Source organism: Manis pentadactyla, chromosome 13, assembly GCF_030020395.1.
Source record: "Manis pentadactyla isolate mManPen7 chromosome 13, mManPen7.hap1, whole genome shotgun sequence".
NCBI lineage: Eukaryota > Metazoa > Chordata > Mammalia > Pholidota > Manidae > Manis > Manis pentadactyla.
Window position 1 is genome coordinate 96,222,271 of NC_080031.1, and position 105,233 is coordinate 96,327,503.

The window sequence follows — 105,233 nt, forward strand, 5'->3', positions numbered from 1 at the left end:
CATAGGGGTGCATCTGTCTTTCTCAAACTTGATTGCTGCGTTCTTAGGGTAAATTCCTAGGAGTGGAATTCCTGGGTCAAATGGTAAGTCTGTTTTGAGCATTTTGATGTACCTCCATACTGCTTTCCACAATGGTTGAACTAGTTTACATTCCCACCAGCAGTGTAGGAGGGTTCCCCTTTCTCCACAGCCTCGCCAACATTTGTTGTTGTTTGTCTTTTGGATGGCAGCCATCCTTACTGGTGTGAGGTGATACCTCATTGTAGTTTTAATTTGCATTTCTCTGATAATTAGCGATGTGGAGCATCTTTTCATGTGTCTGTTGGCCATCTGTATTTCTTTTTTGGAGAACTGTCTCTTCAGTTCCTCTGCCCATTTTTTAATTGGGTTATTTGTTTTTTGTTTGTTGAGGCGTGAGAGCTCCTTATATATTCTGGACGTCAAGCCTTTATCGGATGTGTCATTTTCAAATATATTCTCCCATACTGTAGGGATCCTTCTTGTTCTATTGATGGTGTCTTTTGCTGTACAGAAGCTTTTCAGCTTAATATAGTCCCACTTACTCATTTTTGCTGTTGTTTTCCTTGCCCGGGGAGATATGTTCAAGAAGAGGTCACTCATGTTTATGTCTAAGAGGTTTGTGCCTATGTTTTCTTCCAAGAGTTTAATGGTTTCATGACTTACATTCAGGTCTTTGATCCATTTTGAGTTTACTTTTGTATATGGGGTTAGACAGTGGTCCGGTTTCATTCTCCTACATGTAGCTGTCCAGTTTTGCCAGCACCACCTGTTGAAGAGACTGTCATTTTGCCATTGTATGTCCATGGCTCCTTTATCAAATATTAATTGACCATATATGTCTGGGTTGATGTCTGGATTCTCTAGTCTGTTCCATTGGTCTGTGGCTCTGCTCTTGTGCCAGTACCAAATTGTCTTGATTACTATGGCTTTATAGTAGAGCTTGAAGTTGGGGAGTGAGATCCCCCCTACTTTATTCTTCTTTCTCAGGATTGCTTTGGCTATTCGGGGTCTTTGGTGTTTCCATATGAATTTTTGAATTATTTGTTCCAGTTCATTGAAGAATGTTGCTGGTAGTTTCATAGGGATTGCATCAAATCTGTATATTGCTTTGGGCAGGATGGCCATTTTCACGATATTAATTCTTCCTAGCCACGAGCATGGGATGAGTTTCCATCTGTTAGTGTCCCCTTTAATTTCTCTTAAGAGTGACTTGTAGTTTTCAGAGTATAAGTCTTTCACTTCTTTGGTTAGGTTTATTCCTAGGTATTTTATTTTTTTTGATGCAATTGTGAATGGAGTTGTTTTCCTGATTTCTCTTTCTGTTGGTTCATTGTTAGTATATAGGAAAGCCACAGATTTCTGTGTGTTGATTTTGTATCCTGCAACTTTGCTGTATTCCGATATCAGTTCTAGTAGTTTTGGGGTGGAGTCTTTAGGGTTTTTTATGTACAGTATCATGTCATCTGCAAATAGTGACAGTTTAACAACTTCTTTACCAATCTGGATTCCTTGTATTTCTTTATTTTGTCTGATTGCCGTAGCTAGGACCTCCAGTACTATGTTAAATAACAGTGGAGAGAGTGGGCATCCCTGTCTAGTTCCCGATCTCAGCGGAAATGCTTTCAGCTTCTCGCTGTTCAATATAATGTTGGCTGTGGGTTTATCATAGATGGCCTTTATTATGTTGAGGTACTTGCCCTCTATTCCCATTTTGCTGAGAGTTTTTTTTTTTTTTTTTTTTTTTAATAATTATTTTTTATTGAAGGGTAGTTGACACACAGTATTACATTACATGAGTTTCAAGTGTACAACACAGTGGTAGAACATTTATATACATAATTCTAGGTTCCAGCTATCACCCTACCAGGCTGTTACAATATCTTGACTATATTCCTTATGCTATACATTACCTCCCGGTTACTAATTTATTTTACCATTGGAAGTCTGTCCTTCTTTTTTTTTTTTTTTTTTTGTGAGGGCATCTCTCATATTTATTGATCAAATGGTTGTTAACAACAATAAAATTCTGTATAGGGGAGTCAATGCTCAATGCACAATCATTAATCCATCCCAAGCCTAATTTTCGTCAGTCTCCAATCTTCTGAGGCATAACAAACAAGTTCTTACATGGAGAACAAATTCTTACATAGTGAATAAGTTACATAGTGAACAGTACAAGGGCAGTCATCACAGAAACTTTCGGTTTTGCTCATGCATTATGAACTATAAACAGTCAGTTCAAATATGAATACTCATTTGATTTTTATACTTAATTTATATGTGGATAACACATTTCTCTCTTTATTATTATTATTTTTAATAAAATGCTGAAGTGGTAGGTAGATACAAGATAAAGGTAGAAAATATAGTTTAGTGTTGTAAGAGAGCAAATGTAGATGATCAGGTGTGTGCCTGTAGACTATGTGTTAATCCAAGCTAGACAAGGGCAATAAAACATCCACGTATGCAGAAGATTTCTCTCAGAACGGGGGGGTGAGGTTCTAAGCCTCACCTCTGTTGATCCCCAATTTCTCACCTGATGGTCCCCCTGTGACTGTGCCTGTCTTAGGTTGTTCCTCCCTTGAGGAATCTTACCCGTCTCTGGCTAACCAGTCATCTTCCGGGGCCATACAGGGAAATGTGAAGTTTGCTGAGAGTTTTTAACATGAATGGATGTTGAACTTTGTCAAATGCTTTTTCAGCATCTATGGAGATGATCATGTGGTTTTTGTCTTTCTTTTTGTTGATGTGGTGGATGATGTTGATGGACTTTCGAATGTTGTACCATCCTTGCATCCCTGGGATGAATCCCACTTGGTCATGGTGTATGATCCTTTTGATGTATTTTTGAATTCGGTTTGCTAATATTTTGTTGAGTATTTTTGCATCTACGTTCATCAGGGATATTGGTCTGTAGTTTTCTTTTTTGGTGGGGTCTTTGCCTGGTTTTGGTATTAGGGTGATGTTAGCTTCATAGAATGAGTTTGGGAGTATCCCCTCCTCCTCTATTTTTTGGAAAACTTTAAGGAGAATGGGTATTATGTCTTCCCTGTATGTCTGATAAAATTCCGAGGTAAATCCATCTGGCCCGGGGGTTTTGTTCTTTGGTAGTTTTTTGATTACCTCTTCAATTTCGTTGCTGGTAATTGGTCTGTTTAGATTTTCTGTTTCTTCCTGGGTCAATCTTGGAAGGTTATATTTTTCTAGGAAGTTGTCCATTTCTCCTAGGTTTCCCAGCTTGTTAGCATATAGGTTTTTATAGTATTCTCCAATAATTCTTTGCATTTCCGTGGGGTCCGTCGTGATTTTTCCTTTCTCGTTTCTGATACTGTTGATTTGTGTTGACTCTCTTTTCTTCTTAATAAGTCTGGCTAGAGGCTTATCTATTTTGTTTATTTTCTCGAAGAACCAGCTCTTGGTTTCATTGATTTTTGCTATTGTTTTATTCTTCTCAATTTTTTTTATTTCTTCTCTGATCTTTATTATGTCCCTCCTTCTGCTGACCTTAGGCCTCATCTGTTCTTCTTTTTCCAATTTCGATAATTGTGACATTAGACCATTCATTTGGGATTGCTCTTCCTTTTTTAAATATGCTTGGATTGCTCTATACTTTCCTCTTAAGACTGCTTTTGCTGTGTCCCACAGAAGTTGGGGCTTAGTGTTGTTGTTGTCATTTGTTTCCATATATTGCTGGATCTCCATTTTGATTTGGTCATTGATCCATTGATTATTTAGGAGCGTGTTGTTAAGCCTCCATGTGTTTGTGAGCCTCTTTGCTTTCTTTGTACAGTTTATTTCTAGTTTTATGCCTTTGTGGTCTGAAAAGTTGGTTGGTAGGATTTCAATCTTTTGGAATTTTCTGAGGCTCTTTTTGTGGCCTAGTATGTGGTCTATTCTGGAGAATGTTCCATGTGCACTTGAGAAGAATGTATATCCCGCTGCCTTTGGATGTAGAGTTCTATAGATGTCTATTAGGTCCATCTGCTCTACTGTGTTGTTCAGTGCTTCCGTGTCCTTACTTATTTTCTGCTCAGTGGATCTATCCTTTGGGGTGAGTGGTGTGTTGAAGTCTCCTAGAATGAATGCATTGCAGTCTATATCCCCCTTTAGTTCTGTTAGTATTTGTTTCACATATGCTGGTGCTCCTGTGTTGGGTGCATATATATTTAGAATGGTTATATCCTCTTGTTTGACTGAGCCCTTTATCATTATGTAGTGTCCTTCTTTATCTCTTGTTACTTTCTTTGTTTTGAAGTCTATTTTGTCTGATATTAGTACTGCAACCCCTGCTTTCTTCTCACTGTTGTTTGCTTGAAATATGTTTTTCCATCCCTTGACTTTTAGTCTGTACATGTCTTTGGTTTGAGGTGAGTTTCTTGTAAGCAGCATATAGATGGGTCTTGCTTTTTTATCCATTCTGTTACTCTGTGTCTTTTGATTGGTGCATTCAACCCATTAACATTTAGGGTGACTATTGAAAGATATGTACTTATTGCCATTGCAGGCTTTAAATTCGTGGTTACCAAAGGTTCAAGGTTAGCCTCTTTAGTATCTTACTGCCTAACTTAGCTCGCTTATTGAGCTGTTATATACACTGTCTGGAGATTCTTTTCTTCTCTCCCTTCTTGTTCCTCCTCCTCGATTCTTCATATGTTGGGTGTTTTGTGCTGTGCTCTTTCTAGGAGTGCTCCCATCTAGAGCAGTCCCTGTAAGATGTTCTGTAGAGGTGGTTTGTGGAAAGCAAATTCCCTCAGCTTTTGTTTGTCTGGGAATTGTTTAATTCCACCGTCATATTTGAATGATAGTCGTGCTGGATACAGTATCCTTGGTTCAAGGCCCTTCTGTTTCATTGTATTAAATATATCATGCCATTCTCTTCTGGCCTGTAGGGTTTCTGTTGAGAAATCTGATGTTAGCCTGATGGGTTTCCCTTTATAGGTGACCTTTTTCTCTCTAGCTGCCTTTAACACTCTTTCCTTGTCCTTGATCTTTGCCATTTTAATTATTATGTGTCTTGGTGTTGCCCTTCTTGGATCCTTTCTGTTGGGGGTTCTGTGTATTTCCGTGGTCTGTTCGATTACTTCCTCCCCCAGTGTGGGGAAGTTTTCAGCAATTATTTCTTCTAAGATACTTTCCATCTCTTTTCCTCTCTCTTCTTCTTCTGGGACCCCTATAATATGGATATTGTTCCTTTTGGATTGGTCACACAGTTCTCTTAATATTGTTTCATTCCTGGAGATCCTTTTGTCTCTCTCTATGTCAGCTTCTATGCGTTCCTGTTCTCTGATTTCAATTCCATCAATGGCCTCTTGCATTCTATCCATTCTGCTTATAAACCCTTCCAGAGTTTGTTTCATTTCTGCGATCTCCTTTCTGGCATCTGTGATCTCTTTCCGGACTTCATCCCATTTTTCTTGCGTATTTCTCTGCATCTCTGTCAGCATGTTTATGATTCTTATTTTGAATTCTTTGTCAGGAAGACTGGTTAGGTCTGTCTCCTTCTCTGGTGTTGTCTCTGTGATCTTTGTCTGCCTGTAGCTTTGCCTTTTCATGGTGATAGGAATAGTCTGCAGAACTGGGACGAGTGACGGCTGGAAGGACTTCCTTTCTTGTTGGTTTGTGGCCCTCCTCTCCTGGGAGAACAGCGGCCTCTAGTGGCTTGTGCTGCGCAGCTGCGCACAGACAGGGTTTCTGCTTCCTGCCCGGCTGCTATGGAGTTAATCTCCGCTGTTGCTGTGGGCGTGGCCTGGCTCGGGCAGCTACTCCAAAATGGTGGAGTCGCGTTGGAGCAGGAGCTGCTGGGAGGCTATTTATCTCCGTAAGGGGCTTCCCTGCTCCCTGCAGCCCAGGGGTTAGGGTGCCCAGAGATCCCGGATTCCCTACCTCTGGATTAAGTGACCCGCCCTGCCCCTTTAAGACTTCCAAAAAGCACCCGCCAAAACAAAACAACGACCACAAAAAAAAAACAAGAAAAAAATTTTTTTAATTAAAAAAAAAAAAAATATTTAATTAAGAAAAAAAAGGTGGTCGTTCGTTTTTCTTTATTCTCCGGTGCCAGCCTCAGGCCTCTGCTCACCGGTCTTTCTGCCCTGTTTCCCTAGTATTGGGGTCCCTGTCCCTTTAAGACTTCCAAAAAGCGCTCGCCAAAACAAAGCAGCAAAAAAGCAAAAAAAAAAAAAATGGTCGCGCGCTTTTCTTATGTCCTCTGTCGCCCAGCCTCCAGTGCCTGCTCACTGTTCTTGCTGCCCTGTTTTCCCAGTATCGAGGGCCCTGCACTCTGGCCCGGATGGCGGGGGCTGGGTGTTCGGCAGTCCTGGGCTCCGTCTCCCTCCCGCTCTGCCTGCTCTTCTCCCGCCGGGAGCTGGGGGGAGGGGCGCTCGGCTCCCGCGGGGCCGGGGCTTGTATCTTACCCCCTTCGCGAGGCGCTGGGTTCTCGCAGGTGCGGATGTGGTCTGGATATTGTCCTGTGTCCTCTGGTCTTTATTCTAGGAAGGGTTGTCTTTGTTATATTTTCATAGATATACGTTGTTTTGGGAGGAGATTTCCGCTGCTCTACTCACTCCGCCATCTTCCGCCCCTCCTAATATAATTTTTATTTCTGTTTTTGTTCAATAATGTATGAAAACTATTCTATAAAATTAATTGCTTCTGCAGTGAGTTCCAATTCCAATTTTTAATTTGGCTGACATAATTTACATGTACTCTGTTGGTTAGAATTTGGGTCTGAGTGGAAGGGTTTTTATTTTCATTTTTATTTTTGCTCATCTCTCTATGTTTTCCCCCTCCCTACCTGTGGGTTTTCTTAGTTGCATTTCCTGTCCCCTTCCCCAAAACTAGGGCTTCTCATGGTGTATTAGGGCTCCTGTCCTGCATTGTTTTGGGATATCACCAGTCCAGTCAACAACAGTGGGAAGTCTAGTTGTTGCCCTGCTTAACAAAGCTGAGGTCCAAGGCCGTGTGGGTCAACAGCAAATGATGTTTTGAATACAGATGCCAAGCCCTGCGCTTGGCCTGTTTCATCCCTGGGTCTCGTGTAGAGTACTTGCAGTGCCTCTTAGTCGGGGAATTGCTACTGTTGCCTACTTCTGGACCTGCAGCTCAACAGGCACCCGACTCGAGCTCCACAGTGCTGTGTTTCTGATACTTAGATCCGCTGAGATGTTTCTCTTGTTTTTGAGTCCAGCTATTTCGTTTTCTCCCTTTATATTTTTAACTGTTAGTACTGTGTGGAGTAGAGAGGGATCCGAGCATGAACTTAACTGCCTAAATTTAACCTCAGAAACTGAATTCTGGTTTTATCACTTATGACTCAGCTGGTTCAGCTTTGTATCTACAGTTTATCAAGAAAGTATTAGTATTAGCCTACCTAAACAATGCGAGGGTCAAATAAAAATTATATGTAGAACTCATAGAAAATGCCAAGTTTCGACACTTCCTCTAAAAGGAAATTTTCTGCAACTATTCAGGTAGGTTTGGTCTAGTGCTTTCAGTGCTAGTCTTGGGGCAAAGTGGTAAAAAAGAAAAAATGGGCTTACCCTTGGAAAATCTATAGTGAGGGAGATAGAAATTAATACAGAATGGTAAATATGCACATCATTTATCAAAGAATCACATAGATCATGAGAAGTACTAGGAAGTTTAATTAATAAACTACAGAAACCCCAAAGGGAAATGGCTCCTCAGAAGTAAGAAGGCATATAATATGAAATCTTGATATCTTACCTGACTAAAAGAGCCATTGTACATCAACACATTTTCATTTGGTTGCTATAGGCTCTCTGAGGAAAAAAAATATTTTCTTTATCCTGGAACTACATTTGGTCTTGGCTTGTCAGGACTGTACCTTATGAAGTTCTGCACATGTTCCTATTTTACAAGGAGTTCAACTGTAGAATTTTTTTAAGGCACACTCTGAGGCTGAGAGATGTAGGTCTGTACAAATATGCAGGGCAATGTTTTCTAATGCTTTAAAGTTATTAACTAGGGCGTGTCTTGGGATCTATAACTCCCTGGGGGAAAATATTTTCCCAGCCTGGGGCAAAATACCTTTGAAACTGAAATCAGTCAAAGGGAGAAAAAGTGGGAGAAACCCATTTTTGCTTCTAAGCGGTCAGCTGCCCACTTTTGCTTCGCTCGTGTCTCTCGGGTCTCTCGCGACCTGGCTGCAAAAAGGGACCCCAACAAACCTCAGGTCCAATTACACCCTCGCTCCACCCACGTTTGTAATCATCTATTGATACGGAGATAGTACTTTCCCACCTGGAAACACCTATTGATGTGGAGATTCACAAGGCCAGGCAAGAGATTCTGGAAATACTGCAATTTACCCACAGGATCAATCTTTCATCCAATCAAGGGGGAAAGTTCAGTATTTATACTTGAGCTCTTTATATTGTTGAACTCTGAAGATAGTTTTTTTTTTACACTTTTTTCTCAGGCTCCTTTTGTCTTGAGATAGGGTCAGGTGACTAGCAGTTACATATAGTTATTTTATTACCTTCTGTCTGAGTGGAATTTCACCCACTTCTGATTTTAAGTATGATCATGCAGAAGAATTCATTGCAGAGTACCCACTAGGTGGCTTCACCCTCTGCAGCCTCAAGTGTGAACTGGCCATGGTGTTCATACAGCAAGGGTTGATGGGGGATTCAATTCCTTCATTCATTTACTCATTCATTTAGTCCTTAGGAGCACCAGGGCTGCCGTCATGCTTTTGTGGGCCCTAGGCACTTTGGTTTCTTGGGATTCTTTCTCCATAAAAGGATACTTAAATTTACTTAAATTTGATGATTGTGTTAGTGATACAGGGCAGGGACCTGAGACAAGCATCCTAATTTTCCAAACAAGCTGAGATATAGGCGGTATAGTAAGAACAGGAGAGAGTACATCTTAAGGCTAAAATTCTATTTTAAAAGCCAGGAAGTTAGGAAGTAAGATTCCTAACATATTCTTTAGCAAACAGACAATAACTCAGCCCATTTTGGGGGCAGGGCAGGCAGTCTTGATTGATAAATTCCCAGAGGGAAGCTGCTATCCTTGGGTGAAACCAGATCAATAAATTTCTTGTGTTGTTTATTCTACAGAATTAGCTGGAGGACTGATAAAAGAAGAAAGGAGGCATGGTGTCTATCACGGGAGATGAGCATCTTGAGATCATTTGAAATTTTACACCCCCTAGCCCTTTTTCACATTCCTGAAAAATCCTTAAAGTTTATAAAATCCCAGACCCTAAACCCTTAGGTATGCCTCCTCTCTGAGGACACCCACACTTTTCTCTCTTTAAGTACGTAGCTTTAAATAAAGCTTTCTCATTGCTGAGCTTAATTGCATTTTGTTTCTCTGCACTTTTCCAGTGGTAAGCTTTCATTTTATTTCCAAGTCTTCACTTAGTCTCTGCTTTACTCCTGATAAATAGGGAGAGGCTGCTGAGAGCTCACATTTGGGCCTGTGAGTTCCTGTCGCCCAGGTGACCTGGAGGAAACTGCAGCAGCCTACCTGAAAATCTCCCATTTGGGGGAATTTCTCAGAACACAATCTCACTCCATCCTGTGCTCCACTGCTCCCCCAAATCTTTGGGTGGTAGGGGCTAGCCCCCTCACTGTGCAGATCCAGCGGACACAAGAGGCCAGGTGATCCTGGCTTCAGGAGCTGATGAGGGAGTCTTCCCCATGCTGAGTTTAGCAAGCTCCCACTCCCTCCCTATGCACTTTCCCGCCCTCAGCTGCTTGCAAGGCCGCTGCCATTCATTACTACTCTCGCTCTAATGAATTCCTTCTTTACCTACACTTTTCTGACCTGCTGGAGAATTCTTTCTCATTTAGAGTCGAGAACCCTCCCCGAACAGGGTGAAGTTTCACCTGGTGCGCAGGGAAACACCTCCCAGACTCGGCTGTCCGGCGACATTAGCATGAAGGATGACTGTAATCCAGGTTGTAATCCAAGATACCTTATTTATTATTACATTTCAAAGAAATTATAAACATTCTCTTGTTCTCCTTAACACTGTAGAGGGCCCTCAACAACAATGGATAAGTTGCTGAGCACTGATGTTGTTTTAGGAGTTGCAGCGGTGAACAAAACACGATGCTTGTAATTGTGGAGCTTATATTTTAGTTAGTGAGAAACAATGAATTAAGTACATTTAGCTTGTGAGTCAATTACAAGTGTTGAGGAAAATAAGACAAGACAAGGAGAATACACATTTTAAGGCGGGATGGTATGGATAAAATGAAGGTTCCTGTGGCCAGGATTCTCACCTGGCCCTGGTTGGCCGGCTCACTACACACGTGTGGGCAATACGTTGCTATTGACTCTATATAAAGAGCTCCACCCAGTGGTCTGGGCGACAAGGTGGCATGGCTGCAAGGCTGCAGGAGAGCGGAGTGGAGGCTGGAGCGATGGCAGCACCAAGGACAGAGGCCCACAGGACGGCTGTGGGGGACGGCTGTGCAGGTAGAGAGGCCCAGAAGACAGCTGTGCGGGACAGCTGTGTGGACAGAGGCCCAGAGGCAGAGACTAACTTGCTGCATGCAAATTCGCTCTGAGTGGACGGAATTTTAGTGATTGACCTGCTACCATGGAAATATAGTTGGGTATAACCCTTTTACTCCCAAGAACGTTTTACTGTCATTTCTTTGGTCACATTGAATCCATAGTGAACTTGCCGGGGGCTGAAACCCATTGGCAAGACAGATGGCAATTTAAATAGAATGGACAGGGAGGGTTTCCCTGGGACAATCTTGAACAAAGACGTGGGGAACTCCTGGAACAAACTGTTAGGCAGCAAAATAGATATGAGCGGGGTGGAAAAAGAACAAGGTCAGTAAAACCCCCTAGAAAGGACTCCGTTAACCAGTTAATACTAGAAAGCCAGAAAAGAGAGTTTATCAGTTAAAGCTCAAAAGGTCAGGAGCAATTTGGCCTTGAATGTTTGAATATTCCCCAGATAAAGAGAAATATCTCAGTGTGGGTAAAATTGTAGTATTTCTGAAAAATCTCGCCTGGCTTTAGTACATCTGCCTATCAACAGGCATTCAGAGGTGGAAGGAAGTATGGCTTTCCTTCATTTGCATCATTCCTCAGGGGCGGAGAGAAGTTCATCTCCATATCAATGGGTAATTAACTGGGTAAGGAGTGCTTATCTGTACCTGCAAGGTGAGGGAAGGGCCCACTTTGTGTCTGCTGGAGCAGGAAAAAGAAAAGGGCTGGGACTGCAGTTTGTAAGCAATAAATGGATTTTAAACTTTATTTGTCCCTTTGACTGATTTCGGTTTTTAGAGGTATTTTGCCCCGGGATTTCCTCTCCCCAGACTTACACTCAGCATAACCCATATCTTCATTGTGTCAATTAGATCATGTGCCATTGTAAAATTTACTTTAGCCTGCCTGCTAAAAGGCCCAGATACACAAACAGCGTAAGACAGGAGGATCCCACCTTAAAGCAAAAATTATATTTAAAAAAATCCAGGAAGAAGTAAGATCCTTAACATACCGTTTAGCAAACAATAACTCGGCCCACCCTGGGGGGACATGGCAAGTGGTCTTAATTGATACGCTCCCAGACCCAAAAAGCTGCTATTCTAGGAAGAAATCAGCAGTGAATTTACATTACTTTTGCAGAATTACCTGGAAAACTAATCAAAAGAAAGATGTAATGTCTCAACAAGGACGGACATTTGGGACCACTTAACAAGTCCACAGCCCTAGCCCTTTGAAAATCCTCAACCGCCTATAAAACCCCAGGCCCTAAACCTTAGGGGTGCCTCTTCTGAGGTAGCCCACTCTCTCCCTTCTGAGTGTGCACCTTTTTGCTTTGGCTTTAAATAAACCTCTCACTTACAACGTTGTGTCTCTGCGCTTTTCCAGTGGTGTCTTTACTACTTTGCATTTTCATTCTAATCACCTTATACTCTGACTTCCCTGAGTCTCTGAACCGACTTCCCTCCAACAAATCCAGACGTTTATTTAGAAAAAGAGAGGCTGAAGACGAGGGGTCATCCCTAAGGGAAACCCCTAAGCGCCACGCTCCGTAAAGCGCCGCTCGCGCTGTTACGTATTCCAGTGACCTATAAACGAGGCCGCGGAAGGTCACTGGAAACCAGTGTTTACTGCTGCATCCTCCATTTTGCTTCCTGGCACTGCTCTCCCTACGTTATCTTTGCTCCCATTCCTTTCCTGCTTGTCAGGTTGGGTGTCGGTTTTCTTCACCCTCGAGTGAAGCAGAGGCGCTTGGTGGCGAGAGAGAAGAGCAGGGAGGGACAGTCTTGCGGGGGGAACGGGCGCCCAGCGCTGCCCTCATTCATGATGGCGGAGCAAGCCTCGCATTCGATCCCATGAGGCAGCGCGCGAGCTTAGTCCGCAGCTCCGGCCTTGCGCGGGCGAGGCGGGGCGGGGCGGGCCGAGGCTGGGAGGGGATTTCGCGCCCTGCAGTCGGGCCTGAAGACGTGGGTGCAGCTGTGCCGCTGCGAGCACCCCCGCCGCCTCTCCGTGATTGCGGAGAGGAAGATGGAGCCGGTGACCGTCGCTCTTGATAGCGGGGACCGGCCGGAGGCCCCGGCGGGCTCAGGCCTGTCGGCTTCCCAGCGCCGGGCTGAGCTTCGGCGGAGAAAGCTGCTCCTGAACTCGGAGCAGCGCATCAACCGCATCATGGGCTTTCACAGGCCGGGGAGCGGCGCGGGTGAGAACCTCCCGTTTCCCTTCGGTCCCGCGCTCACGCCAGAGTCTTCAGGATCGTTCCTTTCTTTTTTGCACTTTCCTGACCTTTCTGACCAAACCTCTCTGATCTCATCTCTGTTCCCGCCTCTTAGGCGAATGTCCCAAGTCCACCCTTCGTAACCCCCCGACGCCTCTAGTTGCTCTCAGTTTTCCGGGGGGCTCCGTCCTGAGGTTGCCCTCGCCCCGGGGTGCCTGTGCCGGTGCCCTCTGCCCTTTCTCCGAGACGGCCCTTCTCCCTTCGCCAGCCCCTCGCCTTCCTTGAGGGCGCACATTTGACTCCAGTTGGGCGCTGCCCGTTGTGCCTCTCGGGAAGATTGCTTTCCTCCTGCCGTCCAAATGCTTCCCCTTCCAGCGCCTTCACTAGCGTCGTGTTTTCTTTTGCCTTGTGCTGTAACTCTTGTCGGCGCACATGAGCTTATTTTTACAAAATAGCCCCCTAGTTCTTCCTAGACTAAGGACTCTTACGGTCATATCCTAGTGTCTGTGTTGAGTGTTCTTAATACTGTCAACTACAGGCATTCTAAAACGAGCGAAAAAAATTGGAGCGACTATTTTTTGTAGACCCCAAAAGTGGGATGTGCCCACCTGAAGTCTTTTTTCCTGGTGTGCTGGGATTAATGTCAGGAACTGCATTTAACCCTGAAGAGAGTCCTTAATTTTCCCCCAATGACATGTACAGTGACTTTCTTTTTTAAAAAAAAAATGTGGATGTTTATTGAACACTTACTTACTATGTGCTAGTGCTAAGTAAGTTTCCGTGGAGTGCTGCCTTTAGTCACTAGTTGGAAACTCTTTAGAGCGTCGTGACTTCTGCTCTGTGGGGTTTTAGATACGTAGCTTTGAACTAGACAGTTCAAAGGTTTGTGGCGGAAAACCACCAAAAGTACTATTTCAAATTCTTCTAGAATAGTTAAAAGATATATTTCTTCCTTTAACAATAGGCTATTATTTCCCAAAGTATTTATTGCTCTTTCTTTTCTTTTATCTCGAAAATCTTAGCTGTAGTTAAGGGTTTGTGTTGTTTTAAATCAGAATAGCATCTTAAAACTGCCCTTAAAAACCTAGTAATGGCTCCTTGACTACAGTAGATGGATTGTGTAAATAGTAACCTTGGGATATGCCACGCCCTGTGCTGGACTCTGTCCTGTCAAGGATTCTGGATTCAGAAATGCAGTATTAAAATACAGATTTTAAAAAGCTTTAATGGTTTCATATTTTTTAACTAAATAAACTAGAGCAGGCAATGTAGTCATACTTCTGAAGGATGTATTATCTGAAAGGGATAGAGGGAGGGAATAGGTGAAAGAAAAGAGGGGGGTGCGAACTCAATAGTCCAAGCAGGTTTATTGCTGAACCTGAGAGGGACCCCTCTGTGCTGGCCAGCAGAACAAAGGAAAAAGGTCTCTAACAGGTCAACAGGCTTTTTAGGGCCAGGGTTTGGGGCGGGCTTTTTGAGGGGAGGGGTCGGGAAAGCTGGGCTTGTGGCTTGCTGACGTGTCCTCTGGAGGATGCTTGTAGCCGCGGTAAGATGACACCCTAGGTCTCTCTCTGATGGTGGGTGGGCTTATTTGAAAGGTGCTACTCAGGCCCAGATTCTATCATTAGTCATGAAAACTTGGTCTTTATAGGTTGCTGCATCTCCATATTTCATATTTCCCAATTTGTCTACCAGTCTTATTTTCTGCTCCCAAAGTTTGGATTATTTCTTCTGCAGGAATACTTTTTTTGGGTGATAAATTATAAAAGTGTAGAGGAAGGAACTAGTTTATGTTTTATGCAGAACCAGTAATGATTTAGATAAAGAGACTGCCGAGTTCATTATGATGGTATATTTATTAATATTATATTTATTAATTTATAAATATACCACTAGATACAGTGGTATATTTATTAATATTAACATGAAGGGTGTTGTCAATATGTAATACGTAAGGATTCTAAATTTCTTTTCTCAGAAGAAGAAAGTCAAACAAAATCAAAACATCAGGACAGTGATAAACTGAACTCCCTCACCATTCCTTCAGTTTCAAAACGAGTAGTGATGGGTGATTCGGTGAATACAGGAACAACTGACCGGCAGATTGGTGTGGCTGAAGTAAAAGGGACTCAGCTGGGAGACAAATTGGACTCTTTCATTAAACCACCTGAGTGCAGTAATGATGTAAGCCTTGAGCTCCGGCAGCGGAACAGAGGGGACCTGACTGCAGACACTGTCCAGAGGGGTTCTCGCCAAGGCCTAGAGCAGTACCTCTCCAGATTTGAAGAAGCAATGAAGCTAAGGAAACAGCTGATTAGTGAAAAACCCAATCAAGAGGATGGGAACACAACAGAAGAATTTGACTCTTTTCGGATATTCAGATTGGTGGGATGTGCCCTTCTTGCTTTTGGAGTCAGAGCTTTTGTTTGCAAATACTTGGTAAGAAACATAATGGAAAGTGCAAATTGGTAATAATAATAATGAGCGCTTTTAATCCATAGAATTCATTGCCAATATTAACTTAATATTTACCAGATTGCATGGCTATTTGGAGATGTATTATAAACTGCTATTCACCTTAGTTATACAGTGAGGATTTCCAGTTAAATACAGAGCCTAATAATAATTGCCAAACTCTTACCTTCTGAGTGCTTTACATTTATTAATTCATTTAACCTTATCCTTATGAACTAGGCATGTTTGAATCTGTTTTTAGATGAGGGAATGAAGACTCAGAGGCTAGGTCATTTACCCAAGGTCACACAGCTGCTAACTGACATAATGGAAAGTGCAAATGGGTAATAATAATAATGAGTGCTGAGATTAAAAATGAGAGCTGAGATTAAATCTTGGCAGTTTCACTCCAAGACCAAAGGGTTAAGTATTTAGGTATACTATATATTAATTACCACTTTTCAAGCAATTTGAAACATTAAAATGTAGTTCCTGTCATCCTGAACATTATGTAAATTTTCTGTGGTTCAAAAGGCATTTCAGCATTTTGTAATGTAGTGTTTCCATAATGGCAGTTCCTGCCTGTTGTGCCCTCATGTGTCAGTGGCTGGCTCTTCCTAATCAGTTCGGATATACTGGTTGTTTTCCGGTATGTGGAGGAGTGAAGAAAAGCACAGTTCATAGTTCAGTGTCTTCCTCTTTAAGGTAGTTCCGCTCTGCAGACATTTTAAGAATACCTACCGAATACCAGTCACATAAGATAATTAAGGTTTGTACTATTAAAAAGTTCTTAAAAATCTTTTATGCAAATATTTTCTTAAAGAGAATCTGTTAAATAGGTTTTTTTTTAACTGATGGTAAATGTCATCATAGCTTTCAGCATTTAGTGAGATGCGTAACTGCTTTTTTTCTCTTATGTAGGTTGCTATATGCTTTCATGCATTTAAAAATAATGTCATATTTTTGTGCCATGTTTTCATGTGAGGGTTTTTTTGGGCTTTCTGGTTTTCCCTGGTATCAGATTTTCAACTGTCATTTCTCAGTCCTCTGCTGTTCTTCCATCTAGTAATACTTGCTTCTTCACTCCCTTTATATTTTTAATATTAGAAATAAATGTAAGTTAAGTATTACTTTGATCTTTTCTATTTTACTGTGTGGAAAGCAAGATAACCAAGCCATTTAATCTATACTAATAATCACTTGATCACTTGTTGTTTGAAGGCCAGAAATGTGCTATATGAATTTCTTGCCCCAAAGTGAGGAATGTATGGCATCTATTTTGAGTTCTGGGCCTCCTTTTATGTGTTCTTTTAAATCGCCATCTAATTAGCTCTAGATGAGTGCGATGTAACTGCAACATGGTACCTGTCTGTCAACCACTGAATACTTTAAATCATTTAAAAGGTAAGTGTTTATGAGAGAAGACATTTTTGGGGATATTAAAAGACCGACTTGAGAAGCATCTTTTATGATAAATCCTTTCATCTTTCTGCAGAAACAATACTGTTTTCAGCTGCTAAAATTAAAGATTTTATTAACAGTTTTATTTTGCTAGGAATTTTATAGCTGCTGTTAGTTTGGTTTATCTTCTCTGAATGATTATGTTGGAAATACATAATTTTATCTTTATCTTCACAGTCCATATTTGCTCCATTTCTTACTTTACAACTTGCGTACATGGGACTATACAAATATTTTCCCAAGGTAAACTAATTTTTTTTCTAAGTTATGGTGATATATTTAGATTGATGACTAGATAATTTTGTGAAATTAAAAAAATTTAGTAATGCTTACAAGAAGAGACTAGCAATTACCAAAGGGATAGGTGTGGGGAAGGTGGGTGGGGAGGGAGGGAGAAGGGGATTAAGGGGCATTATGATTGACACACCTAAGGGTAAGAGGGTAACAGGGCAGGCAGATAGCACAGAGAATACAAGTAGTGACTCTATAGCATCTTACTATGCTGATGGACAGTGACTGCAATGGGGTATGGTGGGGGACTTGATAATATGGGTGAATGTAGTAACCATAATGTTCTTCATTTGAAACCTTCATATTATATATGAATGATACCTTAATAAAAAATAAAACAAAAAATTTAGTCATACTTACGGTTTAAATCTTCAGACCTTTCGTTTGTAATGAGTTCAGAAAGTAATTAGAAATTCTACAGCCATTTGATATTGCCATAACATTTTTATCATATTTTACAAAAATACTGGACTACTATGTATTGGGGGAAAAAGCTTCAGGACAGAGTTTGAATAGTACTTGACTAAAAAAGTGTAATTATTTAGTAAACTTCACAATACATTTGTTAATAATAAAGAAAATTAACTTAAAAATGAGTTCAGTTATCTTATTACACTTTTACTTTACCATTAATGTACTATATCTTTATTGTGAAGGGCCTGATAGATAAATATTTTGGCAAAAATTGCAGAACAGAGTCATGGGGTGTGTGAGTGTTTACGTGTTCTGCCTGACTCCAGATGTATACAGTTTTATGGGGCTGTCACAGAAGATGACCTTACTTGTGTGAGTGAGTTTTTGTGAGTTTTTTTAGTTGTGAAAAATGGCTACTTGGCTGTTTGCTTAGTCATTTGTAATGCCTTGGTAGACCTCATGTGTTTTTTTGTTTTGTTTTTTTTATTAAAGTATCATTCACATACAATTTTATGATGGTTTCAAATACACAACACAGTGGTTCAACATTCACCCATATTATCAAGTCCTCATCCACTCCACTGTGATCACTATCAATGTAGTAAGATGTTACAGTCATTAATTATATTCTCTGTGCTGTACTGCCATCCCCATAACCTACCTATATTGTGATTGTGAATTATTATGTCCCTTAATCCCTTTTCCCTCTCCAACCCCTCCCCTTTGGTAACCACTAGTTCCTTCTTGGTGTCTATGAGTCCACTGCTATTCTGTTCTTTCTGTTTTGCTTTGTTGTTACACTCCACAAATGAGTTAAATGATTTGATATTTGCCTCTCTTCACCTTGCTTATTTCACTGAGCATGATACCCTCTAGCTCCATCCATGTTGCTGCAAATGGGAGGATTTCTTTTTATGGCTGAATGATATTCCATGGTGTCTGTGTACTACATCTTCTTTATCCATTCATCTGTTGACAGACACTTAGGTTGCTTCCATATCTTGGCTATTGTAAGTAGTGCAGCAATAAACATAGGGGTGCATATATCTTTTTGAATCAGGGATCTTGGTTTCTTCAGGTAAATTCTTAGGAGTGGAATTACTAGGTCAAATAGTATTTCTATTTTTAGTTTTTTGAGGGACCTCCATATTGCTTGCTCTCCACACGGTTGAATCAGTTTACATTCCCACCACAGTATAGGATGGCTCCCCTTTGTCTGCATCCTTGCCAGCATTTGTTGTTTATTGTCTTTTGGATAGTGGCCATTCTAATTGGTGTAAGGTGATATCTCACTGTGGTTTTAATTTGCATTTCCCTGACTAGTGATGTGGAGCATCTTTTCATGTGCCTGTTGTCCATCTCTATTTCTTCTTTGGAGAAGTGTCTGTTCAAGAGCTTGTGTGTGTTTAATGGATTAGAGACACAGAGTTTGAGGGATCAGATAGGTGAAGTACAGAGTGAATGAGTAAAGAAAGAAATTTAATTTTGTTTTTAAATTTATTTTTTGGGGTGATATAGATGTATATTTATTAACCCCCCCAAAAATAATAATTTTAATTAAAACATTTGTTTAGAAATTTGATTGTAGTTTTGCAATAGCAAGAGTTTGGATTCAGCCTAAATGTCTACTAACAAGTGACTAGTTAGAAAAATTATGGCATATCCATTCATAAGGATGCTTTCCATGTACTGATAATGACAACCTTACCAAGAAATAATAAGAAAAAAGCCAAAATGCAGGGTAATATCCATACTGTACTCATTTTTTTATAAAAAGGGAAAATAATAGGTTTTATTTTGCTTGTTGTATATATGAAGAAACTGGAAGAATATTACATGAAACTATTAACAATGGTTATTTATGGTAAGAGTGTATGTGAGAGGGGAGAGTAAAGGAAGGGAGACCACTGTATACCTTTCTCAACAAAACATTTTATCACAGTTTTTAAACACAGATGTAATTAACATTTTGTTCTGTTTATCATGTTTTCAATTTTCTGTCCATTTTCAGTACTTTTTTTTTCTTGGTGCATTTCAAAGTATGTCACAGATGTAGACATCAGTATACTTTACCCCTACACATTTCAGCTTGCATATCATTGACTGTAATTCAGTGTTTGTTTATGGTTCTTTGTCTTTGAGGTAAAATTTTCATATAGTAAAGCACACTCATCTTTAGTATAACAGTTAATAAGTTACAACACCTTGTGAAATCCAAATCCTTTCAAGGTTTAGAACATTGCTGTCAGTCAGGAAGTTACATCATGACCCTTTCTGGACAGCCTCAGCTCCTATATGTACTGAAGATCTGTTTTTCTTTTTCCCATTATGGATTAGCTTTGCCTATTTTATACTTCATATAAATGAGATTGTTCCTGTACATACTATTTTTGAGATTCATCCATATTGCTGAGTGTATCAGTTCATTTTCTTCTCCCTCCTTCCCTTCTTTTTTGGCTGAATAGTATTCCATTGTATAAATATATCCATTTGTTTATCTAATCTGCTGATGGACATTTTTGTTTCCAGTTTTTGATAGATTATGACTAAAGCAGCTAAGAACTTTCTTGTATGAGTCTTTTTGTGGGCCATAAACTTTTATTTATTTTGGTTAACTATAGCTTTTTATATTTTTAAAACTTCTGAACCATGTGACTGGATTTGGTGATACCAAATCAAGAAAATGAAAATTCAGCCTTGAATCTCTTAAAAAATGTGACTAGAAAATTATACTAGAAAATAAATGCTTGGTGATAAATTGTAAGTGTAATCAAAGTGTGATTCCTTTGCATGGCAATTAGGACTCTGCAGAATGTTCCTATGATTGTTACTCACTGTCCTCCAGTCTACCAAACACTTGTGACTCTTATTGTCATGAAACTTAACCATACAGTAAGATTTCTCCTCTTCTGCCCATTGCTCGTTCTTGAAGGCCTTTTTCTTAGTGTTGTTAATAGACAATCTTATGTTGGTTTCAAATGTACATCACAGTGGTTCAAGGGTCCTCTTGATCAACTTACATGGTGACTAAAGGCCTGTTTTTAATTCCACTTGCTCCTGAAATCCTTCCTGTGCTTTATTCATAAAACCCTGGAGTAATTTCTGTCTTGTTGAGACACTATGCCACACGTTATCCATGTTATGTATCTTAGCAGTTATGTCGTGTCTATGTTTTTCCTGTTTTCACCTTGTGCTGTTGTGTATATGCTAAGTTGTTACTTATGTTTTGCCCCCCCAAATAAGACTGTTTTTTAAATTTTTGATAGCAAGAATGGTCTTCCCTACCACCTAGTAGTTTGCTGCTTTACATATTAATATGCTCAGTAAATATGTGTTGATACATTATTGATTGATGTTTTGAAATTCTAATAACAGTTTTGAAATAAAGTGAAAATAGTAGCACTGGCAATGTTTTTATAGACCTTAAGTAGTCTTCTGAAAGCTGTAAGATTTACAAATTTATAAATTACAGATTTATAAATCTATCTTTGTACAGGGTGAAAAGAAGATTAAGACAACAGTCCTAACAGCTGCACTTCTATTATCTGGGATTCCCGCTGAAGTGATAAATCGTTCAATGGATACCTATAGCAAAATGGGCGAAGTCTTCACGGATCTCTGTGTCTACTTTTTCACTTTTATCTTTTGTCATGAATTGCTTGATTATTGGGGTTCTGAAGTACCATGAAGGCTGCAGAATTCAGAAGGCAGAAGCTCACAAACAATTTTTCTTCTACACTGCAGTGTCTCTAAAGGAAGCAAATTGTTTACACCTTTATGTAATTCTTCTGCAAAACCACTAGAAGTGGAATGGCAGGTTCCCTGATTTATTTATTTTTTTCAAACAAGTTGGAAGTTTATTTCTCTCTTATGATGCAGCCCAGAATTTGGCAGGCAGTCATGGCAGGTGGGTCTCTGTCCTGTAAGGTTGTTAGAGACCCAGTTTCTTTCTATCTTGTTTTCCATATGTAGATTTCATTAGGATATTTTGGCCTGAAAGTACCCCAAACTCAACTCACTCTGCACACTCAGTAAGGTGATTTGTTAAATATTATCTGGAGTAGTTTCTAGATGGGTTACAGGATTAATTTAATGGCTCGACAATGCTATTAAGAAATCGGTTTCTTCCATTCTCTGCTCTTCCATGCCCAGTACATCCTCTTTAGTGAAGACTCCTCACAGTTCCACAATTTCGGGAATACCACACAGCTATGGCAGTATCCAGTAGCAGATGAGGGAATGTTTTCCTGCAACATCTTTTTTTTTAAGTTATCGAAGCCCCCCCGCCCCATCCCATTGCAGTCACTGCCCATCAGTGTAGTAAGATGCCCCAGAGTCATTATTTGCCTTCTCTCTGCTACACTGTCTTCCTCATGATCCTTCCCACACCATGTGTGCCAATCATAATACCCCTCAATCCCCTTCTCCCTCCCCACCCGGCAGGTTCCCTGATTTGAAAGGGTTGAGTTTGTATTAATACTGATAGTGAAGAATAGAGCATCAGTGTCAATTGATTTTTCTTATTTAATTAGAATTACTAGTTTACACCTTTCCCTAACTTCTCAGATTTGTAATTTGCTTTTTTGAGGCTGAGCTAGTGCGTTTAGGAGAACAGGTGAACATGGTCCCAGTCAGGCCCAAGGATTGCATCTTGTGTTTGTGGTGGTCTGTCCTGAGAAGTGGAGCCATTTTAAAAATGAAATGAAAGAAACTGAATTGTCTAATGTTAAGTCTGCACATTTACCTTATAAGGGCTGAATAAAGTAGCCAAATTAGTCTCATTGAGTATCTTTATTTTTACTCCAGCACAGATATTTAATGGAAGAAATGATTAATATTCATACTTGTGAAATTAGTATTCATGAAATCTTTATTTTAACTTAGGAAAATTTTCATTATCAAACTCAGAATTGGAAATTTTCATTTTTTAATTTTCAATTTTTAAGAGTATTTTTTTAAGCAAACTGGAGTAGAATGATTAGATATAAAAATGCAATTTGAAAAATTGATGTATGCAACCTAAAAGCATTAATACCCTTTTAACTAGATAATACTACCATATTTGGAAGGTTTGTCTTCTTGAGTATAAAACATAAGTGTTACATTGCTTGGAATTACATTTCCTTACAGATTTTTATATGGTCTATTTGCTTAATCCTTGTGATATTAAAAACATAACACACTTTTTAAATTTACTCACCAAGTCTTGATTATTGTCATTTTATTTTGAACCAAAATAATGGAGAGTAAGCGTAATAGTAAAGTCTGGGCCTCTGGCTTCGGATAAGATTGCAAGCACACATTTTTCCTGTTGCCATGAGTCTAGTATCTTAAGATTGGGAAGCATCCTTAGATTTGTCAACTCTCCTCATTTCCTGGGAAGTCACTAGTGGTCCTCAATTGCTCTTATTTACTTTTTTTTGTTTTTTAAAAATAAAGGCCCCATTTAGTCACTTGACACAGTTTTAGTAATTGTAGATCATTGTTATATAAACTTCAAAGAGCAAAGAGATTATCTGTAACATATAGATGCTACTTTTCTTCAGTTGATTGGCATCTTGCTGATCATTTGTTTCGATGTGTTGCATAATACCAGCTGGAAATGGAAGTTTCTTAGTGTTGGGATAGTAAAAATATTTTTCAATTTAGAAATTTCAGGGACTTGAAAGGTATATGGGTTAAACCTAGATTGGTAAGTGACATTTTTTGGACCTGTAGCTTTTTAGTCTTGATAGTTGTATAAATGGACATGTGTGCATCATAATTGGTATTAAAAACGTCAAGAGGGTTAGGAGATACTCAGAACTGAGTTAATTAGAATCAAAATCTGCTTTGGAAGCCAGGCAGTTTGTTACAAGTGATGTATTTGAGATACAGTGGATTATAATTACTTTGACCTGTGCTAATGGATATGCAGCTGCTGCTAGGATATAGATGTGCTATGAACTTATCCATAGTATATTGTAAATATAAGAATTTATGCCAGACAGAATTGTCATGTATGTTCTCTTAAAGGGGAGTTGGAAATGAAGTACAGGCGTACCTCAGAGGTACTGCAGGTTTGTTTCCAGACCACCACAATAAAACGAGTACCACAAAGTGAGACGAATTGTTTGGTTTATCAGTGCATATAAAAGTTATTTGCACTACACTGTAATCCAGTAAGTGTAATATGTCTAAAGAAACAATGTATAGTTATGAAACCATAAAACTCTTAGAAAAAAACATTGGCAAAAATCTCTTGGACATAATCATGAGCAACTTCTTCATGAACATATCTCCCCAGGCAAGGGAAACAAAAGCAGAAATGAACAAGTGGGACTATATCAAACTAAAAAGCTTCTGTACAGGAAAGGACACCATCAATAGAACAAAAAGACATCCTACAGTATGGGAGGATATATTCATAAATGACAGATCCGATAAGAGGTTGACATCCAAATTATATAAAGAGCTCACACACCTCAACAAACAAAGCAAATAATCCAATTAAAAAATGGGCAGAGGAGCTGAACAGACCCTTGTCCAAAGAAGAAATTCAGATGGCCAACAGGCACATTAAAAGATGCTCCACACTGCTAATCATCAGAGAAATGCAAATTAAAACCACAATGATACACCACCTCACACCAGTTAGGATGGCCTACATCCAAAAAACAACTACAAATGTTGGCAAGGATGTGGAGAAAGGGGAACCCTCCCACACTGCTGGTGGGAATGTAAACTAGTTAAACCATTGTGGAAAGCAGTATGGAGGTTCCTCAAAAAACTCAGAAATACAATTTGACCCAGGAAAAACACTCCTAGGAATTTACCCTGAGAATGCAGGAGCCCAGTTTGAAAAACATGCACCCCTATGTTTATTGCAGCACTATTTACAATAACCAAGAAATGGAAGCAACCTAAGTGTCCATCAGTAGATGAATGGATAAAGAAGATGTGGCACATATACACAATGAAATATTCAGCCTTAAGAAAAGAAATCCTACCATTTGTTTGGATGGAGCTAGAGGGTATTATGCTCAGTGAAATAAGCCAGGTGGAGAAAGACAAGTACCAAATGATTTCACTCATCTGTGGAATATAAGAACAAAGAAAAAACTGAAGGAACGAAACAGCAGCAGACACAGAACCCAAGAATGGACTAACAGTTACCAAAGGGAAAGGGGATGAGGATGATGGGTGGGAATGGGAAGAAGGGGTGGGAAGGGACGGATAAGGGGGGAAAAGGGGGCATTATGATTAGCATACATAATGTAGCGGTGGGGGGGTGGGAAGGGACACGGGAAAGGCAGTGTATACAGAGAAGAGAAGTGATTCTATAGCATCTTACTACACTGATAGACAGTGACTGTAATGGGGTATGTGGAGGGGACTTGATAATAGGGGGAGTCTAGTAACCATAATCTTCAAATAATTGTACATTAACGATATCAAAAAAATGTACATACTTAATAAATATTGCTAAAAAATGCCAACCATCATCTGAGTTTTCAGTGAGTTGTAATCACATCACAGACGAGTGTAACAAATACAATGACGAAAGTTTGAAATGTGGGAATTACCAAAATGTGACACGGAGATACAAAGTGAACAAATACTGTTGGGAAAATGGCACTGATAGACTTGCTCACAACAGGGTCACCACAAACCTTCAATTTGTAAAAACACAGTATCTGCAAAGCAAAATTAAGTGAAGCATAATAAAACGAGAATGCCTCTAAAAAAATGCTTGGGTACCAGATACCTGGGTTCTGGTTCCAGCTTAGATTCCAAAAAGATTAATGATCTAGGATTCAATTTGCTTCCCGTGTCTTGATTCTCTCTCTTAAAATAAATTTGATTAGACAGACAGTTACTCTAATGGGGTTTGGGGGGGGGGGACTTGGTTAAGGGGGGAGCCTAGTAAACATAATGTTCTTCATGTAATTGTAGATTAATGATACCAAAAAAAAAAAAAATAAAAAATAAATTTGATTAGTGAATAAAAAAAATTTTTAAGTATGTGATTTAAAAAATTTATTCTAGCTGTGACAGCATGGCTTCATCTAGTTTCACGGCTTCAAATACCATGTATTATTACACATTCTATACAATGCTTATGACCCTTATTTCTCCAACCTGTTTCTCCCTTGAACTCCAGACGCACATGTCTGCTTATGTAGTCATCATCTGTATGTCTAGTAGGCCTCTCAAACATCACATTACTAAAACAGAACCAACCATTGGTTTTTCCTCTCACAACCCCCTCCCCAAATATGCTGCTCCTATACCCTTTTCATCTAAACAAATTCACCACAATGCACAGTAGCTCTGTTCAAATCTGGGTAGTCATTTTAATTCCTCCTTTCCTTTACGGTTCACATCCTCCTTATCAGTGTTATGGGAGCTGCCTCCGGAATACATCCATAATCTGACCATTTCTCAGCATCTCCACTGTTTAAGTAAGTAGTGTTTCCTGTTAGACTGAAACCTGTACTCTCAGCCCATATACAAGCATTTGATGATGGTTCTGATAGCTGACTCACTAATGTCCATTCTGTCACACACTAGCTCAGGTCTTCCTTACCCTGCAGACACTGCACTATTGTCACAAGTGGGAAGTAAGTCACAAAGGAAGAATGGAGGCTTGGAACCAACTCTTTTTTTTCTTTTTTTACATCACAGCATTGTTTATTATGTGGATTTTCTACAATACAAACAAAAAAATGTATATGAATACAGCTAAATGCAGAATGGTAACTTTTTTTTCCTTTTCAAGAGGTCATGAATCCCAGTTCTAGTAAAATGGACTGCAGATAGGTAGAAATAGGTTAGTCGTTAGCTTCACAATTTTGCCTAGAAATGAACTATAAATGCATTTTCCCCCCTGCTACTTACCATGAAGTGTAAAAAGGGAATTAAAGGAAGGTTTTCTTTTTGGTTTCCTAACATATAAAAGATTCTATATTATTCTGTTTTAGCAGGACCAATATATGGAAAATACCTAAATTAAATGCTATTACAAAAATGAAGCAATAATGAGATTCTGACTAAAGAGGGTACTAAATGAGGATATATACTTAAAGAATCCAAAACAAACACACAAACAAAAGGTTGTTATAAAAAAAGCTCTAGGTGCATTGTAAGCATATAGGGTTTTTTTTCCATGTGTATTTTAAAAAAATGGAAGTGTCAAAAAACAGAGTCAACTGTTTTAGACTAAATTACATTATTGTATACGCTGCATTGACTAGAGCCTTTGTATTTTATTTATTATAGAAAAGCATACTTTGCATCATATTATGGCAATTTATACTCAATGAAAACCTTCCAGAGGAATATCCTGTAAAGAATCAAACCACCAGAACATGATTGTACAACAGTAAAATATTTTCTTGCATTAAATTGAAGACATCTGTTTAATAAAAAAGAAAAGAGAATGTAGGAAAGGTACTTAGAGCTGTGTGTTTCTAAGTACACAACACCCTAGACAATTCAAGGCATCTTAATTTCCATCAACAACAAAAAATAAATAATTTTGTCATGCTGTTAAATCCATCATTAAGGATTAAACTGGTGCAAATTGGTCAAACAGATCCAACAAACACGGATGTCCAAGCTGGCATACTGGCAACTAATATGTAAGTGGTGATCAATTGAGGATTTAAAAGATCTTCCCCTTCTGTTCTTTTCCAAGGTCCTTGAAGAGTTAGTTCTGTTGTTCTAAAATACGTTGTTGGGCTTCCCAGGTTTGCTTTCTCATCTTCAAACTGATGACATTTTTCCTCTAATTCTTTGTGCTGGGCTTCCAGATTCTTTTTCATTTGCTCATCGTGCCTTTGGAGCTCAGGTTCAGAGTTCAGTTCTTGAATTTTTTCTTTGACCATCATCTCAAACACCTGCTCCATCTCCATCTCCATTTTCTTCATCTTAGCTACATGCTCCCTTTTTTCTTCTTCCATTTGTGCAAGAGGGCTCTTAGTAAGCTGCCCTTTATTCTTGTTATTATCAACTTCATTATAAGTCATAGCTGCCAGTTTTCTGCTCTGGTAGTTTTCATAGTGTACATTATTAGTGACATCTTTCAAGTCCTGCCTGTGTGTTCTTATCAACATATTTCTTAGAATTGTAAAATCACAATGTTCACCATTTTCAACTTCAGCAGCACCCCAAGGATACTGTCTTCCTCTCATCCTTTTGCCATTAAATTCAATGATAGTATTACTACCTACCACAGCAAGAGGGAAACGGTCTTTCATCTTTTTAACAAGCTTATTTTCTTCTTCATCTGTCTCTGGAAACTCATATATTTTAATTTTATGTTCTTGGATTTCTTTCATTATCTGTTTTTTTAAACTGTTGGCATTCCTCTGGTGTGAGTGTGTCTGCTTTGGCAATAAGTGGAATGATATTCACTTTTTCATGCAAATGCTTCAAACTCAACATCCAATGATTTAAGTTCATGTCCTGAAGGAGCAATGAAGTATAAACAACACTGCACCCTGTTATCAGGCATCTGCCGTCTGTTCACTCGAGATTCTGCGTTTAGGTAGTCCTCAAATTTACTATCAATGAGTCAATAACAGGCTGCCAGCAATTACTATTATCCACTGCATCTCCAAATCCTAGGGTATCAACTATTGTGAGCAGCAACTGAACACCACCTTCTCTGATTAAAACTTTGGATTATTCCATCTATATAGTCTTTTTTATTCTATGAGAAGGACCTGGATACTCTGGAGAATACAAATCTGTGAGGAATAATGAATTGATTAATGTTGACTTTCCCAGTCCAGATTCACCCACAACCATAAGTGTAAATTCAAACCCTCTCTTCACTGATTTTCTGTATACTTGATCTGGGAGATGTGCAAATCCCACATGAGCCATGGTGCTGCTGTTGACGCTCCTCTCCTGAGCAGCAGCGCATCTCGAACTGACCGACATCCCCTCCCCTCCACCACCAGCCCGGGTGCCGCGCAGCCCGCCGATTCTCCAAGGCCGCCTACGCCGATTCCGCGGCGTAGCCGCCCGGCGGCGCCGCACCGCTTACGCAGACCACTGCGGGCGGACCCCACCAAGGGCTCTCTCCTCACTCCCGCTCCCCCTTCCCCCGTCTCAGAAGGGGCTTCTTGGCTGGCTCAACTCCTTTTTTAAAAGTCAAGTTTGTTGAGGTAAAGTTTACATACAGTAAAACGGATCAGTTTAAAGTGTACAGTTCAGTGAGCTTTGACAAAACAGACAATGACCACAATTAAAGATATAGAACTTATCTATCATCCTTAGATGTACAACAGGACAGAGGCATGTAAAGTAAATACTAGATACTCTCCCTAACTACATTACAGCTTTTTGCTGAAACAACTGACATTCTGGTGTTCCATTAGGTGAGTGCTTCTCAACCTTGGCTGCACTTTGGAATCACCAGAGAAGATTGAAAATTTCCAATATACAGGAAGCACTCCAGACCAATTTCATGAGGATATCTGGATGGAATACATGCATTTTGTTTCTTTGGTTTTTGTTTGTTTTTAAAATTTCAAGCACAGGCCATGTTGAGAACGTTACAATCTTACAAATGTATTTTTAGCTCTTCATTAGCTTAACTCCTACTCAATCTTCAAATCTCACCTCAAAGTTCCCTTTCTTAGGGAACTCTTTCTGAACCCCTCCTCTTTGGTGGAATTTCTTATGTCTTTAGTAATGCCTATATGCCCCCCTAGATTGTAAACAACCGGGATCTAGCATCTGCCTGACATCAGTATATACATACATCCTTGTGAGTGAGCGAGTGAATGGAGATGTTGGTGGCTTCACTTAGCGCAGGTTAAGGCCGACGCCAGTACACGGTTTGGGACAGCGAGGGGATGTACATGGCTCCTCGGTGGCCCTTGCAGGCACGGCCCTCCCAGAGCCCTAAGGGCTGGGCACCTCCCTCTCCCACACACCCACGCTGAGGTTTCTGCGGGGGTTCAGTGAAAACGCAGCAGGTTTTTTTTCGGTGGGACCGGCGCTGTGCGACCTCCAGCCGAGAGGGGGCGCTGTGGAGAGGCAGCAGCTTCCGGTCCGCTTTTCCCTTCCTTCTGCCTCGGCTCCAGTACGTCCTGTTTTCGTTGGCCGCTTTCGGATAGCTGCTCTCGGTATAGCTGCTGCTACCCTGTGAGGCTGTACCGCGTTCGGCGGGCCGAGGGCAGTGCGGCCTTCTCTTTTGTCCGGATCTCCTGCGCGTCGTCTCGGAGGGCGCTGCTTTCTCGAGGCTGGCAGCATGGGCCGGGAGTCACGGTGAGGCGGCGCGCCGGGCGGGCGGGCGGCTTCCTGGAGTGGGGGAAGAGGCGGGAGTTGAGGCGGCCGCGGGGCCAGGCCTGGCTCGGCGCGGCCCACGTGCGGCCGGCGCTGCCCGCGGCCACTGGAGGGGCTGGGCGACTTCGGCTGGGGGAGCGGCTGTGCTTGGGCCGGCCACGGGCACTGGGTTCCCCTGCGCCACCTCGGCGGGTTCGAGTTCCTCCAACGGAGCACCCCTTTAGGACGTCAGTGATTGGGCACCACGTCCCGCCATTTCCGCGGAGTCTACCCCGAGCCCGCAGTCAGTGGTGATCGCAGTTGAATTACTTACCGCTTTGCATCTGCAACATTTCCTCGGCGCCCATAGCCCTCTATTTCAGATCTTTGTGTGTGTGTAAAGGAGCGTGTGAACATTTTCACATTACCTACAATACTGTACATGACTAGGCTTTTAGTGGGCTACAGTAAATACTCGTTGCATGGATATTTATTCCGCAAATAGATTTCATTGTTATGTACTTTCTCTCCTTTTAAAATTATGGGCTGGGCGATCTTATTAGAACTATGATACGTCTTCGAAACTTTAGATTGTTACGTTGTCTGGGACCTTGGAGTTTTATCTTAGCGAGTGTTTGCTATGTATTTAATAGTGTCTACTGACTGAAAGAAAGACCCTTTATATCTAGGATATGAATAGTAAAATTAAGGAATAGTAGTTTATTAAAGTATAATTAATGTTCAAGGAAATGAACAAAGCGTAAGGGTAGAGTTTGATGAAATTTAGCAAATATATAACTGTGAACCCATAACCTGGATAGAGATAAATAATACTTCCATTACTACAGAAAATTCCTGTAAAGGTCTTTTGAATCTCTCTAAAGGCATTGCTGCGCATCTAGGCACCCAGACCAGAAACCTGAAAGTGATATTTATTTGACTCATTCTCTTCTCTTAGTGCCTACAGCCATTAAGATTCTGTACTGTGATTCCATCCCTGTTCCGTCTGACTTAATTTAGGCCCTAATTTTTTATTTTTCAGACTGCAATACCTGTCTCAACTTGATTATCTTTCTCTAATAGATTTCTCACACTGCAGCCAGACTGGCACTTCTGAAATAAAGATCATGTCATTCCCCTGCTTTCATCTCCATTGGTTCTTCCTGCTTCCAAGATGAAGTCAGACTCTAGCACAACCTTCAAAGCCCTTTGGAAGAAAGTCCCTTTCAACCCTCCCCTGCCATCCCCCCTCGGCCCCTCTCTCCCCATGCCTCTCTGCTCTGCATGGACTGTACTGTAAGTTAGTTCAGGAAATAATGAATTCAGAGATGGGAAAGAGCAGGGTGTTAAGCGAAATAAGTGAAGAGCCCAGTTTGCCTACATATATACGTAAGCTTCATGAAGGGTTGAAGATAAGTAGGAGGAGGTAGGTTCTGAAAGTATCTTGGGCCCAGAAGGTGGATGGAGTATATACTTAGCTTTGAAGATAAAATTTATTTCAGAGCCTTTGAAGATTTTGAGTAAGAGAGAGTGTGTGTGTTTGTGTAATAGAATCAAAATTGTGCTTCATAAAGATTACCTTAACAGTGATGAGTGAACAGATTTATGAAATGTACTCAGTAGATGGGTCTGATGTAGAGTAGCAACAGTAGGGACTGAGGAGGTGATATGTGAAAATAATTACAGAAGTGAAATTGGTCATACTTGGTTTTTTTTTTTTTGATATCATTAATCTACAATTACATGAGGAGCATTATGTTTACTAGGCTTCCCCCTTCACCAGTTCCCCCCAACAAACCTCATTACAGTCACTGTCCGTCAGCGTAGTAAGAAGCTGTAGAGTCACTACTTGTCTTCTCTGTGTTGCACAAATCTCCCCCCATTATACATGCTAATCGTAATGCCCCCTTTCTTTTTCCCTCCCCTTATGCCTCCCTTCCCACCCATCCTCCTCAGTCCCTTTCCCTTTGGTAACTGTTAGTCCATTCTCGGGTTCTGTGATTCTGCTGCTGTTTTGTTCCTTCAGTTTTTTCTTTGTTCTTATACTCCACATATGAGTGAAATCATTTGGTACTTGTCTTTCTCCGTCTGGCTTATTTCACTGAGCATAATACCCTCTAGCTTCATCCATGTTGTTGCAAATGGTAGGATTGCTTTCTTCTTATGGCTGAATAATATTCCATTGTGTATATGTACACATCTTCTTTATCCATTCATCTACTGATGGACACTTAGGTTGCTTCCATTTCTTGGCTATTGTAAATAGTGCTGCGATAAACATAGGGGTGCATATGTCTTTTTGAAACTGGGATCCTGCACTCTTAGGGTAAATTCCTAGGAGTGGAATTCCTGGGTCAAATGGTATTTCTATTTTGAGTTTTTTGAGGAACCTCCATATAGCTTTCCACAATGGTTGAACCAATTTACATTCCCATCAGCAGTGTAGGAGGGTTCCCCTTTCTCCACAACCTCGCCAGCATTTGTTGTTGTTTGTTTTTTGGATGGTGGCGATCCTTACTGGTGTGAGGTGATATCTCATTGTGGTTTTAATTTGCATTTCTCTGATGACTAGCGATATGGAGCATCTTTTCATGTGTCTGTTGGCCATCTGAATTTCTTTGGAGAAGTGTCTGTTCAGCTCCTCTGCCCATTTTTTAATTGGATTATTTGCTTTTTGTTTGTTGAGGTGCGTGAGCTCTTTATATATTTTGAATGTCAACCTTTTATCGGATCTGTCATTTATGAATATATTCTCCCATACTGTAGGATGCCTTTTTGTTCTATTGATGGTGTCCTTTGCTGTACAGAAGCTTTTCAGCTTGATATAGTCCCACTTGTTCGTTTTTGCTTTTGTTTCCCTTGCCCAGGGAGATACGTTCATGAAGAAGTCGCTCATGTTTATGTCCAAGATATTTTTGCCTATGTTTCTTTCTAAGAGTTTTACGGTTTCATGACTTAACATTCAGGTCTTTGATCCATTTAGAATTTACTTCTGTGTATGGGGTTAGACAATGATCCCGTTTCATTCTCGTACATATAGGTGTCCAGTTTTGCCAAAACCAACTGTTGAAGAGACTGTCATTTCCCCATTGTATGTCCATGGCTCCTTTATCGTATATTAATTGACCATATATGTTTGGGTTAATGTCTGGAGTCTCTCTTCTGTTCCACTGGTCTGTGGGTCTGTTCTTGTGCCAGTACCAAATTGTCTTGATTACTATGGCTTTGTAGTAGAGCTTGAAGTTGGGGAGCGAGATCCCCCCCACTTTATTATTCCTTCTCAGGATTGCTTTGGCTATTCGGGGTCTTAGGTGTTTCCATATGAATTTTTGAACTATTTTTTCCAGTTTGTTGAAGAATGCTGTTGGTAATTTGATAGATATTGCATTGAATCTGTAGATTGCTTTGGGCAGGATGGCCATTTTGATGATATTAATTCTTCCTAGTCAAGAGCATGGGATGAGTTTCCATTTGTTTGTGTCCTCTTTAATTTCTCTTACGAGTGTCTTGCAGTTTTCAGGGTATAGGTTTTTCACTTCCTTGGTTAGGTTTATCCCTAGGTATTTTATTCTTTTTGATGCAATTGTGAATGAAATTGTTTTCCTGATTTCTCTTTCTATTAGTTCATTGTTAGTGCATAGGAAAGCCACAGATTTCTGTGAATTAATTTTGTATCCTGCAACTTTGCTGAATTCCGATATTAGTTCTAGTAGTTTTGGACTGGAGTCTTTAGGGTTTTTTATGTACAATATCATGTCATTTGCAAATAGTGACAGTTTGACGTCTTCTTTACCAATCTGGATTCCTTGTATTTCTTTGTTTTGTCTAATTGCCATGGCTAGAACCTCCAGTACTATGTTGAATAACAGTGGGGAGAGTGGGCAACCCTGTCTTGTTCCCGATCTTAGAGGAAAAGCTTTCAGCTTATTGCTGTTCAGTATGATGTTGGCTGTGGGTTTATCATATATGGCCTTTATTATGTTGAGGTACTTGCCCTCTGTACCCATTTTGTTGAGAGTTTTTATCATGAATGGATGTTGAATTTTGTCGAATGCTTTTTCAGCAGCTTTGGAGATGATCATGTGATTTTTGTCTTTCTTTTTGTTGATTTGGTGGATGATGATGATGCATTTTCGGATGTTGTATCATCCTTGCATCCCTGAGATGAATCCCACTTGGTCATGGTGTATGATCCTCTTGATGTATTTTTGAATTCGGTTTGCTAATATTTATACTTGGTATTTTATTTGTTGTGTGGACTGAGAAAAAGAAATATATTGACAGCAGCTGATACTGTGAGCCTACTGATGGGATGATAAATGGTTTGGGAAGGGAAAGGTAACAAGTTTGGGTTTCAACATTTTGAATTTCACGTCTTGAAGAATAATCTGGTGCATTTATTCCTTAGTGATCTTATCTAGGTTTATTGTTTCAAGTAGCCTTTATACACTGATGACTTCATTTATATTTCTTTCATGAACTCCAGACTCATGTTTCAACTACCTGCTGTACATATACACTTGGATGCCTAATATCCTTATTTCCCACCATACCTCTAATCTACTCCTCAGCCTTCCCCTCTTAGTAAATGGTAACTTCTGACTTTCTGCTTGATTCAGCCAAGTATCTTGGAGACACCCATGATTTCTACCTTGTTGCCACACTTGACATTTAATTAATCATTAAATCCAACCAGCTGTAGTTTCACAATACCCAGATTTAGACACTTTTCAACAACTCAGACCTGACATTCTGATCCAAGACACCACTGTCTCTTGGATGATGGTGACAGCATCCTGTTTTCCCTGCTTCTTCCCTTGCCTCTCCTCATTCTCCCCTCAGGAGCCAGAGTAATGCTTTAAAAACTAGTGAGGTTACGTCACTCATCTACTTAATATCTTCCAGTAGCTTCTATTTTAACTCAAAGTAAAAGAGAAAGTCCTTATAATGGCCTAAGAGGCCCTATACAGTTTGACTGCCCTGCTGTATCTTTGACCTCGTCCCACGGCTGGCTGGCTGGCTGGCTCCTTCTCCTCCCTTTCTGCCCCACTTCCTCTCTCCCTGGAAAGTTCCTCCCCCATCTGTTTACATGATTCTTTTTACTACCTTCAGGCCTCTGAAATACCACTTTATTAGCAAGACCAAGACCTTCTCTAATCACCTACTATAAAAATAGCAAACCTCCTGCCTCCCATTTTCTCTTTTTCCTTTGCTCTGCTCTGTTTTTCTCCACAGCACTACATGATGTATTATACATTTATTTCTTCTGTCATTCATCCCTTCCTTTACCACAGTGCAGGCTGCTTGGGGCCTAAAAGCAGGAGCTTGGTCTGTTTTGTTTATGGTGTTTATTTCCCTTTCAAGACAGTTTTTAAAAAAAAAATTATCATTAAATCTACAATTACATGAAGAACATTATGTTTACTTCAAGACAGTTTTTATACATGTGTTGTAACAGGACAGTTCATTCTTTCCCCCCAATTTAAAAAAAGTGTATATATAAAAAGTTCTTTAAGTGTTTAATTTGTCTGCTGAGATTTTTTGGGAAAACTTAATAAAATAAATAAGATACAGTGTAAGCTAACTGTGTTCGCTAAGCTTAATCTTTAACTTAATATTCTAGCCACTATCGGAAGCGGTCAGCATCACGGGGACGCTCCGGAAGTCGATCTCGAAGTCGCTCACCCTCAGACAAGAGAAGTAAACGTGGAGATGACAGACGGTCTAGGAGCAGAGATAGAGATAGAAGGAGGGAGAGGTCTCGTAGTAGAGATAAAAGAAGATCTCGGTCAAGAGATAGGAAGCGTCTGAGGTAAGACATTAATCTTCAAAAGACCCAGAGTAAATTGGGTCTCAGGTAACTCAGGCTTCTTCCTTAAAAAGTGTGTTTTCGTCTAGAATTCACTGACCCTTTGTGAGCCCCCTGCTTTAACCCCAGCTTCTTTAATTAGGTTCAGAAGTGATTTGCTCAGAACAAAGACTGTCTAAACAATACATTAAGTTTGGAGACTTTATGCTGTATTTCCTTGTAATCCAGAGAGAACCCTTGAAGTCCCCTGAAGAGATTTAAAAAAGAAGTAAAAGGTAAGGTAATATGCCATCAAGGGGGTTCTATTCGAATTCGGTCCCAAGAGAGTTGACCACTGTTCAGCGCAGCCACTAAAGGCGACAGGAGAAGGAAACAGGACAGAGCCATCTCCAAGCCCTGCTTGCTCTTTGAAACTATTTTGAAGAGCTGTTTTAGACTTAAAGAATACCCTAATTTTTATATTACTTTTACTTGTTTACATATTTCTTGACACCAGTCAAGCAGTCATAACCTTATTGGAGGTGAAAAACAGTCTCTAAATAAAAATTATTGCCCCTATACCAAAGTACAATTTTCTCATTAAAATAGGAAAGAAAACAAGTTGTATAGGTGCTGTGAACTGGTCACAGAAAGAACTTTAACTTTCTTTTCATACATTGGAAAAAGAGATTGAAAAAAATACATGGTACTGGGAAAGTATTCACACATGATGATGTGGATAATGCTCAGTTAACTCAATTTTAAATTGCTTGGTCCCAGGGAAAGTTTGATAAAATTCAGTTAAGTGATTGTTAAGTGAAATTGGTGACTTAAGATTTGGTCTTCCCCTTCTTGGTATGAAAGTAGAATCATAAGATTTTAGAGCAAGAAGGATTTTGAGATTATCTAGTGATTCTCCTTATTTTATAGAGGAAGGAACAGAACCAAAGAGTTGATTTGCCCAAATCAAGTCACTAGTTAGTAGCAGCACCACCATAGTGTCTGCTAATCTTTGTCTCTGTGATCCTTCCACAGCCCCATCCTTATACGCAGATTTAGGCTGTCTTTGAAATTCAGAGTTTCTGTTACAGGCCTTAGATTTCAAATAGCTATTATAGATCTGTGTTTTTCAACAGACATCATTTTGAAATTAAAATCCTCATTTTTTTCTTGATGACTTGTAAGAATTGGCTTTACTTGTTCTGTATTTAGCTGATTTGGTAGTTAATTGAAATCTCTGCCTTTGATAATGGTGATAATTAACAAGCATCTTTGAGCATGGGGAAGAACCATGATCTGAACTAGAAGCACTCAGTCATAGAATAAACGACGAGTGTCCCCATTTCAGGCGTTCCAGAAGTAGAGAAAGAGACCGAAGTCGAGAGCGAAGAAGATCTCGAAGTCGAGAAAGGAGACGCTCCAGGAGTAGAAGCCGTGGCCGGAGGTCCCGATCCTCCAGTCCTGGCAATAAAAGCAAGAAAGCTGAGAACAGGTAATGTTATCATTGGGTTGGATCTGTTGGGTAGGTTGGGAACTGACTCTCTTCCCTATACCTTCCTTTAAAAAAAAAAAAAATTCTGTATAAATAACTACTGAATTTGGCTCCTACCATGAACTGTTGGCTGAATTTTATTTTAATAGGTTATAAAGCTTATAACCTATTCAATTGGAAATGCTAGATTCTATTAGTTTTAACATTCATAGTGCATTGTTCCCTTATTTAATATCTACTATTAGTGGTCAGAAATAAATTTTAAAAATATCTCTATAGGAACTTTTTTCCTTTGAAATTATTTTCTTAGATAGTCTTTCTAACATTGATTAACAAATAATTTTTTGACTCACAGTATGCATTGCTGAATTGGTATTCAGGATGAGTGAACTTATCTTGTGTATAAAATGTACATGTTTCCTTAAGATGCTAGTACTATTCAATCTTGAGATACTATTTATATTTGTTAGACATAATATGTTTACTTTCTATATTTCTCTTGTCAGTGGTTTGTTCTTTGTCTATTATTATTTCTAAAGTGGTATAGTAGGATAGTTGATACTTGGATTTGTAACTGTTTTCTGTTCATTCTTCTTATTAGTTGTATTTTTCCCATATCACTTATTTTATTTTATAAAGTTTACTTCTGTTTTATCAAGGTCAGTGAATAATACGTATTGGGCTTATTTTAAACTAAAAATAAAATATGAATTCAGAAAAGTGAATGAAATATAAACATTAAGTTTATTAAATAATGATAAAGCAACATCCATGTAACTACCACCAAGGTCAAGAAGTGGTGCATTGTCAGTACCCTCAGAAGTCCTCCATAGCCCTTCTCTAACCCAGCACTCTACTTATCTAGGTAAAACCACTCTCAACTTCTGTGCTAGTAAGTTCCTTGTATTTCTTCATAGTTTTACCACCTGTGTTCACATGTGGAAGAACAGATTTGTTTTTTAACTTTACGAATGAGATATATTTGAGACTCCTCTGTGTTGTGTGTAACAGTAGTTCATTTTCATTGCTGAATACTATTCTGTGGTATAAATACACTACTATTCCTTCTACTGAGAAAGATGTTTGGGTTATTTTAACTTCTGGACTGTTTGTGGATTTTTGTATATATATCCTTGTATACATGTGCATGAATTTCCCCAAGGTCTACATCTAGGAGTGAAATTACATGGTCATAGAATAAAAATAGCTTCAGTTTTAGTAGGTAATCCCAAGTGCTTTTCAAAGGGTATGTACTAATTAGACTCCCACCAGCAGTGTATGAGGATTGTGTTGTTTCATGCCCTTGCCAATATTTGGTGCTATCAGTCCTTTTAATTTTTGTTAATTGGTTAGACATGTAATATTAGTATCCTTGTGGTTTTAATTTGCATTTCCCTGATTGCTAATAAGGATGAACACCTTTTATATGTTTATCGGTCATTCCAATTTTTTTCTAAAGTACATGTTCAAATCTTTTGCCTATTTTCCTATGGGGTTATTTCTCTTTCTAAAAGTTGGTTTATAGACGGTTTTTGTTTTTGTTTTTCAGTATCCTGGATAGTTGTTTTTGACACTTACATGAGTGCAGATATATCCTCTACTCTGTGGTTTGTCCTTTCACTCTGTAATGATACTTTTAATGAACAGAGACTTAAAGAAGAAACAATTCACAATTCATTGTATGAATTGAGACTAACCTAGACATTAAAACCTGACAAGGGTGGTATGAGAAAAGAAACTTATAGGCTATACTCAATCTAAACATAAAAAATAGCATGCTGAATTCAACAATACAGAAAAAAGATAATAAAATCATAACCTACTTGAATTTACTCCAGGAGTTGTAGGCTGGTTTAACATTAGAAAATCAGTGTAATACTCTGTATTATTAATAAGATTCAAGGAGAAAAGTAATAGTTACCTAGGTAGATTCAGGAAAAGTCTTTTATTCACATGTATTCATGTTTAAAAGTTCTTAGCAGACATAAATAGAAAAGTATTTGACAAACTGATTATCAAATTAGAAATGTCATATTGTCAAACAAGTCATAAAGTCTTGATATCTTACAGAAATTAAAATAGTGTGATTTTAGTGTAAGGATAGACAAATGGATTGGTGACAACATAAAGAGCCTAGAAAGATCCACACATATATTGCAGTTTGATAAATTACTGTGGTGACAGTTTTTTAAATTAAGGTATTATTGATATATACTCTTATGAAGGTTTCACATGAAAAAACAGTGTGGTTACTACATTCACCCATATTATTTGGCCCCCACCTCACTGTCCATCAGTGTAGTAAGATGCCACAGATACACTATTTGCCTTCTCTGTGCTACACTGTCTTCCACGTTGAACCCCCCCCCCCACACCATGTGTGCTAAACATAATACCTCTCAATCCCCTTCTCCCCACCTCCCCATCGGTCCTTCCACATCCCTCCCGTTTTGTAACCACTAATCCCTTTTTGGAGTCTGTGAGCCTGCTGCTGTTTTGTTCCTTCAGTTTTACTTCGTTATTATACTCCACAAATGAGGGAAATCATTTGGAATTTGTCTTTCGCCGCCTGGCTTATTTCACTGAGCATAATATCCTCCAGCTCCATCCATGTTGTTGCAAATGGTAGAATTTGTTTCTACCTCTAGTCTGTTTCATTGATCTGTTGTTCTGTTCTTGTGCCAGTACCAATGAATAGTATTCCATTGTGTATATGTGCCGCGTCTTCTTTATCCATTCATCTATTGACGGACATTTAGGTTGCTTCCCTATCTTGGCTATTGTAAATAGTGCTGTAATAGGGTGCATATGTCTTTCTGAATCTGAGAAGTTGTATTCTTTGGGCAAATTCCTAGGAGTGGAATTCCTGGGTCAAATGGTATTTCTATTTTTAGTTTTTTGAGGAACCTCCATATTGCTTTCCACAATGGTCGAACTAGCTTACATTCCCACCAGCAGTGTAGGAGAGTTCCCCTTTCTCCGCATGCTCACCAGCATTTGTTGTTCTTAGTCTTTTCGATGCTGGCCATCCTTACTGGTGTGAGGTGATATCTCATTGTGGTTTTTATTTGTATTTCCCTGATAATTAGTGATGTGGAGCATCTTTTCATGTGCCTGTTGGCCATCTGAATTTCTTCTTTGGAGAACTGTCTCTTCAGATCCTCTGTCCATTTTTTAATCGGGTTATTTGCTTTTTGGGTGTTGAGGTGGGTGAGTTCTCAATTTTGGATTTTAACCCCTTGTCGGATATGTCATATAAAAATATATTCTCCCATACTATAGGATGCCTTTTTTTCTGTTGATGATGTCCTTTGCCGTACAGAAGCTTCTTAGTTTGATGTAGTCCCATGTGTTCATTTTTGCTTTTGTTTCCCTTGCTTGAGGACATGCCTTCAGGAAGAAGTTGGCTTGTGTTTATATTCAGGAGATTTTTGCCTGTGTTTTCTTCTAAGAGTTTTATGGTTTCATCACTTAACATTCAGGGCTTTGATCCATTTAGAGTTTACTTTTGTGTATGGGGTTAAACAATAATCCAGTTTCATTCTCTTGCATGTAGCTGTTCAGTTTTGTCAACACCAGTTGTTGAAGAGGCTATCATTTCCTGATTGTGCATCCATAGCTCCTTTATCATATATTAATTGACCATATATGGTTAGGTTTATATTAGGGCTCTCTAGTCTGTTTCATTGGTCTGTGGCTCTGTTCTTGTGCCAGTACCAAGTTGTCTTGATTACTGTGGCTTTGTAGTAGAGCTTGAAGTCGGGGAGCGTAATCCCCCAGTTTTATTCTTCCTTCTCAGGATTGCTTTGGTTATTCGGGGTCTTTTGTAGTTCCATATGAATTTTAGAACTATTTGCTCTAGTTCATTGAAGAATGTTGTTGGTATTTTGATAGGGATTGCATCAAATCTGTAGATTGCTTTAGGTAGGATGGCCATTTTAATTCTTCCTATCCATGAGTACAGGATGTGTTTCCATTTATTGCTGTCTTCTTTAATTTCTCTCATGAGTGTCTTATAGTTTTCAGAGTATAGGTCTTTGACTTCCTTGGTTAGGTTTATTCCTAGGTATTTTATTCTTTTTGATGCAATTGTGAATGAAATTGTTTTCCTGATTTCTCTTTCTATTAGTTCATAGTTAGTGTATAGGAATGCAACAGATTTCTGTGTATTAATTTTGTGTCCTGCAACTTTTCTGAATTCAGATATTAGATCTAGTAGTTTTGGAGCGGATTCTTTAGGGTTTTTTATGTACAATATCAGGTCATCTGCAAACAGTGACAGTTTAACTTCTTCTTTACCAATCTGGATGCTTTTTATTTCTTTGTGTACTGTGGTGACATTTTAAGCAGTGAAAAAGAGTGTTGTCAGACAGTACTAGGGACATTTGTTAGCTATAATGAAATAGGACTGCCTACCTCATTCTGTATACAGAAAGCATTTCCAAGCATATTTAAGACTATATTAGATGGTAAAGCTGTGAACTTTTTATAATTTTATACAAGAGAAAATCTTTACCACTGGGTATCTTCATCTAATCTAGAAGAATTTCTAAGGCATTTAAAAAAATACTGATCATAAGTAGGGAAAAAAGATCAACTAATTTGATTACATTAAAATTAAGAATTATAAGGTGTCATAAATAGGGTCAAAATCAAGGCTATGGGGATTTTAAATATTATTACATATATAAGTTATCTTGTAAAATATGTCTTGCTATGTTGTTCCATTTGTTAAATTTTACCTCTCCCATTTAAATTTTGCAATTATGTTTATATGATATATCCACTATTTTCTTGGGTGAATTTCCAAATATTTAATAATCTTTGCAGTTAGTGTTGTGGGATTAAATTTTCATTATATTTTCATGGTGTTTGTTAATAGAATATAAAAATGCAGTTGACTTTTGGAAGTTCATTTCTTGCCTAAAGTGTAAAATGCAAGTCTGTAAAAGTATTTTAAAATAAATGTTTCCTAGTGTAAGTGGATGATGTCTCACTCTTTTTCGTCTCACTCATTTTCTCTCTTTCTTTGGTAGATCTAGGTCCAAAGAGAAAACAGATAGTGGGGAAGGTTCTAAAGAGAAGAAAAAAGACAAAGATGACAAGGAGGATGAAAAAGAAAAAGATGCTGGTGTATGTTTACTAACAAATAATCATACCTAATTTTTTTCTACAATCACAAATTCTTGTTACTTTTTTTAATGCCATGTTTTATTTTTAAATAAATTATAATTGTGTAAAATAAATATAAAATAATAGTTGTCCCCATGAGAAAATTTTTTTGAAAAATGTTGCATATCTATATGCATTATCTGTTTTTATAATTCTGTACCTTGTTTTTTGTTGATTTTTAAGTTACACATTTTATCGCTATGTAAGGACTTAAGAATGATAAACACCAGTATACCTTCCATCCAACTTAAGAAATACCATACTTGCTATTTTCATTTGTTATATATTGGAGATCTTTCTATAGCTGTATACATAGATTTAACTTACTGTTTTTAATGCCTTCATAATGTTCTGCTGAAATGGGTAGAGATCTGTCCACCTTTTCATGGATATTTAGGTTGTTTCCATTGTGCAACTGTAAACAGTTGTGCATTAATCCTCATGCATAATATCTTTTGTGAATATAGTATAAGGTAAATTGCTATCAGTGAAATGGTTTTTTAATGGGTTTATTTGCATAAATAGTGTCAAATATTTCTCTAGAAAAGTTGCATCAATTTTGAAGTAAGATTTTAGACACGAAAATGTTTATTGCCTCACATCTTGGCCTACCTTGGAACTTTAGAACTTAATTTTTACCAGTGTATTAGGAGGTATTGGTATTTTGTTTTTTGAGTTGCATGTTTTAAAGATAAGTGAATATTTTTAAAAGCTATGAACATAATATAAATTTATAATATACAGAAAGTATCTTAAGTTTATTTTCTATGTGTACTTTGAATTGTCTGTTCATATTTTTGTCCATTTTAGAATTTATTATAGCTTCACTTTTGTTTGAGTTCTGTTTTTTTAGTGGTTCTTTTTTTTGAGGGACTTTATTGTTGATCAGGATAGCTAAGAAAAAGCATACAATGTGAGAAGTTTGGAGGTCTGGTTTCTGAACTAGTTTCTTCTATTGAATCACCAGGTGACCTTGAGAAAAACTCACAAGCTTTCTGGAGCTCATCTTTAGAATGAAATTATAAAGGATATAAATTTAAGAGGAAAGCTTTTTTTTTTTAAAGAAATTTATTTGAAAACTACAAATATAACCATATTCTAAAATAGTTATAAAGTCAAGAATGCTTCTTATAATCCTAGCTGCCCAAAACATTATCACCATTACAATGTTGTTATATTTTCTTCAGCTGCTTTTCATATATGTATTTCCGTATGTGTCTGTAACACTAGCATATATAAAATTTTGACTCCTATAATGCTTAATCTTTCAGTCCCTGGTTATGGCTGTGAAAATTATTTGCTGTCTCCTCTTGAGAATATTACTGATAATCTTAATAAAGGCCTTAGAATGGCTATTTCTAGGAAATAGACCTAAAGGCTAAAAGACCAAAATTTCTTTATCACATTGAGGAGTAGCTTTCATTTACTCACTAGTTTATAATAAAAAATTGCTTTTCTTGGGGGCAATTTTGGAGGAGTTTAGAGGATTTAAAGTAGAGAATAAGAAATAACTAGGGAACTTTGCTTGCTAATTTACTTAGTTTCTACTTTGAGGAAGAAATTGAATTCATTTGTGCATATTGCTTATGACTAAAATGAGATTAATTTATGGTTGAAGTCTTTCTGCTTTCTTAATTGATTTCATTTTGCTGGTCTATTTATAGATATATTTAAAAGATGTGATCTAAATCTGGTCTAAATTCAGGAATTTGTATATACATCTATTTTTCATTATTTTTACTTTGGAAGTAATTTTTGTACTTTGGAGAAGTTATTGTTTACTTGAAGTAATATTTTTATCCTTATTTCCCTCTTTCTCTCTCTTTATTCCCCAAGAATTTTGACCAAAATAAGCTGGAAGAAGAAATGAGAAAGCGAAAAGAAAGAGTAGAAAAATGGCGAGAAGAGCAGCGTAAAAAGGCCATGGAAAACATAGGGGAACTGAAAAAGGAAATTGAAGAGATGAAACAAGGGAAAAAATGGAGTTTAGAAGATGATGATGGTATATTCATTTGTTAAACTATAGCCTATGTAATAATTCATGTAGAGTATTTTAGAACTATGGGTAAATGTCATATTGGGATTTATTATGGCAAAATATATATAACTTAATGTTTCTTACTTTAACTGTTAATTGTACAGTTCTGTGACATTATGTACATACACGTTTTGTGCAACCATCACCACTGTCCCTTTCTAGAACTTTTCCATCATCCCAAACAGAAACAATAATTCTCCATTTTTCCCCATCCTCCACCCTGCATCCTGGTAACTTTTGTTTTTTGCCCATAAATTTGCCTGTTTTAGGCACCTATAGGTGGAATTGTATAATATTTGTCCTTTTGTGTCTGGCTTATTTCACTTAGCATAATGTCTTCTAGGTTCATCCATGTTGTAGTATGTATCAGAATTTCCTTTTAATGGCTGAATAATATTCTGTTATATCTATATACCACATTTTGTTTACCTGTTCATCTGTTAGATAGATGGGTTGCTTCCACTCTTTTGGCTATTGTGAACAATGCTACTATGACATGGATGTGCAAGGATCTGTTTGAGTTCTTGATTTCAGTTCTTTAGTGTATATACCTAGAGGTGGAATTGCTGGATTCATACTGAGATTTTGAATGCCCCTTTTAATATTTTTCTTGAAATTTAAATGTTGTATTCAATAAGCATCACTGATTTTACTTTAGATTGGAGAGCTGGTGCTTATGGGTGTAGTCAGTAAATAGCTCTTTAATTTTTTTATTACAAATGTTAGTAATGAGGGTAAGTTAAGGGCATGTTGTCAATCCTCTGATTTTCCATAACTTAGAAACATTTTCCCTCCATATCCGACTTTGACTTTTGAAGTTTTAGTAAAGTAAGAGAGTGTGGGATTTTATAGGAAAATGGAATTTTGCTGAATTTTGTATGAAAATTCCTGTGAATGTTTCATTTTCTGTGAAAGTACCTCAAAGTGGTTTAAGTAGATGAATGGATTATATCTTTAAGTAGTAATGAATATCTTAGTTATATAAAAAAGATTATCTTCAGTTAAGAATGTGACATTTTTTCTGTGACTTAAAGAGAGGTAATTGAAAGGACAGAAATAATCATAGCATTATTTAGCAGACAGTGTTTTAGTTCTATTCCTAGTATTGTAGTTACAAAATTTGATGCTGGAGATCCATTTTTTAGACATTATTTTTTGCATCTTTTCAATTAGTAATTTATAATGTATTACTTTTTTCATTATTATTATTAAAAACTAGTGTTTGCTTGATATGAACACTTCCAGATGTGAGTATTTAAACTGCACTACACCTGGGTTAATTGGAAAAGAGGGTGTTTGGGTAGTGAGAGAAAAAGTTATAATAGTGGGTGAGATCTGATTATGAAGTATCAGTATTTCTTTTTGACACATGTACAAAGAAAGTGTATTCTGGTATTTTAGATGATGAAGATGATCCTGCAGAAGCTGAAAAAGAAGGAAATGAAATGGAGGGTGAGGAACTAGATCCATTAGATGCTTACATGGAAGAAGTGAAAGAGGAAGTAAAAAAGTTTAACATGAGAAGTGTAAAAGGTGGTGGGGGAAATGAAAAGGTAGGAAATTTTTTCTTATTTTAGTTTTAAAGATTTATGTTGGATAACTTTAATTCATTGTTGCATAGATCTGCTATTGACTTGTGTGACTTTATAAAGTTAATGTTTTTGTTTCTTCCCTGTCTCAGAAATGCTGATACTTTTAAGTACCAAAGATTCTAGTGAATATTAGCTATAAACGTTCTCTCAAGTCACTCTTAGCACCACCATCTTGTTCAGTATCTTTACTTCCTGTTGCCTTCTCAGTAGGTCCTCTCCAGACTTCTCCAGCACCTCCACTTTCATCACCTTGCATGCTCCTGATTCCCTTTACCGTAATCTTTTTTTTCTTTAATAGCAATTATTACCTTTTGACAGATTATATAATTTATCATGTCTATTGTTTGTCCCTTTTCTAAAATAAAAGCTCCCCAAGAGCAGTGACCATTACCTGTTTTATTTATTGATTTATCCTAGGCTCCCAGAATAGCATCTGGCTTGTTGAATGAGTAAAAGTATCATTTAGTGATATTTTGAAAATAAATTATGTTACATTATACTTTATGTGATTATATATTATGCAATAAACTGATTATTAATATATTATAAAATATGTGATTATATTACATTTTAAAATTTAAGCAAATTAATAAGGCGAAAACAATATTTTTTGTCTTTTACTAATTAAGTTGTCACTAATAACTGAGTTAATTCATATTATGAATTGTGACAGTTATTGTTTTAGTTGGCATGTAATTTGTGTCTCAACTTTGCAAAATAGTTTATATTCCTTTTTTATTTTAGAAGTCTGGGCCAACAGTTACAAAAGTTGTCACTGTTGTGACAACCAAAAAAGCAGTTGTAGATTCTGATAAGAAGAAAGGTGAGCTGATGGAGAATGACCAGGATGCCATGGAGGTAATTCTTCGTTGATTTTGATTTTGTTAATGATGCTACCCTAGAGGTATTTATTAGAAAGCTTTGATGGAGCTGTGCTTTTCAGTTATTCAAACTGTTAGGAGGAATTCTTACTTTCTCAACAGTGTTGTACATGAATGTCCAGTTGATAGAACATTCTAACATCTTTGACCTCTTAATGTATGCCCCTTTTTTTATTCCTCTTTGCCCCTCATGAGCTCACATCAGGTATATAATAGAGAAGAAATAAAGTGACAATAAATTAATTTTCTTCTTAGTAATATGCATTATAAAGATTTATATATAGAAAACTATAGTAAAACTTAAAGCTATATGGAATGATTATTCTAGCTTTATGTTATAATTTTCTGTTAGGGCAAAGAAAAAAGAAACAAGTTGAAAAATTAGGAAAGTAAAAAAATAAAAGCCAAATAATATTTTTTAGGAGTGGGAGGTTATTTTTTTCCAAAGTGGTTTACTATTTGATTTATGTGTTTATTTATTTAGCATTGTTTCTTTTTTTAAAACTTATTTTTATTGCAGTGAAGTTGATATACAGTGTTATGTTGGTTTCAGATGTACAACATATTGACTAGATAATTGTATACATTACTAGGTGCAGGAGTGAGGATTTTAAAAGCTAGGACTATTTTTTCCCATCAAGAGAAAATAGTAATGGGTATAACCTTTCACTTTGTTTTTTAATTATAGTATTCTTCAGAGGAGGAAGAAGTTGATCTTCAGACAGCCCTTACAGGCTATCAGACAAAACAGAGAAAGCTTCTAGAACCAGTAGATCATGGAAAAATTGAATATGAACCATTCAGAAAAAACTTCTATGTTGAAGTTCCAGAACTAGCAAAAATGTCTCAAGAGGGTAAAAATTTTTTATTCATTTGTTGGGTTATTGTGAGAGAGCAGAGGAGAATGTACTTTACTTTGCCTGGGAGGAATGTAAATAGACCTGTAAGTTGATCCATGAGGAAGAGGAATTGGTTTACCTGGAGAAATGAGTGGAAACTAGTAGGTGAGAAGTCATTCTAGGAGTGGGAACATAATCTGCAAATATTCAAAGCAGTGACTTATGTGGAAGTATTAAGAAAAAGCAAAAATTAGTTTGGCTCATATAGTTTAAGTTTTTTGGGTTGAAAGTACTTTTCATATGAAGTTAAGCAAATAAAATATGGTTAGCCTTTTCCTTCTGGGATTTGAGAGTTAGGAAACAATGTGAATCTGCAATATTGGTAGAATAAGAAAAATCTGGTCACCACTTGCTTGGACAGCAAGTGGTTGTGTTACTTGTCAGTCATTGTTCTTTTATTGCTGTTGCAATAAAAAGAAAGCCAAATTTGTGGAAACTAGGGTATTTCTTTTTGTCCTTAGTTGGTTACAATAGTAATTGCTATAATGATCTTTCTGAGGTGTTCAATGCTTTGTCCTGTAGCTTTTCTATAGAATTATCTTTGGTAGCATACACACAAAAAAAGGAATTGCAGTTTCTTAATATTACTGTAATTGAAAAGAAGGAGGCACTAATTGAACAATATTTATGAGTTCTTAATCTGAATTTTGTTTTATAGAGGTGAATGTATTTCGGTTGGAAATGGAGGGCATTACCGTCAAGGGAAAAGGTTGTCCCAAACCAATTAAATCGTGGGTTCAATGTGGCATTTCCATGAAGATCTTAAATTCTCTCAAAAAGTAAGTGATTTTTTTTTAGGCTGTCCATATTTTCCCACATTTTTCAGTATCTTACTTCAAAATAGCTATTTCACATAAATATCTCCCTTGCCTGCATTTTTACCTTAATAGAAAAAGTTACTTTTTTTCCTTCAACAGCTTTATTGAGATATAATTTACATACAAATTTAACCTTCAAAGTATACAATTCAGTGATTTTCAGTATAATTGTGGAGTTTTGCCGTCTTCACCGAAGTCTACGTTTAGAACATTTTCAGCATCCCCCAAAAGACCTGTATCCATTAGAAGTCAGTCTTCTTACTCTTCCACCCTAGGCAGCCACTAATCTACTATCCCCATAGATTTGTCTGTTCTGGACACTTCATATAAATGGAATCATGCTAATGTAGTCTTTTGTGACTGGCTTCTTTTGCTTAGCATAAAATAGTTTCAGAGTTCATTTGTGATGTAGAAGTTCTCAGTTCTTCATTCCTTTTGGCCAAGTAATATTTCATTGTATATGGTTATACCATATCTTGGAAAACCTTATTCTTGCAGGACTTAGGCCAGAGATTTCAATTCTTATCTTGTCTTTTGGTTTGCTTTTTAAGGCATGGCTATGAAAAGCCGACACCAATTCAGACCCAGGCGATTCCTGCTATAATGTCTGGACGAGATTTGATTGGTATTGCCAAGACAGGAAGTGGAAAGACCATTGCTTTTCTCTTGCCCATGTTTAGACACATCATGGATCAGAGGTCATTAGAAGAAGGAGAGGGGCCAATAGGTACAATTCCTTTCATTAAACTATTGTTTTGTTAACAGCTTTGTTGTCAGTTAACCAGAAAGACCTGATTCTTTATCATGTTCTAAATTATAACAATAAAGATGTCTTTATGTACATTTCCTTTATAAATTTGGCACTTTGGGGCTGATTTCCCCTTACCAGCAGGTGGAGTGAGAATCTTCAGAGCACTGGAGTGACATCTCAGAAGTACAAAAACAGCCTCTCCTGGCACAGCTCAATTTTTAAGCTCTGACTCAGCAGGTAGACTCCTCGTGCATCTATCTGTTTATTTATACTGAGGTTTGTTCTTAGGCCAGTATCAGGGGATCTATAAACTCAACATAGAAGATCATAGGGAAATGTATTTTCCTGTTTTTTTTTCAGCCTTAAAAGGCTATAGTGCCAACATTTCATTCAGGATTAGGTATTCAGATTCAGATTTCTTGATTCATTTGGCAAAGATGTCTTTTGCAAATTGAGTAGGGTTTTGGAAGGTTGTTCAGCTCCTCTCTTGAAAATAGAGGGTATGGTATATTTCTCCTCTGTGCCCTTCAGACCAAGGTTGTTTCTGGAAGCCACAGTATGGCCCTGCAGCACAGTGAGTCACTTGATTATCTTTGCTTTGTGATTTGCCATTGAGAATGATTTGTATTCCTTTCAACCAAGATCCTTGATGATGGAGTGAGGCATTTAACTTTCATTTATCTTCCTATAGCATGTTCTTAAAAATCTACTAAAATTATCCTTCACCACAAGCTCTACTATTTATTACGAAGTTTCTGAAATAAGGTTTTCAGAGGTGTGTAAAACAAATTAAAACAGAAAATGAATTAGACTAAGCAATCTGAATTTTATTGTAGAAGTTAAATTTAATACTTTAAAGCATAGCTTCAAGAATTTTGGTGGCTAGGCTTTTGACATATTTATCTTTTCAGCTGTCATCATGACTCCAACTCGAGAACTGGCTTTACAAATTACTAAAGAATGTAAGAAGTTTTCAAAGACCTTGGGACTCAGAGTGGTCTGTGTTTATGGAGGAACAGGAATCAGTGAGCAGGTAGTTAAAAGGAACCTTCTATTCTTTTTTTAAATGGAATGATTTAATACATAATGTAAAAGTGATTTTTTATTTTAGTGTTTTGTGTGGTGATTGTTTCTAGAATCTTAAAAAAATAGGTGTCGAAGAACCCAAGAATGGACTAACAGTTACCAAAGGGAATGGGATTGGGGAGGATGGGTGGGAAGGAAGGAATAAGGGGGTGGGGGGAAGAAAGGGGCATTAAGATTAGCATATGTAGGGGGAGACACGGGGAGGGCTGTGCAACACAGAAGACAAGTAGTGATTCTATAGCATCTTCCTACGCTGATGGACAGTGACTGTAATGGGGTTTGTCGGGGGGGGGCTTGGTGAAAGGGGGAGTCTAGTAAACGTAATGTTCCTTGTGTACTTGTAGATTAATGATACAAAAAAAAAATAGGTGTGAAAATAATAGAATGAATTATGGTAGTTCTGTTTTAGAATTTTGCATCATTTTTATACCCTAGGTTTCCTGTTTCTCTTTGTTCTTCCTCACTCGAGGCATAATTTTTTTTCCATTTTACAGATAAGCAAATAGAAAGGTTAAGTAAGTTGTCCAAAGTCTTCAGGTTAATAAGATGTTGTCTTAGAACTTGGGTCTTCTGATTCCTGGATGAGCATTTATTTTCTCTTTAATTCATGAGACATTCTTTAAAAGGTGGTGATGAATGGGATGCATTAATACTAGAGTTTCATCTGTAGTCTTAAATGATTTGACCAAGAATTATTTAAACATGTCTTCATTCACTCTTCAGTTTGACATCTGTCTAGGTGTCTTCTAAAGAATGTTATTATTTCATCAGATTACTATGCTTTAACTAAAAAAAGGTTAAAAACTGGATTCTGTAAGCAAATAAATTTTGGAAATGTTGGATTATACAAACTTAAAAGAGGATTCTTTCCTTCAAGACTTCTTAATCTTTAATAAGCTAATATATATTGTGATGTTAGAAAGATGAGATAAATTAAGTGGTGTTTTCTGAATTTAATTTAGCCACAAAGCTCTTTTTGTGGACTAGTGTTCTCAGGTTCTAGATCATACTTGGGGAACATTCCTTTTGTTACCCCATTGCTGTTTTAAACACTTGAAGTTAGTTTTCTAAGTTTATCTGTCAATGTTTTTTTTTGACCACAGCCTATTTACAAAAGAAACTGGAATATGTGTGCATATTTATGTAGATGTCAGACAAAAGCTTTATGATGTCTAATACATTCTGGTATTTTCCTTTCTGTTTCACTTTTAAAATACAGGTTGTGACTCACCAATATTCTGAGTCACTAATAGAAACAACTTTCAGTTTGAAAAACATTGCTCTGTATAATTATTTATTGGTCTATGTTCCTTTCTTGGTTTTGAGGGATCATGTCAGATCAAAGTCGGTAAAAATCTCTGGTTTTCATTGATTTCATTTACAGCACTGTGTGCTCATGTTACCACTGCCTGTGCTGTTGGCCCTGCTCCAGCGTTCTAGAGACGTACGGAGGAGGTGCGAGAGTCTCCTAATCGAACTTCATTGTCTTAACCTTTAGAGCCGTGCAAGGACCCCAGACAATATCATATTTTCAGATTTATTTAAATAAGTATCAGTGATAAATAGACTATAAAATGTCATCTTTCTTACTAGATTGCTGAGCTGAAAAGAGGTGCTGAAATTATTGTTTGCACACCTGGCCGAATGATTGACATGTTAGCTGCTAACAGTGGTAAGTTAGGGGTATTTTTTGGTTCTCTCCTTTTTGAATTCTATACATTTTTTGTTAAATCAAAGCAAATACAAGAAACCGTCAAAGGTTTCTACATGTCTTCTTAAAGCTGTGATATCTTAAAATTTGTATTGTAACAAGATTGTTGTTGAAAGTTCATGGTATTTTTGCAATTTAATTTAGAATTTATTTTCAGAATTACCTCTGTCTGATCTTTTTATCACTTATGTAGATTTTTAATCCAATTTTGGCCTAACTTTCCTTTTAAAAGGGTGGAAGACTATCTTTTTTTTTTAATGTAGTAGATTTTTCCCCAAGGAGCTAGTATTTTCTTACAATACTGGATACATTAAGATATTGCAGCTTCAGGAAGTTTTATCTTTTGTAAATACTGCATGTTTTAAGCTCAAATATTGTGCTTGTTAAATAATTCCCTGTCAAAACTGTTACTAAACTGTTGACATTATTTAACTTCTGTGGAGAAAGGCCCTTCAAGATTTATAGAACTGGGCTTCCGAGACTTAAACCATCAAAGGTAGGTAATTTAATGCTGTTCCCAACCTTGAAAAAGTAATTGGTGCTGCAAATGTTAGTATGGAATACTTAAATATTAAAAAACATTTATTTTGGCTTATTCCTATTTTTTGAAGAAAATGCTTTTAAGGGTTTCTGTTGCAGTATTCAGTGTATACATAATAAGAGTATTAAAAACTGAGTAATGCATGTTTCTAATAGCATTCTGCTTGAATTCCTGTGTACATTTGATTGTACATGAAGTTGGCAAAGTGACATTAAAATTGTTTCATAAGTCATTGTGCTTGTACAACAGATGAAAAGTTTTGAGTTGGATGTTGATGAATAATCCCTTGTTTTTTTCAATGCTGCATTGATTAAGTCTCCTGAAATTCATCTTGATTAATTTACCTTTTTCTCTTATTTGTCCTTTTGGTTTATATTTAATAACTATTTTATACATGTTTTTGCCAGGTGATTGGTTCAGCAATTGATAGAAATGCTTGTGTTAATCCTTTAGAGAGGATTTCCTATGTATGTATGTAGTTTTCACTGGCTAAGAAGCCAGTTGCATTTATTTAAACCAGTGGAGCCCTTAAAAAATTTGATTTAATGTCTTTGTATGATATTATATATACATAATACATTTGGTATTTAGAGTTTTTGTGTAATATGTTACTTAATGATGTTGAATAGCATCTCATTAATGTTAACATGCCTATTAGAAGCTTCTAACTATATGGCATACATTATAAGGTAATATAAAGAGAGGTTTTCTGCGTCTGAAATAGTTAGCACTGGAACTTGCTTTCCACACATACGCTGTAATCTCTAATATGTTTTTTCCTAGGTGATGCTGTCAAATAATGGCTGATGTGGCTCGATGCTTCATCTCAGTCTTAGTTTTATGATGTGTTTTGGAGAGGGCTGTTTTCTGAATTTTACAGGTTCTTCAGGCCCTATGATGGTATGCAAGAGACGAGTTTGACAAAATAAAGGGCCTCATATACCCATTGTCAGAAAGTATTTGCCATTAGATTAAGATATTGTAGACCAAAATTTCTTTTCTCTGTTTAAAGAAACCTCACTTACCCCTCTGGTTAAGTCAAGTCAGGCATTTTAGTTCCCTTTACAGTTTTTTAAAGTTCTTGGTAGTCATAAAAATGAATTGTGACTGATTTTTAGTCTTCTTTTTGTCTTTATATTTTTCCCTGATCTTAGGTCGGGTTACAAATCTTCGAAGAGTGACTTACGTTGTTTTAGATGAAGCAGACAGAATGTTTGACATGGGCTTTGAACCACAGGTAATCATGAAAGTTCTTAGTGTTTTGAAATGGAAAATAAACCTTGTAACTGCCATGGAAGTGAAATGTTTGTGTGGTTTCTGAAATTAACACATGCATTTCTGTTGCATGGTGACTGTGGATTGGGGATATGGAATTGAAATAGATGTTTATGTTTTGAATTCCTCATATAACTTATTCAGGAGGTATTTTCAAAGGCTTTCCTTAGCTATGTAAAACCATTACTGGTAAAATTAGAATTGGAGTGCTAATAACCGAAGCTTTAGCTTTTGTATTTTATAGTTTTCATTTTACTTCCAAATACTTCAATTCATGCTTTTAACTACTGTATGATCTAAATAGCACATTACTTACATTCTCCAAATTTAAAAATTAAGGCCCAAAGCAATTGTCTAGCTTAGACTTTTATATTCCTTATACATGCTATTGGCTCAAACACAAATTTTCAGTGATACAAATTTAGAGAAACACATGTTAGAAGGTGGTAGAAATTTTTCTGTGAGGTCTTCTGTTTTCCCCAGATGTAGGCAGTCTGTTGCAGTTTTTGGGTTGCTTTTTCAGGAGTAGTTGTATTTGCTGTATTTTCATGTTACATGGTTTTCGGAGGAGGTTTCTGCCTCACGTCTCACTTCCCCATCTTTGCTGAAGTGTACTCCCTATTTTATTTTATAATCAGAAGTTTGTACCTCTTGATCCCCTTTACCCACTTCACCCACCCTCCCACCCTCCTTACCTCTGGCAACCACCAGAGGTGGTTTGACTTTTCACAGTGGAACATAATAATTTATAGGAGTTTTCAAGAGAAGAGAAAACGCGTGTGGTCGACCGGTAGTCTTTAACTGAAAGTACTCGCATATATTTTAAAGCCATCATTTTGGCTGCTGGGTGGAGAATAGATGTTGGATTAGGCAGGAATAAAGGCAAGGAGACCTATTAGGAAACAGTTGAAGTAATCCAAATGAGACATGCTTGAGTTGTGGACCGGGAACCAAGTGTTTTGGGTAGGACTGCTCCTTCCACAGATTTCACATCAGTTTTGATTAGAATGAAAATGTGGCCCTAGAATTCTGTATCTTCCTTCAATGCCTTCACCTACTAACCACCCATCACTGTCTACCTTGTAACCATCATCAATAATCTTACTCATTATGTCTTTTTTTTCCAACTTAACACCAGTCACCACAAGAATCCTAGGATTCCCTGATACCTCCAGGCCTCTGTAGAAGGCAATTGTGCTTGTATCTCACCCACTTGATAGTATATCCACCTTCATTGTTTTATTGCTTTCTGTAGCTCTTACCACGATTTGACACACAATATGTTTATCTCTTCACCTCATTAGAATATACACTCCATGAAGGCAAGTTTTTGTCTCATAGTCCAAGCCTGGTACGTAATGGTTGCTCAATAAAAATGTGTTGAATAGTGAAGGAAAACAGTGATACTAATGGAGAACAGTTATGCCCTACTTATCAAAAGCCTGAGGATCAATACTACTGAATTTGTTGATGGACTGGGTGTGAGATACATAAGGGAGAGAGTAGTCACAAATGGTTCTTAGATTTTTGGCCTGCATCTATGGATGACTTGAGATGTCATTTTTTGAGCAGGGGGATCTATAAGGGGCAAATTATGGGGTAAAATCCATTGCACTCTTCTAAAGAAACAAGTTTAAAAGCCACTGAGTAGATGTCTTGAAAAGTTCTTCTACTTGGTTTTAACATTGTATGATTTTTTTGAGACTACACTTACCCTATTTATTTGTAATGTTTTCTCAGGTCATGCGCATTGTGGATAACGTCCGTCCTGATAGACAGACAGTTATGTTTTCAGCTACTTTCCCCAGAGCTATGGAGGCTTTGGCTCGCAGAATCCTGAGTAAACCCATTGAAGTACAGGTTGGAGGCAGGAGTGTCGTTTGCTCCGATGTGGAACAACAAGTGGTGGGTACAGTCCTAGGAAATCTCCAATTTACTAGATGTTTAGGCAGTGTATGATCCTTTTGGGATCATGGTGATGTAGGCAGATAAATTCTAAAATTAAGTAGTATACAACAACTGCAACCATTAATATTCTACCAGATACACTTGAATATGCTCTTCCATATAACTGTGTAATGCTCTTTTTAGTTCCTCTTACCAGAAGTGGTGGGTTGGTAGATAGGAATGTTGCATGCCGTCTTATTCCTTGGTTAATAGGTGAATTCAAGAGGCAGACAGAACAGATGTCCATTTGTCCACATAAGCAAGCTTCTTATTCTCTGAAAGTTACAAATTTCTGTCTTCCTGGTTTACCAATTAAAATCAACATTTTCCTACCCATTCCTAAGGAGAACTTACCCACTTGCCACAAATAAAGTGAATATTTTTGTTCAAGAGATGTATTTGCATTTTTCCTCCATTAAGTAGTGATGTGGTGTTTTCAGATTGTGATTGAAGAAGAAAAGAAATTCTTGAAGCTACTGGAGCTTCTAGGCCATTATCAAGAATCAGGATCTGTCATTATATTTGTGGATAAGCAGGAACATGCTGATGGTCTTCTGAAAGATTTAATGAGAGCATCTTACCCTTGCATGTCTCTTCATGGAGGTAATATTTAATGAAATATCTGTTAAATATTTAAGTTGGCCAAACACTATGCTGTATTCTGAAAGATAATATTTACTTTGTACTTTAATTGAGAACTAAGTTTTATATTCTCTCTCTCAGTCATTCATAGTAGCTCTGGCAGGTAAGTGTTATTACTCCATCTTAGAGATAAATAAAACAATACATTGCTTTGACCAAATTTCTTAGCCAATAATTGGCTAAGGAGGAATTGAACTTAAAAAATTTTGATTCGTGTTGAATTCCTTCCATTTTACCATGCTGCCTAGAGAGTTTCATGTTTCACATTAGAGCTTTAATTGAAATATCAAAGTAACATTTTAATTTCTTTTTTGTAATTAAAGTATCATTGATGTACAATCTTATGTTGGTTTCAAATATACGACACAGTGGTTCAACATTTACCCGTATTATCAAGTCCTCATTCCCTCCAGTGGTCACTGTCCGTCAGTGTAGTAAGACATTACAGAGTCATAACTGTATTCTCTGTGCTGTACTACCATCCATGACCAAGCTATATTGTGAATGCAAAATGTTGTGCCTGTTAATTCCCTCCGCCCAACTTTCTCAACTCCTCTCCTTTGGTAATGACTAGTCCCTTCTTGGTGTCAGTGAGTCTACTGCTATTCTGTTCTTTCTGTTGTTTTTTTTATTAAGGTATCATTGATATACTGTCGGTCCCTCCCTGCTTCTGACCCACAGATAAGGGAGGAGATGCGATGAGTTATCGAAGATCTGAAAGGACCAGCCAGGGGACTTAAGGCATGACAGCGCAAGAGTGGTGCTGAGAGGGCACCTCTCATATTTATTGATCAAATGGTTGTTAACAACAATAAAATTCTGTATAGGGAATTCAATGCACAATCATTAATCAGCTCCAACTCTCAACAGTCTCCTATCTTTGGAAGCATAACGAGCAAGTTCTTACATGGTGAACAGTGCAAGGGCACTCATATCACAGAAACTTTCTGTTTTGATCACGAATCATGAACTATAAACAATCAAGTCAGATATGATTTTTCATTTGATTTTTATACTTTATATATGAATTTTATGAAGGTTTCACATGAGCTACATTGTGGTTACAATATTCAGCCGTATTATCAAGTCTCCCCACATCCCATTGCAGCCACTGTCCAGCCACGTAGTAAGGTGCTGCAGAGTCACTACTTGTCTTCATGGTGCTATACTGCCTTCCTCATGACCCACCTCGATTATGTGTGCTAATCATAATGACCCTTAATCCCCTTCTTCCCTCCACACCCACCCTCCCCAACACCTTCCCTGTGGTAACTGCTAGTCCCTTCTTGGAATCTGAGTTCGCTGCTGTTTTGTTCCTTCAGTTTTGCTTTGTTTATACTCCATAAATGAGTGAAATCATATGGTATTTATCTTTATCCACCTGACTTATTTCACTGAGCATAGTACCCTCTATATCCATCCATGTTGTGGCAAATTGCAGGATTTCTTTTCTTTTTGTGGCTGAATAATATTCCATTGTGTATATGTACATCTTTATCCATTCATCTATTGATGGGCACTTAAGTTGTTTCCTTATCTTGGCTATGGCAAGTAGTACAGTGATAAACATAAGGGTACATATGTCTTTTTGAATCAGGGGTCTTGATTTCTTCAGGTAAATTCCTAAGTGGAATAATAGGTCAAATTGTATTTGTATTTTTAGTTTTTGGAGGAACCTCCATATTGTTCTCTGGTTGCACCAATTTACATTCCCACCAACAGTGTAGGAGAGTTGCCATTTCTCCACATCCTCACCAGCATTTATTTCTTGCTTTTGGATGTTGGCCATCCTTACTGGTGTGAGGTGATGTCTCTTTGTTTTAATTTGCATTTCCCTGATGGTTAGCGATGTGGAGCATCTTTTCAAGCCTGTTGGCTTTCTGTTTTTCTTCTTTGGAGAAGTGTTCAGGTTCTCTGCCCATTTCTTAATTGGGTTATTTTTTGGGTGTTGAGGCATATGAATTCTTTATATATTTTGGATCTATTGAGATGATCATTTTATTTTTTTTTATGTGGTCTATGATATTGATTGATTTCTGAATATTGTGTCATCCTTGCATCCTGGAATAAATCCGACTTGGTCATAATGGATGATGTTCTTTTGGATTTGGTTTGTTAATACCTGTTGAGGATTTTTGCATCTGTGTTCATCAGGGATATTGGTCTATAATTTTCTTTTTTTGTGGTGTCTTTGCCTTTGGTAGTAGAGTGATGCTGGCCTCATAAAATGAGTTTGTAAGTATTCTCTCCTTTTCTACTTTTTGAAATACTTTAAGAAGGGTGGATATTAGCTCTTTAATTGTTTGATAAAATTCAGGTGTGAAGCTGTCTGGACCCAGGAATATTGTTTTATGTAGTTTTTTGATTACCAATTCAGTTTCATTGCTGGTAATTAGTATGTTTGGATTCTCTGTTTCTTCCTGGGTCAGTCTTGAAAGGTTGTATTTTTCTAGAAAGTTGTCCATTTCTTGTAGGTTATCCAATTTATTGGCATAGAATTTTTCATAGTACTCTCTAATAATTCTTTGTATTTCTGTGGTGTGTCCATTATGACTATTTTTTTGTTTCTGATTTTGTTTATGTGTAAACTCTTTTTCTTAATTAGTCTGTCTAGGGGTTTATCTATTTTGTTTATTTTCTCAAAGAACCAGCTCCTGGTTTCATTGATTCTATTGTTTTATTCTTCTCAGTTTTATTTATTTCTACTCTGATCTTTACTATGTCTTTCTTTCTACTGACTTTGGGTTTCATTTGTTCTTCTTATTCTAGTTTCATTAATTGTGAGTTTAGACTGTTCATTTGGGATTGTTCTAGTTTCTTGAAGTAAGCCTGTATTGCTATGTACTTTCCTCTTAGAATTGCCTTTGCTGTATCCCACAGATTTGGGGCTATTGAGTTTTTGTTTTCATTTGTCTCTGTGTATTTTGCTTGATATAATCTATTTTAATTTGGTCATTGATCCCCTGATTATTTATAAGCATGTTGTTTATTTAGCCTCCATGTGTTTGTAGGCTCTTTTGTTTTCTTTGTGTAATTTATTTCTAGTTTCATACCAGTGTGGTCTGAGAAGCTGCTTGATACAATTTCAATCTTTTTGAATTTATTGAGGCTTTTTTTGTGGTCCAGCATGTTATCTATTTTGGAAAATGTTCTATGTACATTGCAAAGGAATGTGTATCCTGCTGCTTTTCAGTAGAATGTTCTGTAGATAATCTGTTAAGTCCATCTGATCTACTGTAATCTTCAGTGCCTCTATTTCCTTACTTATTTTCTGTCTGGTTGATGTGTTCATTGGTGTGAGTGGTGTGTTAAAGTTTCCTAAAATTAATGTGTTGTATTCTGTTTCCCCCTTCAGTTCTTTTAGTATTGGTTTTACATATTTAGGTGCTCCTCTATTGGGTGGAGAGATATTTATAATGGTTCTATCCTCTTGTTGGACTGACCCCTTTATCATTATGTAATATTCTTCTTTGTCCCTTGTTACTTTCTTTTTTTGAAATGTATTTTGTCTGCTCTAAGTACTTATACTCTTGCTTTTTTCTCCCTATTATTTGTATAAACTATCTTTTTTCCATCCCTTCACTTTTATTCTGTGTATGTCTTTGGGTCTCAAATGAGTCTCTTGTAGGCAGCATATTCATGGTTTTTTTAAATCCATCTGCCACTCTGTCATTTGATTTGTGCATTCATTCATTTACATTTAAGGTGATTATTGATAAATATGTACTTTTTGCCATTTTGTTAATTGTTTTCTGATTGTTTTTTTATCTCCTCTCTCTTCCTTTTTTCCTCCCTTATGCTCCTCCTTCCTTCCTTCCCTCAATATGTCTGAAATGCATGCAATTTTGTACCCCTTTCGAAGAAAGGAATATAAACTGCAGAACATTTGGCTCATTCTTTCTTTCTGCTAGAGTTACTACAAAGAAGAGAAAATTCTGAGTATGTTCATTTGTAAGGTTAGAGATTGTGGTATTTCTGCTCTTTTAAGGTTGAACTTCATAAAGAGGCAGTCAGGCTAATTTTCAGAATCTAACACTTAATGGGTTAGTAGCTATTTATTTCTGTTTACTCTTCTGACTAATGAGAGGGATGCTCAGAGACACTGTTGTGTGCTGCCTCTTCTACAGAGCCACCCATGGTTCCTTAGGTCTTTAGTTCTACCAGGGGAAGGAAGGAGGGTAGGTCATGTGTTCTGCCCACTCCTAGTCTGCTTGAGAAAATTTTCTTAGTAGAACAATCAGAACATTACAAGATTATTTGACTTTGTTAGAGATATGTCAGAGCACAAAAGGCCACGTAATTGTGGTTTATGAACAAAATATAAGGACAGCATGTTAATACTCTTAATCACATCCCTACATTCACTTCAAATGGTTTAAAAATGAAAGAAGAAATCTGAAAATATTTTCATTAAACCATGACTATAGTTTCTATTTTGTCATCCTTTTATCACATTTGCACTAACATCAAATAATTTTGAAATTTCTTAACACTTGCATTTAATAATGGTAAATATCATTGAGATCTGGAAAGCAGCACAGTGGTTTCTACTTCCAGGTAATTATGGTATATGAGAACAGGGACCTATCTCTTTATGGGGCAGAATACTTCATGGAGGCCTTTGACATGTCCTAACACTATTAGTTACTTTTGTCTTTTGTTTTTCTGTAAGTAACAGAAAATATGATCTCAGCTGTCTTAAATCCTGAGGAATTTTTATTTTACAAAGCATAAAATCACTTGGCAAAGTGACTCTAGGTCTGCTTCATTCAGTGGCTCAGTGTTAATATACTATAGTTTCTATACTGCCATACTGAATGTATATCATGGCAGCAAAAAGACTTGCAGTTTCATTCATCACTTCTAGAACAGACAGCTTCCTGGTGAACAAGACAGTTTTCCATATGTTTATGTGTCTTTTTCCCCTTGTTTTCTTTTTTTATTGAAGTATAGTTGATATACAATCTTATATTGGTTTCAGGTATACAACACAGTGGTTCAACAGCCACCCATCAAATCCTTGTGGCCACTACCTGTCAACATAGGAGGATGTTACAGAATCATTAACTGTATTCTCCATGCTGTACCACCATCCCTGTGACCGACCTACATTATGATTGAGAATTTTTGTGCCGTTTCATACCCCTTTCCCTCTCTACCCATGCAGCCCAACCCCTCCCACATGGTAACTGTCTGTCACTTCTCAGTGGCCATGAGTCTACTGTTATTTTGTTCATTTCATTTCATTTTGTTTTAATATTCTACAAATAAGTGAAGTTATATGGTATTTGTCTTTCTCTGCCTGGCTTATTTCAGTTAGCATGATACTCTCTAGGTCCACCCACATTGTCACAAATGGCAGGATCTCTTTTTTTATGGCTGAATAATATTCCCTTGTGTATATATAGCACATCTTAATCCAGTCATCTATTGATGCACACATTGGTTGCTACCATATCCTGGCTTTTGCAAATAGTGTGGTGATAAACATAGAGATGCATATATCTTTTCAGATCAGGGATTTGAAATTCCTAGAAGTAGAATTAGTGGGTCAAGTGGTATTTCTGTTTTTATTTATTTATTTATTTTTTTTTAATAATTATTTTTTATTGAAGGGTAGTTGACACACAGTATTACATTACATGAGTTTCAAGTGTACAACACAGTGGTAGAACATTTATATACATAATTCTAGGTTCCAGCTATCACCCTACCAGGCTGTTACAATATCTTGACTATATTCCTTATGCTATACATTACATCCCGGTTACTAATTTATTTTACCATTGGAAGTCTGTCCTTTTTTTTTTTTTTTTTTTTGTGAGGGCATCTCTCATATTTATTGATCAAATGATTGTTAACGACAATAAAATTCTGTATAGGGGAGTCAATGCTCAATGCACAATCATTATTCCACCCCAAGCCTAATTTTTGTCAGTCTCCAATCTTCTGAGGCATAACAAACAAGTTTTTACATGTAGAACAAATTCTTACATAATGAATAAGTTACATAGTGAACAGTACAAGGGCAGTCATCACAGAAACTTTCGGTTTTGCTCATGCATTATGAACTCTAAACAGTCAGTTCAAATATGAATACTCATTTGGTTTTTATACTTGATTTATATGTGGATACCACATTTCTCTCTTTATTATTATTATTTTTAATAAAATGCTGAAGTGGTAGGTAGATACAAGATAAAGGTAGAAAACATAGTTTAGTGTTGTAAGAGAGCACATGTAGATGATCAGGTGTGTGCCTGTAGACTATGTGTTAATCCAAGCTAGACCAGGGCAATAAAACATCCACGTATGCAGAAGATTTCTCTCAGAACGGGGGGGTGAGGTTCTAAGCCTCACCTCTGTTGATCCCCAATTTCTCACCTGATGGCCCCCCTGCGACTGTGCCTGTCTTAGGTTGTTCCTCCCTTGAGGAATCTTACCCGTCTCTGGCTAACCAGTCATCTTCTGGGGCCATACAGGGAAATGTGAAGTTGGTAAGTGAGAGAGAAGCCTTATTGTTTGAAAAAGTTAGCTTTTTACTTCTTTGCATATTTATGCCCTGTGGCTTCTATGCCCAGCATTTGTCTTGAGGTATCTTTACCACTTGGAAGAATTATGATACTCGGTAAATTTGATATGAGGCACGAATTCTATTTAAGGGTTGTAATTAGGAAGGAAGAAGAAAAGCTATAGAAGTAGCAGGCGGAAGAAAACATGGGAAGATTGATTATTTCTTTGATATATCTTCTTGTAGAGTAACTTCAGCATGTATAGGTTTTAAGCTACTACTTAAATTGCACACACACATTAACATAATAGGAGTATAGTTATATAACCAAAGCATATCTGTAATTACCAGCCATCTGCAGTGAAACCAAGAAAACCAGTTAGGCACCTTAGGCATTTGTGAAAACTTATCTATGATATGGTGGATATTGTCCAAATGAACTTGAACAGTCTGAGAGAAATCAGACAAATTAAAACAACCCATTCCTGGGGACTGTTCACATGCCATATGTTCTTTTAACAATAAATAGTTTGTAGTTGTAAGACTTTGGAGCGCTACAATTTGCACTTCTCCAAATTCTTGGTTGAGTTCCAACAGTATAGATCCAGTCCAATTTTGTTGTTTTACTGTATGCACAGGCCAGCTTAGATATCTCCTTCCTCATTCCCATGGCAGGTCCAGGAACTGGTGGGATGAGTGCATCTACATCTGTGACAGTGCGTGGATCTTTGTTGGGGTTTTTTGATGATCATCTTCTGGCATGAGTCTTCCAGAGGGTGCAGATGTTGGAAGTTCTTTTTCATATCGTATCTTAGTTCATTTTCGGGGTAGCCCAATTAGGCTTTGATCCTCTGTATAAACACAAACAGACCCTTTGCCTACACTTTTATATGCCCTTTATACCCTTGTATAGAACTCGTTGGAGGTTACCACACAGGAACTGCCCTTTTTTTTTTTTTTTTTTTTTTTTTTTTTTTGCTATCACTAATCTACACTTACATGACGAATATTATGTTTACTAGGCTCTCCCCTATACCAGGTCTCCCCTATAAACCCCTTTACAGTCACTGTCCATCAGCATAGCAAAATGTTGTAGAATCACTACTTGCCTTCTCTGTGTTGTACAGCCCTCCCTTTTCTCCTACCCCCCCATGCATGTTAATCTTAATACCCCCTACTTCTCCCCCCCTTATCCCTCCCTACCCACCCATCCTCCCCAGTCCCTTTCCCTTTGGTACCTGTTAGTCCATTCTTGAGTTCTGTGATTCTGCTGCTGTTTTGTTCCTTCAGTTTTTCCTTTGTTCTTATATTCCACAGATAAGTGAAATCATTTGGTATTTCTCTTTCTCCGCTTGGCTTTGTTTCACTGAGCATAATACCCTCCAGCTCCATCCATGTTGCTGCAAATGATTGGATTTGCCCTTTTCTTATAGCTGAGTAGTATTCCATTGTGTATATGTACCACATCTTCTTTATCCATTCATCTATTGATGGACATTTAGGTTGCTTCCAATTCTTGGCTATTGTAAATAGTGCTGCAATAAACATAGGGGTGCATCTGTCTTTCTCAAACTTGATTGCTGCATTCTTAGGGTAAATTCCTAGGAGTGGAATTCCTGGGTCAAATGGTAAGTCTGTTTTGAGCATTTTGATGTACCTCCATACTGCTTTCCACAATGGTTGAACTAACTTACATTCCCACCAGCAGTGTAGGAGGGTTCCCCTTTCTCCACAGCCTCGCCAACATTTGTTGTTGTTTGTCTTTTGGATGGCAGCCATCCTTACTGGTGTGAGGTGATACCTCATTGTAGTTTTAATTTGCATTTCTCTGATAATTAGCGATGTGGAGCATCTTTTCATGTGTCTGTTGGCCATCTGTATTTCTTTTTTGGAGAACTGTCTGTTCAGTTCCTCTGCCCATTTTTTAATTGGGTTATTTGTTTTTTGTTTGTTGAGGCGTGAGAGCTCCTTATATATTCTGGACGTCAAGCCTTTATCGGATGTGTCATTTTCAAATATATTCTCCCATACTGTAGGGATCCTTCTTGTTCTATTGATGGTGTCTTTTGCTGTACAGAAGCTTTTCAGCTTAATATAGTCCCACTTACTCATTTTTGCTGTTGTTTTCCTTGCCCGGGGAGATATGTTCAAGAAGAGGTCACTCATGTTTATGTCTAAGAGGTTTTCGCCTATGTTTTCTTCCAGGAGTTTAATGGTTTCATGGCTTACATTCAGGTCTTTGATCCATTTTGAGTTTACTTTTGTATATGGGGTTAGACAATGGTCCAGTTTCATTCTCCTACATGTAGCTGTCCAGTTTTGCCAGCACCACCTGTTGAAGAGACTGTCATTTCGCCATTGTATGTCCATGGCTCCTTTATCAAATATTAATTGACCATATATGTCTGGGTTAATGTCTGGATTCTCTAGTCTGTTCCATTGGTCTGTGGCTCTGCTCTTGTGCCAGTACCAAATTGTCTTGATTACTATGGCTTTATAGTAGAGCTTGAAGTTGGGGAGTGAGATCCCCCCTACTTTATTCTTCTTTCTCAGGATTGCTTTGGCTATTCGGGGTCTTTGGTGTTTCCATATGAATTTTTGAATTATTTGTTCCAGTTCATTGAAGAATGTTGCTGGTAGTTTGATAGGGATTGCATCAAATCTGTATATTGCTTTGGGCAGGATGGCCATTTTAACAATATTAATTCTTCCTAGCCACGAGCATGGGATGACTTTCCATCTGTTAGTGTCCCCTTTAATTTCTCTTAAGAGTGACTTGTAGTTTTCAGAGTATAAGTCTTTCACTTCTTTGGTTAGGTTTATTCCTAGGTATTTTATTTTTTTTGATGCAATTGTGAATGGAGTTGTTTTCCTGATTTCTCTCTCTGTTGGTTCATTGTTAGTATATAGGAAAGCCACAGATTTCTGTGTGTTGATTTTGTATCCTGCAACTTTGCTGTATTCCGATATCAGTTCTAGTAGTTTTGGGGTGGAGTCTTTAGGGTTTTTTATGTACAGTATCATGTCATCTGCAAATAGTGACAGTTTAACTTCTTCTTTACCAATCTGGATGTTTTTAGTTTTTTGAGGAACCTCCTGTGTATAAAATGAAAGTTCCTGTGGCCAGGATTCTCACTTGGCCCTGGTTGGGTAGCTCACTACACACGTGTGGGCAATACGTCGTTATTGACTCTATACAAAGAGCCCTGCACAGTGCTCTGGGAGACACAGTGGCATGGCTGCAAGGCTGCAGGAGAGCAGAGCAGAGCCTGGAGTGGTGGTAGCGCTGAGGACAGAGGCCCAGAGGGTGGCAGTGAGGGTAGAACAAGGTCCAGAGGCAGAGACCGGCTTGCTGCATGCAGACTTGCTTTGAGTGAACGGGATTGTAGTGATTGACGTGCCACCATGGAAATAAAGTTGGTTATAACCCTTTCACCCCACGAACGTTCTACTGTAATTTGTTTGGTCACACTGACTCCATAGTGAACTTACCAGTGGCTGAAACCCATTGGCAAGGCACCTCCATACTGCTTTCCACAGAGGTTATACCAATTTACAGTTCTACCAGCTGTGTAGAATGGTTTCCTTTTTTCCACATGGTGGCCATTCTATCTGATGTGAGGTGATAGCTCATGGTGGGCTTTGATTTACATTTCCCTGATGATTAGTGATGTGGAACATCTTTTATTGTGTCTGCTGGCCTGTATTTCTTCTTTGGAAAAATATCTATATAGGTCTTCCTCCTATTTTTTAATCAGATGTTTTTTTTTGGTGGTGAGGCATATGAGATATTTATATATTTTGGATGTTAACCCCTCATCAGATAAATCATTTACAAATACATTTATTCTCCCATACTGTAAGTTGCCTTTTTGTTCTGCTGATGGTGTCCTTTGTGGTATAGAAAATTTTTAGTTTGATGTAGTCCCACTTGTTCGTGATTTTGTTTCCCTTGCCAGAGGAGATGTGTCCAAGAAAAAATTTCTCATGTTTATGTTCAGGAGATTTTTGTCTATGTTTTCTTCTAAGAGTTTTATGGTTTCATGTCTTATATTTAGGTCTTTGATCCATTTCGAGTTTACTTTTGTGTATGGAGGTAGACAATAATGCAGTTTCATTTTCTTGCATGTAGCTGTCCAGTTTTCCTAACATCAGTTATTAAAGAGACTCTCTTTTCCCCATTGTATATTCATAGTTCCTTTATTGTATATTAATTGACGACCATATATGCATGGGTTTATATCTGGGCCCTCTGTTCCGTTGATCTATGGGTCCATTCTTGTGTCAGTACCATACTGTTCTGATTACTGTAGCTTTGCAATATAGCCTGAAGTCAGGGAGTATAATCCCCCAGCTTTGTTCTTTCTCAGGATTGCTTTGGCTAGTTGGGGTCTTTTGTGGTTCCATATGAATTTTAGGATTATTTGCTCTAGTTCATTGAAAAATGCTTTTGGTATTTTGATAGGGATTTCACTGAATCTTTAAATTGTTTTGGGCAGGATTTTTGCCTCATTTTATTACCAAAATTTTCAAATGCAGGACATCTGAGAAAATTGTATGGTAAATAAACATCCTTGAATAGCCAATACTAGATTCCACAGATAACATTTTCCTTAGTGCTTTCAAGACATTTCAAAAAATGTTGTAGCATTGGTACATTTCAATATGCATATTAATACTTGTTCTAATTTAAAAAAAATAAAAGACAACAGGTAAATAATAGTGAAATGTATAGATCTTAAGTGTACCAGTTGATGAGGTTTGACAAATGCATGTAAGCTATGAAACTGAAACTTACTAAGATATAACCTCAGAAATTTTCCTCAGTTAATCCCTGTCCCCCTCCCCCAGAGGCAACCACTTTAAATACATTGTTTCCCAAAATATATTAGTTTTACCTGTTTTAGAATTTTGGGCAAATGGAAACATACATTATGAGCTGTTTGGTGTCAGAGTATCTTTCACTTAGCACATTTTGCATTTTGGATGTTAACTGTTAGAACTGTGATCAAGGAAGATTTTTTTAAATGCTAGTAATGAGTGGTTGCAAACCATAAGGAAACAAAATATGAAACACATCAACTGGAAATTCTAGAGCTAAAAAACTGTAATAATTGAGCTTAAAAATTCACTAGTTAGGCTTAGTTAACATCAGGTAAAAGATGGCAAAACAACTGCAGTGAACTTGAGACAGAGTCAAAGAAGCATATAGATGGTTGTAGATATGCTAGATGCATTTTGTTTTTGAGATTCATTTGTGTCTTTTGCATATATTAATAGTTCTTCTCTTTAATACTGAGTAATACTCCGTTGTATACAAATATTGTAGTTTGTTTAGTCATTTCTGTTGGACACTTGGGCTATTTCCTTTTTTTTTTTTGGCTGCTTTAACTATCCCATGGGGTACACCACAATTGGAATACAGAGTAGTTCAAAACTTCTTTGTCCTGTCCTCCATAAAAGTAACTATAAGTTAATGCTTCTGTCTGTAACCCCTGGCTACCACTAATGGGTTCTTACAAGAATGTTTGTAAATGCAATCATACCTTAATGGAACCTTTTGTATTTGGCTTTTTTCACTAAGCGTAGTGACTTTGAGATCCATTCAGGTTGTTGATTGCATTGTTCATTTCTTTTTATTGCCAAGTAGTATATATTGTATAGATAACCACTCTTAGTGTATCTCTTTATCTGTTGAAGGACGTTTGGGTTGTTTCCAATTTTTGACAATTGTGAATTTAGCTGCAATTAAATACCCAAGTACAGCTTTTTGTGTGAACATAAGTTTTCATTTCTCTAGATTAGATAACCAAGAATGGGACTGCTGGGTCATATCTAAGTGTACGGTTTCTTTTGTATTTATTCTACTTGGGTTCACTGAGCTTCTGGAATCTGTACATCTGTCTTGCATCTAAACTGGGAAATTCTTGACTGTTCTTTTTTTTTTTCTTTATTTTATTCTCTCTTTTTGGGACTTCAATTATGTGTATATTCAACCTTTTGAAATCACCTCACATGTTACTGATGCTTTATTAAGTCTTATTTTTCAGGCTTTCCCCCCCCTTCTGTAAAGATGAGATTTTCTTTGATGCTGTCTCAAGTTCATTACTGTTGTTGTTTTGCCATCTCTTATCTGCTGTTAATTAAGCCTAACTAGTGAATTTTTAAGTTCAATTATTATAGTTTTTTAGCTCTAGAATCTCCAGTTGACTCTGTTTTATGTTTTGTTTCTTTAATTAGAGTATGTAATCATTCATTACTAGCATTTAGAAAAATCTTCTTTGATCAAAGTTACAACAGTTTTTTAGAAACCTTTAACTATTAATTATGACATCTTGGTCATCTGAAGTCAATTTCTATTGACTGTCTTTTCTTTTGACTTTGTGTTACATTTTTCTCTTTCTTTAAGTATCTAATAATTTTGGTTTATGTACTGGCCTTTGTGAATAATAAATTGGGGAGTCTGCATTCTCATGATTTCCTTAAGAATTTTTTTTTTAAATAGGGCATTAACCTGGCTTTATGGTGTTCAAAACAGCCTTTCTTGTAATGGGTAGCATCTGAAATATCTGTTAAATAATTTCTTTCAGCATAGCTTGATTTCTGCCCTGTGCATGTGTAGTTTAGGGCTCAGATATTTAGGCAGCATTTTCATGTACAATTTATGCATGCCTGCTCTTCTGTTCTTTCCAGGATTTCTCCTAATTTCTAGTCCTGAGTTTGTCTTGTTCTGTATTGTTTTGTCAGTCAGACTGTTCTATTCACATTTTGTCTTCCTAACCAGAGCTGCCCATGGCTTGCCTCCAGACAAGTTTAAAACAAATAAATGAAATCCTGTATGCTTAACTAATGCTGTTACATTCTTCCAAATGTTAGCTCTCTGATAGTTCTGCCTGCTTTTATTTACTGTCTGATGTCTTCAGGTAGTTGGTCTTTATAGTTTGTCCAGAATTAATACTTGTTATCTGCAGAAGTGTTGGTCCAATAAGTACTTCTTCTACATTGATGGAAACAAATGTGTTTTTTTAATGCAAGTAAGGAAATTTTTTGCATAATCCCCTGTCTGCACTTCTTTTACCTCTTTGGTCAGAATTAGATCTCTTGATTATCCCTAAACCGTTCATAGGGAAGGGGAATGACTAATGGTTCTTAGAGAATTGTCTTGGGACCCTTTAAGTGTATCTCTGAGACTTTTGGGGGTTTCAAGAGGTCAAAAGTATTTCCATAATAACTCCACCATGTTATTTACCTTTTTCATTCATTCTCTCATGAGAGTGTAGCATAGTTTTCTAGAGGCTACATGGCATGTTATATTGCTGCAGATTAAATGCAGAAGATAGGAGACTCCACCTTTCTTCTATTAAGCCAGACCTGAAAAGAGATTTGCAGAAATATCAGTTATTTTTCATAAAGATATGTTTTTTAATTTTCACACGTAATGGCTTTATTGTTATTTTTAAACAAATTAATAAGTATTTTAAAATTTTGTCAGTTCTGGTTTCTAATACATTAAATACTGATAGAGATGACCTGCATAAAGTAAAACTGTCTCTGGACCTTACCAATTTGAAGAGTGTAAAGGTAGTTTTAGCACAGAAAGTTTGAGAAGGGCTGGTTTATACTAATGATTCACCACCTGAGACTGAGAATTCTGGTTTGATATAAATGACCATGTACACATAGGTAGATATTTGTACAAAATTGGGATTATGTTAAAAATGGAGAGTTTTAATGGTTGCTGGGCAGGCATCCCCTAAACTTCATTAGCATATTATATTCAATTCCATAGAATAAAATATGTGCAGTTGAGTTAGTAGTCAGGATATTCATTCTAAAGTAAAAGTTTTGGTATCTTTTAATTATAAACTTAATTTATATTGTTATTGATTCCATTAATTTTTTATGAAAGTTTTGAGTGTAGTGATTTTTGTTGGATCTTAGTTTCTTTGACATAAGGTCAGAACACTTTGTTTAATTCAGTCTTTGAAGAATACATTTAAAATTTCAAGCAATATAAATTAATATTGATAAATATTTAGCTACTAAATATTCTGTGTATGTTAAACTCAGACTTTATATGAAATCTTAGAATACCTCTTGCTGCAAAATAAATTTCAAGGTTTGAGTATTTATCCCATTTTCTTCGCTGGTTACTAGAGATTCCTGGGTACCCCATCATAAAATATATATGTGGCCTGGACACCTTGTCATAAAACATTTTGTTATTTTATGCTTTGTTTTGTCACTTATTCTGAGTCTCTTTGGGTAACATTTAAGAAAGATCCAGTTGGGTACTTTTTAACCAGTGCACCTCAAAATTACAAATGGAATTATATACATAATCACATAATTACATATGTAATCTGATTCAGTGGCTTTGGAGTAGGATCTGATACTTTACATTTCTACAAGCTTTCATATGATGCTGCTTTTGGTCCTTGGACAAAACTAAGTAGCAAGGCTCTAAATAACCCATGGGGGAAGGAGAAAGATCAGAATCCTGTCAATATAGACAGAATGTACCTGCCTTTTCTTCCTTTTCCTTCAAAACAAGTATCAGTTAGTGATTCTGAGATTGGGTTTGTGCAACTTTAAGCCTTGTATACCAGACAGGGCAAAACAAAGGCATATTGGAAGATTGGTATGTGAGTTAATAGCAATAACCTTTGATCTTCTGGTTCAGAATCCTTAGCTTTTTTTGTGTGTGTATTGTAGTTGTTGGACATGTGATCTATGAAAGTTGATTTTGTTTTGTACTCCGTGTTGTAACCTCTTCCTCTGTCAGAGGAAATGGTAAATTTAATTGGAACATGTGGTTTTACAGCTCTTTTCTTTAATTTACTTTCAGGCATTGATCAGTATGACAGAGACAGCATCATAAACGACTTTAAAAATGGGACCTGCAAACTTCTTGTGGCTACTTCTGTTGCTGCCCGAGGTCTAGATGTGAAACATCTGATTCTGGTAGTGAATTACAGCTGCCCCAACCATTATGAGGATTATGTGCACAGAGCAGGACGAACTGGAAGAGCAGGCAACAAAGTAAAAATTTTAAAAAATTGATTTCTATTTATATTAAAATGTAGGTGCGGCTTTAGGATTTTAAGGAGTAGATAATAGGAGCTTGGGGGACATTTTGAAAATCCTCAACTATCAGAGTGTGGGGAAGAGTTGATGTTCATCGTTTATATATGAATTCATGTCTAAGTATTACTAAAAGTATCAGATACCTAGCTGTTCTCTGTAGCAGATGATGTTAACCATACATGTCCCTTTCAGGATTTTTTTCCCTGCCTAAGGATTTCTATATATACATATGCATACACACACACATATTATATATCAGTATCTTTCATTGCTTTTTAAAAAAATGTGGAATCCTAAAATATACTCACACCCACATATCACCTCTCTTCCCCCTTCCCTGTCCCTATATACATATATATTACTTGCTTTTTGACTCAACTGTATCTTGGTAAATATATAGAGCTAATTCATTCTTTTTGAAGGCAGCAGAATATTCTGTTGTTGGAAACATTGATTAAGCCTGGACATTTCTTCATACTGAAGCAGTAATATTAATTAATAGTAATAGGGTAATTAAATGCCAGGCAGTGTTCTAAGAGCTTAACATGTAGCATTTCATTTTATCCATACAACTTTTCTTTTAGTGAGTAATATTACCTCATTTAATAGATGAGAAAAGTTGAGCATATAGAAGTTATTTGCTCAAGGTTATACAGCTAAATAAGTAGGGATACTATTTATTCTTTTAACCTGAGTTATTCTGTGAATTTGGGAAACTTTTTGTTCTAAAGGGTCAGGTAGTAAAACTAGCAGCTGTTCGGGGCCACATACAGTCTCTATCGCATAATGCGTGTGTGTGTGCGTGTACATGTACATAACCTTAAAAGGAATGTGATGCCATTCTTCTCATGGGTAGTGTAGAAACAGGCCATGGGTCAAATCTGATGAGTAGATGTTACTGAAATAAAATACTAAACCATGTTTTAAAATTTCTAATAGTTCACTGGTAGGAGCAAAATGTTTCTTGAAGATGGCAACTGGTTGTGGTTTGCTATTTCTGTCCTTCCAACTCCAGTCTTTCTCTTGCTGAACCAAAAAGCTGCCAGGGACATATGAAGCCTTAGGCTTTACAGAATCCCGGGAGGTGATATAGCTGAAGCTGATTTCATTTTTTTCTATACAAAATGCATTGTATATACATATATACACATGTTTTTATGACTTTATATGAGTCTTGAGAAAGTATGGGGAGCTACATCCTGGTAAGTTATACTGGTTAGTTATATTGAGTAGAGGGGTGCAGTAGGAGGAAGGGAATGCAACCAGAAAAGCAAACAATAAATTACTCTATTAAGTTAATATGTATGACTGCAATTTTGCATTTATATATAATCACATATATTTCTACTTGCCTAAAGAAATTAGGAATTTTCTGGTTTTGCTTATTTTCAGGTATTAAACTTAGATATTTCACTGAACCACTAATGAATATAGTAGGACTCTTATGATCTTTAAAATTCTTTAGTAATGAAGTTAGTCTTAAGATTTATTAGGTGGTTTAGATTTTATATTATTTATGATCTAAGTAGGATTCATCTTGTTAGTGATTGACAGTTTCCACTTTTTCATCATTTATTAGGGTTATGCGTATACTTTCATCACAGAAGATCAAGCTCGCTATGCTGGTGACATAATTAAAGCTCTTGAATTGTCAGGGACTACAGTGCCCCCTGATCTAGAGAAACTCTGGAGTGATTTCAAAGATCAACAGAAAGCTGTGAGTTTTTCATTCCCCTTGTTTTATGCAAACATTATAATATTTTAAATATTGAATATTAATACTTGTAAATCTTGGTAGGATAACTTTTGCTTATTTCTTTGGTGGGGAGGGAAGCAGTGAGAACAAAACCCTTTCTTTTGCTTCAACTCAATATTTGTGTAGTCTCCATAGGATACTCAGTTTTTTCTCACAAGCTAATGAAGTTTTTTGCTACATTAGCATACATCATCTTAAAAATATTTAATTGCTGTAAATGCCTGAACATTAAAATTTTTTACCATGCAATAAACTTGTTTTTCCTTGAAAGGAAGGGAAAATAATTAAGAAGAGTAGTGGTTTCTCTGGTAAGGGATTCAAGTTTGATGAAACAGAACAAGCTTTGGCTAATGAGAGGAAGAAGTTACAAAAAGCAGCTCTTGGTCTGCAAGATTCAGATGATGAGGATGCTGCCGTTGATGTAAGTATTCTTATTCTGTGCCTCTGTCTTGCCAATTGAAGTAACTGCTCCTTTTGTACTGAAGGTCTTGCTGTATGCTTGTTGGGATAGCCAATTATAGAAAACATTTTTGGTGTATACCTCAGTCAACCCTTTTTTCTATATATATTTATTCACATATTTATGTATTTGCATAAAAATGAGATATTGCTTTTATAACTTTATTTACAATAGCAGTCTTATGTTGAAATCTTCCCATTTTAATAAATTCACTCATACTATTCTTGATGGCTATGTAACATTTCATTAAATAGATATTCCACAATTTAATGAGTCAAACCCCTATTTTTTAATATATGGGTTGTTTCTCTATATTGATTATTTGGGATATACTTTACTATTGTAAAATATACTTCTTTGCTCATCTTTGCATATTCATCAGATTAAGTCTTGAGGATGGGTGTATAAATAGAATTGCTGGGACAAAGGATATATATATAATTTGATTTTGAAACTGTCAGATTACCTTCCCTCATGGTCAGTACTAATTTGCTCTCAGTGTAGTGGTGTATGAGAGTGCTTGGCTCCCTATATCTTTAACAACATTGGTACTAATACTGTTTTTTATATTTTTAAATTTGTTATAGAACATACTTCTTAATAATGATAGTCAACATTTATTGAATGCTGCTAAGTGCTACGCACCATGCCAGATGCCTTACAGGGATTATTTCAATTATTTCTCAGAGTAGTTGGACTAGGTAGATACTCAAAGTATTCCTGTTTTGTAATTGAGGATTCTGAGGCTTAGAAATAATAACTTCCCATGCTTACATAGCTGTTATTAAGCTATGGCATAGCTATACCCGTTCCATTTTTACTTCAAAGCCCATTTAGCTTAGGTCATTATTTGCGAACCAGTGAAGATGGACCCCAAAGACTCAGCAAGTTGAGGTTTTCAGAGAAACTATTCTTTGGGACCCTAACCAAAGGAGCTCGACCTTTAGAAGAGGATATTTTCCTTATAAATTAAATTTGAAATGTCTCTAGTATATACCATTAGTAATGGGATTAGCATATCAAAGGACATAAAAAGTCCTTAATTAAGGAAGCTTGTTTAACTTTGTTTAACCCAGATATCCTCCAACATTTATTTGGTCTTTGATCATAGAACTTTTTTTTTAACATGCTATACTAAAACTTAGCTCAGAACACAATTTTGGAAGTCAGGAATTCAATCTGATCTTGTCATTGGAGGAAATTGAGGCCCAGAAAAAGTATCTGGTCTATGGCTGCGCTGGCTCTTAGACAGATCCAGGACCAGAACCCAGGTCTATTAACCTTAAGCCATTTCTTTCTAGTGTACTATGCTGGCTTAAAGTCCAAAAGTCAATGTTTTAGTTATCTGTGATGGTATAACCAGTCATTCAAAAAGTTAGTATGTTAAAAAAATTATTTCTTGAGGGTCAGGAAACCAGGAGCAGTTTAGGCAGGTAGTTCTGGAGTAGGATCTCACAAGGTTACAGTCAAGCTGTTGGCCCAGGCTGTAGTCACCTGAGGGGCTTGACTGATAAGGACCATTTTCTTCCAAAATGGCTCACTGACTCTGATGTTGGTAGAATGTCTCTACTCTGCCTGTGTCTCCTCACAGTGTGGCAGCTGGCTTCCCCCAGAGTGGGTGATCCAAGAGAGAGAGCAAAGAGAATGACGTAGTGCCTTTTATGCCTAGTCTCTGAAGTTACATACTGGTACTTCCCCTTTATTCTGTCTGTTAGAGGCAAGAATAAGCCTGGCCCATACTCAGAGAGGCTCTACTTCAGAAGGGAAGAATCTTAAAGATCTTGTGGCCTTGTTTTAAAACCACCTAAAGTTTTTTATGTTACTTTGTACATGTAAAAATATGTAAATATGTTGATTGTTTCTGTGGTTGGTGAAATAACATATTTTTTGTAAAAAAATTTGAATAATACTCATGAGTCAAGTCAAAAGTTAAGTTAGTGCTATCAAACTAGCACCATACAGGTTCCCCATTGCTGATTTTACCCATTCATTTTAGATTTTAATCCCAATGTATGCTGTTTAATTTAAAAGTTTTACTTAAAACAATTAAATGTTAAGTTTAAAAGTAGTTGTTAACTAAAATCCTTTACTAGTAACAAATATTTTAAAAGAAGTGAAGTTCTTTCTATTTCAGTGAAAGGACTTTCTAAGTTAACCTAATTAATTTTAAACTCTGAACAAGCTTTTCTCTTTATTTGAGATTTAGAAGATAAGGCCTTAATAGCCTAATCTGAGTATATAGGAGGTGCATCTCCTTATTTGGTATTGTCAGTAGTAATTATTCGGTAAAAGGTATCTTTAAAGGGAAATGCAAATAGTTTAAGAGTGAGATCTGGCTTACCTGAGGGTCATCGAATGGCAGTAGGACTCACGTGACTCCTGGAAAGCCAAAGGTTTTCAGCATTGCTCTGGCTTTGATGGGGAAAACAACCTTCATTTCTTTCCTTTCTTGCGTCAAAAGAATAAAGCAATAAAGCCTTCTTTTCTGATTCTGTTGCCATTGTTTAGTGGAAATCCAATTGCATTTTAGGAGTTCAGAAGAATTTTGGGAGCTCTGCCTTAGGGTCATGTACCATTCCTCCTAAATCATTGACTATATTTTTGCTTGTCTACTGGCCTCAAGTTATTGCTTCTTCCAGTCTTTTTCATTGCAGTTAATTTAACCTCCAGTCTTGGGTCCTGGAGCAGCTCATCTGCGTCATATGGCTGCTCTGTTCTGAAAGCACATGTTCCTCATTTGCTGAGCTATGATATATTTTCTGGACCACTCAGGAGTCTGCTTAAATGGTTCATGCAGCATTGTATCTCTCTCTCTTTTGTTTGCCATAGACAACTGAGTTTTTTAAATAAAATGTTCACCCTTAGTGAATAGCTGATGTATTTCCTTTTGATCTGTGTGGATGAATTAACATAAATATAGCTGATCCCAGTCTTTTAATAGAAATATTCTTTATTAGTTTCTATAGATGTACTTAGATTGGTATTTTAATCAAATTTTTGCTATTTTTTCCTATTTAGATTGATGAGCAAATTGAAAGCATGTTTAATTCAAAGAAGAGAGTTAAGGATATGGCTGCTCCTGGAACATCTAGTGTTCCTGCTCCAACTGCAGGAAATGCGGAGAAACTAGAAATTGCTAAGAGATTGGCTCTTAGAATCAATGCTCAGAAGAATTTGGGCATTGAGTCTCAGGTATTAAGTAATTTGTTCCAAGTCTTAGTCAACACATTTTATAAGTTCTCAGATTTAAATGCTTTTCAGGAATTATGTCCACACAGTTGAGTAACAAGTTGTCTTAGACATTAAATTAGTGAAAATTTAACATTCTGAATACAGAGCTCTTTAATTACTGCATTTGGATGATTTTTCTAGTGTGGTTAAGTGAGGTCTTAATGCCTATTCTGGAAGGCCTGTTAACATGTTAGCTGTGGCTGGTTATAAAGTAGTGTTCTGATTGATAGTACCAAAATCTTGAAACACTTTTTCTTTCTTGATATGCTTTTACTGGGCACACAAACAATTCCTTAGAAGTAACAAATACCCAGTTACATAATTCCAGTTAACATGGGTTTAAATAGTGAAAAAATGTGTTAACTATTTCACATGCCATCTTTCTCTTGGGAGCTTTTCTGTTCATTTCTAACTAAGGGTGAATTTTCATAGCACTCCCAAAGAAAAGTTTGTTCATTTTAACAACATTTTTAAGATTTTTGAAAGTTTGGGGATCTGCAGGGCTGTCCAATAGGCTATATAGATTCAGGTCTATAGTACCCAAGCTGGGATGCCAAGTCAGAGGCTAGTGTACTGATTCAGTAAGGCAGCCAGAATCCAGGCTTGGAACCTTGGGTATCTGCATCCTTTTTGTTCAGTGGGTAAGTTACCATGAAATGTTTACTGTACTCAAACCTGTGCCTCCTCTGAAAACAGGGATTGCAGTCATAGTCTGTACTATTAATATTAATAATCAAATAATAATATTTGGTGAAATCAAATAGCTATAACTTACCACTGTTGTTGGAAAAACTTCAGGTATGAGTCACGAATTACGAAGAATTCTATACACATGAGGCTCACATTGTTTTATCTATTAATGTCCACATTAAGTTCAGAAATTTTTAAAGGTTTTGAGTAAGTCATTGGGTATAATTTATTGTATGTTGGGTTGGGCCATATGGGGAGGAGGAGCTCTGGTGCTAGTGGACAATGATTCTAATTACAGAGGAAACTCCTAGGAGTCACAAAACATGGAAACGATTTTAAAAATATTGTATATTTGTACTGTATATTGTACTTTATCAAGAGATCTCTGATTGTCTGTGACCCAGTAGAATTTTTCATATAAAGTTGGATGTTCTTTAGTTTTCTTATCAAAGTAAGGGAGATAAATACCTTAAACTATCAGTTATAAATATATACTGCTAAATTGCACATATGGGTCAGATTCTACATTAGGAAGATGATCTTAGTGGCTTTCCACAGAATAATTTGTGGTGGGTCCCTGATCTTGCCTCTGCCCTCATTTGAGATTTGACTGTAGGTCTTCTTTAACTGCAGGATGTGATGCAGCAGGCCACCAATGCAATTCTCAGAGGTGGCACCATCCTGGCTCCCACTGTATCTGCAAAAACCATTGCAGAGCAACTCGCTGAAAAGATCAATGCCAAGCTCAATTATGTGCCTTTGGAGAAACAAGAAGAGGAGAGACAGGATGGTGGACAGAATGAATCGTTTAAGAGATATGAGGAAGAATTAGAGATCAATGACTTCCCACAGGCAAGTAACAGGTTTAAATCTTTCTCTTAAAATTACAGAGTAGAATTCTTTTTTAGGAGTAAAAATACTTTGTCAATGTAAAAAAATTTACAAGCCTATGAATGTTTATTTAATAGGTACTTCACTATTTATCTACATGGGGAGACAACAATAGGAATTCATTTTTTTTTAGTATGTTGTAGGTACATGTTCCAGGATCTAAAAAGGTATGATGAAGGTGCTAATTATAATCTTAATGTTGACTGTAATTTGATTTAGCCAACTTATTTTATTCTTTGTCAGTATGCCAGGTCTTTTTATCTGGAAGATGATTTTTTTTCCCCACACCCTTTCTTTGATAGACTGCTAGGTGGAAAGTAACCTCTAAGGAAGCTCTGCAGAGAATCAGTGAATATTCTGAAGCTGCAATTACAATCAGAGGAACATACTTCCCACCCGGCAAAGAACCGAAGGAAGGAGAGCGGAAAATTTACTTGGCAATTGAAAGTATGTACTATTGGTTCTGTTTCAATCTTGAGTTAGATCAAAGTAGATATGGTACAATATACAGAGATTGTTAAGTCAGTTCTAAAAAGGACTGAAAATAAGGAACTCCTATAAGCAAAAATAGTTACATATATCATTGAAGGTCTTTATTTAGAAGTTCAGTACATACACGAAGGTGGATGATGTATGTGTTTGAGACTCTTTTGGTTTTGACAATTCAGTCGAATTTGAAAATCATTCTAAAAGAAAACATGCATCTTTAAGTACTGACTCATTTATGTTTCCAGTAAGTAGAACATTCTGGCCAAAGTTTAAATTAGCAAGTAAGTGAACTATGTTAGTCTGCTTAATGAATGATTATCTAAGCACTCATTGCCTCTGAAATTATCCTGTCAAAGTTCATGCATACCTTCAAAAAATAACAAGAGAATAATCAAAATACCATAACTGAAATGATGTAAGGAATGCATTATCCAAGAGCAGTCAGGTTTGCTTTTTAGTCTTATTTCATACAGTCATGAATGAATCCAAAAGACAGTTTCCATTTTGACTTTTTTCCCTGATGTGTTATCTTGTTGCGTAATAGGACAACTTGCCTCCTTCATTTATGTTTAATCTGAACATCTTTGTGATAGACCTTTAAGTGTAGTCCAGCATTTCATCTATTTAATGAGCTAAATATTTGTTGAATACTCTTGCAGCTGTGGAGAGATTTACTCTGAATTGTACGCCTAGAGTCTGCATAGCTGGTGCTTACATGGCTCAGATGGCTGCAGAGGAGCTCCTTCCACACCTCATTGTACATTCAGACACCAGTCCGAGTCGTACATATCACTTATTTAACAGGAAGCCTTACCTCCTCCCACTTGACCAGTATAGCTCCTTACCTGCTTTGTTTTTCTTCACAGTACTGGTCACATGGAATTAGAGTATATTTTTGCTTGTTTGTCTCTCTCCTACTAGGTAGAGCCCTATGAATGCAGTGACTTAGTCATCTGCTGTATTTCCAGTGTGAGACATATGATGGACAATTGATAAATTTTTTTGAATAGTGTATGATAAAGCCCTATAGCCACATGTCTTCAGGACACATTTTTTGACAGGCATATCTGTTTGATCTCACTAAAGCTATGCTGTCCAGTAGAACTCTCTCTGATGGCTATGAAGCACTCGAAATACGGCCAGTGTGACTGAAAATTTTTACATTTCATTTAATTTTTACTAATTGAAATTTAAATAGCCAAATGCCTGGTGGCTACTATACTGGATAGCTCAACTCTAGAGTATGTTTTTGGAAAGATAAGTGGGAGATACTTTGATCCATTGAAAGTATATTGTAAGTAAGGTGTGTCACTAGTTCATTTTTTTGGTTGTATCTTGGCATTACTTTGATTTTTGTGAAGACTTCATGATTTTAGGTAAGTTTGTTATTGAAATAAATATAAACTTAAAAAAGACTTTAATTATGTATTAGGATTGATTTTTTTCCTGGCCAAAACAATTTCACAAATGTTACTTAAAGCAAGTTGTACTGTGACTATTTATTCACTTCCCGTTTAGTTGGTGATTGTTTTTGTGTGGCTTCTTAGCGTAAAGACTACAGAAGAAGAAACACGTGGGCAGTGTGCATCCCATCCACTCCTAAGTAGAAATTGTTTCCTGGTCAGAATGCTTGATGAGGTCAGAGTAAGTTAAAGCATTGAAAAGTTCTCTTATCAAGTGTCTTGCCTGAGGATTTCAGCCCTGGGCAAGTACACTATGGATTCAGTGAGACCGAGAAATAACAATGAAATGTTCTTGGGGTGAAAGGGCTTATACCTGGCTTTATTCTCTCAGCAGTAGTTCGAGCACTAGAATCACATCCTCATCCAGCAGTCTGCAGGTGCATAATCCACCTCCATCTCTGCCTCTGCCCAGAGGACTGGGCAGAGCTCTTTATATAGTGACTCATCAATAACAGCGTATTTGCTACGGGTGTGGAAGCAGCCTGGCAGCAGGCCAGGTACATCATCAAGTAGTTTAGGGTCAGGCAAGGATCCTGACAATAGGAACTTCCATTTTCCCCGCACCAAGATTCTATTTTTTTTTTCCTTCAATAACTGTTTGCCTTGTTACTATAAACTTTTGATTAGTTTCCAGAGTTCTGATAAAGTTGATTTTAACAATTTTTACAAGTTAATTCACTGCTTTTGTGGAGGGACAGGCTTTTGGAGTTCCCAGCTCTGCCATTTCACCGATGTCACTCTCACTTTTGGATTTTTAAAAACTAATTATGCTGCATTGTTACAAATGTAAAACTCAAAACGCAACCTTTATATTTTCCATATTATTGCCATTCTACCATTACTTTGGAGTAAGACTCATGCATGTTTTTAAATGGTGTACAAAGCATGTGGGTCCAGACTAGGCAAACTGCATTTCTTTGTGATTGTGACTTTGAGAAATTAACTCATATCTATTTCAAGTCAGGTTTTTAAATGGTACCCTTTAATGATGGCTGAAAGTCCACCAGCGACTCTGTGTGTTTCTAAATCATATAACATCATTCCTTATTAAGAAGTAAAATGGGGGTTGCTCTTACCTAGATCTTCAAGGAGAGAATATTACACTGACATCTTTCTGCAGGTGGAACTGGACAGGTGTCACTTGTTACTGTGTTCATTAGTCTATACAGGATGGAGACACAGAGTCATCCAGTGAAATCTGATGATAAAACCTTTGGTATACATGGTGTCAGCTTTTTATTCTCACCTCAAATATCATGGGTGTCATTTAAGCAAAACTATTTTAAATGTTTGCATTATTGAAAAGTAAGTCAGACATGACTGCTTTGAAAAAGGATCTACTATGTAATTTATTAATTTAAGGTAACTGCTTGTTTAATATAGTAAAATTAGTGTTTAAAAGTTCAGTTTGTATATAACTTCATCAAAACTCATCTGTGCTGTCAGATGAAGTGAGAAGCCCACAGCTGCTCTGACTTCTCATTCCACTAGAATGGTTCTGGTCACTTGTCTCCACTGTCAACTTGTACTTAGGAAATTATACTAGTTTTATAATCTAAGCAAGCTTTTTCCCCTCAACAAAAGAAATCACCTTGTCAAAAATGAATCTTGAGAACTCTAGAGACATAATAATGCTGAATAAGAGCTGGAGATTGGTAATGAGAAGATCAAAAGCTTTGAGAATTTTCATAGATGGTTAGATTTTTAAAGGTTGAAACTCCCTCTAAATCAACTGAACACTAATAGGATGAAAACAGGTGTTGGAAGGAGCCCAGTGTCATGTCTTCAGTTCTGTAATTGGAGGGACCCCACTGCCTGGCTCCTTGGAGACTCTTTGTAGCTCGGCAGCTCCAGGCCTCTCACCAGGCAGTAGGAAGGAGAACAGGAAGGACTTACATGCCTAGCCAACCTGTATAATTTATAGCCTGTTTTGTGACCCTCTTTTTTTACTAGTGGAGAATCCCTTAAAAGCAGCCACAGTTGTTTTAGGACCAATGAAAGGAAATGCCTCTTTTTCATGGCCGCTTATAAACATGTGTAACCCATTAGCTAAAGAAACTATATAAGTCAAAAATTTAAACTGATCATAATGATCAGGCTCTAACTAAAGTAGGAAAATTACTCTTCTACTTGAGTCTAGATGAATGTCTTCCTCCATTTTTCTTTTAAACACTGGATATCAATAAGCTTCACATTAAGTCATGCCAAGTAGCTTGTTTTCCTCCTGAGTTTCATTATAGTTTTAGTATTCAGTTTGGCTTGGCTTTTGTTTCTACCCTTATCTTCACTTTCATCCACTTCTCTTCTTTCCTGCAGCTTTAAAATGTGGTTGGTGGCTGGTGAAGGTGTAGGATTTAAATTAGATGTGTTGCTATGACTTCACAGCCATGCTCATGGCCCTTTCCTTCTTCCTATTGTTAAAACCATTTCTCCCTTTTCTTCTTCCTCCTCCTTCACTGCCTCCCTCTCCTCCCCTCCTTCCCACTGTCTGCAGTCAAAAAGGCTATTCACATCTAATAAGGGGGGAAATTTTCCCATTTCTTGTGAATTGCTTTCTTCATTTGGTTTTCTTATGTAGAATGATAAAAATGTAGGTTTGTACATTGCAAGCCCAGTTCTGCTTTTGTTTAGCATTTTGCTCTTAGCCCGTAACTCTAGTCTACTTCTTTGGTCCAGCTTTTTTTTCTTCTTATCCGTGGGCGCTACAGTAACTGTCTAGACTTACCTACTCCCTCGCATTGCCTTCTGGCTTCAGATCCCTCCACACCTACCCTTGCTGGCTCTAATCTCTTGTTTCTCCTCTACTTCTGGTCCACATTTCCATCTGGATGTCCCATGAGCATCTCAACTACAGTGATGTCAAAACTGAATTTTACCCACCATCACTGCTGATAACACCTGTTCTTCCTGTTGGATTCAGCATCTTCTTTATTCTTTCTTTATTTGCTACTCAGCTCTCTGCATTTTACTTTGTTCCTCTTACTCAGTGTTCACATGTAGTCAGAAAAAAATCTTGTCCATTTTACCTCAAAAATGTACTTTCATGGTGGTATGAACATAATCCTATAAGACTCTCAGGAAAAAAATATTTAACTCTGCCTGGAGAAGTTAAGTAAAGCTTCCTGGAAGAAGTGAAGTTTAAAAGTTAATCTGGTACAGTGTTTTCTTCCTACTCATCCTATTGTATTATCTTTACAAATTTATTTTTCTAGTATCTGCAAGATCATAAAAAGCATGGAAAAGTTATTTGTATAATCTCTCAATGTATCACACATGGTGGGTGCTTAATGTTTCTTGAATTAATAACTGTATGAATGAATGTCTCCAGCCTGCCCCATCCATTTGTCTAGTTATATTCTTTCAAACTCATTTTTCCAACCATGCTGTATTTACCTCTCTTACTCTTCAGTACTTAAGCATGTCTTTGTTAATCTATACTATTGTACATATAAAAATTCCCTTTGCAAAATACTCTCCATGTCATTGCTCCCCTCCAACTTGTCTAGTCCTCAGTTCAGCTTTAAGACTGCTCACATGACTGCTTTCTGAAATGTTTGCAAACTCTTTGAAGAACGTAATAGTTGTCCAGTAAATATTTGTTAAATAAATGAGCCAAGGACGTTTATTTCCTTTTTTAACTTACACTTTGGACAAATTATGAATCATCTTTTCTTCACTCTTTTTAATCAACACACCAGGTACTCTTTACATGTAATGTGGCCTCATGGTTACGTTTGAAACTCTAAAAGTAATCAGAATGATAAGCATCCAGTACGTAATGTGGGTGATGTCCCAGTTGGTATTGAAAGGCTATCTTGGCAGGCAGCACAGTGTTACTGGAAGTTAACCTACAGCATTTTCTGCTGGATCTCCATGATATGGACAAACATCTAGTATAATTCTAGTAATATGAATAATGTTTTTCACTCACTCACCAGGTGCCAATGAACTGGCTGTGCAGAAAGCAAAGGCAGAAATCACAAGGCTCATAAAAGAAGAACTGATCCGGCTGGTGAGTGAAAACCTCAGGAGCTTAGTTGTTTTAATAAATGTTTTGTTGAACTATAATATAAATACAGAAAAGTATACAAATGATAAACATATAGCTTGATGAATTTTCACAAATTAAGCACACTGATGTGATCACTACCCAGATAAAAAATAAAAAACATTACCCGCATCCCAGAAGCCCTCACAGGCCTCTCATCACTATACATCTTTCCCAAATATAACAGTGTTCTCATTTTTAATATCCTAAGTTAGCTTGCTTATTTTTGAATTCCATATAGTGGAGTCAAAGGTCTGTGTACCCATGTATATAGTTGCTTTAATTCAACAATTACCTTGAGGAAATCAATCTATATTTTTGCATACAGCAGCGCTTCATTCTCTTTCTTGGCTATGTAGTATTTAATTATGTGATTATACAATTTAGATTTTAGATTTTAGGGTTATTTTAATTTTTGGCTTTAATGAGTAATGCTTCTATGAACACTTTTCCATGTTGCTTTGGTACACAGTGTGCTTTTCTCTTTGGGTATATAGAGTAAAACTGCTAGTTATCAGGTATGTGTAATTTAGCCTTCAGGTGATTTTGCTAAATAATTTTCCAAAGTGGTTGTACCGGTTTTCATTCCTTCAAGCAGTGTGAGAATTCCAGTTTCCGTACATTTTTGCCATTACAGGTGTTGTCAATGTTTTTAGACTTAGGTAAGGACTTAATTTGGTTTTGGAAAAAGCAGCCTTTTTATAGACCACCTTCCCAAAGGAGTCAGACACATCCCTGATAGACATACCCTGGCTTTAGTGCCAGTTGAAGCTTGTAAATTATCCCTGCAGTGAGTACATTGGGATGAGGGCCCTTTGAAAGGAAACTTTTATCCTTTCTCTAAGAATGTGTTTTTGAGGACTTTCTTAAATTCCCTTTACAGAACATTCTTTTGGGGGGATACAAAGAAGAATACAAGGTATACAAAAAAAGGGAAAAAGAAAAACAACTTTTGTATCAGATACTGCGTAAGACTATTTCACCAAGGATTGATTAAAAACCTGATGCCCCCACCATTAAATAGGTTTGAAATAGTGGTGAAGGAGTAGTTGAGTGAACAGAGAGAAATGATTAGTTATTGACCATTTCTTTCTTCCTTAACAGAATAACATTAACATTTCAAATATTAAATTTATTTTAAAATCTCAGTTTTATAAGATTATAAAGGATATTACCTAAACATACATATTTTTGTTTCTTTTTCTGACCATGTATCTTATTTTCTCTTGTAGCAAAATTCATATCAACCAACAAATAAAGGAAGATACAAAGTCTTATAAAACATCTGGAAAAAACTTCTTACCTGTGCTGGACTGTGATAGATGTGGCGATTGTTGTCTGCAGTTTACAATGTATTGTAAATTAAGATTTTTAAAATTCTGTTTTGCTGATTTTTTAAATACAAGAAACCAGTATTTACTAAAGAAATCATCTTTCAGTAAGTACCCCCAGAACTATCAAACTATATTTAAAGCAAGCCTGTTTTCATGTATGCTGTCCTTTAAGGTAAAACTTAAATATTAATATTTTAGCTCAGAAGTTAAAAAAAATGGAAATATTTGGGCTTTCTATTGAAGGTGATAGAGTAACAAGTTACTAGGTCCTCTGCAATGAAACTGTGATTTTTCACCACCATCTTCTCAGATGGTAAAAATTCCCTAATTTTGTGTCCTCCCTTGAGCTTAAATCTTACTTTATTCAATGGAACAATATGAACTGGATTTAAGAATGTTATAGTGAAATTTTTACAAAATGGCTTCAGAGTTTTTGTTTCAATTTTTATCATCATAAATGAGCAATAATAGTTGAACTGTTTTTGGTTTTATAAAATTAAAGATTTGTATAGTGTAAGAGTTCTTTGCATTTCTTTACACTGCAAAGGGTTTTAGTATTTACTCCTTCTAGGTTCCCCTTACACCCTCTGGCTATATGCCTAGCTACTCACTCTTTCCTAACCTTCCTTAGAAGAAAGTGATTTGTAGCCTGTAAATATTAATATGATTCCTTGTCCCCCTGAAAGTATTTGTTTATACATCTGTACATATAAGCACTCCTAATTTTAATCTAATTTTTCAGGATTATTGAGTAGATTGTGAATTTTCTCTTAAAAATTTTCAAGCATAATGGTACCACATTTTAGACTTAGATTTATTTAGTTCATAAGGAATCATAAATTATATTTTTAACACCTCAGATATATTTCCTGTATACTCTTAAATTGCTGTAATTGGATAACCTAGTAGTCATTTCAAGACTCCTCACGTATTAGATCTTAATATTCTTGTCATTATTTCTTGAAAAAAGAAAATTTTCAGAAATTAAGATGTATTTTTTTTCCTTTTTTTTCTTAAGGTATCATTGATACACACTTTATGAAGGTTTCACAAGAAAAACAATGTGGTTACTACATTCATCCTTACTTTAAATAGATGTATTTCTTAAGTTTCAGAAATTAAACAGAAGTTCCTTTGAATATTATTTACTTAACAGTTTTTTTAAAAAGAAAAAAAACCCAAAGCATACTGTAGCTGTTAAATAATTTTAATAGTACACTAAATGGTTAAAGTGACATCTTCAATATAAAGTTATTCTGCTGAAAGACTGTGATATAACTGAGAAATATTCTTGGATCCCTTGCATATCCACTTTCTTCCTTAGAGGAGGAAAACAGACGAAACACATAACAGTAGAACCAAATAAACCATTTGCTCTGAAATTATAGGCATCTTGGGCTCCCTTTTTTACCCGTATATTTATTAGCTTATTTTCATTACCTAGTAATAGTGTACTTTGATAAATAGGTGGCAGTCCCACATGGGTAACAATTGGTGCTCTCTTCAGCTTGCTGGTCACTTTGAGGTTCAGTTTTACATCATTTTAATATTACTACCTTTATGTTTGTATAATCTAGTTGTAATAAACCACTGATAGTATTCTGTTTTAAAATGAAACACTGTTATTACAGTTTTTAGTGTCACACTGATTTTTAAAATTTGAGTGATGTACAGACTAATTTGTTTTTTTTAATGCATTATCAATATTTGCTCGTGTTTTCAAAGTTCCTTTAAAATAAAGTTAATTCAGTATGCATTTTCCTAAAATCATCTTTGCTGAAATATTTTCTGTTGTTTGTGTAATTTTGTTTACATCTGTAGGCATATGAGAAAAGTGTTATACACTCTATGTCTCTTTAAAAAGATTCTAGCAACTTACTACCCAGAACATACAGAAGCCAGCTGTGGTGTCTGCTTCGAAATAACGTATCATCATCTTAAGAGTCACAAGCTAGAAACAAAGCCTCCAAAGTTGTAACTTGTCTGTTTGTGAGCCCTCTTTGCTGTGGGGTCTTGCTTTGCTTTATAAAACCATCAGCTGAGCTCCTTTAGTGACAGATAATGTAGTGCTTGTTTAAGATAGGAATTGGGAGGAAAATGGTAGTTGAAATAAAGTCTAAGATAGGAAGCTACACTTTGTTTAGTAAAATGTCCCATTTTTGTGCTTTATAGGTGATGGATGCTAAATTCTTAGAACAGGCAAGAGTTCTGAGTGGCTAGCTAGCCCAGTGTGTTCCATGAGAATACTCTGTTAGATTTGAGTCTGGAGTTACCAGTTCAGTTCTTCACATTTTGGTATATAGTTTTATGTTAAATGAGTCTACTGGTGTTTTCATATGCCAGTAGATTTCATGCTTAAGGCATAGAAAGCTGAAGTTAATCTTTAAAAAAAAATGTGTGTGTAAATACAAAAAGAAAGAGTGAATGAATATGTGTGGAAAGGTAGAGGGAATTTCTTAATTCTATTCAATTTAGATGTTGTGACCACCAGAAAACCTTAAAAAATCTCACTAGTGTGGGGCATTTATTTAACTTGGAGTTGAACAACATCATCTTACAACACTGCTCAATATTCTGTTCTTGGGCCAGCTCTCTGAAGCTAACAATGGCTTCATTTCCCTCACTATTTAAAGATTCCCTGATATGTTAACAATTGCAGATATTTGACAGTCCTTTTTTGTGTGTATCAACTTACATTTTTCTTCTGGAGTCCAAGGAGAAATGTGAAGGAAAAACTGTAAACAAATGTATATTTTTCAAAATCCCCACAGTGTCAGTGGTCTTACTTTATAGGGCCTTGGGTTTGGCTGGTATGTATGTGTATGTAAGTGCATACTGTTGAATCACATGACTGGTGAGGAATTTATTTTCAATTATTTTTCTTGACCTTATTCTCTTCTGTATGTGGCATGAGCTATAGGGGTCCATGACTTTGAAGTTCAAGCTTTTAAAAAGATATTCTAACTTTGCATTAACCTTGTTCTATGGGGGAGAAAAAAAAGTATGAAATGAAGAATTGTTTTGATACCTTTAGAGAATTGGAACTTATTTACTCTCGGATATTACTGGGGTTATTGTCAAAGCTAGAGTTTAAAAGTCCCAATCATTTTTAATACATAGAAATACCTGGTAGTTCATGTTTTGAATATTAGTCCTTTTTCACATTTTTGCCTAATACGGAATAAAAAAATGTAAGGATTCGGCATGAAACATGTGCTTTGTCCACAAAAAAAGTATGTCATTTGAACTTGGCACTTGGTAGTAGATGGATTTTTAGTAGCTTAGTCACTCCAGGTACTTTTAGCATCTTTGAATGTTAAAGTATCTTTTACCTTTACCTGAGTTCCTAAGAGGTTCAAGTACCTGGGCCCAGCCAGGGAAGGGTCCTTAAAGGCAGTATGTTCTTTGCATATCCTTACTTAGGGACTCTCTGGGAGCTGCGACTCCCAGAACTATATTGTAGATTTTTGAGAAAGAGTCCTCCCCATCCCTTAAGGCAGCCCAGGGCACAGGTTTCAGATTTGGAAAGTTCAGCAGTAAGGTCAGGGGAGTGGATGCCTGGGAACTTCAAGAAGAGCTCAAGTTCCTCTGTACCTTTGATGCCGGGGTTCTTGTTCATGAAGTTGAAGAATGAGCTTCACCAACACTCAAGGTAGGAGAGCAAGGTACAGGCTTTTATTTAGAGATAAATTGAAAGGACAGAGCTCCCGGCTCACACCAGGAGGGGACTGGAGAGTCCGTAGTGGTGCGTTGTCTAGGGGGTTTTATAGGCAGCTGAGGATTTTTCGAGAACATGAAAAAACTTAGGGGTGTGGACTTGTTAAGTGGTCCCTGAATATTTAGAATTAACATAAGCAACTTCCTCTGATGATTTCTCTCTGAGATACCAGCATCTTGGTCTGGGGGCATATGAAACAAGGCCACCTGCTCAGCCCCCCAAGGTGGGCTGAGGTATTGTTTGCTAAAGAGTAAGTTAAGAATTTCTAATGTCTTAACTTCTTGGGTATTAAAATGCAATCTTGTCTTTAAGGTGGAATCCTTCCTGCCTTTTACTGTGTTGTTTATGCCTGGGCTTACTTGCTAAATTAGTTGCCCAGTTTGCAAAATCACTTCATCAGATCTGAAGGAGGAAAGACAGCATATAGGCCTGGGCCTTTTAGTATGCTAAAGTGAGCAGTACACATGATTATAAATGGTTAGCATAATAAAACATGTGCTACTCTTCTTTATCTGGGAACATTAACTTATTTCACTGAGGAATGATTCTAGAGCTCAATGTTTAACAAAGTTTTAGCAGGGTTTTTTTTTTGCATGTAGTTACATTGCTCTGACTGCAAATATCCCGCCCTGCCCCCTCTGGAGGCCCTCACCCTACTCTGTCTCACCTTCTTACCAGTCTAATGTTGCTATTCTAAGTGTGTCTGGGGTAGTGTGATTTTATGATACACGTTCAAGTTTGTAAACCACTGATAACCTTTACTTTCTTTTGCTCTTGGATTTTGACTAATCTAAAGCACTGGTCTCCAAAGTGGGACACATGTATTGTAAGCCACTGGGAAACAGGAAGAAAACACTGGAGCTTCTATTTAAATTTTTTTAAAGTAAGTTTTATAATATGTTGTTACATGATATATTGTGTAGAGTATATTGTTAGAGTATTGGTATAACAATTCATATACATAATTATAAATAAATTCACATATATTGGAGGGTACTTGGACAACCTTAGGCAAGCTTAAATGCTTTAAAATGTCTTGTTTTTTTCACGTATAAAATGGGGATGTGACAATACCTATCTCACAAGGTTGACGTGAAGATGAGGTAAATTAATACATATAAAGCATTACAACATATACAGACAGTGCTTGGCATATGATAATCATTCAATAAATATTAGTACTATTACCATTACAATGGGTGAATGGGAGTGGGTTTTCCAATGCTATCTTTCAATATTGCTATAAGCTAGCATATCTAGCAAGAATAGTGGCTATTGATAAACTAAAATCTAAGAAAGGAGATTCATAAACTAAAGTCTAAGAAATGAGATTCATTTTTTTTGTGTATGTATTTCAGTTCAAATGCAAGTATTTAAGAACACCTGCTCCTCAATTGAAAGGTCTTTAGAGGTAGCCAGCTACCAGCTCTGTAGATAAATACTCCTTTTATGGCTTTCCTTTCACATATATTCAGTCACTATTTATTATTCAAACATCGTATTAACTGGGGGTTTGTCTATATGATCTGGCCTACCCTGGGCCAGTCTGAAGCTGTTGGAGAAGGGATTAAAAAAGTTGGATTGAGTCCAACTTGTATTTCAAGGGTACACACTTTTGAAGAAGAAATATTGGGAGATAAATAGTGTGCTCTTGTTGCAAATGAAATGATAAATGTCTGTGCTCTTGAAAAAGCCTCTACATTCAGCACTGGCTGAGACACCGTACCTGTATTGTTTGTACCATAGCACCTCATTAAGACCAAACTGAGTTAATTATCAGGAAAACAGCTGGTTATTGCATTTAACACTGATTCTGATTATCTATTTGAGTTTTTGTCCAATATACCAGAAGGTAAACTCCCAGAAGGTAAGGACCATGGCTAACCTGCATTCCTAGTACCTTGTATTCAAAGAGATACACGGAATTGACTAGTCACCATTGTCCGCAGTCACACAGCTAATAAGTGGGGGCCCTAGGATTTAAATCCACATCTGTCTTCACCTATCAGGTCATTTAATTTCATAGCCCTACAAGGAGGACATTGTCTTCATTTCACACATATGGAAACTTCTGGCAACAGCCATGACTTGTGCGAGGAGCCGTTGGAAGCAAATGGTAGAAAGGCATTCAAAACCAGGAATGTCTGGTTACTTCTTCATTGGGCCTGCAAATCATTTGACCTTGTTAGTATGAAAATTTCTGTGTCTTAAATGGTTTTGTGTACAAATGCCATTTCAGACAAAAGTGAGTTAGGGATCTGGAATAGTCATGGTATGGGAATGTTACAATGCATTCTTAAAGTCCAAGAATAAAAAAGAAATCTTGCTTAGAGAAAACTTGTTTTAAAATTAAAGTTTTTTGAAAGGCTGCTTAATATGCTTTCACATCTGTGTACATTTATTAGCTTTTTTCTGTATTGGCATTTTCCTTTCATGAACAATACTAGAATGATTAGTCCTGTTTTCTAGTATTTCATAGGAATAATTAGAATATTTACAAACATTATGAAACCCTGCCAGCCACAAGATGAATGGGCCTGCCTGTTTTATGTACTGTATTTGGTCTCCCTTCTGGCTTGTTCATTCTCCCAGAAAAGTTGTTGCTCCTCCTTTTTTCCTACTGACAGCAGCACCTGGCCAAGTGTTGTGCTCATAGTAGGACTCAGTGCCAAGAATTATCTTCTTAGACAGGAAGATAATTCATTGCATGGGCAGAAAGGACAAGCACCCACCTCTGTTCTCATTGCACTGCCTAATAAAGTGCCTTCCACTCAGCAGCCTTCCTAATTCTGGATCCTCTTCCCTCTAACATCTTTTAATTCACATAAGAACTGCAGAAACTAATCCCTTCTGCTAAGTGGCTTTTATCTCACAAAAACTACATAAAAGGGGGATGTTTGAAAGCAAGCTACTTTTCCCGTGGTGGAATGAAGAATGGTAATTCTGAGGAGGTCATGGATGTAAAACTTATTATTATAGGGTGTTCAACAAAAATCACATGATCCTAGGGCTGCGGGTCCAGACACCTACTGAGTATTTACTGTTTCTGCAGGTGTAGGTCGCATCCTACCCATCCAGGAGCAAGGGCAAAGGTTGACTTTTCGGCAGCACCTGGCAAAGATAGGCATTCATATTTTTGACAACAGTGATTAAAAGCAATTTCTCAGTAAGACTGCGGGGTTCAAATTCTGACTCCACCATTTATTAGTACTGTAATCTGAGAAGAAGGGTCAGTAGCAGTTTCGTGAAAATCAACCCACATAGGACAGTTCCCTTTTTGAAGGGGTCCTCCAGCGCAGCTACAGCAACCCAGTCAGCATCATAGCCTTGTGGCCGGGTTTAAGCCCCGCCCCCCTGCCCGTTCCCACGATGCGCAAGCGCAGCCTGACTCGCCCTGCGCTCTCCCCAGGCTTGCGTGCTGGTTGTCGGCGGGAGATTGGGTCTCGCGATGTGCGTGCGCGGTCCTCGCGAGCTCGCGCACGCCGCCCCTCGCAGTACCGGCCTGTGGCGGCCTCCTCTTCTGGCGTCCAGGGCAGGACCCTGAGCGGGATCCGCGGCCGGGGCTGGGAGCCAGCGTCCGCTTCCTCGCCGACGCCCTCGCTGCCTGCCCCTTGGTCTAGGGCTCCTCTCTGCGCAGTGCAGAGGCGGCGGGCTGGGAAGGAATCGGCGCCCGCGTGAGGTTCCCAGCCGATGGGCAACCCCTGGGCGCGCTGAGGGGCCGGGCTACTAGCGGCTGAGGTCGGTGGGCGCGCAGGGCTGTCAGTCTGGCTGGGAGCAGAGTCGGGGCGGCGGGCGCTTGTGGGCACGGAGGCCGCGAGAACGGGGGCCTAGCCAGTTGGACAGAAGAGGTCTTCGACCTGCGCCTGACCGGGGGGATTCCGGCCTAGCCCGGAGCGAGAGGAGGGGCCCCGGACGTAGTTGGCGCTTCCCTGGGCATGGAGCCATTATCCTCCTGTGGCGGGGAAAGGGGTCACCCTTCCTTTCCTTTGGGCAAAATCAGACGTCCTACCGCTCCCTTTAAATTGAAGCCTGCGGGCTTCGAGAAGAATGCCTAGATGGAGTGGCCTGCGGACCTCTACAGCTTGCAGAACTCCGAGTGCACGGGGCTGTGAATTTTGATTATTGGAGGGTGGGAGGATACACGGCCCTTTCTCTAGTGTGGCCTTGTATTTCCTGCAAAGTTGTTACTGCTAATACACTAATAATCGCTTTCGTGCACAACAGGTAATACACTTCTTAATGCCTCAAGTCAAGGTTTCTGCCACAGGGGAATCTGAGCCGTGGGGTACAATTAAGGAATAGAAGGAAGACAAAGAGGGTCGTTATTTGTTAACTTCCTAGTTATCAAAACTTTATGGTGGGGCTTGGTGGATGGCTACTTGCCTTTGCTGAAGAGACTTGCGTGATTAAGGTGGCTCACAAACGGACTTTAATTTAGAATTATAAAATAGTGTATGATCCTATGTAATTGTTACAAGCCAAATGACCGGAAATAAATCTCAGAGAATTATGTGATGTTTGATTGTTGAAAGAAAGCCCAACTTAGATTTCTTGAAAGGAAGATTTTCTCCATGTTTAGAAAGCTTCAAGAAAGCTTTGTGTGTGAAGTTCTAAAGATAAAGTTCTTTATGTTGGTAGTAATAACTGTCACATTCAAGAGAAGGGCAAGAAGTTATTTCATAAAACGGCTTACCAAAAGACTTTAGGAGTTAAACACACGGTAAAACAACCTAAAGGAATGGCAAGTTTAGCTTATGCTTTAGAAATTCTCATTTAGTCATAGTTAAAATACATAGAAGCTTTTATTTGACTCTTGTGTATTCAGTGAACCATTAAAAAATATAATAAATCTTTGGTAGGCTACAGAGTCTGTTCTGTAACTCTTGATTTTTATTTAGAACACACTTTCCAGAAATGTAGTATTCATTCTGACTCTTAAGAAATGTGGCCTGCATACTTTGAATGAATTCTGTACCGTATTATAGTATGGGAAGAGTTAAGAAACAACAGTTAACTGGCAAGCCCCGAGTAGGAGTCGGGAGGCATTATTAATGCTTAAATATGTAAATACCGCGTACATACATATGATAATTATGCACACAAGGATCTGATCGTGCTGATTACCATCTGCAAAGGCTGAAATCTGAAAGCAGAAAGGGAATGATTTTAGTTCTGTTTCCTTTAAACGGTAAGTACCTGGCTAACTGTCATGGTAAATTTCTTGTCCAGCTCGTTAATCAGTTACTGAGTAAGCAGAATACTGTCCTGTTTTCTTGGCAGTTGCAGGGAAAGAAAACACACAACATATAGAAGATTGGCCCTTTAGAAATGTTCTTCAAGTCTTCGTCTCATTGTCTTTCTATTGGAATAAACAGCTTTACTCTATTTTTTTTGTCGTGGTGCTTAGACAAGTATATTAACAATGGAGTTAATAAATGTGAACTGTGTCAAAAGTAAATTAACGTGATACAAACCAAATAAATTCCTGGAGAAAATGAGTGGAATTGGAGGTGGATGTATTTGTTTTAATTGCAGGGCTACTTTTTTAGTTTTGTTTTTTTTTCAAGTATCTGAAAAAAGGATATATGGCAGCATCTTGCTTCTAAAAGCCTAAAATAATGTAAACTGCGATTCTGTATACCCTGAGTGCTAATAGATAGTGAATGTTCTGATATATTAAGAGAATTAAAGTTAAGGGAAGTAAGGTCCAGAGAGAAGGTTTTGCTAAGTTAGTAATAGGAATTTACAAGGCATGAACTATAAAGCATTGAAACATTTGAAGGAAGAAACAGTTTCTCCCTTTATTGGAGTTGGTACCTGTGAAAGAGAACTTAAACCTTTCTACTTTATTTTATTAGAGCTTAACAGTAGGGTGATTTCTCAATAGTAAAACTGAAAAAGGGAGTCATGTTTTCTCTCGTAATCTGCTCAAAGGTCTGAGTGTGTTTCTTTTTGTATTTGCATGTGGTCTCTTTATTGGCAATAAACTAGTATTTTGATTTGTATCTAATTTCTGTATATATTTCTCAGTTTATAACTTGAGGGGGCGAGGAATGTGGTTGGTCCCTTCACAAATCCCAGCCCTGAATTTTCTTCAACTTAGAAAACAGTATCTATTTGACTTTTTAGATACCAACAAACAGGTTTTGTGGCTATTTGGAGAGGCAGGAGCCAAAGTTAAATAAAGACTTAAAAAGGAGCATTTTAAATTGGGTTTTATGTATGTTTTCATTCTAGTGTAGCAGACTGATTCTCATAGTAGGGGGTTGATTTTGCCTCCCAGGAAATACTTGGGGTCTGGAGAAAGTTTTGGTTGTCACAAATTGTGAGAAGGAAGAGAAGGGTGTAGCTTACTGACATCTAGTGGGTAGAGACCAGCAATGCGGCTGAGCATCTTAAAATACACATGACAACTCCTTAAAGCAATTATGTGACCCAAATGATAGTGCTGCTATTGAGAGACTCTGGTATAGTTGTATACTATGCGGAAATTGTTGGTTCTGAAGTCAGATTATCTGAATTTACCATTTCTTAGTGTGTATCTCTGGCAAGTAGCTTAAAATCTCTGCCCCAGTTTTTGTAAAATAGCTAGTAAAGTTTGTTCTTCATAAGAGTTGTGGTAAGGATTAAATCAGGTAATGTGCAAAGTGCCAGGCTTATTACCTGGCACACAGAAAATGCTCAAAAATTTTAATTGATACTATTACATTTGGAACACATCTTAATGATCTCTCCGTATTTCTCATCTCAGAATTGGAACTAGAACTAGTGGAATGATAATTAATAATCTAGTTCTCTTTATATCCTTGAGGAATGAGGGAAGAATTGTTCCTTTAATAATTGTGTTTCGTTCAGTCTTGTTTTATGTTTCCAAGTCTCTAAGGCTTCTGCCATAAACAAGCAGCTTCTCATTGTAATGTTTTTCTTTTATAGTTAAGACTAAGCCAGCTGGCCAACAGCTCTATATCTATTGACTGTCAGCAGATATTTAGTAATTGAACAGAATTTAATTCTGTGACTTGATTCCCATCTCCCTTTGCCTTTATAAACTGAAATAAATTTGCAGTGTTTTTGGCTCGCCATTAATTATTTGTTCTAAGTCTCTGGTAGTAACTATTTTCGTAACTGAGGTTTTGGTACAATTTTACATGTATGAAGGATATAGCCAAACATCTAACCACTTGGGGCTAAGCCCTAATATACATTGTAACTCTTTTTCTAAATTTGAATCAGAACACCTGTTTTTGTCTTTCTTACCTCATCAAAACATAATACTATATATAGTCTCTATAGATCTTCATTTTCTCTGTGGAAGTGATATGGCTGTTTAGGGCTGGCTTATGGTGGTGGTTGAAATACATCCCTTATAAAGAGAGAAAAATGACAGGGGTATCCTCAAAGACCAGAGACTTTGGACTGTTGCTCGTAAGTCACAGGAGTCTTGTAAGGGAAAAAGATCCACGCTGTATTTATGATTAGGGAAAAAGCTGTGTTGCACATTCAACTTCTGTCTTTATAACCATACCTTCAAAATAGTAAGTACTTTATTATGATTGTTGTCCATATTTTTGTAGTGTTAGTCTCAACTGTTTGCATAAATGTTCACCCATTTTAGCTAAGGAACAATTTTATTCTTTATGTTGGTACCGCCTCCTTGGACAGAGTAGTTTAAAGAGAATCGGTTCCTAGAGTGAAGAAATTGTGTTCTTGGCTTGGCACATTCCATCTTCTGTAAAATGTAATATACACTCAGGGTTCTGTATAAGTAATAAAATTATAATTATGAAGAAGTACAACCTTGTGGAAACGAGTCAGATCAGAAGTATACATATAAGAAATACAGTAAAAGTCCAGAGGGAGAGATTCGAAAAGTGTTAAGCAAACTGAAAAACAAAAACAACCCCAATCATGTTAATAAGAGTTCTCATCTTTATTGTTATTCTTGTGGGGTTTAATGATCTAGAAGAAAAGAGCCTACAAAATATAATGGATTTATTTTCTACTTATACATTTTTCCAGTTCCTAAGCAGAAAACATTATGACTACTAAATCATTATTACAGTTGAGTTATCTTTATGGCATTTGTCCTTACCTGTGATTAAATTGAGAAAAACAAATATCTTTGAATCTACTGATGTATGTTTATAAGTGGCCTGGAGTCCTGCCTGTCAGCCTAGTTTTAGGTAGCTGACATAGTTGTTGGAAGATGGACTATTTTCCCACTGAATGCTGTCATACAGATACATATTTGTATATGTGTATTTATGCATATTTGTCTTTTATTTTTGGTAGAAAATGATGCATCCTGTTGCCAGCAGTAATCCGGCTTTCTGTGGGCCTGGCAAGCCTTCCTGTCTCAATGAAGATGCCATGAGAGCTGCTGATCAGTTTGACATATATTCCTCCCAGCAAAGCAAATATAACCACACAGTCAGCCATAAACCGATGGCTTGTCAGAGGCAAGACCCATTAAATGAAACCCACTTGCAGACTACAAGTGGCAGAAGCATAGAGATAAAAGATGAACTAAAGAAAAAGAAAAATCTCAACCGATCTGGTAAGCGTGGCCGGCCTTCGGGAACCACCAAGTCAGCAGGATACCGGACCAGCACAGGCAGACCTCTGGGAACCACCAAAGCAGCTGGATTTAAGACAAGTCCAGGGAGACCTTTGGGTACAACTAAAGCTGCGGGATACAAAGTCAGCCCAGGGAGACCTCCAGGTAGCATTAAAGCCCTATCCCGTCTTGCTGATCTTGGTTACGGCTGTGGCACTGCTGCTTTTCCTTACCCGATGATGCATGGCAGAGCAGTTCATGGGGTTGAGGAAACCAGCAGCGAAGTCAAGCCACCCAATGAGTGAATGAGGCAGGAGAGGAGGCCAGGTTTAGAAGGAAAATTGTGAATAATCCCAAAGCTTCTTGGTTTTATTTTGACATACATGATTTTATGACCTGGGCTTTTGTCCATACCTGTGATTAAATTTGTTTCCCATTTTTTTTTCCTGTCTTTTCTCAGTAACTGCCATATGCTGACAGATGCACTCAGGGCATGAGCAGTGGCATTGTATTTGTACATAGGTTCAAGTGTAACACCTAACAAAATAATTTCTGCTTTTTCTTTAGAGTTATGGTTGTGTCTTATATTTTATTACTATTTTGGGGCTATTCTAAATAGATGCTTTATGTGCTAAACAACTGAAACCATTTTAACCTATTAGTTTGTGAAGTAAGTGAGCTACAATATAATAAAAGACAATATCTAAGGTATTTTTAACTGATGGAACAAAGCAAACTGATGATTCAGGATTACTTGAGGTAATGGCTGTGAGTCATTGTAACATTTATTTTCATGAGGCAGGACACAGATATTTGTATGCTTGGGCATTTATGTAGACTTCAGATGTTAAAAATCTTACTTTGAATGTCCTAGGTTTAAGCAGCCTATTTATTGATCTACATGGCAGTAATTGATTTAACCATTATTCCTAAAAGAATTCTTTAGTGTTTGCCTTTCAGCAGTGATATGTTGTGTATTTTTTAATTGCCTAAGGGCATATGTACCAAACACTATAAACAATTCGTATTTACAAAAAAATGAAACTTTTTAATAAAAAAACTGTACATTACATTTTTGCAAATTTACAGCACTCTGAGAATAGCACATTTAATATAGAAAAAGAAACATCCTTAAGGTCTGAATGTAGCTATAGTCACATTTTGCCCTTCATATGCTTAGTTTTAAAGCATTAGGCTTAAAATGTTTATTAATGTTCATTTATTCTGAATGTTTTTTAGTTTTTTCTGAGAAATTGTCTCATTGCCCTAGCAGTTACTGTGGTTTCAGGTTTATATCTACCAAAGGACATAAACTGAATGGTAGACTGTAAAACTGGTATAAACAAAATCTACAGTTTTCTGACTGTCAGAACCCAAATATTAAGAAATATACAGGAACCCACCTATTCATGAAACATGTAAAAAATATGTTACTTAGTTTAATTAAAAATCTAATTGTGGCTCCAGTGAGACCACTTCATCCAAAAGAAAATTTTTTCTAACAGTGTTTGCTTTAGAAGCAAAATAGAAAAGAAAAAAGTAGTATTGGCTAGATATGTATTGTAGGGACAGAAGGAAATCTTTCTTCTTCCCTTTCTGAAAGTAATATTCTTTGTTAATACACATTTTATTTATTCTGAGTTTGTTCTGAATAAAATAAACTTTGGATTTGAAAAAAATTCCATTGAACTTTAAAGTTATAATGTATGTATTTGCAATTTTAAATGCCTTTGAGATTATAATGTAGATTTGCAGGACCCCAAAATTTTAAAAATAATTACAAGTTTAAAAGGGCACATATTTTATTGTTGGGCTTGCTCTCAGTTAATGCAAACTCTGATTGCAAATGGATGTCATGTTTCATACTTTTCATCAGGAAAAAAGCAGCAAGCCTTCAGGTGTTCCAGTGATGCCTGACACAGTGAGCTGGACTTTATGCTGCTCTTTACAGTAAGAGGTGTTGCATTGTATGTGGGGACTGTGTGTGCACTGGCATCTAAGACAGTGACCTCAACAATTTTAGCTTTGCACAAACCATAGAAAACAATGTACGATGACTACATAATCAGTTGTAACATTCTGGCAGCTAAATTGCTATAAGAGTTTCTTCTTGCAGAAGCTTAAATTTTTAAACTTGTAATAATTTACTCAGAACAGTATAACTTCTGACGTACACAAACGCGTACATCTTTATTCATACATTCATCTATTTACTTTATTATGTATCTGTCATTTAACTGTTTCTCAAGATGATGTTTAGCAGTTAGATGCTTAGAAATCCTTTTGAGTTCCTGAAAACAATTGTTTAATTAAATGTTTTACCATAGAATAATATATATACCACTGTCAAAGTTTTGGTTGCATGTTGTGTTTTATACTACCATATTTTCTTTTCAGTTTATTTTCATTCCTGATTTCCCTTTCTTCATGCCCTTTCTGCCATTCATTCCCCTCCCTATTTCCTCATCCTTCAGCACATCTACTCAGTGGTGCTGTGCTGTGTGTCAGAAGATAAAGCAGGTGTGTTATTGTATAATGAATTTTGTATACATGTTAATGAAATGGTAAAATCAATTAAAGGAAGTATGTTCATAACAGTGTTTATTAATATCAGGAGCTGTGTCCCAGGAAATAAAGGGGGCAAATGGCTACAGTTGTGAATGGATAACATTGTTAAGAAAGCTGAATTGTCTGTTCATGTGAGCAGTTACCTGGAGTATTAGATCTCTGTGCTGGTGAACATCTCCTGATTCCACTTACTTTTCTTCTTGTGAACAGTTCATTGGTGCCATGCTGAAGAGAAAGACATCTAAGTGATAATATGAATGAAGTCTTAAAATATAAAATATTTTTACTTCTCTTTAATCTAAATACTCCACTGTACATCTTTTGTAACACTGTCTCTTACCACAAACACTGAAATAGCATGTTAAACAGTTACCTACACTTTATAATATAATTAGTTGGGGAAAACTGGCCTTTTCCTCCCGCTGTATGATTGTTCCTTGAAAGGTAAATTGCTAATTTTATATTGTGTAATTGTGTTCTTCACAAAATAGGTTTCACTATTCTATGTTAAAACTGTTGGTCAGAAAATGATCTGCTATTCTGCTATTCAAGTAAGTTTGCTTTACTTAAAAAAAAATTTTTTTTAACATGCCTTATTTATTATTATCATATTAACAAATAAGGAGCTAATACAGATGAAATTTTCATTTTTGACAGATATAACCTAGGATAACTAATCTTTAGTATGGGATGATTTTGATACTATCTTTGGAGTTTTGCACTGGATATTTAAAAAAACTGGCACAATATATTAGAAGAAAATAAGTGATTAATTTTTAGTATTTGGGGACATTTTTAAAATCAGTATTTCAATTAGACTAAAAAATTCTTTGTTACTTTTATTTACTTTTTAAAGGAAACATCTGTTAAAGTAAGAGTAATATTCATCTCAAACTGATTGATGTTTGTGTGAATTTACATGTATATTTTCATGAAAAATAAATAGAGTTCCTTGGGTTAAGGAGGAAAAAAATTATCTGGATCCATTTATTAGGTTAAAAGTGATCTAGCCAGGGTAAAAAAAACAGTGTATGAGCTAAAGAAAAAAGAAAACTTTATATTCTAAGAAGCTTTAAAAGAATACTTCAGGGGATGTTGACGATAACTGCTATTCTGTCAGTCATTGTCTCTATATGCAGTAAAGTTTTATGATCCCTTTATAGTAAAATAAAAGAATTCACAACAGTTGTTCAAAACGTTTTTTTCCCTTGGACATAAAATACTTCGATGCTATTACATTTTCATTTTTTTTTTAATTATAGGTTAACTATATGCTATTAAACTCTAGGATGTATCTAAATCTTTCCTTTGCTTTTTCCCCCTCCTCTCCTTAAGTAGATAAATCAGTGTTCTCACATATAATGTATTTAACTTTTGAAAAATTTAATGCTATAGTAAATCAAGTGTGTGATTTATAGTAATCAGACCACTTTGATTCTTTAAGTTTTACAGTTTCCTTTTTCTACAGATAATTACGGAGAAAATAATTACCAAGTAACTGATATAAGCACTTGTCCTCTGCTGTAAAAAGTCTGAATAGATACTGTGTATGTTTTTATGTCCATGAACTTGAGCTACTCATGTGCAATTATGTGTATGGGAATGGAGTAGTGTTCATGATTTGTATCTACATCATCATATGGATGTATATTTATTAATAAAGTAATTACTTTAAAAGCAACTATGTTTACTACTTTATTTCTTAGAGTATTTTTCTAGTAGGGGAAGAGTAAATGGGAAACTTTTCATGACAGTGCATGATGGTGGATCTTATATATTTCTTAGGTTGTACTTCCTGAAATCTGTCCCTCTGTACTCTTGTTTTTCTCAAACTTGTAATATTTATATATTTGTAATTTAAGATTCTAACCTATAAATGGATCTCATTTTCTTTGTATTTTCTTCCCATTATAGTTCTAAAGGGTTATATTTAAATTATATATCATTGAACCTTAGTTTAAAAAATGCAGATACTGAACATGTCTGTTTTTTTGGAAGAGTAGCATGTTTTGTAATTCAAATATTGGAGATAAAACAAGAAAAATACTTTCCTATAATTTGAATGTATAATTACCTTTTCTATTTACTTTGAAGCCTGCAGATCATCTAGAACAGAGGTTTGCAAACTTATGGCCCACTGCCCATTTTTCTAAATGAAGTTTTATTTAGAATAGCCATTCCCATTTGTTTACAGATTGTCTTTTGTACTACAATGGCGAAGTTGACTTGTGACATAGGGGCCTGTAAAGCCTAAAATGCTTACGAATCATTCCTATCCTTGACAGAAAAAGTTTGCTCTCATTTAAAAGGATAAATTGGAGTAGGAAACAGCAAGTAAAATTTGAAGTTGAATTTTAAAACCTGAGCAAGTCATGGCTTTTTCCTTTTCCTTTTTAAAATTTGAAGTTGAATTTTAAAACCTGAGCAAGTCATGGCTTTTTCCTTTTCCTTTTTTTTTCCTTTCTCTTACTCTTTTGCTTTTGAATTTGGATTGTGTTAAATATTCTTCGTATTACACTTAAAAGCCATTTTGTGTGCACTTTTGCTTAAATTGTTGAAGTCCTTTCATGTATATGTAGGAATGTGTTGTTGACTACACATACTATTCCTAATCTAGGAAAAGATCTACATCATACCACTGGATCATTTGCTGTGGCTCAAAGGATTATTTATTGTTCACTATGTTTTCACCATATTTTCTATAGTTCTTTATATAGAGTTTTATAATAAAAACTTAATTGTTCATCATAATTATATTTGCCAAAATTCTCATTCTCTGGCAATTGTCAGAGAGGAAGAAGAGTATCCTATTCAGTTAAAGCTGGTCAATTGAAGACTTGTAGGTTTGAATAGAAGGCAATCTTCATTTACCACCTAAGATTTATGCCTTAAATATTAATAACACACTTGTGTTTTTGATCCCAACAGTTACCGTGGGTGTGAGAATCATGAACAACTATTTACCAAATATAAATCAGTTGGCATTTGGTAGTTTTATAACCACATAGAGTCATGAATTTGGATACAAATGTTTCTATTTTACTGAGTATGAACAATTGGTATATCTTTAATTATTTGAAGATATGTCTGTCCTATTTCATGGTGAATTTTTTGATGAATTCAAAAACTATTCTTATGAATTATTTGATGCAACAGGTCATTCAGTTTCTAAACTATTAAATTGATGTAAGTAGAAATCTTCCTTATATTTGAAATAGTTCAATTAAAAAACCACTTTATTAATATACAGATTTGTTCTAAGATTCCATTTCCATGTAATTATAGCACACTATTGAAAAATAGAAACTTTATTTTAAGCATAACTCACTAAAATCTGATTCATGAGGGAAGTTTTATATAAAATGTCTTTCCATTTCTTATGAAAAGGCTAAAACTGCTAGGTCCCACAGTAATAATAATAATAACATGATTAATAATAATAGGTGACAAATACTAAGCAGAATAAATTGCCTGGGGGACACAAGGAAATTGGAGAAACTCTACAGGAATTGGAGAAGGTGGGCATCATAAAGCCCACTCATAGTCCTTTTAATTCCCAATTGTGGCCAGTGAAAAAGCCAGATTGCTCCTGGCGTATGACCGTGGGCTACAGGGGATTGAATAAAGTCACATTCCCTTTGCGTGCTGCTGTCCCCTCTATAGCAGACATTCTGGGCACCCTCAGCCATGAGCTGGGAACATATGTAGTAGACCTTGCTAATGCTTTCTTCTCTATTGACATAGCACAGGAAAGCCAGGAACAGTTTGCCTTCACGTGGGAAGGCCAGCAGTGGATATTCACTGTCCTTCCACAAGCATATCTCCACAGTCCCACCATCTGTCATGGACTTACAGCCCAGGACTTGGCCACATGGAAGAAACCGCAAACGGTATGGTTGTATCACTACATTGATGATATTGTGCTCACATCTGATTCTCTTTCAGATTTAGAAGGGGCAGTTCCTAGACTGTTCACAACATCTACAGGAAAAAGGATGGGCTGTGAACAGCACCAAGGTTCAGGGACCGCGGTTTGTCTATAAAATTCTTGTGGGCTGTCTGGTCAGGTAAAGCTAAAGTTATTCCTGAAGCAGTCATAGACAAGGTCCAGGCTTCCCCACCCCTACCACTGTGGCAATCTTATCCTACCCAAAAGAGGTTTTTGGGTCTTTTGGGCTCGTGGAGAGTGTTTATCCTGCACTTG

The 105,233-nt window shown here is 37.0% G+C and overlaps 3 protein-coding genes and 1 pseudogene across 7 annotated transcripts; 3 read left to right on the plus strand and 1 right to left on the minus strand.

Annotated features, from left to right (window-relative positions):
* The first annotated feature begins 12,390 nt into the window (after positions 1-12,390).
* Positions 12,391-22,527, plus strand: CAMLG (calcium modulating ligand). 2 transcript variants are annotated; one of them, XM_036898190.2, is made up of 4 exons: positions 12,396-12,697; positions 14,691-15,151; positions 16,805-16,870; positions 20,829-22,527. In XM_036898190.2, exons 1-4 carry the CDS (start codon positions 12,526-12,528, stop codon positions 21,018-21,020), a joined length of 891 nt encoding a protein of 296 aa, XP_036754085.1. In that variant the 5' UTR covers positions 12,396-12,525; the 3' UTR covers positions 21,021-22,527. The 2 variants fall into 2 exon arrangements, with proteins under 2 accessions (XP_057346867.1, XP_036754085.1); XM_057490884.1 differs by lacking the exon at positions 16,805-16,870 and having other exon boundaries at positions 12,391-12,697.
* Positions 22,528-26,860: 4,333 nt separating this feature from the next.
* On the minus strand, positions 26,861-28,261 carry LOC118918875 (septin-7-like; annotated as a pseudogene).
* Positions 28,262-29,414: 1,153 nt separating this feature from the next.
* Positions 29,415-87,953, plus strand: DDX46 (DEAD-box helicase 46). Of its 3 annotated transcripts, none has more exons than XM_036898125.2 (23): positions 29,415-29,596; positions 35,217-35,405; positions 36,730-36,873; positions 41,910-42,006; positions 43,882-44,047; positions 45,485-45,636; positions 46,420-46,533; positions 47,245-47,410; positions 48,114-48,234; positions 48,825-49,000; positions 49,936-50,057; positions 51,704-51,782; positions 53,517-53,599; positions 55,378-55,542; positions 56,025-56,187; positions 71,586-71,779; positions 73,404-73,541; positions 73,852-74,001; positions 77,059-77,235; positions 78,595-78,813; positions 79,155-79,299; positions 84,743-84,816; positions 86,085-87,953. In XM_036898125.2, exons 1-23 carry the CDS (start codon positions 29,580-29,582, stop codon positions 86,130-86,132), a joined length of 3,099 nt encoding a protein of 1,032 aa, XP_036754020.1. In that variant the 5' UTR covers positions 29,415-29,579; the 3' UTR covers positions 86,133-87,953. The 3 variants fall into 3 exon arrangements, with proteins under 3 accessions (XP_036754020.1, XP_036754031.1, XP_057346868.1); XM_036898136.2 differs by having other exon boundaries at positions 77,059-77,232; XM_057490885.1 differs by lacking the exon at positions 29,415-29,596 and adding an exon at positions 35,631-35,677 and having other exon boundaries at positions 35,266-35,405.
* Positions 87,954-93,325: 5,372 nt separating this feature from the next.
* Positions 93,326-102,710, plus strand: C13H5orf24 (chromosome 13 C5orf24 homolog). Of its 2 annotated transcripts, XM_036898167.2 has the most exons (3): positions 93,326-93,642; positions 98,197-98,626; positions 100,338-102,710. In XM_036898167.2, exons 2-3 carry the CDS (start codon positions 98,200-98,202, stop codon positions 100,376-100,378), a joined length of 468 nt encoding a protein of 155 aa, XP_036754062.1. In that variant the 5' UTR covers positions 93,326-93,642; positions 98,197-98,199; the 3' UTR covers positions 100,379-102,710. The 2 variants fall into 2 exon arrangements, with proteins under 2 accessions (XP_036754062.1, XP_036754046.1); XM_036898151.2 differs by having other exon boundaries at positions 93,330-93,642; positions 98,197-102,710.
* Positions 102,711-105,233: the final 2,523 nt, after the last annotated feature.

Coding starts and splice junctions, on each gene's coding strand:
- CAMLG (XM_036898190.2), top strand. CDS start 12,526: ATGGAGCCGGTGACCGTCGCTCTTGATAGCGGGGACCGGCCGGAGGCC. Junction 12,698..14,690: donor CAGGCCGGGGAGCGGCGCGG/GTGAGAACCTCC, acceptor TTCTTTTCTCAG/AAGAAGAAAGTCAAACAAAA. Junction 16,871..20,828: donor TATACAAATATTTTCCCAAG/GTAAACTAATTT, acceptor ATCTTTGTACAG/GGTGAAAAGAAGATTAAGAC.
- DDX46 (XM_036898125.2), top strand. Junction 44,048..45,484: donor GAGTTTAGAAGATGATGATG/GTATATTCATTT, acceptor CTGGTATTTTAG/ATGATGAAGATGATCCTGCA. Junction 74,002..77,058: donor ATGAGGATGCTGCCGTTGAT/GTAAGTATTCTT, acceptor TTTCCTATTTAG/ATTGATGAGCAAATTGAAAG.
- C13H5orf24 (XM_036898151.2), top strand. CDS start 98,200: ATGATGCATCCTGTTGCCAGCAGTAATCCGGCTTTCTGTGGGCCTGGC.